Here is a 143,295-nt window from a genome sequence, read left to right on the forward strand (position 1 = left end):
TGTGCTTTAATTAATTGCAGGGGTGTCAAACTCAATTGTTAAGGGATGGCTATGACATAATGTCATTTGGTCAGGACGGTCCATGCCTCGCCAGCCCAGATCGGGAGCGGGTGTGGGCCTGCCTTGGTTGGCTTGCAGGCTGGATAAGAGCTCTCAAAGGGCTGGATCCGGCCCGCGGGCCGTATGTTTGACACCTCTGGTCCATTGGAAGAAGTCATTTGGAGTCCTTCATCTTGCCCACTGTCCCTTTCTTTCCATCACACATGTTCCAAAATGTAACACTTTGCAGGCCATTCCTTGTCATGTCATCTGAATCTCTCTCCCTCCCGGTCAGGATTCTAAAACCAGGCTTAATCTTGGTGTAGAACAAACCATAGAACGAAGCATAGTTAAACTGTGAAACTCCCTGCCCCAGGATATGGTGATGGCTGCCAACTTGGAAGGCTTTCAGAGGGGAGTGGACATGTTCACTGAGGGGAGGGCTATTCGTGGCTACTAGACAAAATGAATACTAGTCTTGATGCATACCTGTTCTCTCCAGGATCAGATGAGCATGTCTATTATCTTAGGTGCTGTGGAACGCAGGCAGGATAATACTGCTGCAATCATCTTGTTTGTGGGGCTCCCTACAGGCACCTGGTTGGCTGCTGTGTGAACAGACTGCTGGACGTGATGGACCTTGGTCTGATCCAGCAGGGCCTTTCTTACGTTCTTATTAACTGTGCCTGGTGATTTGAACAACCATGATTAGTTATGAAAACTGTTAAATTTTTGAACCACATGCAGAGGAGCTGGGTGAGCCCAAGGATCAGTCTGTAATGATAAACCATGTCTTTCCATTCTGTGAATAGTGTGGATGCCAGGGGGTTGCTGCTCAATACGACCTGATGCCAGTTCCTGACAGAGCCAGATTGATGCGGAGAGCCACATTGGTTGATTGTGTAGTCTGTTGCTTAAGGTTGTAGACCAAGGGTGTCTAACATAAGGCCTGTGGACCTGATCCGGCCCCTTGAGAGCGCTTATCGGGCCCGCAAGCCAGCCGAGGCAGCCACCCCCCCCCTCTCAATCTGGGCTGGTGAGGCATGGCACGGCCCAACCAAGTGACATTTATGTCAAATCAGGCCCTCGTAACAATTGAGTTTGACATACCTACAAATTGAGTTTGTAGACAATTCCCAATGATCTTGATGCTTTGCTACTAATTTCCTATTGAAAAACTTTTCCAGATCCAATGGCTGCGGTGTATAAGTGATGTGGAATAGATTAAGTGATTTGGGGAGGGGTGGTAGCTCAGTGGTAGAGCATATGCTTGGCATGCAGAAGGTCCCAGTTTCAATCCCCGGCACCTCCAGTTCAAGGGACTGGGCAAGTAGGTGATGGGAAAGACCTCTGCCTGAGACCCTGGAGCTCCGCTGCTGCTCTGAGTAGACAATACTGACTTTGATGGACCAAGGGGGGTCTGATTCAGTATAAGGCGGCTTCAGGTGTTCATTACACGCCTTAACCTGGATGTCCCAGACCAGCCCAATCTCATCAGATCTCAGAAGTTAAGCAGGGTCGGCCCTGGCAAGTACTTGGATGGGAGACCTCCAGAGAAGTCCAGAGTTGCTGTGCGGAGGCAGGCAATGGCAAACCACCTCTGTTTGGTCTCTTGCCTTTAAAACCCTACTGGTTTGCCATAGGTCGGCTGCGACTTGACAACACTTTCCAGCACCAATAGATTACCCATCTTTATTCAGAAGAATGTCCCGCTGAATTTAATGCGGCTTATTCCCATATTACTGTGCGTAGCTTTGTATGTATGACATTTTCGTTATATAGAGTCGGAACATGGCCCGGCATTGTCTCTGTGACTGCAGTAGATCTCTCGGATCTTTTCTAACAGTTAGGGCAGTTCATCAGTGGAACAGGCTTCATCGGGAGGTGGTAAGCTCTCCTTCCCTGGAGGTTTTTAAGCAGAGGCTAGATGGCCATCTGTCAGCAATGCTGATTCTATGACCTTAGGCAGTTCATGAGAGGGAGGGCACCTTGGCCATCTTCTGGGCATGGAGTAGGGGGTCACTGGGGGTGTCGGGGGGGAGGTATTTGTGAATTTCCTGCATTGTGCAGAGGGTTGGACTAGATGACCCTGGTGGTCCCTTCCAACTCTATGAGTCTATTCTATGATTCTATGTTCCCGGCCCCGAGAGACTTTTACCTGGAACTGTGGGCATCTTAACCCTTCCTGCCTTATAACATTCCCTTCCCAGTCAAACTTGTACTCAATGAACATCAGTTTCTTTTTCAACCGCTTGCCAAACATTTCTGTGTATATAACCATTTGAGTGGCACCATCTGGACTTAACTGTTTTCTGGAAGAGAAGGCTGAGCTGCGGGCGTTGTATATAATTCTAAAGAGAGAGATGCTTTTTAAAAGACTTAAACATTTACTGCGACCTCGTGGCCTCTAGACGTGAGTTTTGAAGTAGAAGATTGAGCTGTGCTTTATAGTTGGGAAGGCTGATGAGAGGCGGGCGCAGTATGGCTGAGATGCTACTGTGCTTGCTCTCAGCGAGAGAAACGTCCGACAGACCAAAACTGTTCTTGCTTCCTCAGTTCTACAGAGTTCAGTGGGACTTACGCCTTGGCATGTTCATTTCTTTATTTTCTTCCTTTATACCCTGCCTTTCTTCCCGAAGAGGCTTACTTCATTCTCCTCTCCTCCATTTCATCCATCAAAATGCAGTGGAATATTATATTGCTGGAAAAGTACATACTCGCCGGCCAGATTATGTTGTTTTAAAATGTCATTTATTTCTTCTTATTCAATCAATCGATCAAATTTTATTTCGATACAATATCAGCTATGAATAAAAAATCAAAGTTGATGGTTCTATACAATATCAGCTATGAATAAAAATCAAAGTTGATGGTTCTGGGAGGTATGATTTGAAGAAGAGGAGGAAAGATCTTCTATGGGAAGATGGTTTACAAATCCCACTAGACTGGAAGCAAAATTAGCTACTCTTATTAATGCAATAGATTTTAGTTCAGAGGAGGAGAAAATGAAATACCTCATGTGGGAAGGAGTCCCCCATAGTTTGTTAAAGGTAGCTAAATTCTGTTTCATAGTGATCAAAATTCACTCGGAAAAGATGGGTACAGTCAATAATTTAAAATCATACGTTTTAAAAGTTTGGCCATATTTTTGGGTGAGAGTATTCTATCTGGGTTTTATCAACTGTTTATTTCGTATTTATAATATATATTTGTACTCTTTTACTGACAATTGCTGTAATAATAATAATAAACAAACAAATGTCACTTAATAACATGTGAGGATCTCAGAATTGCCGAACTCTTTTTCATCCTATACCTTCTACTCCTAGCATTTTCCAGCTAACAGATGAAAGAACTCTTTTATCCAGAGTTTGGTCTAACCTTCTAGTCTTAAAGAAACCATGTGCAGAAGCAGGCGGGACTAATTTTTAGTGGAACTTCTATATAAAAAGGCTTGTTGGGTAGCGTTTTCAATCATCCTGGTATCTCCCTCTTTGAACACTCAGTTTGTGTTTCTCCTTTTTGGATGTTTCAACGGCGTTTAAAAAGAATGATTGTAAAAGGGTAGCCATGTTAGACTTGAAACAACTACTGCTGAAAGTTACAGGAGAAAGTGCCAAAGCAGGATTACAACTGAACATCAAAAAGACAAAAGTAATGACTACAGGAGAATTACTCAACTTTAAGGTTGACAATGAGGAAATTGAAATGTTTCAAGACTTTCTGTTCCTTGGCTCCACCATCAACCAAAAGGGAGACTGCAGCCAAGAAATCAGAAGGAGATTGAGACTGGGAAGGGCAGCCATGAAGGAGCTAGAAAAGATTCTGAAGTGTAAGGATGTGTCACTGGCCACCAAGGTCAAGTTAATTCATGCCATTGTATTCCCTATTGCAATGTATGGGTGTGAAAGCTGGACAATGAAGAAAGCTGATAGGAAGAAAGTGAAATGTGATGTTGGAGGAGAGTGTTACGGATACCCTGGACTGCCAGAAAAACAAATCAGTGGGTTATAGATCAAATCAAGCCTGAACTGACCCTAGAAGCTCAGATGACTAAACTGAGGCTGTCGTATTTTGGTCACGTCATGAGATGATAAGAGTCACTGGAAAAGACAATCATGCTAGGAAAAGTTGAAGGCAGAAGGAAAAGAGGAAGACCCAACAAGAGATGAATTGACTCTATAAAGGTTGGTCTATTGACCGCAATAAATGAATTGACTCTATAAAGGAAGCCACGGCCCTCAGTTTGCAAGAACTGAGCAAGGCTGTTAAGAATAGGACATTTTGGAGGACATTGATTCAGAGGGTCGCCATGAGTCAGAAGCGACTTGTCAGCACTTAACGCACACACACAGCCATGTTAGTCTGTCATAGCAAAATAAAACTGAAGTCCAATAGTTCCTTGAAGAGTAATGGTATTTATTTTGTTCACTGGACTGTTGTTTAAGAAATGAAGGCATGCTTCATGCTTTGCCTTCATAATTATGAATTCCTTGTTGTATCTACTGAGCCTATTTTTTTTTATTGTGCTCCCGTTGAGGTTGTGATCCTAATCGCTTTGATTGCGGGACTCCGCTTTCGTTTGAGTGCAGTTTGCCCATCTCTTGTCTTCTAGCATGTTCTTCTTGCCGCTTTCTAGGCCGCCTGTGGGTTCCTCTTTGTCTCTTGGGATTTTCTTTTTACCTTTCAAGACTCCCTGACTGAACGAGTCTCGTGACCGGTCACTCAGCTGCTTCGCGGGTCAAAGTCCTTTTCGTGTTTTGTTGCTCTCTTGCGGTGTCCTTCTTCCTGAAACTGTATTTCAAGATCTCCAGCTTGTTCCTGCCATGTGAAAAGTGAGATAAATGACGACAGGTCAATGTAATTGCTTGTTGACCTCCAAGAAATTTTTCAAAGTAGCAGTAGTGAATCCCCCTACACACAGTGGGCTGTCTGAGGTGACCAAATGAAATAAGCATATTATTGATCATGAAGATCAATAATAGTCCACAGCTGGTCAAAACATGGTAGAAGTGATAATGAAATCATAGGCTTGTTGGCAGAGAGCCATCCTGCCCTGTTAAGCAGAGAAAAGTGGTCAAACCGTATTTATTCTGTTTACTGCTTCAATATCTAATGATTGTGTAATCCTTTTCAGATCAGATAAATGAAACTCAAGTGCCCTGCCATCCTATCCTCTTGTGCTGTCCATTCTTTATTCAACAGTGTTTACAACTAATTTACAACCTTCAAGTCCAAAAAAATTCAGACAAGAGTATCAAATTTTAATTGATGGATAAAACCCCAGAAGTCACTGAGCAGGTCGCTGAATTTCTTGCAATTGTTATAAAGACAAAAAGAGAGAGAGAGAGAATGATAGTATAGGACAAGAATGGTGACCATAGAGATGTATCCGTGTATTTGTTATTAAAGGGTCCAGATGGCTTTATTAGTTTTGAAATATGAGAAGGAGAACTTTTTAATGTCAGTTACATACTGATTTTAACTGATTGTCAGTTTATGATGGAACACGGTTTTTCCTTTATGGTGCCTGTACAAACGCATCTGGCAATGTAGTTATTATGCCAATAAAGGTTCACGTGTGTAACACAAGTGCCCCTTTTCTCACCAAAGTCTCCTCTCTTTTCTCCTCTTTGCAACCACATATTCATACTACCTGGGTTTTTTTCTGCTGCTCTTTCTTAAATATATTAAGCTAGAACTGATTGCGTTGTGACCCCTTTAAGAAAACAACATTCGTCTGCAGTGCTAGCTCAGACTTCCCAAACCATTCTTGATACTTTGGCATGATCCCATTACTGTTTTATCTTTCTGGTTTTATTGAGATGGGAGCTTGAGATGGGAGAGTAGTTTCAGCAATGGACTCGGCTGTCTAGGGAGGTGGTGAGCTCCCCCTCGCTGGCCGTGTTCAAGCAGCGGCTGGGCAAACACTTGTCAGGGATGCTCTAGGCCAGAGGTTCCCAAACTTTTTGCGTCATGGAGCACTTTTCAGGAGAGAAATTTGTCACGGAGCACTAATTTTCACCTAGCACCTATATACTAAACTGAATGACAGTAGTATTTTTCTTTCCAGTCTCTTCACGGAACACTAGGAGATGTTTCGCGGAGCACCAAGTGCTCCTTGGAGCACAGTTTGGGAACCTCTGCTCTAGGCTGATCCTGCACTGAGCTGGGGGTTGGACTAAATGTCCTGTTTGGCCCCTTCCAACTCTAGGATTCTAGGATTCTGTTTGTGCACAAGGGCATGCAATACGAATTGGCCCGTCACTTATGCTGACCTCTTGAATGAGTTCACTAGTAGGAGGAAAAAGTTGCTGTGAAATTTATTTCCTAGCTTTCTTCCCTCTTATTGGCATCTGGTGAAATGAAGGTTTTACAGGGCGAAATCTGATTTCGGTGAATGAACTGTTTTTGAGAGATTGTAGATAGAACAAGAGCTATTGATTTATATGTTTTTCATTTTCAAAAATAATAACTGCATTTGTAAAGGTCTGGAGTTTATTCCAGAAAGCAAACAGGCCCTAAACGTACTAGTCCATCAGTCTATTTGAAGGTTTGCTGCTAGAGCTGCAAGTTAGAGATGACAAGGGGCTATGATTAAGTTCCTGCTTAAATGCTTTCATGGGTGATATGCTGTGGAAAGGAAGTGGTGAGTGCTATCTATGTGACCAGGATGTGCAAACCTTTTCCTTTTTGTTGGCAAATGTATAATTTTTGAAGGTAATAATCCATGACCATTTTGCATTTCAGGTGATACGGTCACCATTGGCGAACTGTCATTCAAACTCAAAGCGCCAAAGAATCCAGAACTTGTCCCAGGGAACTACAGTAAGAAACCACGTTCTTCTAAAATCTTGCTTAAAATACGGGTCCGGTTGAACAAATCTGTAAAGGTGAATGTACTTCTTAGTGGGGTGTGGGATTAAGCCATTGAGATCCACGTTCAAAGCCCTACTCTATCATGATGTTTACTAGAAACGCCAGAACTAGTCATTGTAACTCAGCCTTACTAACCTTACCAGGTTGTTGTGAGGATAAAATTGGGGGTGAGGTAGATGGGAGAGAGGGGGAGAGAGAGAGAATGCTGTTTATACCGCTCTGAGTTCCTTAAAGGATGGGCAGGATAGAAACGTCATAGATCCATAATGCTGTCTAAGTTCTGTGAGAATGTTGCTGCACTCTTCTTGGGACATATGGCTCTTGGATCTCATTTAGAGAGGGGCTGTAATTAGAGGGGTGTGGCCTGCCGCGTGGTCTCCAGCAAGAGAGCCTGGTGGTGTAGTGTTTAAGAGTGGTGGTTTGGAGCAGTGGAGTCGAATCTGGAGAACCGGGTTTGATTCCTCACTCCTCCACATGAGCGGTGGAGGCTAATCTGGTGAAGTGGATTTGTTTCCCCACTCCTACACACAAAGCCAGCTGGGTGACCTTGGGCTAGTCACAGCTCTCCCAGCTCCACCCACTTCCCAGGGTGTCTGTTGTGGGGAGGGTTGTAAGCCGGTTTGATTCTTCCTTAAGTGGTAGAGAAAGTCGGCATATAAAAACCAACTCTTCTTCTTCTTCTCCTTTTTCTTCTTCTCCTCCTCCTCCCATAAATGTCTTGCATGTTCCAGGGCTGCATTTTAAGTCAATGGTCAGATCCCCCCGACTGGTGGGATCTTATGCATTTGGGGGGGGCATATTCGCCATCTTTACAACGTGTAGAATATGGGGAAATTCCCAGTTCAACATAATCGTGAATCACAGTAGCCTTGTTCATCTGTTAAAGTGAATGCACATACGTACTTCATATATGAACACATGAAGCTGCCTTATACTGAACCAGACTTTTGGTCCATCAAAGTCAGTGTGCCTACTCAGACTGGCAGCGGCTCTCTAGGATCCCAGGTGGAGCTCCTTCACATCACCTACCTGCCTAACCCCTTTTACGGAAGATGCCGGGGATTGAACCTGGGACCTTCTGCATGCCAAGCAGAGGCTCTACCACTGAGTCACAGCCCCTCCCCAGCCTCTCCCTTTTTTAACTGGAGATACCCGGGATTGAACTTAGGACCTGCATGCCAAGCAGATGCTCAAGCCACAGCCCCTCCCAGATGTATGTACATCTGCTTGTAAGAGAGAACCAACATGTGGAAATGAAAATAAGTCTGGGGCAAGGAAATGTTTCCGGTGGCATTCAGTAGTACTTAATGAATGACTTTGACAGCTGTACCCAGAGTACCAGTAATAGAACTTTACGTTCAAAAATATTTGCTAAGTCATGGCTACAAGTCATTCTGTGATCTCTTTGTTCCAAATAAAGAAAATAGCAGCGTTTTATAGAAACTGAATACAGCATGAAAATCTTCCAAGCTAAAAGTGCTGGGTGCAGCTAGAATATGACCAGAAGGAGGACTTTAGTGCATTGGCGTGCCTGTTGATCCAGATGGGCAATATCCACTCCCCGAGGCTCCGGAGAATTCTTCTATGTTGGATAATGTTTGTGATCTGTCCTGTGTGACAGATTGTTTTGCGTTCCTGAATTTTGTTTCTATTTTAGGCATCTCTGAAGTCTGCTCCAACTTCTTTCCTTCAAGCCCTAACTATAAATAGAGGTTGCTGCACTTATTAATGTGAAAAGTACCAGCAGCGCTTGGTTACGTAGTAAGAAAACTTCCCCTGGGCATTTAAGTCACAGCCTGTGTCCTCCAATAAGATCGGACACTGCGCTAGGGCTTGGATTTGCTCAAGCTGGTTAATGCCATAAGCTGGGGGGGGGAAGTTAGAAGGACAGGAAGAAGAAGAGGAAGAGTTGGTTTTTATACCCCAATTTTCTCTGCCTTTAAGGAGTCTCAAAGCAGCTTACAATCGCCTTCCCCTCCCCACAACAGACACATTGTGAGGTAGGTGGGGCTGAGAGAGTTCAGAGAGAACTGTGACTAGGCCAAGGTCACCCAGCAGGCTTCATGTGGAGGAGTGGGGAATCAAACCCAGTTCTCCAGATTAGAGTCTGCCACTCATGTGGAGGAGCGGGGAATCGAATCCGGTTCTCCAGATTAGAGTGCCGCTCATGTGGAGGAGCGGGGAATCGAACCCGGTTCTCCAGATTAGAGTCCATCGCTCGTGTGGAGGAGTGGGGAATTGAACCAGGTTCACCTGATTAGAATCCGCCGTTCATGTGGAGGAGCAGGGAATCAAACCTGGTTCTCCAGGTTAGAGTCCACCGCTCCAAACCACTACACCATGCTGGTGTGGAGATCGGCCACCACTGGAACTGTAGCCACTCACCGCACAGCCATTGGTCCTTCTCATCCTGCATCCTGGGTTCCAGACATTTTCCTATAATACTCTTCCATTGTGCTAGGCCAGGTCGTCTCGGGTTACTGCCGGCTACTGGTCTTGAGAGCAGGCTGTTATCTCAGGAATGCAGGGATCCGGGGGAGTCCCACCAGGAGCTGGAAACCAAAATAAAGTCATCGTGCAGAAGCGAAGTCAAAAGTCCGGTCCAAGGGTCAGAAGTCCGTTTATCAAAGTCTAGGAGCGTCAGCAACAAAAGTCAGAGATCCTTTTGCAACAATTGCTTTCACAACGGCTGTCTGTTCCAAGCCTGGGTTTAAGTTGTTTCTCTTTGCCTTAGTTCTCATCCTCAAACAACTCACAGTCTTGGAGCCGTCTCCTTAGTGCCTGTAGGCGCGCACGTCTCCTTTTACTTTGCAACTCCATTCTCCCCTTTTGCCTGTGCTGTTGAGTGGCTTCAGGTGAGCTGGGTGGGTCCTGCTTCTGTGGAGTTATAGCTGCATCTGGTTGTGTCGAAGGAGGTGATTCTGTGTTTACTTCCAATTCCTCAGCAGGGCTGGTGTTTACTCCTACCTGTTGTCCTTCACCCTGCCCTGCATTCTCAGCTGCCTGAGGTGCAATGCCCGTTATTTCTCCCTGCTCAGGCTCTTCCTCTGATGATGCTTCGCCTGTTGAAGTCTGGGCCATGACATCCATACAGCGACCTTGTCATTTGTGGCTCTGTGGGATGGCCTGCAGCCATCCCATAATTATAGAATCATAGAGTTGGAAGGGACCACCAGGGTCATCTAGTCCAACCCCCTGCACAATGCAGGAAATTCTGAACTACCTCCCCCACCACACCCCCAGTGACCCCTACTCCATGCCCAGAAGATGGCCAAGGTGCCCTCCCTCTCTCATGATCGGCCTAAGGTCATAGGACCAGCATTGCTGACAGATGGCCAGCTAGCCTGTACCAGTACCGGAAAGCTCCAAAATGATGGCCATGGTGCGCATTGTATGTGCGGGAATCCCATCTGAGCTGCGCAGATTCCAGCCTCTGCTTGTTCATGCTGCGTTTCACAACAGTGCTGGGAACTCGTACAACATCCAGCTGGGAGCAGAAAGACCAGTTGAACAGAAGGCAGGTCGGCCGGAGGCGTGGAGAGAGGACTTGAGTCATCTGCATCTTGGCTGTTGCCAGGAAGGAAAAGGACCTGAGAGGAAATTGCCATCATTATTTGAAATACAAAATTTTATTGCTTTAAATTGTAAGCCACTGAAAAGCAAGGTATACATATCATTTTTTATTTAACGATCCAATGATCCAGCAGCCTTGTATGTACCAGTCTTCCAAATACCATCCTCTGTTTCCTTCCTCGGATAGAAGCCACTGCTGCCGTCAGAAATTTAGCCGCAGCCGAGGTAGTACCAGGATCAGTACCAGTGAGTACGAAAGGCCTGGAAACAAGGGAACCCATGGAAAACAATCACTGGCTGTATCCACAGATCTCTCAGAGGGGCAATCAATCTGGAGAACCGGGTTCGATTCCCCGCTCCTCCACATGAGCGGTGGACTCTAATCTGGTGAACCAGGTTGCTTTCCCAACTCCTACGCATGAGGCCAGCTGGGTGACCTTGGGCTAGTCACCCAGCTGGCCTCATGGGGCCGTGGCTCAGTGGTAGAGCCTCTGCTTGGCGTGCAGAAGGTCCCAGGTTCAATCCCCGGCATCTCCAGTTAAAGGGACTAGGCAAGGAGGTGATGGGAAAGACCTCTGCCTGAAACCCTGGAGAGGGGCCATGGCTCGGTGGTAGAGCATCTGCTTGGCGTGCAGAAGGTCCCAGGTTCCATCCCCGGTATCTCCAGTTAAAGGGACCAGGCAAGCAGGTGATGGGAAAGACCCTTTTCTGCCTGAGACCCCGGAGAGCCACTGCTGGTCTGAGCAGACAATACTGACTTTGATGGACCGAGGGCCTGGTTCTGTATAAGGCAGCTTCATGTGTTCATGTGTTCACAGTTCTCTCACAAGGTATCTGTTGTGGGGAGAGGAAGCGAAGGCAATTGTAAGCCTCTTTGAGGCTCCTTAAAGGTAGAGAAAATCGCCATTTAAAAACCAACTCTTCTTCTTTTTCTTTATCCATAGGCTGTGAGCCTTCATTTTATCAAAAGGCTTTAAACTGCAAAGGGTGTAGAAATGCCCATATGGGAAGGGCAGTATTGTGGCAAAGTACACCATTGATACAATTTACAATAGCCTGCACTGTTGTATTTTGAACTAAATGTACTGTTTTCAAGGGGGGAGGGGGGAAATGTCCCAGTTCTTTCCAAGTAACATATTCTTCCACCGTCATAAATTGTGTCTGATTTTTTGCCTTATGCAGAAATTCATTTTTCAAGCCTCAAAGCATGTGTCAGTTTAAAAGCAATTTTTGCATTGATTAAAAGTGTTTCATTATTGGTGTTTTTTAAAAATAAGTTTTATTTTCACAAGAATAAAGGAATGAACGTAAAGGGGGAATAGGGGATTACAGTGATGTTTCAAACATCTTATATGTACTATTCAATTATACACACACACACACACTGGGTGTGAATACACCTGTTCCAATTTAATCTCTAACATTCTAAAATACATTTATTCCGTTTCTCTATTTCTGTTTAGCTAAACAAGAATACCTTTAAAATGTATTTTGAACATTATCCATTTAAAACTCATTATTGGTATTTTTATGCTGATTTAAACGGTGTAAGATGCTGTAAATTGTCTGCACTTATTTTAGAACGGTTAACTAAGGGAGGAACAAGGTGGGGGGGGAACACTTTACTTCCACCAGCCATAAGCTGGTCGGGTCTATCCCTTAGTGAGCTGTTTTGGTTAAACATCTGTCTTTAAACCTTTTCAGCTGAGATCCTTGAGTCCCTGCTTCCTTTTTCATTTAGTTTCAGACTCTCTGGCCCAGACTGTTATCCAGCACCTACGATGGATTATGCAAAAAGACCTTTTGGGCCAAGACGTCTTCCTTATAGGACCCCCCGGGCCTTTGCGGCGGTCTATAGCTATGCAATATTTGGTAAGGTTTTTTAGGAGATGCTGAATTTTCATTGGGGAATTCAATCTGATGCTAGCAGTTTGTGCAGTTCTGTACAGCCGGGTTCACCAATCTGTGGGAAAGGTTTCACCCATATTTTCTTGGTGCTGTTTTAGCCAGAATCTGAAAAATGCGGGCAAAATGTGCAGAAATGCGCAGGGAGTGCGAGGCGACCTCTGGTAGTCAGGAAAGGCATGCATAATCAAAACAAAGCCCCGAAGCAGTTAGCGGGTGACCACGGGGGAAACAGCCCTGCATAAATGGCCTTGGAATTTTATTGGCTAATTGACTCCCCCCACCATTTTATGTGCAACCCTTATCATTGGGCAAACACATGCTCACAGTCCATTCTAGCTGCATATGAAGAAGTGAGCTGTGACTCACGAAAGCTCATACCCCTAACAGAAATGTTGTTAGTCTTTAAGGGACTACTGGACTCTTGCTCTTTTCTACTGCTCACAGTTGGACATTGTCCCCAAGGAAAACAAGCGTACGGTCAGTAGAACTGACCGAAGCTGCATGCCCACTCCCTGAAGCTCAGGTGTTGGTCCTTAGATGGGTTTCCGTTCAGTAATCTTGTGCTGCGTCCTGCAGGAGCTGACGAAGCGAGAGGTGGAGTACATCGCCCTCTCCAGGGACACAACAGAAACAGATCTCAAACAGCGGAGAGAGATCCGAGCTGGCACAGCCTACTACATCGATCAGGTGAGCAGTTGTGAAGGTCCATACCTTTCATGAGTAAACGGATGAGAATTGGTTGCCAAAGAAACTCAGGGTGTGGCTGAAAGAAGGTATTTAGAAGCTGGGCGACGAGTTTGGAAGCAAAACTTGGGGTTGGATTCTGCGTTCAATCAGCTACTTCTGCACCTAATGCCAATGTGTTTGGGTTCCTAGTGCGCAGTCCGTGCAGCTACAGAAGGTAGGATCCTGGTTCTGGAAGGCCTGGAGAAGGCAGAGCGAAACGTCTTGCCGGTGTTGAACAATTTGCTGGAGAACAGGGAAATGCAGCTCGAAGATGGCCGTTTCCTTGTGTCAGCAGAACGTTATGACAAACTGCTGAAGGTACTAGGACTAAATTGACGGGTCATGTTTCTCTCACCAACAGATGATTTGTTACTGGAATGGATGGAAACTAGGCTCTGAAGAAGCTTTGGGTTCTGCCCAAGGCTATGTTTTTGTGTGTGGCTCTTGCAGTCAAAAGCTCTGCTCACGACCTGAGTTCAATCCCGACGGAAGTTGGTTTCAGGTAGCCGGCTCAAGGTTGACTCAGCCTTCCATCCTTCTGAGGTCGGTGAAATGAGCACCCAGCTTGCTGGGGGTAAAGTGTAGACGACTGGGGAAGGCAATGGCAAACCACCCCGTAAACATAGTCTGTCTAGTAAACATCGAAATGTGACGTCACCCCGTGGGTCAGAAATGACCTGATGCTTGCAGGGGTAACTACCTTTACCTTTTACTTTGGTCTTTGCAGTTTGGCTACTTCTTTGCTGCAAGGCACTGACCTTCATCTCTCTGCAAGTCCAAAACGGTTTTGCCCCGAATGCCAGGATTTTTATCCGTCCATCCAACATGTGTGTCGTTGCGCGTTTATGTATGATAGGCTCCAGCAGAAGGTGTGTTATGCCCTTTCCAAAGCACCTGATAGCCTCTTCGGTCCTTCGGTCTGTCGTGATCAGGTGTATCTTCTCCCTGCGGCGGTTATATAACTGCTGTAGTCAATTTCCCCAGTCCTCATAACTCTAAATAATGTAACTGCTTTTAGCACTACTGGAAGAAAAGCCGTTTCCTGTCCATGGAACCTTGTCAGCCATGTAGGCCTTGCTCATCAACCAGTTCACCTACTTTGCAACCATTATTCAGCCTATTGTCGAAGGCTTTCACGGTCAGAGTTCATCGGTTCTTGTAGGTTATCCGGGCTGTGTGACCACGGTCTTGGTATTTTCTTTCCTGACGTTTCGCCAGCAGCTGTGGCAGGCATCTTCAGAGGAGTAACACTGAAGGACAGTGTCATTCAGCCTGTTTGGCAGGAACGTGGCCAGAGGCTCCTGAAAGTGACTGAGCTCCCTCTCGCTGGTTCAGAATTTGCACAGAAGTGGATACAATTAAAAAAAAAATGTGGAGTCTGTGGAGTAGAGACACACTCTTGGTTAAAAAGGGTGTTTTTAAAAAACATTTTGCTGTTGTGTTCCTGAGGTTCATATTGAGAAAACACAGCAAATAAGAACTGAGTTCAGTTTGTCAACATAGCTCTTAAAATACTGAAATAATTCCATGAAACCTGATCTTTTTCTGAAGATGCTGCTGGATTCTTGTTTTGTTTAGGAACATAAGAAGGCAGAGTTGGATGCATGGAAAATTGTCAGGGTCAGCGAAGACTTCAGAGTGATCGCCCTGGGCCTTCCTGTACCCCGATATTTGGGTAACCCATTAGACCCGCCTCTTCGGTCTAGATTTCAAGCCAGAGATGTTTACTATCTTCCCTTTAAGGTAAGCCATGTTACAAATCTGTGATCTCGTGCACAATCCTTTTACGTCTGGCATTTACACATTATATTTAATCTTAAAACATTGGCTCATAATTAGTTCTTGCATTCCGTACTGAAGACGGCATACTAAAAATTAATTCTGGACTTTGATACAAAAGTCCTTTGATACAATACGCTAACAGTGCACTGTGGTGCTCACCGGGTGCCACGTTGGAGTCACTGGTCTGCACCATTAATATGGAACGCCATGTCTCTTGTACACTATATCTTGATATGTGCTATTGTGCTTTGTTTTAGGATCATCTTGCGCTGTTATATCGTATTGGATCTAATGTTGCAACAGAGAGGTAAATACATTCAAACTATGCATGAGCGTTCTTGGTTTTAATTTGCTGTCGGCTTACCTGCAGTGCCGCCGTGAATGCCACACAGCGTACCTGATAAACCGATGGAGGGTGGCGTGATCAGGATAGGAGAGATGGAGGCTCAAATAGCTTGCTTGGGCAATTAAGTGAATTTTGCTGCTACTTTACTATGCAAAATGGTGGTAGTATAAAACTGTGGAAGAGTAGCTATGCTGAATCAGACCACTGGTCCCCTTAGTCCAGCATCATGTTTCACAAACTGGCCAACCAGATCACACCCTCGAAGGTCTAAAAGATGAGGGGAGGGAAAGAAGCAGAAGAATCCCCCCAGGATTCTGGATCAGGATTAAATCGTAGTTTAACAGCCTGGTTTTATGAAAAGAAATAGAGTAATTTGTGAACAGGTCCGGTTTTGGTTGGTACAGCAATCTGTGGCTAGTTCTAGACCAGGAAGTTGTCATCCTTGGCATGTCGGTGAGGTGGAGGATTTCCTGAAACTGAGGATTGCTGGACTTTTTCTGGTTACAAATCTGAACACAGCCATAGCGTTGTGAATTTAAGGGTAAAAATTGTGGTTGTTTGTTTTTGTTTTTTTAGAATTTCCCAGCTTTTGTCCTTTGCCACAACCCTTTGCACTCAAGAATCTTCTGCGCTGGGGCTTCCTGATTTTCCTTTAGATAGCTTATCTTCTGCCGTAAAGATTCTGGTAGGTCCATGCAAATACCCAGAAATATTGCCTGTATACCTTTAGCTGTTTGTATAGTAAAGTAGGATCCTTAGACTTGGGTGAATATTGGCAGGGTTTGTGGTATAGGGCATGCTTCCAAAGCGATTGAGTGAGTTCCGTGGAAAGTTTGGGGACAGGAGACCATCTCTGCCGTCTCAGGAAGTAGAGTCCATGGATTGAAGCCAGCGGGAGCCTTCTGAAGTCAGATACATTTTTCTGCCTTTTAGATGATGTGGAAGGGCCTAGTAATACCACTGCAAACAGTGTTTGTTTTTACATGTGTATGTGTAAATATATATATATGAATAAGAGGTTTTTATATGCCAACTTCCTCTACCACTTAAGGAAGAATCAAACCGGCTTACAATCACCTTCCCTCCCCCTCCCCACAACAGACACCCTGTGAGGCAGGTGAGGCTGAGAGAGCTCTAAGAGAGCTGTGACTAGCCCAAGGTCGCCCAGCTGGCTTCATCAGGAGGAGTGGGGAAACCAATCCAGTTCACAGAGATTAGCCTCCGCTGCTCATGTGGAGGATTGGGGGAATCAAACCCGGTTCTCCAGATCAGAGGCCACCACTCCTAACCACTGTTCTTAACCACAACACCACTCTTAGGATATGTATATCCTAAGCAGGTCTAATTCAGACACAAGTCCCATTTTAGTCAGTGGGGCTTACTCTTGGAAAAGTGCTTTAGGATTTCAGCCTTAGTTTATCTAGGAATGATTTTTGGGAGCCAGGTGTAGTGCAGGGGGATGTTTTTGCAGGTTTTCCTTAAAAATCTCGAGAGTTGATTTTTAGGTCTTGATCTCCTTTCCTCCATGTTACCTGTGATTAGGAACTTCAGAGGGCAGGACCAGCCGAGTTACTGTTGAAGTGGTCAGCGGTGACCCACCTTGTTCTAGGACCATTGGTATTTGTGATTTTCAGCTTTAATATATTAGTGATTGCATGCTCACATTGCCTGTTTTCTCCTCTTCCCCAAGGACACCTTCCCTATGATGTCTGTCCAGCGCTTAATCCACTGGCTTTATCCGTATGAGGTTCTGCTAGGCAAGGAAGGGAAGACGGCCGTGGAAGACGCTTTAAAAGTAAGAACAAGGAAATGTCTATGGTGTGCGTAGGCAGCTACTAGTGGGCCATTGGCTGGGGCTTGTGACTCTCTCACACTAGGAAGGGGTTAAGGTAAGTTAAGGAATCAGGAGTGGGAAGAACATCAGAAAAGCTCTGCTGGATCAGACCAAGGCCCATCAAGTCCAGCAGTCTGTTCACACAGTGGCCAACCAGGTGCCTCTAGGAAGCCCATCTGTAATAAGAACATAAGAAAGGCAGATAGTGGGAGAGAGGGCACCTTGACCATCTTCTGGGCATGGAGTAGGGGTCACTGGGGCTGTGTGTGGGAGGTCATTGTGAATTTCCTGCCTTGTGCAGGGGATTGGACTAGATGACCCTGGCGGTCCCTTCCAACTCTATGATTCTATGAAACATACTATCAAAAGCAGTTTTGGATGCGGATCACCGCCTTGAGACCCCCGTTTCCATTCTGCTGCTGTTTCACCTTTTTGCCAGTTGTGTTTTCTAGTCGCAGTGGTTTTTCTAATATTGAGAGAGAGAGAGGACTGCAGAAAATCACATCTAAAAGCAGACACTATTTTTCCTTGGGCAGTGGCTCTTGCCACATGATGACTTTTTGTGACATTTTTAACCCACGTTTCCCCCCTGACGTGCTCAGAGCAGCTGAAGGGCTGTTTCTTTGGCATTCGTTGTGCTCTGTAGACTCGTTAAATGTGCTTGAATGGAATGAAATGCAGAAGATGAACACGAAGAGGGGGACATGAGCAGCTCGATCCTGTGCTTGCTTACTAGGACATAAGTTCTATTCAGTTCCTTGGGGACTATTCCCAAGTAAGAGTCTAAGGCTGCAAACTTAGTTAGTTTTCCCAGATGTTAATTTTTATATTGGAGTCTATAAGCAATAAGATACACGGCACAACAGAGTGTGAAGCATGGCTTTGCTCGGATGTCATAATGAGCTCTGACTCAGCGGTGATTGGGCACGAACGCCCTCTCACGCACTCACCTCCCTTCTTCCCCTCCCTCCTTGCATGGAGCTGGATTAAGGGTTCCTGCTTCAGAGCAAACTCCAGTTCATTATAGTGACAGATTTTCAACAGGCTTTTCATGTTGTCTGCCTCCCCTTTATAAAAAGAAGAAGAGTTGGATTTTATACTCCAATTTTCTCTACCTTTAGAAGTCTCAAAGTGGCTTACAATCCCCTTCCCTTCCTCTCCCCACAACAGACACCTTGTGGGGTAGTCGGGGCTGCGAGAGTTTGGAGAGAGCTGTGACTGGCCCAAGGCCGCCCAGCAGACTTCATGTGGAGGAGTGGGGAAACCAAACCCGGTTCACCAGATTAGAGTCCGTCGCTCATGTGGAGGAGTGGGGAATTAAACCTGGTTCTCTAGATTAAAGTCCACCACTCTTAACCACCACACCACGCTGGGAAATTGTTATCTTACCTTACTTAGTGTTATTCTTTTGGTATTATTGCCCCTGCCCTGACCTGGATGGCCCAGGCTAGCCTGATCTCGTCAGATCTCAGAAGCTAAGCAGGGTCAGCCCTGGTTAGTATTCGGATGGGAGACCACCAAGGAAGGCCAGGATTGCTGTGCAGAGGAAGGCATTGGCAAACCACCTCTGTTAGTCTCTTGCCATGAAAACCCCAAAAGGGGTCACCATAAGTCGGCTGCGACTTGACGGCACTTTACACACACACATTTTATTATCCCTATAAATTTTGCCACAGACAGAGTAACAGAATCATTTGCATCAGATAATAGCCACATCACCGTGCCCTCATACCGCCAGATGCTTCATTGGACATTTCCATATTTTTAAGTAAAGAAGTAATTAAACTGGCCCTCAGCTCATTAAATATAGGACAATCAATGATCATATGTTTGATAGTTTCAACTTCGTTATAATTAATAAAGTATTGTTTTAAAATGTTTTAAAATTGTTTTTGTGTCACATTTATGATGTTAGCCACCCTGAGCCCAGTTTGCCAGGGGAAAGCAGGGTAGAAATAAAATGTATTATTACATTGTTATTATTATCCTTCCACTGCTGTTTCCTCCCCACTTCCCACAAATGTTGCCGATCAACCACAGACTGCGAACATTTTTGCGAGCAACGTCCCAACAAAACCGAGAGTAGTTAGGGTGCTTTTGTGCATAGCTTCGTTGCAGGAATATACAATCAAAGCTTCTTCTGGCAGGGCTTTGTTTAAGGGAAGAGCATGCCGGCATTCCTGGTCCTTCAGAAGGCAGGGGCAGGGGGCAGGGGCAGAGGCGAAGTTGCCGACTGGCGGTTGGGGCAGTTCAAGCATGCTCTCTGTAGCCTTAGGTAATCCGGCAGCGGCACCTGGGAATAAGCTGGGGGTAAGCCAGGAATTCTGTGTTCTTAAATCACATCAAACTGCTGATAACTGTGGTTAATAAGACCAACCAGATTTTGGGGGATATAAGCTTTTGAGAGTCAACGCTACCTTCATCGGGTATTGTACTTGGTCTTAAGGTTTTACTAGACTTGAATTTTGCTCTTAGTTTCAGGGGGTAGCCGTGTTGGTCTGTGGCAAAACAGCTAGAGATTTGGGTGCAGTCGCACCTTAGAGACCAACAAGATTTTCGGGGTGTGAATTTTTGAGAAAGCCGAAACAACTGTTGGTCTCTAATATGCTACTGGACTCGAATCTACCTAGAGTTAATAAACCCACTTCCGATCCTGGTTTGAGGTATCCTAGCTGTCTGTAGTTAATGCTTAAAAATGCACAAAATATCCATTCTTTCTTTCTTAGAGATTTGAGCTGCGGGATTCCACAAAACCTTCACTTCCTATAAGAGTTACAAGTGTCAGAAAGAGAGAGAATGACCAGAACTTCCAGGCTGACGTGACCGTCCACATAGCTGGGAAAGAAGTGACCTTTCAGGTAATTAATAATAATAAAAAAAGATTTACAATGGGGAGAAGCCTTTCTTTTCAGCGTTCTCCAGAATTTGGCACAGGAACTAAGAGATGCATTAGATTCTCGTGTCCTGGAGCGGAGGTGCCCTTGCTCCAGATTAACAACTACCCAGAGAGGCTTAAATGGAACAAAGCGGGGCTTTTAGATATTCTGCATCCAAACCATTTAGGGCTTTAAAGATCCAAAGTGGTAAAATTACACAAATTTGCTACTATGTCGAGACTAACAAACTTGGTTCGAAGAAAACTGATTGATGAATTCAAATAGAAGTGGCAACCATTTTTGATAGATATAGGTGATTTAACAATGTTTACAAGAAAGGTCATTGGTATTCTAATAATAAAATGGGATAGTAAATGCAACTAAGCCTCGAAGAATTTATGATAGTCAGAGCTTATTATAGTTTTTTTTAATAAGTGATATAACTCTATAACAGAAACATTGGTACAGCTATTATTTAGGGTTTATGCTTATAATAACTTATCAGTCAAGACTAACACAAGCAGATTTGCTAATAATTTTCAATAGTTCTTGGAGTGATATTTAAATTGGGAATTAACATCGGAGAAGTTATAAGGGGGTTAAGATAGATGGATGAGCTAGCTTGGGCGCAGGCAAAGTACGATTTGTAAAATTCCCCCTACTTGTCTCTTTCCCTTTCTTTTTTCTGTACCCTTCTAAAAAATGAATAAAATTATATATTTTAAAAAATAAAGATCTGAAGTGGCACCTGGAATTTGCACTAGAAACGGAGCTGGGTGTTAGCGAGAGAGGTTCAGGCGGGGCCAAGGATGCAAGCTTGTGTTGTTTTTCAGAGATAAGTCTTTTATCGTTCGAGCAAGGAGGACTTAGCATTGTCGGCTTAGCGAGACACAACACAATCAACCGAGCGCTTAACGTTTGCAATCTTCGGCAGGTTCCGGCTGGGACGGAGCCAGCCAATCTGCGTTCGGGGCCAGAGGATTTTATCAGGACTCCCAGCCAGGAACAGCTGTTGGCAGAAGTGATGATGTCTCACATGGTGAAAGACGTCTGCTTGATTGGAGGAAAAGTGAGTCCCGTAATAAAACTGTCCTTCATTAAGTTAATTGCAGAAAAACATTCCAGCAATTTCTCTTGGTCACAGGGTGGCTTTGGCCAAAATGCTCACAAGTTTCTCAGTTTAAGCGCTGTTTGTCAGGCTGCTAGGGGACAAGGCATCAAATGATCTAGGGTTGCCAGCCTCCAGATGATGCCTGGAGAGCTCCTGGAATTACAATTCATCTCCAGATGACAGAGCTCATTTTCCCTGGAGCAAATGACAGCTTCAGCCAATGGATTCTGTGGCATCCCATCCCTGCTGAACTCCCTCCCCAAACACTGCCCCCCAGGCTCCACCCCCCAAACTCCAGGAGTTTCCCAGCCTGGAACTGGAAGCCCTATCTAATCTAAACCTGTAGGTCAAGAAGTCATCCTTGGTCTGGATTTCACCTCTGAAGTAAAGGGGGTGCACCAAGGCAAAACGAAGGCAAGGGGACAAATGGTGCGAAAGGAACCAATTCTTTAATAAGTTTTATAAACCCAACGCATTTCGTCTATAGCTTCATCAGGGGGAATCTTTCAGACTCATAACGTAGGGAACGCTGTGAAGTAGAATCTGAAAGATTCCCCCTGACGAAGCTGTACGCAAAATGCATTGGGGTTATAAAACTTATTAAAGAATTGGTTCCTTTTGCACCATTTGCACCATTTGTTTCCTTGCCTGGATTTCACCTCTGCCAAGAATTCAGTAGGAAGTCTCTGCCACCCCCACTTCCCGCCCGGCCGCCAGCTGGGCATTCTGGGGCCATTAATACTGGCCTACTTGACTGTTGAAAGGATTTCCGCAAGACAGTGTATGTGAATCGCTTCGAATAATTTGATACGCTGTATTAATTATTACTACTCATTTTTCCCCCTCAGGGCTGTGGTAAAACAGTTGTTGCTAAGGAGTTTTCGGCTGCCTTAGGATACAGCGTAGAATCTTTCATGCTCTATCAGGTAAGCATGTGTGTGAAGTGCCATCGAGTCGCTTCCGACTCATGGCGACCCTATGAATGAAAGTCCTCCAAATTTGAGTATTATAGAAATGCACAAATCCACAGCTGAATCCAAAATGCAGCCTTTTCCTGCTCTGGACTTTGTGTCTCGTTTAAAGCAAAAGACGAAAACGCTGCGTGCAAAATAACTGAGCTGTAACACTGACACTCACGTTCCTCACACTTCTACTGTTATTGTTACTCGCAGGATATGACAGCCCGAGACCTGCTGCAGCAAAGGTACACCCTCCCGAATGGGGACACCTCTTGGAGACCTTCCCCGCTTATAACAGCCGCCCTTGAAGGGAAGCTTGTCGTTCTTGACGGCGTTCACCGAGTCAACCCAGGCACTCTGGCCGTGCTCCAGAGGTTAGTATGACAAAGGCAGCAACTGGTGGGCCTGAAGAATCTTAACAAAATATGCAAATGTTGAGGCACGTGCCCTCTGTAGTGAGGGGTTCACACTAGCTGGTGCCTCTCTTTGCTGGTGCCAGCGTGGTGTAGTGGTTAAGAGCGGTGGTTTGGAGTGGTGGAGGCTAATCTGGAGAACCGGGTTTGATTCCCCACTCCTCCACATGAAGCCAGCTGGGTGACCTTGGGCTAGTCACAGTTCTCTCTGGACTCTCTCAGCCTCACCTACCTCACAGGGTGTCTGTTGTAGGGAGGGGGAGGGAAGGAGATTGTAAGCCGGTCTGATTCTCCTTAAAAGGTAGAGAAAATAGGCATATAAAAACCAATTACTGCTCCTCCTCTTTCTTGAAAGCAGCAGGGCAAATAATATCTGGCATGGGCATCAGCCCCCCACCCTCAGCCCCCATCAAAGTCCTGTGCCCATATGAGTGAAAGGGGGTTCAGAGCTCGGGGGGGGGGGGGGAGAATACCTGTCCACTGCATGCAGTGGCAACAGTCCTTCGCTCACCGGCCCAAATTAAAGGTGGTGATTTCCAGAATTCTTGTTTTGTGCCTGGAGTGGCATAAGCTTGTTCCACATTTGTTCTTAATTTGTTTTGCATCCTTCTAAATTGTTTCTTTAGGGATTAAAAAAGATTTACCACTGTATAAAGATACAGGTAATCAGCAGGTAATTTCCCCCCATTATTTTGCAGATTAATTCACGATAGAGAGATCACTCTTTATGATGGTACCATCCTGCTCAGGCAAGACAGATATGAAAAGTTAAAAGAACAGCTGCAACTCTCTGATGAAAACCTACGGCAAAGGTAACCTGTTGGTTAATAATACCACTGGCTCAGAATTCTCCATGGCCATCATGTAGGCCATTATTTGTTTAAATCCTGGAAGTGTAGAGATTTCATTTGGTATATTGCTAGACTTGAGTCCAGTAGCACCTTAGAGAGGAACAAGATTTTTGGGGGTATGAGCTTTAGCTTTGACTCTTGAATGCTCAGACCCTCCAAAATCTTGCGTCTTGAAGGTGCTACTGGACTCCAATCTAGCTGTTCTACTGCAGACCAACACAACCTGCCCCTCTGAAACTATTTGGTATATGTTTTTTTCCTAGAAAAAATACTTCTAGTTGGAAAAAACTGTCATTGTTCAAAGGAGAGGAATTATGAGCTGGGTGCACATCTGTCAGGAAAACGAAGAATTGCAGCTGCTTTGGGCCTCTGTTGGCCCTTTGAGGCAACTGGTTGGCCACTGTGTGTGGGACAGAATGCTGGACTAGATGGACCCTCACCGGTCTGATCCAGCAGGGCTCTTGTGTTCTTATGAAGGCCTCGGACTCTGTGTCCTGTGGCAGGATCTCCAGACAAACTGGCTGGCCACTGTGTGAGGCAGGATGCTGGACTAGATGGACCACTAGTCTGATCCTGCAGGGCTCTTCTGATGTTCTTATGTGTTGGGGTGGAGGGAGATCGACTGCTCAGAATTTTCTGCTCATCATTCCTTCCCCTTCCCCAGCTTTCGTTTCACCCATGGAGGAAGAGATGGGGGTCTCCAAATCTTTGACCACAGCTTTGTGGTTAAAGTGATTTTGAGAGAGCAAAGAGCAGGAGGGGTCTTGGTGCCCACTGATTCTGTGCCGAAGTGAATCCTACCATCCCCAATTTTCGCTTGTGTGGTCTGACTTGACCCTTACAGTTTTTCTCCTGGCATGCTTGGCTTTTCTCTCAAGTCCATCTTTCAGCTGTGCTGATGCTCTTCTGGCCAATTATCTGTAGCCTCTCCTCCCCCCATTTCTTTCTTCTGAATAGCTCCTTAAAACAAGCCTTTCTTCTTTCTTGTTTTCTTTCTGTCACTGTTTGTAAGACAGGGTACGCAGTTGCCATTGAGATGCACTTTTCTTCCCTTCTCCTTTCACTGGTGATTAGGGTAACGTGCCCTTCTCTTAGATTTCTGTCAGGGCTGGCAGAAGAATCAGGCTCCTGTTTTTCTGTAGGAGAAGCGGCAACATCACAGACAAAAGTGGCTGCAGAGAGAACTATTTTCAAGATACGATTGGCAGTCTGTGATTTTGCTGCTGCCTGGCAATTTTGTTCTATATCACTTGGTTATTTCAGATGCTTTTTTTGTTTTCCTTTTATCAGCCAGAGATCACCTTCTGTACTTTCAGCTCCCAGTAGCTGAGTCCGCCATCTTCAGAGCTTTGATCAGGATGATTGTTTCCAAGGGGCAGACCCCTGGGCACGATGTGTCATACAGCCTGCCCGATAAGGGCTGTGTTGCTCTAGTTTCTCGTTCAAGATGTTTCCCGCTCTGTGCTGGCTTCGCCAACTGCGGAGCGGAGCGATCTGGCTATCCTTTTGTGGATTATGCTATGGGTGGAAATGCAAAACACAGCAAACTTTCAAACTGTTTTCTTCTGCTCTTCAGGCCTGTACAAAACAAGACATCTAAAGCCAATTCTTTTCCTCCTAGGTCCATTCTTCCCATCCACCCTTCCTTTAGAATAATTGCCTTAGCAGAGCCTCCAGTTGTCGGAAGCACCACACAACAGTGGCTGATCCCAGAGCTCTTAACACTTTTCCTTTTCCATTACACGAAGCCTCTGAGCAAGAGTGAAGAAATGAAAGTGATTAATGAGAAGGTCAGTGTGTACAAAACTCCGGCCGTCTGCTCGGCCCCTTTCTTGGTTCTTCCGCTTTTCCTGGGCCTTCATTTGTTTGGGCCTGGAGACCAAGCCCTACGAGGAAAGGCTGAGGGACTTGGGAATGTTTAGTCTGGAGAAGAGGTTGAGGACAGGAACATGATTGCTCTCCTGAAGTATTTGAAGGGCTGTCACTTAGAGGAGGGCAGGGAGCTGTTCCTGTTGGAAGCGGAGGATGGGACGTGCAATAATGGATTTAAACTGCGGGCGGAGAGGTACCGGCTGGATATTAGGAAAAAGTTTTTTACAGTAAGAACCAGCATGGTGTAGTGGTTAAGAGCAGTGGTTTGGAGCAGTGGAGTCTGATCTGGAGAACCGGGTTTGATCCCCCACTCTTCCATGTGAGTGGCGGAGGCTAATCTGGTGAACTGGATTAATTTCCCCACTCCTACACATGAAGCTAGCTTGGTGACCCTGGACTAGTCACAGTTCTGTCAGCTCCACCTATCTCACAAGGTGCCTGTTGTGGGGAGTTTAAGAAAAGGTGATTGTGAGCCGGTTTGAGTCTCAAGTGGTAGAGAAAGACATCATATAAAAACCAACTCTTCTTCTTCTTCAACAGTAGAATTGGCTTCCCAGGAAGGTGGTGAGCTCCTCCTCACTGGCAGCCTTTAAGCAGAGGCTGGACAAGCACTTGTCAGGGATGCTGTAGGCTGATCCTGCATTGAGCAGGGGGCTGGACTAGATGGCCTCTATGGCCCCTTCCAACTCCATGATTCTATGGTGGAAGCTGTGCTGGAAGGGTCTGAGGCCCAGTCGGGCTTCTCTCTCCTGGTTGTTCTTTGTATAGGATTGTATAATTGATGAGGACACACAGAGAGACCGTGTGCCTGTATGCTTGCTTGTTGTATGCATTATTTATAATTTGGTGTGTTTCCTCCCCCCCCCCCCCCACATCAGGTCCCAAATGTGCCTGGCGCTGCGGTGGAGCAGCTGTTGAAGTTAACACACAAACTTCGCGAGACCCAGGATCCCCGAGTGAGAACTGCTTTCCACTTTTGAACCATATGCCCACCTTTGCTCGTTCTTCGCCATGTCTTTTCTGTGACCAGAATGCCTCAGAGGGGTTTCCTTCGAGTCATGCTCAGAGGTCGCTTAAAGCCTGTCCTCAGCTGGAAATCCCTGTGGAAATGGTTGTCTGTTCATACATATGTTGGTGTCTCGGGTTTTTTGAACATTCAGAGTTAGCTGAATGCTGGCCTTGATTCTGAGCGGGTGGGACTCGTCACATGATACGGCCCCTTGATTTTTGTAGCGAAACGATCATTAGAGCCGCCGTGGCGGAACGGAGAGGATAAACTGCTAGATTTAAGAGGATCAAAGAGAAAATATTTCACTTGATTATCTTTATTAAGGACACTTTATTTTAAGAAGAAATGATTGCCCGGTATGCGCCTTGAGTGATGTTAATTTTGGAAAAACAAAGACCTTTTAATTCTTGCGTGTTGCATTTAATGCCTTAACCCGATCTGTCCATCTTGATAAATGTATGTGGAGCTTTGTGTACGTACAATTTTCTGCCCAGATTGTTTAGTGATCCTTAATACTTGTAATGAGTGGGGGGCGGGGGAATAGGCCCTCTCGGTAGGGATGCCTTTTTAAAAAATTGCAAACTGGCCGGAGGCCTGCGCCGTCTAAGTGAGTCACAGTACAGACCGAGGGGAAATTCCTACAGATGAGCAGCGACAGGACATCTGCAGAAAGGGATATAAATAGCCTGTTTGTGCTGTGAGTTGAAATGTGTGTTCCGTTAGGTATAAAGTCAGAGGCAGCTCTGGGCAGGGGAATGGGGACAGAACACAGCAGCATTTCCCCACATAGGCCGGGTGCCGGATGCCCTATGGATACTCACATAAAACAATAACAGTACAGCGTGACCTCAGTTGCTAACCTGTTTTTTATATCCATGGATTAATCTTGCAGCTAATCACGATCTGTGTCTCGTGCTTGAATGCTTTTGCCAGACCCCCTTCACTTTGGTTTAACGCCTGATTGCCAGGGTTCGAAAATGGCTAATACACGGTTCCCCAACACCTTTCCTGGGGCCCGCAGATGTTTTAAGAAAGTGGGCGTGGCTGGGTGGGGCTTTTGCCCATCAAGGCTTCTGATAGGCCACTGGAAATCTGATTGGCTGTGCAGATTTTTAAAAACGCTGCTTTGGTAGCAGCTGTGCACACGCAGGCCGGCCGCAGAGAGATTTTGAAGGTCAAAAGCATAGATGAAGGAATCCTAAATGAAATTATTCCTGTTTTGCACAGGCGCAGTCGTTAGCTTCATCCTTGTCTACACGGCAGCTGCTGAGAATTTGTCGGAGACTGTCTTGCTACCCAGACGAGAGCCTCTCTCACGCTATCAATAAAGCTTGTCTTTCTAGGTACGTGCTTATAGCGTTGTCACTTTTAAAGTTTGACAAGGCAGGTAACAGGTTTCCTCCCTTCGTTTTTCAGTGTGTGCACCAAAATGGCTGAATTCAGATAGGCAAGGTAGTTTCCATTCATAGAATCATAGAGTTGGAAGGGACCACAAGGGTCATCCAGTCCAACCCCCTGCACAATGCAGGAAATTCACAACTACCCCCCATACCCCCAGTGACCCCTACTCCATGCCCAGAAGATGGACAAGGTGCCCTCCCTCTCATCACCTGCCTAAGGTCATAGAATCAGCATTGCTGACAGATGGCCATCTAGCCTCTGCTTAAAACCCTCCAGGGAAGGAGAGCTCACCACCTCCCGAGGAAGCCTGTTCCACTGAGGAACCACCCTAACTGTTAGAGCTTGACCGGTGTCTTTAAAGGGCAGGAATGCAGCACGTGGGGAGGGCGGCTAGTATCTGGGATTCTCCCAGGACCACTGAATTTATTTAGTTATTTGGAAAATAGTGCTTCCCATCTCTACACAAAAACTGCTCGAGGTAGTTTAGAACCCAAAACATGATAGAAGTAAAAAGCACGCGAGTCTCATTTTTTAAAATATTAACAGCCGTGTAAAACTCAGTCATTAAAAACAGTATAAAACATTTAGCAGCCTGAAGAAAGTTACGTAAAACACATCTCGGGCTAAAAGTAGACTGGAAAGCAATTTTAAAAGCTCAACCCCCTAATTAAGCACTGAATTGAATAGCACATGGCTACGCACAGTTAGTCCACTATAATGGGTTTATGCTAGAGTAACTCTGTATAGGGTTACCTTGTGATTTGCCTGGGATTGTCACCTGATGGAGGGTATCACCATCTTCTTTTGCTACCCCCAGCTTGTATGGTTGTATGAGTAGTTGGGAGAAATGCCCAGACCCCCCCCCCCAGGCTTTCCTCTGTAGCATTTAGTCCTGAGTAAATACATTTGTGACCTCTTATAAAGAGAAGAAAAGTTGGTTTTTATATTCCGACTTTCTCTACCTTTTAAGGAGAATCAAACCGGTTTGCAATCTCCTTCCCTTCCTCTCCCCACAACACACACCTTGTGAGGTAGGTGGGGCTGAGAGAGCTCAGAGAACTGTGAGTAGGCCAAGGTCACCCCGCTGGCTTCATGTGGAGGAGTGGGGAATCAAACCCGGTTCTCCAGATTAAAGTCCACCACTCCTAACCACTACAACACACTTTGCTGTATGAGACTTACTTTTGAGTAAGCGTGCACAGGATTGGCTTGTAGGTTACTTGTGTTTTAGATTCTGGACTTGTTGGATGGGATTATTCATTGTAGAAGTCCTAATACTGATCATATTAAGATGTTAAAAATACTGAAGCCTATACAGTTTGTGACTGTAAAACACAGCAGAAAACCTTTCTGAAAATAACGTTTCCATCCCCCCCCCCATTAGGTTTTTACCCAACCTCGCAGCATCTGCTCTACGCAAAAATTTGCTGGACTGTGGAATTCACGCAAGCCCTGCCGATACTGAAAATACAGATGAAAAGGCTTTGAATTGTAAGCTGATACCATTTCCCCCTTTCTCTTGTAAAAGTGGACACAATAAATGGACCTGGTCCAGTTCTCTGCTAGCATTCCGGTGGTGAAAGTCCTACGTGCTGAGGATTTACTGCTGTTACAGGCTTGAGGGAAAATGATACTTAATGGTTTAAGGGCAGTTGGGTTTACCGGAATGGGGGCACAGAAGAATGGGCAGCTAGTATGTAGGGGCCAAGCCCAGTTAGGTTCGCACCCTCTGAGGTAGGTGGGGCTTGGAGAGCTGTGACTAGCCCAAGGTCATCCAGCTGGCTTTGTGTGTAGGAGCGAGGAAACAAATCCAGTTCACCAGATTAGCGTCCACCGCTCATGTGGCGGAGTGGGGAATCAAACCCGGTTCTCCAGATCAGGCTCCAGTTCTCCAAACCACTGCTCTTAACACACTACACCACACTGGCATCATTTCTTAATGAAAAAAGATATCCCTTGCATCTTTAACTATGGTATGCCTAACTGTGCAGAATGAATAATGCTTAATTTATATGTAACATTCAGGTGAAATCAACTCTGGAATCCTGAGGATTGGTGCTGCTAGCATCCCAGTTCACAACCCCAATGAAAGAATGAAAGTACCCGACGTTCTCTTCTACGAAAACACGCAAGTAAGTGGTGGTATTCTTCCTGAACAGTGGCAATCTAGTTGTTTCACAATAAATGACAAAGAGTAAAGCAGTTTCTTAAGGTGAAAAGTGAAACATTCTTTTATCTGCTAGTTTGTTAAATAATTTCAGAGACCTGGGCTAGAGCAACTGCTCTGTGAGGAGTGGTTAAAGCGCTTAGGGCTGTTTAGCTTGGAAAGAAGGCTGTTAAGGGGAGACATGATAGAGGTCTATAAAATTATGCATGGTATGGAGAGATTATGTATTAGATTTGTCTGCATTATGAGCTTATTATTTAGATTTGTCTATATTATGAGATTATGTATTAGATTTGACTGTAACAGCTAAAAATATAAACCCATCTATTCACATTTCTTAATATTTACAATGTAGCCTGATATCCCTCTGAAACCTTTCCTGTTTTAATATTAATATGGAAGTCTTAGGAATGCTAGATGTTCATGATGTATCACCTGTAAACAACATGGTTTTAGATTCACATGAACCAAAAATAAACTCTCCATACAGATTCTCTTGTATTGTCATACCTCAGAGCTAAGAGATAGCCCTGACGGATCCCATTGCATCCGGTAAAAAGGTCTGAGGATACTCCTGTGATGAGAATTTGGGATGTAATCTTTATTATTAAGACCATACTTCACTTCTCTTTAGGGACAGACTTAATCTAAAATGTGCATTAAAAGACCATTCAACCCTGTCAAATGCTTTTTTTGCATCAAGAAACAGCAGCATATTTCATTCTTAGAGTTGTTAACCAAATAGATTACATTCACAAGTCTTCTAATATTTGATGCCATTGTACGAAATTTAATGAATCCTGCTTGGTCTGGTTTTACATATAGATGTCACAGTAGTTCAGATTCTAAAATCCAAATTGAGAGCCAGTGTGGTGTACTGGTAAGAGTGTTGGGCTAGGATCTGGGAGACCCAGATTTGAATCCCTGTTCTGCCAAGGATGTTTGCTGGGTGATCTTAGGCCAGTCACACACTCTCAGTCTAACCTACCTCACAGGGTTGTTGCTGTGACAATAAAATGGAAGAGAGGCGTTATGTAAGCCACCTTAGGTCCTCTTTGTGGAGAAAGGTGGGGAATAAATAAATAAATAAATAAATAAAACCGTGACTCAGAAGAGATGTTGATCAATATGATTTAATGCTAGAATGATCCTCTCTTTTAAAATAATTTTGGCTTCTCACCAGTATTTAGCCAAATATTTTGATTCTGGTGGGTCTTTCACTGTACGTACCACAGGTTCCAGTAATACAGCCACTAAGATCTTATGAAATTCCTCTGAGAAGTCCTGTAGGCCAAAGGTTTTATTATTGTTTAAATTCTTTATAACTGTTTTTGCTTTACTTCTAGTAATATTTGCTTCTAACAGCTCAAGGTCCTATCGAGAAAATGTTGACATTTTTAATTTGGCTAGAAAATCTTTTCTTGGTATTTTATTTGCCAGATCTGACACACAAATCTGTACAATAATTTTTATATAAAAACCAATGCTGCTTCTTATAATAATTTTTAAAATGTCTATGGATTTCTTGTGGGGGTTTTGTCCATCAGTCCATCTTCTTTGACTGGAGGGACTAATATCTATCTGCTGATATTTTTTCAACTATAGTAGTTTTCTTCCAAACTAAGTTGCCTGAAGCAAATTTCTCTACTTATTCAATGAAGGTCCTAAAATTGGCTTTGTTTATGATGTGGATCGTATGTACAGTTCAGAAATGTATTCTGTTTATCCCATTGAGTGTTTGTATATCTGTTTCCTCCTTAAACATATAATAAAGAATAAAATGGCTTGTTCTTACAACGATTGGTACTTCCTGTTGTTTACTACTATGAGATGGAGTGTAAACTTCCTCTGCTTTAACAATGTCAAATATTTTTCATATCCTTTTTTAGAGATTTCTTGGGAAACATTGAATTCAACTTACTCTTACTTTAATAAATTTGCATATTTCCCTCTTTTAAAAAGTGAGTTTAATTAAATGATAGTATGCTCATTCCCCATCTTGAGTAATAAAATTGGTAACTCCCACATTTCCCAATACTGTAATTCTTTATTAATTCGTCTTTCCATTATCCTCTTTTTTGTTCGGAGTTTTTTGTTATGCTCAGATCAGACGTGTCTGATGTACATTTTATAATTTCTAATGATTGCTGGACTTCGTTGATATTATGAACCATTATTTATTCATTATCTAAAGCGATAGGTAGTTCATTTAAAAGAGACACCCCAGAGATAAGTGACCTTTCTTTGTGAAGAAATGATATGAGAAATGTCTGGGTAAAGATGAGTTATAATTTCTGCCTTTGTCCACAGAGAGGGAGTTTCAAAGTTTTGGTGCCACAACCAAAAAAGCCCTTTCTCGGGTCACCACCCATCTAGCCTCAGCTGGTGGGAGCGTCCGAAGTAGGGCCTCTGAAGATGACTGAAGTGAGCAAGTAGATTCATATGGGAGAAGGCAGTCTCCTAAAAGAAGCAGCAGCATTGGTTTTTGTATGCTGACTTTCTCTACCAGTTAAGGGAGACTCAAACTAGCTTACAATCACCTTCCCATCCCCACAATAGACACCCTGTGAGGTAGGTGGGGCTGAGAGAGCTCTTAATAGATCTGTAACTTGCCCAAGGTCACCCAGCTGGCTTCGTGTGTAGGAGTGGGGAAACAAATCCAGTTCACCAGATTAGCCTCCGCTGCTCATGTGGAGGAGAGTGGAATCAAACCTGGTTCTCCAGATCAGAGTCCACCACTCCAAACCACTGCTCCTAACCACCACCATGCTGACTCTCATACAGCCCTAGTCATACAGGGGTTTAAAGCAAATAGGTAGCCAGTGTAGGATGGCTATTCCAAAGATCTTATCAGTGTAACATATTAAACTTATGTTAAAATATTGCTGCGTCCTTACAAATGGATGTCAATGTGCTTGACTGAACTGAGTTATGTTAAGAACAGTAGCCATTGTATTTCGCCTTTCCTTTGCATAAATGAATCCCACAAAGCCATTTTTGTTCCTCTTTAGCATATGATGGTGATGGAAGATATGCTAAAAGACTTCTTGCTTGGAGAGCACCTCCTGTTAGTGGGCAACCAGGTGAGAGCGGTCAACCGTTTCGTTGCAGGTTTTTGTTTTGATGTAGTTTGTAGAAAGCTGAATGTCTGATGCAACTTGGATGAGTGGACATAGGTCATTGGTTATTCTGTGGTTTTATAAGCGGGGGGGGGGGGAAATGTTGAGCGTGTCTTCTGTGGGAGCCAGTTCTGCCCTCCATTGGTTTCACATAATTTTGCCCAACGCAGATTGATAGACATCGAATTCCAAGAACTCAACAGCAAAGTCAGGAACGGGGCTTGTGTGAGTTTGAGGATGGCAAAATGTTGACATTCAATGGCAACCTATTTTTCTCATTTAACGGCCCCAAAACAAAGGAGGGCATATATGTTAGCAAGACTAAATGTGCTACCCTCATCAATATTACAGGGGAGATTTCAATCAATACCACTCTTTGCAAGGTTATGGCTCTGTGGAATTAATCACATGGAATCAGTCACATGTGTTCTTTTGGGCTGCCCCCTTTATCAGAGAATCCGCCTTAAGTTCATCAACCCGTTGTTCGCTGGTAGGGCATGGGCACCCAGTTGAGTGCAAGGTAGCCTTTCTTATGTCTACTCAGGATGTGGCCGCAATTGACCATGTAGGCAAGTTTTTGCAATATGCAATGTGGATCCGCGAAAGACACTATAAACGGGAACAGGCGAGCTCTGTTGAGTAAAATTGTATGATTATGTTCTCTGCAGGTATTGTGTATGCCATTGAAGGTTGGATTGATTGATTGACATAATTTTGCTTTGCCTGGGTTTTGTTTGAGGCAGGTCTTTTTTGTCTAGAGTTTCTTTCACACTTATTTCCCAATGGATTGAGACTGGGATCCAGTACATATTGGCAAATGTTGTTCAACGCAGCCATCTACCAAACAGAAATGCAGGTTTTTGTTTATGTCGCACTGCTGCCCTCTGCCTATTTCACCGACCTCAGAAACCTGGATAAGCAAGTTAAAGATGAAGGCACTGGTCTTTTTGGCTCAGCTGAGCAGTGCCCAGTTAGCACTCGATTAACAGCTTTCAAACCTCATAGCTGTTGTGCTCTTTGATTCTAGAGCTCTGACTGTATTGGAGTCCCCAACCTTTTTGAGCTTGTGCATGCCTTTGGAATTTGCAGTTGCAAAATGGCTGCTGCTGCAGCTTTCCTTCAGTCTCGCAGTGAAGATCCTTGTGCTGTGATGGCAGCTGCTGCTACAGCAATGTTTTTAAAAAAACCTGTACAGCCAATCAGAAGCCTTCTGGACAAAAGCTCCACATGCCCTCCCCACCTAAAAACCCTTGGCGGTAGGGTTGCCAGCTCCAGGTTGTGAACAAATTTGTCTGTTAATTTAAAGTTGCAGATCAGTGTGGCCCTTTGTCTTTGCAGGGTGTGGGGAAAAACAAGATTGTTGACAGATTCCTTCACCTGTTGAATAGACCAAGAGAATATTTACAGCTGCATAGGTAAGAGATGCTTTGATAATTTTTAAATGACTTAATTCTTTGGCGTTTGTTTATTTGTTTGTTTTCTTCGTGTGTGTGTGTGTGTGTGTTCAGACCTTCCCCCTGGTGGGGACCCATAGCAGCCTTTAGTGTTCTTGGTCCGTTAAGGTCAGTACTTGAACCTCCCCTCTGCCACAGCCCCTCTTCCAGGGGGCATCATTTGCCCCTCGAAAGGCTGCACATGCACTTTGTACTTGCAGCTGCAGTGTGACCACGAGTAGTAGTAGTAGTTCTTCCTCCTCTTCTTCCTCCTCCTTTTCCTCCTCTCCCTCTTCTTCCTCCTCCTCCTCTTCCTCCTCCTCTTCTTCTTCTTCCTCTTCCTTCTACTCTTCTTTTACTTCCTCCTCCTCCATCTCCCCCCCCCAGGCGGGCCTTTTTGGAGGAATAACCAATAAATTAAAAAATACATTCGTCAAATGCAGTGCTAAAGAAAACTGTCTTCAACCGCCTCCTGAAGATCAACGGTGAGGGGGGGCCAGACGCACCCCCCTGGGGAGGTTGTTCCATATCAATTCACCACCATAATCAAGGAGAAAGGGGACAATCTACAATCTGTCCACTCAGTTTTTAACATATTATGTCAATTCCTTTTTCTGCAGTGGTAAAAGTTTACAAGTTTGACACAACATAGTTGGGGGGTGGGGAATCCCATAAAAGGAAATGATTGCTTGTGCATTTCCAAAGTGCACCTTAGTCAAAATGGATGAGATTTGGTTTTAAAAGAGCATGTTCAGTCAAGCAGAAAAACCTACTTTAGAGACTGAAAGAAGGTGGATGCAACGTTATTTGTTAAAAATGCACAGAGCCCCTGAGGGTAAAAGGACTGAGAGATTGCAGAATTAGTTCAGCTTTCTGGGGTTGCTGATGAGGAAGAACGGTGGAAGTGTGCCCTCCTTAGAGCTGTCTGCTATGGATTTAAAGCGATTCTGGCTGCGTGTAGACATTAGCACAAACCTCTCTGGGTTGGAGACAGGTGCCAACAATCCTGGTGGTGTGCTTGCGCTTTCCCCTTGTGTATGGAGTGTGATGAAATCTTCCCAGCCTTGAAATCCTGGTTAGGAATCCCGCTGTGTGAGAAGGAAACAAACTTCAGTTTCCCCAAGACATCCAGATGTCACGGCAAATTGGAGTTTGATTGAAAACATCCCAAACCAGAAAATTTTCAGTTGTACTTCGTGGGCAGGGATGGGGCGGGGAAAAGGGAGCATGGAAGCTCATCACAAGCAAGAGAAGCAGCTATAAATTAAAGTAATTAATATTCCCTTCCCCCACACTTTTCTATGATGATGATTTCTATCTCACATTTCTTTAAAGCTCAGAGTCAACCACATGATTATTTGTGGGTGGGGTGTGTATATGATGTATCCTAGTTTGAAATGTTGAACCTTCCCCTCCGGTTAAAACTGGCTCTGGACAAGATTTCGTTAAACCCTTTTTCTCCCCCGCTTGCTTAGGGATACCACCGTCCAAAGCCTTACACTGCAGCCTTCTGTTAAAGACGGTCTTGTGGTCTATGAGGATTCTCCACTCGTAAGTTGCCTGCGATTAAGGCTTACATTTGAATAAAAGAGACTTTCTGTATAGTAAGTTGAAGGACCCAGATATTGACACATATTTTGTATTGTGGCTGGCAGCGTGATACTTCAGTGATAAAAAATCCTAAAGAACATAAGAACATAAGAAAGGCCCTGCTGGATCAGACCAAGGCCCATCAAGTCCAGCAGTCTGTTTACACAGTGGCCAACCAGGTACCTCTAGGAAGCCACTAACAAGAAGAGTGCATCAGTACCATCCTTAAGTTGTTTTCAGATCAAGAGTTGTAGCCATCACTAGTACAGAGGAGATAAGGTGGCAAATGTAGGACACAGCTGATTCATTTGTCTTTCACCTCTCATGAATTCAAAGTTCATTTCTAATTTGAGGAAGCTGAACATTATCTTGAAACATTGATATTTCTCATTTCCCAACACAAGGCATAACCCCTGGATGTAGATGCCTGAATCAATCAATCAATCGACCTTTGGTTCTTGTAGGTTATCCGGGCTGTGTGACCGTGGTCTTGGTATTTTCTTTCCTGACTTTTCACCAGCAGCTGTGGCAGGCATATTCAGAGGAGTAACGCTGAAGGACAGTGTCCTTCAGTGTTACTCCTCTGAAGATGTCTGCCACAGCTGCTGGCGAAACGGCAGGAAAGAAAATACCAAGACCACGGTCACACAGCCCGGATAACCTACAAGAACCAATGAACTCTGACTGTGAAAGCCTTCGACAATCGACCTTTATTGGCATATACTCAGAAACATGACGTAAGCAGTACACAAAATTCACTGTCCATACATTTTATATTTAAATATGGTTTAGACTTTAGTCCTTATATTGACAACTTACATCCAAAATTCCGCCACCTTTAAAGTGACTTCAGGAATAGTATCATTCAACAAAAACCGGCATACAGAGAATTTTTGGCTAGATTTCATTTTATCAATCAAGGGTAGAATGGTTTTTTACGAGGACCGTTGTGCAGGTGACAATTTATGATTATATGCTGTAGTAGATGCCTGAATCCTAACCTTGAATAAACTTGGCCCAGAGAATATGTTTGTAGCCCTTCTCATTCCACCCCAACTAAAGAAGCTGTTGTCCCTCATGTCAGAGTATCTCTTACAATATCTTCTGCTGCTTAGCCTTGCACATCCTATAGTGGTACAAGTGTTTGGTGTCTAATAGATAAGACAGGCGCATGAAGGTGATTTCCTAAGGGTTAGCGGTATCAATTTGTGAAATCCTTTCTTCCTTTCCTGCTGGTAGAACAGCCCCTTTTTGCCCCCATGTATGGACCCCACTGGTACGTCCCTCAGAAAAGTATTTGACATTCTGTGAATATGTTCACCTGAGACCCTAAAATGTGAGCATTCTTAGATATCACTACTTCTGAACCTGAGGTGGTGGTATTGTCATGTCAGTCGGCCATCAAGCACAGTTGTTTTTTTGTTTGCACATCTGCTGTTTTAGTTTGGGTACACGAATAGCCAGAATGTAAATTTTAATTACTGTTAGGCTTATAGGGGGTTGATGGGGAAAGTTTCCTATATCTGTGTGATACATAAACACTTTTTCCAGGTGAAAGCTGTCAAGTTCGGTCACATTTTAGTTATTGACGAGGCAGACAAGGCACCCACAAATGTCACCTGCATTTTGAAGACTTTAGTGGAAAGCGGAGAAATGATTCTGTCGGATGGAAGGCGCCTCATTGCCAGTAAGTAGCTTCCCAAGAATACCGTCTCCCGGCAGTTGTATTTATTGCAAATAGTTTATCAGATTCATAGACTGAAATAAGTATTGGGCTTCTTTGTAAGTTTTCTAATTCGTTATATGTCTATAATACAGTTTACCAAGGAACACGCAGCTTACCCGTGAAGTTGTAAAGAGCTACCTAGAAGTGAAACACAGAATTAGATTCTCGTAAACACTCTCTGTTATTTGCCACACCTGAGGGCAACTCCTTGTGTATTCTGTTACTATTGTGGAGTTGCCTCCAGTCCTGCTGTGATGGGAGGGGATCTACCTTTTGCACATTCTGTGGCTTCATAGGGGCGCCAGCTCCTCTGGAGCACCGGTCTGTAGTCAACTGCTTGTAATAGGCATCCTACATCCTTCTGGCGTACCGGTTCTTTTGTTCCTTCAAGCAGTGCCTTGCAAAATGGAAAATATTAATTGCAAATCTGTGTACTTTGCAGATCCTGCTAACGTAAATGGGAGAAAGAATGTGATAGTTATTCATCCAGATTTCAGAATGATTGTTTTAGCCAACAGACCTGGATTTCCTTTCTTGGGTAACGACTTTTTTGGAACACTAGGTAAGCAGAACACTTACTGAAAAGTTGTAACTTTTGTGGGGTTCAGAATTGAGAATATGCCGCCTTTGTTTCAGTAACTGTCTTGGCAGAAAAGACATAAATCTTGATTATGTTGTTGTTCTCTGTCCAGCATCTCAACTCAGAGGCTCCCTCGGTCATAGCTGTCACTTGAAAATTTCGTATTTCTTGTGTTTCAATCAGTCCGGAGATCTTCTGGGGAAAACAATTGAAAACAAATAGTGTAGGGATTAAGACAAAGGATTAATAATCCGAAATGGTTTTGCTGATCAAGTGGCAAAACAGTTGTTTTCAGATATATAAGCAGGAGACAATTATTTCAGGCATTTCTGTAAGATGAGTTTGGAGTGAAAAGGTAATATACGAAAGACGTATGAAGTTACTATACTGAACTGGTCACTTCAGCTCACTACTGTCTGGGCTAACTGGCCCTAGCTGTCTCAGGCCTCAAGAAGGGGTCTTTTCTGTCTCTGTATCCTAACAAGTGGAGATACCAGAGTTAACCTGGGACCTACTGTATACGAAGCATTTCTTTACCACAGTGTTCACCTGGTGGGTTTCTCTTTCGACTTGGCAACATGCCTCATGGTGGTACTGAACAATTCACTCCCATACATGCCAGAACCTTTGTGTTTTTTTAAATGAAGGTACAGTGGGGTGGGACGGCAGGCACCTATAGAAGATTTCACAGCCATGAATCCTTTGCTTATTCTAAGGGGAAGAAAGGGCAAAGGTTATGCTTTCATATTTCCACTGGAAAAATAGGGATGTGTACTTTCAACACAGGAATGGGAATAGATGATCCCAGGATTCCCACATAGCCTGGAGTTGAGAAATGTGTGCTTTTTTAAAAGTCTGCTATTTAAACAAGCAACCATGAGGTAGCTGTGTTAGTTGGGTGCAGCAGAATCATAGAGACCAAACCCTATAAGGAAAGGCTGAGGGAGTTGGGAATATTTAGTCTGGAGAAGAGGAGGTTGAGGGGGGACAGGATTGCTCTCTTGAAGTATTTGAAGGATTGTCACTTAGAGGAAGGCAGGGAGCTGTTCCGGTTGGCAGCAGAGAATAGGGTTTAAATTGCTGGAGGAAAGCTGCCAGCTGGATATTAGGAAAAAACTTTTTGCGGTAAGAGTTGTACAACAGTGGAATTGGCTACCTAGGGAAGTGGTGAGCTCCCCCTCTTTAATAAGAGGCTGGACAAACACTTGTCAGGGATGCTCTACTCTGATCCTGTGTTGAGCAGAGGGTTGGACTAGATGGCCTGTATAGCCCCTTCCAACTCTGTGATTCTATGATTCTAGCATCCTTATGGCTCCTAGCAAATAAGGCTGATGTGCTCTTTAAGTTACTACTGACTTTCACGTAACTATCTGAATTCCTTTTTTTCTTTTCTTTCAGGAGATATCTTTAGCTGCCATGCAGTTGATAACCCTCAACCGGACTCAGAGCTGGCGATGTTGCGACAGTACGGACCTGAGGTTCCGGAGCCAGTCCTGCAGAAGCTGGTGGCTGCTTTCGGGGAACTTCGAAGCTTGGCTGACCAAGGAATAATAAATTATCCTTACTCAACTAGAGAAGTAGTGAACATAGTAAAGCACCTACAGGTACAGTACATCGATTCCAGAGATTTATTCATATGCCGTTTTGTAACATAATTCATCCCAAAGCGTTTCCCGTGAGAAAAGGTCAAACATAAGAGCTGTTCATGCTGGTATTGACTCTGCTCCTGTATCTGACCGCTCCACTCAGCAAGATGTGAAGCCTTCCTCCAGCCTGGGCAGCTTTCCTGTGACTTAGGCAGCTCTTCCTCCAACAGAAGAACCACTGAAATTGGAAGATGTCTCCTTAGGATGGAGGAAAGGCTTCTGGGACTAGAGGAATGTCCTCCAACCAAATAAAGACCGGCATCCCCTGTTAATGCAAGAAGAAGAAGAGTTGGTTTTTATATGCCGACTTTCTCTACCACCTAAGGCAGAATCAAACCAGCTTACAATCACCTCCCCTTCCGCTCCCCACAACAGACACCCAGGGAGGTAGGTGGGGCTGAGAGAACTGTGACTAGCCCAAGGTCACCCAGCAGGCATCATGTGTAGGAGTGGGCAAACCAACCCGGTTCACCAGATTAGCGTCTGCCACTTGTGTGGAGGAGTGGGGAATCAAACCAGGTTCTCCAGATCATAGTCCACCGCTCCAAACCACCGCTCTTAACCACTACACCAAGCTGGCTCTCAAGATGAAGGATGCTGCCTCCCTTTCTCCCTTTAATGTCTTTGTCACTGTCAGTGGAGGGAAGGACTTCTCAGCTGCAGCTGGATTCTGTCGGAGCAGACAAGGGCCTGGCTGCTGCTTCCAGATGACTTCTGAAAACCTCTTAAAAATGGAGGCTGAATTTGACAAAGGACAAAAGACACATTTCTCTTGTTTTCTGCATATCCTGTGTTTGTCTTCTTTCCTATATGCAATTTTTCCCTGTGCAGAGACAATACTTGAGAATGAAAGCATCCCAATGAGAGGGTCTCTGGCTCAGTGGTAGAGCCTCTAGTTTGCATGCAGAAGTTCCCAGGTTCAATCTCTGGCATCTCCAGTTAAAAGGAGGCTTTAAGAGGGGAGTGGACACATTCATGAAGGAAAGGGCTATCCATGGCTACTAGTAAAAATGGATACTAGTTATGATGCACACCTATTCTCTCCAGTATCAGAGGAGCATGCCTATTATATTGGGTGCTTTGGAACACAGGCAGGATAATGCTGCTGCAGTCATCTTGTTTATGGGCTTCCTAGAGGCACCTGATTGGCCACTGTGTGAACAGATTGCTAGACTTGATGGGCCTTGGTTTGATCCCGCATGGCTTTTCTTGTTAGGTGGTGGGTGATGTGAAAGACATAGAAACATAGAGTTGGAAGGGACCTCCAGTGTCATCTAGTCCAACCCCTTGCAAACACAGGAAATTCACAACTACCTCCCCACCCCGCATGCCCAGTGACCCCTGTTCCATGCCCAGAAGATGCCAAAAAAAACAACCTTCAGGATCCCTGGCCAATCTGGCCTGGAGGAAAATTGCTTCCAGACCCTAAAGTGGTAATCTGCATTTCCCTGGGCATGTAAGAAAGGGCCATGAGACCTCTGCCTGAGACGCCAAAGAGCTGCTGCCAGTCTGAGTAGACAATACTGACCTTGATGGACCCCAGTGGTCTGATCCAGTATAAGGCAGCTTCATATGTGACCATGTGATAGAGTAATAATTTCGAAAAGGCATTACATCTTCAGGTACTTGAAGGGCTGTCATATAGAGGAGGGTGCCGAGTTTTCTGTTGCCCCAGAAGGTCGGACCAGAACCAATGGGTTGAAATTAAATCAAAAGAGTTTCTGTGTAGACATTAGGAAGCATTTTCTAACAGTCAGAGCGGTTCCTCAGTGGAACAGGCTTCCTCGGGAGGTGGTGGTCTCCTTCCCTGGAGGTTTCTAAGCAGAGGCTAGATGGCCATCTGTCAGCAATGCTGATTCTATGACCTTAGGCAGATGATGAGAGGGAGGGCATCTTGGCCATCTTCTGGGCATGGAGTAGGGGTCGCTGGGTGTGTGTGTGGGGGAAGTAGTTGTGAATTTCCTGCAATGTGCAGGGGGTTGGACTAGATGACCCTGGTGGTCCCTTCCAATTCTATTATTCTATATGGGCATATGTGAGCAATTTCATGTGAGCAATTTCATACAAGCACCTGAGTCCAAAAAAAATCTTGAAACAGGAAAAGTTCTGAGGTGTATATGTACTTCTCTTTCACTTCATTATCTGGAAGAGCTTGAATGGTATGTCCCCATCACAGCATTGCAGGGAATGGAGAAACCAGGCCCACCGGAAGCTCATCTGGTTCATCAGAGCATTTGTGGAACTTTTGTTCTTGATCAGTACGAAACGTGGCACAATAATTTCTGTCTGTGGCAGCTTATTTTTTCCCTTTTTTCTCTGCAGAAATTCCCAGCGGAAGGACTTGCGAATGTTGTCCGAAACGTCTTTGATTTTGACTCCTACAATAACGAGATGCGTGAGATTTTAATTAGGATCTTGCACAAACATGGGATACCAATTGGAGCAAAGCCTACCAGTATACACCTGGCCAAGGAGTAAGGATAGCACGAGCAGCTTATTTCTGCTAATTAAGATCAACCTGGGATGCTTGAAGCAAACTTTGCTGCCAAATACTGATATTTTTTGTGTTATCAATTTTTGCAGCCTCATTAATGTACACTTACTGCACAAGTCATTATTTATAGATTATGAATATTTTAATGATTAAATTTAATAAAAGGAAATATTTGTTTTTTCTCAGTTTCTGTTAATTAAATTATCTGTCTTAAATTTCTCACTGCGGTTAGCAGCTAACCAAATTTGTTTTGTCTGTAACATGGGAATGAACTGTCGCTTAATCCTGCACAAACCTGCCAGAAAACTACTTGTGTAGAAATTTTGTAATCCATAGTAACAGCAAGAATTTGTGACAGGAGTTAACATTTCCAGATGTTCAACATCTGCATCTTCAAAATTCTGACATATCCTGGCTAATTTCTTGAAAGGAGCGACATCATGCCTCTTTGAGCCAGCGTGGTGTAGTGGTTTGGAGCTATAGACTGACCTGGAGAACCGGGTTTGATTCCCCACTCCTCCACATGAGCGGCAGACGCTAATCTGGTGAACTTGGTTGGTTTCCCCACTCCTACACACGAAGCCAGCTGGGTGACCTTGGGCTAGTCACAGCTCTCTTAGAGCTCTCTCAGCCCCACCTACCTCACAGGGTGTCTGTTGTGGGGAGGGGAAGGGAAGGTGAATGTAAGCCGGCTTGATTCTTTCTTAAGTGGTAGAGAAAGTCGGCATATAAAAACCAACTCTTCTTCTTAGTGGTGTTCTTTTTCAAGTTCAAGCTAAGATACTTTGTTGGCTCACGTTAAGGCCCAACCATTAAACCAATTCCAGAAACGATGCATTAGAGAAACAACAAATATTTCCCTTCCTATTGCAAAAACACAAATCAGTGTTGTTGGGCAAACTGCTTTTTATAGAGTTGCATTAATTTGACATCTGCTAAGGGGGAAGAGCAGAGATGCTTCCTCTGGCCGAATGTCTCAGTCAATTGGCAGAGTGTAACTCACTCCTTTGCTTGTTCCTGGAAATTTCCAGGGACATTTTCCAAGGGGCAGCCCCATGGCTGTGCCTCAGTTTTTCAGCTTGATGTCTTCAGGCTTAGTTTATACGTCAGTTACTTATTTTGTGTCACCCAATCCTGTTTGTTTGCTTGTTTGTGTAGCTTACCACAGAAATTATAAGAACATTTTACAAAGAATAAAGCCATTGCCTAAAATACAAGCATGAATGCACGGCACTGCCCATTATTTAGATCACACTGAATAGTGGGCAGTCCTAAAAGCATCTTTTTTAAAAAATAAGTTTTTATTTAAAATTTCCAGTAACATACAAACAAACATCTACCATTCACATCCATTCACAAACGTACAAAGTAAACCGTCTTTCAGGGAGTTCATATTGTATTAATCGCTCAGATCTTACTGGTCATTTGTTTGATCAAAATTCTACTTAAATCTTCATCAATATTCCCACTGCTTTCCAGGCTGTCTATCAAACTGATACTCATGCTTAATACCTTCCAAGCTATCTAACAAAACAATAATAATACTTAATACTTAGTACAATTCTTCTTATTGTACTATACCTCTCTTTTATACCTTCTTTACTGCTCTAATTTGACTATCACATGAATACAATATTTCTACAACCTTAATATTATTATTACTTTTACATTTGTTATCATGCCTCCCCCCCTTTATTCACTAGACTCTGCTCCTAAAAGCATCTTTAATCATAAACTTTACAGGCTTTTAAAAAGCACCCCATGCTTGGGCTGCGATAGGACTCCTATGACAGGGCTCTGTTAAAATGTTTAAAGTTTAAATGTTTAAAATCTTCTAAATTTCATAGACAAGGCCCTAACATGCATCTTGCAGGAATGTAACACTGCAGATTGGCAAAATTTTAAGCAAGACTTGATTGGCCGATCTTCATGGGCCCCCAAGTGTGGTCCATATGGGGAAAGGCTGCAGAGGCTAACCTGGGCCGTCCAGGTCAGTGTCCTATTGCTCGAGAAAACCCTTTTTTATAGTTCAGTCAAGCTTGGATTTAAAGATTAGGTTAGATCATTTATTCTCTGGAAAAAATATGAGAAACCACTTGGTTGTTGAATGTGGGCACGGAATTACATTTATTTTATTGAGCAAATGAACAAGCAATAGATTTTTTTTTATACTTGGCATATCTACTTTTTGCCCTAAGTGTTGTGTTTATATCACAGGAGGACCTCTTCTTCAATGGGGGCTTTTCTGTCACATCCACTCAGAGAGTTTGTTGGTGTTGAGAAATGCCACACTTTATGCACTTTGTGCCATCATAAGAACATAAGAACAGCCCTGCTGGATCAGACCAAGGTCCATCAAGTCTAGCAGTCTGTTCACACAGTGGCCAACCAGGGGCCTCTGGGAAGCCCACAAACAAGACAACTGCAGCACCATCCTGCCTGTGTTTCACAGCACCTAGTATAATAGGCATGCTCCTCTGATCCTTGAGAGAATATGTAAGCTTCATGACTAGTATCCATTTTTACTAGTAGCCACGGATAGCCCTCTTCTCCATGAACATGTCCACTCCCCTCTTAAAGCCTTCCAAGTTGGCAGCCATCACCACATCCTGGGGCAGGGAGTTACACAATTTAACTATGAGTTGTGTGAAGAAATACTTCCTTTTATCTGTTTTGAATCTCTCACCAGATTCAGCAGATGACCCCGCTTTCTGGTATTATGAGAGAGGGAGAAAAGCTTCTCCCTGTCCACTTGCTCCATACCATGCATAATTTTATAGACCTCTATCATGTCTCCCCTTAACCGCCTTCTCTCCAATCTAAACAGCCCTAAGAGTTTTCACCACTCCTCATAGGGCAGTTGCTCTAGTCCCCTGATCATTTTGGTTGCTCTTTTCTGCACCTTCACAAGCTCTTATCAAAAGATAAGTTTACTTAAATGTGCAGTTATTTTGACAAGCTCCTGTGTATGCCCATGGCAAAGTCTAGTCAAAGGGGGCCTCAATTTATATTTATTTTCAATCTTTTATGTACCATGTTTCAACAAAATTGACAAGGTGGTGGTTCACAGAACACTTGAAATGTGCAAACAAATGTAAAAAAACAGTTTTGAGGGACATATTTTCTTAAAAAACAAAAGCAGCAGAAATTTGCCTCAAAAAACTAAATTTACTTGCTTGCAAAAGGAAGTGCAACATGGATCAGGTGAACCTGCCTATGTAATGCCAGCTTGGTGTGGTGGTTAAGAGCGGTGGTTTGGAGTGGTGGACTCTATGCTAGAGATCCAGGTTTGATTCCCCAGTCCTCCACATGAGTGGCAGACATGAATCTGGCAGACACTAATCTAGCTTGGTTTCCCCACCCCTCCACATGATGCCACCTGGGTGACCTTGGGCTAGTCACAGTTCTCTCCAAACTTTCTCAGCCTCACCTACGTCACAAGGTGTCTGTTGGTGGGATAGGAAGGGAAGGTGATTGTAAGCGGGTTTGAGACTCCTTAAAGGTAGAGAAAATCGGGGTATAAAAACCAACTCTTCTTCAAATTGCAACTGATTTATGGCTACCCCTCATAAAGTTTTCAAGGTAACGGATGAGCAGGGATGGTGTGCCATTGCCTTCCTCTTCATAGCAACCTTTGTCTTCCTTGATGGTCTGCCATCCAAATACTAACTAACCATAGCCAACCCTGCTTAGCTTCCAAGCTCTGACTAGTTCTGGCTAGTCCTAGTTATTCAGGCCGTCAAATGCCCATGTAGGCCATTCCAAAATTCTGGGCCTACCACAGGAAAGGTATGATAGAAGCTCAGTCCTTTGGCAGTCAAGGACACACTGATTGCTTGCCCAAACCCACTTGCCCGCTCAATATGAGTCAGCCAGTAGCGAAAGTATGTCAGAGTTTGGCCCCTTTCACATTAGGATCTGCTTTCTTACATCTACAGTTGCACTGAAGACATTCATAGAATACCACTAAGCGATACACAGCTCTGTTCTCCAAGCAGTATGTTTGCTCACATTTGCTGAAATACTATAAAAAAACTATTTTTATCTCCTCATCCCAAATAAAAATGCCTGAAAGGGGACATTTGCCCCCAAAGTCAATAGACTATTACTGTTGTATCCTAAAGTCTTAATGGAGGATGGCCAAGGTGAAGCATTCGAATTTCAGTGTTAGTAAATAAATTGAAATGGAATTTGCAGTTTCTACCAGTCTACCTTGTCTACCAGTCCAGCTGTAGCTGTGTGCCCAATATTCTATGAGAACACTGAACTTTTTAATCGGCATTAGCCAAGTCCTCAAGGAAGAACCCTACATCAATGCAAGTGATCAACCCACAATTCCAAATGACTGAATAGGACAAGAGTAGTCTAGGTGTGCGCTTTGTACCTAGTCTTCTGTTCTTCTCAAATTCCCTTTATTCTCTGAGCCACAAGATCTGTAGCAAGCCCTCCTTTACACTGTCCATTTCACAGACTAAAGGGAGCATTCCTAAGCAAGCCTACTCAGAAGTAAGTCTCATGTTATTCAGAGGGGCTTACTCCCAGGAAAGTGTTATTTGGGTTGCAGCCACAGCAGTGTAGTGATTAGGCTAAGAGGACCAGGCTCAAATACCTGGTTGCTGTGAAACTAGTTGGGTGATTTTGGGTCAGCCATTCTTGTCTAGTATACTAGCACACAGTTAAATTGTGGAACTCCCTGCCCCAGGATGTGGTGATGGCTGCCAACTTGGAAGGCTTTAAGAGGGGAGTGGACATGGGAGAGGGCTATCTGTGGCTACTAGTCAAAATGGATACCAGTCACGATGCATACCTATTCTCTCCAGGATCAGAGGAGCATGCCGAATATATTAGGTGCTTTGGAACAGAGGCAGGATAATGCTGCTGCAGTTGTCTTGTTTGGGGGCTTCCTAGAGGCACCTGGTTGGCCACTGTGTGGTCAGACTGCTGGACTTGATGGACCTTGGTCTGATCCAGCAGGGCCTTTCTTAGGTTCTTATTATATTCTTACTTCATGGTGTTATTGTGGGGATGAAGGGCAGGTTAAAAAATATATTTCATGAAGGGAAGAAAGAGCCTTTGTATTTGCTAGGGATGCATTTCCTAGTTCCCCGCACTTCAAGTCTGTGACACTTTCTCATTTGAAGGGATTTTGAGCTTTTCTGAAATGGAATTCCTTCTTGTATTGTATCACTGTGATTTTAAGACTGCTTGGGCTGTAGCAGTTTTAAGATTGTGACAAAAGGAAACAATGAGCCTTTTCAACTCAGACAATTATATTGATAAATGACCTTCTATATCAAAGTAGTAAGTTATTAATAATAATGTTTTCTGGACAGGTTCCCACTGCCGGATCCAAAATTTACGGGCTACTGGAAAGTCAACCAGCTAGGCAGTGCACAACAGAAACTTCTGTGCCCAACTGAAACACGTCGCGTAGATATAAAGGTCTGTGAAGTTTTTAAACAATGTAATTTGGGCTGCAAATCTGTACTCGGCATGCAGAAGGTCCCTAGTTCAATCCCCAGCATCTCCAGTTAAGGATCAGGCAATAGGTAAGGGGAAAGGCCTCCGCCGGAGACCCTGGAGAGCAACTGCCAGTCTGAGTAGACAACACTGACCTTGATGGACCAAAGGTCTGATTCAGGATGAGGCAGCTTTCATATATAAGGGAAGTATAAAGGGAATGCTGGAGGCTTAAACTGCTTTGTGACAATCTATTTCTTTACAAATGGATGTTGTGCACAGACATTACAGGCTAGGCCCAGAAATGACACAAATACCCCTGGAATCAAAAACCCAAATCCCATTCCCCATGAAGCTTCCAGCTTTCCTAACATCGAAATCTAAAGAAAGAGCGCCTTCGCTTAACACGCTGGCACAACTCAACAATATTTGACTTCCCTCATAGACATTCCCCCCTCCACAAAATGCGTGGAAGTGAAGATTGTATATTCGAGGTGCTGGTGTTGACCTTTAAAGCCCTGTATGGTCTGGGATCAACATACTGTAAGGACCACCTGCTCCCATATGAATCTAGCCCTACACTCTGGTCATCTTTAAAGGCCCTGCCTTGGTTGCCCCCGACATCTGAAGCTAGACAGGTGGCGACCTGAAGAAAGGGCCTTCTCGGTTGTGGCACCAAACCTGTGGGGCTCCCTCCCCAGGGAGATTTGCCTTTTTCCATCTATCGGTGTCTTTCGCCAGACTTCACCTGGCATATCCCCAGTAATCGTTATTGGCCCTCCTTCGAGTGTTGTTTGTTTGTGTGTGTTTTAATTGAATTATTTGATAATTTTAACTGTATTTTTAATGGCTTAAATGTGTTAAATGTTTTTTTTTTAAATGTTCACTGCCTTGTGGACCCTGATTGGGTGGAAATGACAGCATTAAAATGTTTTAAATAAATTAGTTAATATCGGTCTGCCCTTAGAGGTGCTGTAAAGGATGCTGAGGAACTTGACCGTCAGGATATTTATTTCCACTTTCTTTTAGGGTCCTCTGTACTTAAATGTGCAGGCCTTTCCCATGGAGAAGCACGAAGCCAGGTCCCTGAGTTTCACAGAGGAGCATGCCTTTTGGTCTCTGCCTTTGAACGAAGTCAATTTAGTGTGCGATGTTGCGGTGGCACAAGGTAAAATGGAATTATGCTTTTGCTGGTGGTAAACTGCATCGATGCTAGTGTATGTACAAGAGATGGGCAATAATAAATTATTTTGCTCGTTACTTAGAAGCAATCTCCTTGAAGAAAACGGGCGTACTTTTGTCTCAAATGTTGAGCCCATTCAGCTGTTGCAGCATAATTACCCTTCAGGTTTGGCAGCTCCAGAGAGTGAGGCTGGGTTTACGTCAGTGTGTTGCAATGTTTGCTACCGGCAGCGCAGCCAAATATTCCCCATTAAATTACTGTAGCAAAAGACATGTGCAGGCAAGAGAAGCTACCCTTTCCTTCTTCCCTGCCTTAAATCTCTCACGACATCCCTTCAGGCAGGTTTCTCCCAGCCTATTTCCAATGCCAAAGTTAGCTCAGCGGGGTGGGGGAGGGAAAATGTCCCTGAAGTGAAACAAATTGGGGCAAAATTCAGTTCCCCTCAACTGACCCTAGGGTTGCCAACCTCCAGGTACTGGCTGGAGATCTCCTGCTATAACAACTGATCTCCAGCCGATAGAGATCAGTTCCCCTGGAGAAAATGGCCGCTTTGGCAGTTGGACTCTATGGCATTCTACCTAGGGTTGCCAACCTCCATGTATTCTGGAGAAATATGCACAAGTACCAAGAAGCAAAGCTGAGAAAATGAATAGTACTAGGCTCTATAATGCAAACGTTTGCCTTATAGAGCCTAGTACTATTCATTTTCTCAACCTCCATGTATTAGCTGGAGATCTCCTGCTATTACAACTGATCTCCAGCTGATAGAGATCAGTTCACCTGGAGAAAATGGCCACTTTGGCAATTAGATTCTATGGCACTGAAGTCCCTCCCCTCCCCAAATCCTGCCCTTCTCAGGCTCCGCCCCAAAAACCTCCCGCTGGTGGCGAAGAGGGGCATGGCAACCCTAACTGACCCCCACCTTTGGTCTTAATAAGAAGAACCCCCTCCCCCATTTCAGACAGGAATGGGGCAGACTTGTAAATAAGCATGGCTGCCCCCAAACACCTCGATTCAGCACCCTCACAAGCTACGGAGATTTCACCAGGCCCTGCCCACACCCTCTCCACAGACCACAGGAGTGAAGCCTCTGCTTTCTTGTCCTGAACAAAAGGCTGAGGGCCAAACAGCACATTATGGTGGCCACGGGTTTGACCCATGGCTGCCAACGCCATGTTACCAAACAATATGACCCTTTAAAAATGCCACCAGGGTGGTGGCAGCGGCAACCGTTTCAGCACTTGAAAAGGCAAGGGAGGGGACAAGATTCTCCTTCTTCTTCTCCTTCTTCTAGCATGGTGTAGAAGCCAGCATGGTGTAGTGATAAAGTAATAACATATAATGAATGTAAGCTGTGAGCTACAAGATGTTATTTAGCACAGATATGTTATGAGGCATAAGAAACTGATGAAGTCACATGACGAAACGGAAGATTTCTTCTAGAAGACCATCTTTTCGCCTATGCTGGGTCTTCACAAGACGTGTTTATTATAAGAAGATTTGATATCATTTATGTTATTACTTTATTCACAGCTCTTTGTGATTGTTGAATCTAGACTTTGTTCTTATTTGAGAACACTTACCTGAGAATTTGAGATGTTCCATGTGCACATATAATTGGTGTCATTACACATCATTAGTTTACCATATGTTGTGGTCAGTCTATGTTATTTGTTTTCCTGCCATTACAGTTTAACATAGAGGTGCTCCTTTGTACTTAACCCTACAGATTGAGCATATTTAAGTATGTTCTTGATGCAAAGTCAAGTTAACCGTGTTAGTCCCCAAACAACCTTGAGCTTGCATCTAATCTGCTTATTGTCCCCCTCCTTTTTTTAAAAAAGAGAATGAAACAGAAAACTCCCTTTATGTGGCTACTTGCAATCCAGTATCCTTATACTTTATGAGGACATCCAGTACAAATGGCTACTATGTGGACTTGTATGACATCTTCCCAAGGACAATTGGAGGCATCTGGCAACCTCTGGTGACGGTGGCTCCGCTGGGGAATCCGCTCCAAGGACAAGTTATTTTGCACGAAGAGCAGGTAGAGAATACGCTTCCTATTTCTGGGCTGTCGATTCTCACCAGGAAATGAAGTCCCTCCGGTGCTTCCCTTCTCCCTCAGCGGGCGGGCTTCCTGCTCCTTCTGGTGCCTGTGCGCTGGAGAAAACACAACATGAGATGAGACCGCCTCCCATGTTTTGCATTACTAAACATTAGTGAGGGGAAAGAGAAGGAGATGGGAGACTCCTGCTTTCGGTGGAGGGGATGCATCACCTACCATGCTTTGCACCAGACAGAATCTTAACAACCTATATGGTGCAGTGGTTAAGAGCGGTGGTTTGGATCGGTGGAGTCTGATCTGGAGAACCGGGTTTGATTCCCCACTCCTCCATGTGAGCGGCGGAGGCTAATCTGGTGAACCGTGTTGGTTTCCTCACTCCTCCACATGAGGCCAGCTGGGTGACCTTGGACTAGCCACAGCTCTCTTAGAGCTCTCTCAGTCCCACCTACCTCACAAGGTTCCTTATCTATTTGAGAGATGCAACATAGCACAGCAACCCTGTGAGGTAGGCAATGCTGAGAGAGCATGACTGGCCATGAAAAGGAAAAAAATAGATGTGGGAAGTTTTATTGTAGGCGAGGAGGATGGTAAGCAGCGAGGAACTGGGCAGCGTTTAAGTATTTTGGTTCTCTTTCTCCTTTGGAGAGACACGGCTGTCGGCTTCCCTTTTCCTGAATTGCAGTTAAATACTTGTTTGATCTAAGATTTTCTAAAGGCAGGAAAAGCTTTGCTAAGTCAGAAACTGTGGCAAGGAAAAGGAAGCTTCGCGGTAGCTAAAAATAAAAGCAACCCCCCCCCCCAATAATGGCTGTTACATCTGTTGAGTGTTTGGCATCCGAGGCACTGGGGACGGGAGGTCGCCCAGAGGTCTCTCTTCTCCCAGTAAGAAATAAACATCGCAGGAGCTGCAGACTAGCGCAGCCCACTTGAAGAGCTGCCAACCACTGCAACTGGAAGTATTCACCCGTGACGCAAAATTCTATTTTTATGCACCAGCTAATACACCACTGGTCACTTGGTACATATGGGAACCATTAACGTCCGGGGCTGCGGAGGAAACTGCCATGGTATTTGGCCGGTCGACTCTGTAAACTTCACACTAACTGCAAGGACAGGACTGCTTTTGTGCCTTGGGGAGAACTTGGAAAATCTTAACGCTTTCTTCGGTTCAGTTATACTAATGTGTATACAGATTCTCTGAGAAGTGGGGGGGGGAAAGGAGGCATTTCTTTCTCTTGAAATGCAGAGATTTATTGTTTTTCTTCCTGAAGTACTTTTGTGTAAATAGGGTCTCCGGCATGGTGATAACTTGAAAATGATTTGTAAACTTTGCAGAAAATTCCATTCCAATGCTGGATAACAGTTTACCATGTTTGAGCCTAAAAACAGTCCTTTTAAAACAAGATTTCTGTTTGTCAAAATATAGGGCAAGTCTGGGTTTCCTTGCATTATATTCTTGGGACCCTTTTGAATCAACTCTGTTCATCCTTTTATTAAGTCCCAATATGCTAGAATTAAAGCACCAATTGGATTATTTTTAACCCAGTAATTTACCAACATGATCTGCAGCTAGTACCGGTATGTGATTGTTTCTTTGCTGCCATCTAAAGAACATCCCTTTGAAGTTTGTTTCAGAGGGTATCCATGTTGGTCTGGAGTAGAAGAGCTGGATTCAAGCCCAGTAGCATCCTAGAGACCAACAGGGTATTCAGGGTATAAACTTTCAAGAGTCGAAGCTCCCTTCTCCATATAGGAAAGTTTGTAGGTAGTTTCCTCTGCTTACAAGCAGTGGGCTGGAATGAGGGGAATGATTTGACACAAGAGGGTAAGCGTATACTTCTTTTCCACATTGTTTGACTAGGTTGATACTTGCACACAGCTTATGTGGGAGACATATACAGCCCAGCATAAAAACCTAAAACAATCTTATCAGATCAGTTCTTGTAGGTTATCTGGGCTGTGTGACCGTGGTCTTGGTATTTTCCCTTCCAAATCTTACCAGATGTTGGTGTAATTGGTAATATATACAACCTATTGCATGCCCGGTCTGTTTTATATTGCCTGTATATGTAAATATATTTGTAATATGTGTGCATTATTTATATGGGTTTCAAATAGACCACTGAGGAAGGTCATATAGGCCGAAACACATTTGGCATGTGGTGACAGTATCAACCTTAGGAAATGCTATTGTGTGGTTTTAACATTTTTAAAATAATGTTAATCATGACATAGCACTTCTAATAAATTATATATTTCTATTATTTATATATATTTTCATCCCACCCAACCTTGGGTACCCAACTTCTTTTCCACGTCAGGAGTTGGAGCATCTGAGAAATCTGACCAAAGACATTATTTCTCATGAAAGGCATAGGAACCCAACTAGTCTTTTCCAGAGAAACGAAATGGACCTTAAGCTCTACAAAGTATTCTGTTGCTTCCTTTCAGGGGGTCTGTGTTGCCACCCAACTTGGTATGTGCCATGAGGGTTGTAATTGTGCAGGGGGTTGGTAATTGTGCAGGGGGTTGGACTAGATGACCCTGGTGGTCCCTTCCAACGCTATGATTCTAAGTTCTTCTAATTCTTTCTGCTTGCAGACGAATGCCATTCTGTTGCTGGACACCAAGGCTCGTACCATACGCCAACTTCTGCTGTCACCAGAAATGCACGAGACTCCAAAAAGGACATCCTGGTGGGGCAGCAAGGAGGAGATGGTGAGATATACCACAGTTATGTAGAAAGACAGAGCCTGCAGGCACTCCCATCTGGTGGTTTCCAGTCTGGTGTTCATGAATGGCAGCCCACTGTTTATTGCTGTTCCCATACGCAGGAACATATAGAATCATAGATTTGGAAGGGACCACCAGAGTCATCTAGTCCAACCCACTGCTTAGCTTCCGAGATCTGACGAGATCAGGCTAGCCTGGGCCATCCGGGTCAGGGCCTTATATTTCTAGCAAGGAGCAAAACTATTAACTCTTTATAGTATTTTTGAGATTGTTAACTTCGCAATTTGTTTTCTTTAGAGGAGTCATAAAATGTGCAAAGAGTTTTCACACAAAAACTGGCTCGTGTTCTACAAAGAAGAAGGGTGAGCAGTGACTGTCCTTTCCTAAATCCTCTCCTCAGGGTAGAAAAAAGGCCCTTCTGTTTGTACCGTCTTCCATCCAACTCCTGGTTTCTTACCGCTCTGTTTTCCAGGAGCCTCCTGGTTGTTCTCGATGCCCTGGAGGGTCGTTCTCACACCATCTCACTGCCAATCAACCTCAAGTCTGTCTTTTTGGTGGCTGAAGACCGGTGGCTCCTGGTGGAAAGCAAGACAAATCAGTAGGATAAACATACCTCTGTGGTTGACGTATAAACAAATGTTTTTGGGTTTGATGAGACATTCTGACACATAACTGTTATCTGGGGACAAGTTCTCTCAGTCCTTTTACACGTATCTCTCCTGACATGATTGTTCCCACACCGATGTAAAGACTTCCACACAACGTAGTTCAACATCCTGGCATGTTTACAAACCACCTAAGGGGTGTTTGGCTTCTTGGGAGGCACCTTGCTTGTTCATTTGGACAAAGATGGGAACCACCACAGAGAGAAGGGTGTTTCCATTTACAGAAGAGGAGGCCCATTCCCCCCTCCCACTTTGACTGTGTGTGGTTCCTGGTCATACACTGACACCCCTTTAGAATTGGGGGGCGCTTATGGGCTGCAGCAGGAGAAAGCAGAAAAATCTTGCTTTGCAGAGTCTGCAGGTGGATGGATTTATGCCTAAGAAAAGCAGGGTGCATAGACAGTACAAAACCCTTTGATGTTGTATTTATTAACCTAAAACTATAATCACAGCCTCATGTCTTTGACACAGTTGATCTGCACAATACACTCAGCATGCAGGTTAGCAAACTTTTCTATTGTTTAGCAGAAACGTCCCTGTGTGAGGTAGGGCCATCGTCCTGTGAGCTCCTGCGCTCATGATGCCTACTGGTGGTGTTTCTTGGTGGGGGAGAAAATTTGTGAGGTAACAGCGCAGGTTTTCATGGAACTTTCCCCTAGTGATATAGCTGGTGGGTGGGAACCTCGTGGATCGGCTCTCCTCAGCCTAGATTAGAATGGCAAATACACTCGTTGTTGAAAATTACAAGGGAGAGTCCACCACTTTATCACTTTTAATCACACTCCTTTGTGTACAAAAGAAAAGGTAACCTGTGTCAGTGAGCAATTAATCCTGTGTTAAGTGATCTTCAGTACGCATCCTGAATATTTGCAAATATTTACCTCGAAAATACCTAAGATCTGTGAGTGTTATGGCAAACAAGCATCTCCATTCTTCCAGGCCCAACATAGGGAAATATTTGCCCATTAATCTTGGAAAAACCCTCCCCCCCCCCCATTTCTGCAAAAGGTTTTGGAAAGAATTCAATGAAAGATAAGCACTTCTGGAGCCAGATTGAGTTCAGCGGGAGACTTGCTTTCCTTTATTCTCATTTAAACCAACAGGATTTTAAAGTCCTTTATTAGTGTTGGATTATGTCATTGATTTCTAGTCGAAAACAACTAAATAAAATAATAATTTTGTCCCTTTGCCTGTCACAGGGAAGTTGTGACATTTATGTAACAAGTAAAACATGCTGAGATAAAACAAGGCTAATGGTTTCTGTTGCCGTGCCTACGGAGACTGAGGCTGTTTGGAGCATGTTCTGAGAACCTGTATTGTAGAACTAGGGCTCATTCTGACATTACTAAGAAGGTGGGGTTACTTGTGGTTTTCCTGTGGCTTCGCTTCACACCCACATCGTTTCTAGGAACAAATGACAGCCACAGAGTGCGGAACAACCTCGTCATCTATTGGTTCTACCTGATCCCTTGTGTATAGATGTTACTTGGTATGGTTCCAATGAGGCTGATGGGCAGTAAATTTAGGACAGACAAAAGGAAATACTTCTTTACACAGCAAGTGATTAAAATGTGGCATTCGCTGCCAGAGGATGTGCTTATGGCCACAGGCATAGATGGCTGTAAAAGGGGATTAGACTGATAAATGGAGGACAGATCCATCAGTGGCCATTAGCCATGGTGACTAAAGAGAACCTCCACATTTCAAAGGTAGTCAGCCTCTGAATCTCAGTACTCGAAGGCAACATCAGAGAAGGCCTTGGCCTCTGTGTTGGACCTGCAGAGGAGCTGGTTGCCCATTGTGTGAGACGGGATGCTGGACTAGATGGACCCTCACTGGTCTGATCCAGCAGGGCTCTTCTGATGTTCTTATGGTTTGGAGTGGAGCTGCACACGTTTGTATTCATTAATTTTCTTTTTTGCCATCAAGTCACAGCTGACTTACGGCAACCCCATTGTGTTTTCATGTTGGGAGGTGGTTTGCCATTAAATGCCTGTTGATACTTATGGAGGGGGGCAGTTGTAGTATTCAGCAGTTTAACACCATCAGTGAATAATTTCCTCACGATTTGCAGAAAATATCTTTTGACGAAGCCTGTGCACATGGAATCCGAAGAGAGCCAAGTTTGCCAGTTATTTGCCATCAGCGAGGAGCCGGTGGAAGCTGGATTTGGACTAACCACAGGTACTGAGTTTAAATTGTCTTGCTCTTTATCAGTCCTGGTTTCCACACGCTCAGATGTTATTTGCACAGTTGCTATTAGTACAACTGTGAGAAGAGCATACTTGAGAAAGGCTTCTGACAGTGTTCATAGAATCATAGAGTTGGAAGGGACCACCAGGGTCATCTAGTCCAACCCCCTCAACAACTACCTCCCCCCCACACACACACAGTGACCCCTACTCCATGCCCAGAAGATGGCCAAGATGCCCTTCCTCTCATGATCTGCCTAAGGTCACAGAATCAGCATTGCTGACACATGGCCATCTAGCCTCTGCTTAAAAACCTCAAGGGAAGGAGCACTTACCACTTCCCGAGGAAGCCTGTTCCACTGGGGAACTGCTCTGTTAGAAAATTCTTGCTAATGTCTAGACGGAAACTCTTGTGATTTAATTTCAACTCGTTGGTTCCATTGTGGGCTGAAGGATACAGTTTTGGGCCTGGATTTGGGGGGCCCTGGTCAGTTGCGATTCCAGCTTGGAGAAATTATAGTATCACAGGCTGACTGATAAAGCCAAATTATTTTTTCCAGTTCTTTGCAATTACCCGAAGGGCATGGGACTAGTAAGATCTTGGTATCATCTCCTCCTCGTGAGCTGTGAAGAAGTGAGCTGTGACTCACGAAAGCTCATACCCTACCAGAAAATTTGTTAGTCTTTAAGGTGCTACTGGGCTCTTGCTCTTTTCTACTGGATTAAATAAATTCACTTTTTAATTATTTAATTTTGTTTTTACAAACAAACATACATACCTTCTCAATCATCCATATACAATGTGAACAGTCTTTCAGAGAGTTAATTTTGAATTAGTACTCGTATCAAACTGAACATTTATTTAATCATTAGCCTACTTAAACCCAGTATCCATATTTCCTCTTCTTTTTAAGCTGACTATAGAAGCTACACTTAATATTTAATACTTGATACAGTTCTTGTTTTTGCAGTCTGTTCTTCACTTTTATTCTTCATCTGCTGCTCTAAACTTGACTATTGCATAAATACAATATTTCGGCTTCTTTGATATTGATGTTCTTATATTTATTACCATATCTCCACCCTTCTAGATTAGTATTACGAAGTTCTAATTTCTATTTCATGTATTAAAAATAGAGTGCCGGTTTCTTCTGCTTTTGTTTGTTCACTTCGTGTTTGCCCAGCTTCAGAGCCAACCGAGCCCCAGGCCATTTCTAGTGACCAGCTGTCTTCAGAGAACTTGAGTGCCGCCGTCGGGCAGAAGATCAGCTCCCCCAACAGAATGTTCTCTGATGCGCAAAATTACGCCACTCTTGTGGTTGGCTTTCCAGATCTCATGGTAGGTGCTGGTTTTATACTGAAGTATCTGCATCCACCATGCTTGTTTCATTTGGCATTCCCTCAGTAAATCCCTCCTTCCTAACCTATGTTTTGTATTGTATGCTGATTCTATGAACTTAGGCAGTTCATGAGAGGGAGGGCATCTTGGCCATCTTCTGGGCACTGGGGGTGTGGGGGAGGGAGGTAGTTATGAATTTCCTGCATTGTGCAGGGGCTTGGACTAGTTGACCCTGGTGGTCCCTTCCAACACTATGATTCTATGATTTTAACTCCTTTTAAAACCCTTTTTATAATTATCTTAATGATGTATGTCTGGGAGAGGGGCTGATTTTAATGGTTTCATAGTGTGTTTTTATCATGTATGTTTTAAAATGTTAGCTGCCTTAATGGTCCTTGTAAGGGCAGAAAGGTGGGATACAAATGTTGTAAATAAATAAAATAAATAGTTCTTGTAGGTTATCTGGGCTGTGTGACCGTGGTCTTGGTATTTTCTTTCCTGACATTTCGCCAGCAGCTGTGGCAGGCATCTTCAGAGGAGTAACACTGAAGGACGGTGTCTCTCAGTGTCAAGTGTGTAGGAAGAGTAATATATAGTCAGAAAGGGGTTGGGTTTGAGCTGAGTCATTGTCCTGCAAAAAGTATCAAAGGTGATGGGCTAATCATTGTCCTGTAAGTATCAAGATAATGTGCTCATGAGGGTGTGGTATGTTAATATGGAACCACTGTATTCTGAAATGATCTGTTAACATGTGGAGTCCAAAGCTAATCTGCACGGCTATTGTGGACTGTAGTCTTTGTTAGTCTGGAGGTTTTCAGGACAGGAAGCCATGCCTCATTCATTCTTAAACTCTCTTCTGTTAAAGTTGTGCTGATGTTTATGAATTTCAATGGTTTCTCTGTGCAATCTGACAAAATAGTTGGTAGAATTGTCCAGTATTTCAGTGTCTTGGAATAAGACCCTGTGTCCTGTTTGAGTCAGTCCATGGTTCCATATTAACATACCACACCCTCATTAGCACATTATCATGATACTTACAGGACAATGATTAGCCCATTACCTTTGATACTTTTTGCAGGACAATGACTCAGCTCAAACCCAACCCCTTTCTGACTATATATTACTCTTCCTACACACTTGACTCTGAGAGACACCGTCCTTCAGGGGTATTCTTCACGGTGGATTTTGCTTCTGTTTCGAATCGGAGCAAACAATAAACCGATTTAAATAGCTTTTTCGTGGCAGCGCAGATTCTCCCCCCCATCCCGAGGCATTTTCAATTTTTCACGGGAGAAACAGCGCACTTCTCTGCGCTGCTTACGTCTGCTGCCGCTCATGACTCACCACTCCAAATCCGCCTAATCCCGCCCACTCTTCCCATGATCCTGTGTGTGTGTTGGGGGGGGGCATCCTGAAAATGGCAGATCCAAGCCAAACCCCCCATCACCCTTCTGAAGAGGGGCAGCCAGTCTGCTCTGGGTCTCCCTCCTGCCGGTGCGATGCTGTTAGAGTGGCAACTCCCCCAGCCAATCACCGTTCTTGGGGGAGGAGAAAGGAGACGTCCCGGGGAGCGAAGCAAACATTTCTTCATGGGCATCCGAGCAACAAAACGCTCTTCTACTGGAAAGTACGGCTCAGAAGTGGTTTGGATTGCCTCTCTTTTAAACCGGCTTATTTTGCTCAGTGGGGGAAAACACGAATCTGCAGTGAATAACCAAAATTTGCCTCCGACCCAAATCAGCATCGAAACAGCAGCAAATCTCCGTGAAGAATACCCCTCAGTGTTACTCCTCTGAAGATGCCGGCCACAGCTGCTGGCGAAACGTCAGGAAAGAAAATACCAAGACCACGGTCACACAGCCCGGATAACCTACAAGAACCAATGAACTCTGACCGTGAAAGCCTTCGACAAAATAAATAGTATTGCTTATTAACCAAAGGAAAGAGGGTTTAAGCTGAAAAAAACAGAGTGTATACTGGCTTGTACCATGTAATTAGGCTGTTTCTGTTGATTTGTATATATGCCAACGTTCTCTACCTTTTAAGGAGAATCAAACCAGCTTGCAATTCCCTTCCAGCCCCACAACAGGCACCTTGTGAGGTAGGGAAGGCTGAGAGAGTTCTGAGAGAACTGTGCCTAGCCCAAGGTCACCCAGCTGGCTTCATGTGTAGGAGAGGGGAAAACAACCTGGTTCTCCAGATTATAGTCCACTGTTCCTAACCACTACACCATGTTGGTTCTCAGATAAATATCAGTCTAAAAGGACAATTAAGTTGCAGGCTGTGTTTATCCTAAAAATACTTAAAAAATCATAATGCAGGAATTTCCAAAGCTTCCACAGGATAAGTATGATGAGGAAGAGGCACAAGAGATCGATGTTTGCAGGGGGAGTTTGGGGTCTCTGGCTCATGATTCTCCTCTCTGGGATGCAGCCCTGCCGCTGATCCTTTTTGTAGGGCCTCAGACTTGGAGGGGAGGAGATTTGTGGGCATTTTAATGTACTCTTCATGTGCTCGGCTGTGTCCTGATTCTCTCCTCATTTCCCACAGTCCCCCAATGAGGTCTACAGCTGGAAGAGAGGCTCCACGCTGGGCACGAGGGAGCCTTCGCCTTCTGATCCGCTTTACTATGGAAGGCCCAGTAAGGGCAGAGCAGCAAAACGAACCAACTGTGTGACTCTGACAGCTGCCAGTCAGGCAGTCCGAGTTGTGGCTCCCGGAGACGTCCCTCTGAAAGAACTTTATGCCAAAGGTAGCCCAACAACCTCAGGCTTGTCTGGCATCAGATCTAGGGGAGATGGTTGAGGTGTTCGGCTTAGGCCACAATCTTATGGGTACTAGCTGGAACAAAGTGGCATTGCTCCTGAGTAAACTGGCATCCAATCAGCCCTGTAAGATTCCTAGCTGAGAGTGGAACAGATCAAAAGGTTGCCGAAAAGCAGTACAGCTCCTCACCAGACAAAAAAATATTCAAATGCAGAATCCTTTCTTCTTCATTTGTGTTCTTGGGGTGTTTCCCACCCCCCTTTTCCTTCCTTTTTATTTTATTGTTGCTCTGGTGCTTTAATTGATTATTTATAGTATCTCGTAAATTGATGCTATTTTAATGGAGGGATGTTTTAATTATTAATCAGTCTAGCTTTTTATGATTTATAGCTTTTTTCTATGCTTAAAGATCCTTTGGTAGAAAGCTGAGGTAAAATATTTTTGGCTATATAAAATATATTGTGTTGTGTGAATGTTGTAACTCTGTGAGTGCGCTGAATGCTCCGCTGAATGCACCTATGTATATAGGTGTGTGTGTGTGAAGGAGAATCTCTGCTGTGTTCTGTGTAGAGCAGGGTGTCAAACTCATTTGTTATGATGGCTGGATATGAGATAAATGTCACTTGGTTAGGCCCGGACATGTGTACCATACAATTTAATGCCAGGTACCAGATATACAAACTTTATAGAAGACACAGGCAAAGCCAATTCATGATATTATCTTTTACTTTATTTTTTGCTTAAAATACAAACATGCTTAAAACAATAACACTCTTACAGTATTTTCTTTCATTTAAGAGTCTTTGATCATTGACACCTTGGGAATAGGGGGGTGGCTGCCACAGCTGGTGAGCCTACAGCGGGCTTGCCAACCCAGATCAGGAGAAGGGGGTGGCTGCCTCAGCTGGCTCGTGAGCCCGGATAAGAGCTCTCAAGGGGCTGATGCAGCCCCACAGGCTGCATGTTTGACACCCTTGGTGTAGAGTTTATGACACCCTTCCAAGGTACCTGTATGACTGTCCACTGTGCAAAGTGGAGCCATTTGTCTCTAGCAGTTAATAGCTTTGGTGTCATGAGGACTGCTGCACTGGATCCCAACCAGATCATGGGGAAAAACCAAGGGAGGCCAAGCGCTTGTCCGTTCTCCAATCTGCGAAGGAAAATCAATTTGTGCTCGCCCTGCCTTTCAGCTTTCAGCCTCTCCACAGACCTCTGTTGCAAAACACTCTTCAAATGTGCTTTCAGCCGAGAATTCATTACGAGATGACAAATTGAGATGACAGCGAGGAGGCCTGATTAGCTTTTATTCATATTCTTTGTTGATGGTTGTGACATCCACGGCATCAAGATTTCTCCTTGCTTCTTCGTTTAATGGGCTCTCACATCTCAGGCTGTCGTTTGCATTGCTTTTCAATCCCCCCCACCCCGCCCCGATACTACGCTTGAAGAAGGTTACTGTGAGACACAGATATATGATTTCTTCAAGAAATTCCCTGTTAACCGTGAAATATTATCCAATGTTTCTTTCTGCAGACGTCACTCCCCCTCAGACTGCTGGATATTTGGAGATAGCAGACCTTACAATCAAGAAACTTAAATATATACCTATTCCCAGGTGAGTGAATTTCGTCTTTTAGTTTGTGGAAGCCACTGGACTACATTATGTAGCATAACATGACTATTCATTTCAGATCTGTAACATGCAAAGTCTTCATTCTGTATTTTGCAACATTTCAGCTTCCCTCTTTGGTCTTCTTTAGGTGTTATTTACCAAGGAGGATATATAATCTTTTTTTCAGACTCTTAGTGTGGGCAGAAGGTAATATCCAATACATGCTGTGCTGGGTTTATTTGACTACAGAATCTCCATGAGGTTATATTCAAAAGCCCCTGATTCTTTCCGTGGATAGGCAGGGGTTGGAGACAGGCAGATGTATACAGTATAACCTAGATCTGGTGTTAGTTTACCCCTGCAGCCAGCCGAAGGCTCTGCAAAAACCTGAGAAGAAGAGTTGGTTTTTATGTGCCGACTTTCTCTACCACTTAAGGGAGACTCAAACTGGCTTACAATCACCTTCCCGTCCCCACAACAGACACCCTGTGAGGCCGGTGGGGCTGAGAATGTGTGACTAGCCCAAGGTCACCCACCAGGCTTCATGTGTAGGAGTGGGGAATCAAACCCGGTTCTCTAGATTAGAGTCCACCCCTCCAAACCACTGATCTCAGCCACTACACTACGCTGGCTCATCCAGGTAAACTAATCTTATCTAGGTGAACTAATAGCGTGGATTGAGAAAGGGTAAGCAGTAAAACGACACCTAAACTCACTCATGTTTTCCACTATATTTTAAAACTTGAGGGACTGTCATTAGAAGATATTAGAAGTATGTCTTGGTTGAACTTTGTTGAAAACCTAGCACCATTTCAACTTCTCCAGGTAAGCTCCTCCCTTCTTTTGGTTTTCAGATCAGCGTCCCTGACTCCATACACTTCGTGGCTGTCCGCGATATCTGACACAGACGTCCTCTTGGCAAAGGTTGGCGACTTTGGCGTCGTTACCGTAGACATGGGGGGCACCGTCAGGCTCTGGGAGACCAGCTTCGAAAGCCTTCAAAGATCCCTCCAGGAATGGAGAAATATGATTGGACGAGAGGATGGGAGACCTGTGCAGGTAAGCTGGAGGGTGAGAGATTCAAAACATATAAAAGGAAGTACTTCTTCCAACAACGGGTAGTTCAGTTGTGGAACTCCCTGCCCCAGGATGTGATGATGGCTACCAACTTGGAAGGCTTAAAGAGGGGAGTGGACATGTTCATGGAGGAGAGGGCTACCCATGGCTACTGGTCAAAATGTATACTAGTCATAATGCATACCTATTCTCTCCAGCATCAGAAGAGCATGCCTATTATGTTAGGTACTGTGGAACACAGGCAGGATAATACTGCTGCAGTCGTCTTCTTTGTGGCCTTTCTAGCAGCACCTGGTTGGCCACTGTGTGAACAGACTGCTTGATAGGCCTTGGTCTGATCCAGCATGGCCTTTCTTATGTTCTTTTGAGGTTGTATCAAGGACTCCCAGGTTTGACTTGGCAATTCATGGCTCAAGGGTGAGATGCAGCCTATAAATTCTGACCATCATATTGTTCATATCCCGCCTTTTCTTCCTCAGTGGGGTGATCCCGTTACTTTCCACGAGCAACCCTGTAAGATAAAATAGTCCAAGTCCAACACTATCACAGTTGCTGTCAGGGTTACGTTGGACTATATGTGTCAGAGCCTGCTTCAAAAGGAGAATGGAGCATTGGCCCCTGCAGTTGACTTTGGATTGGTCAGGCCTAGGAGAAACACAAGGAACTTCACCTCCCAGCCTTGCCTGCTCAACAGAGCAGAGCCAGTGTGGCGTAGTGGTTAAGAGCAGTGGACTCTAATCTGGAGAACTGGGTTTGATTACCCACTCCTCCACATGCAGCCTGCTGGGTGACCTGACCTTGGGCTAGTCACAGTTCTCTCTGAACTCTCTCAGCCCCACCTACCTCACAAGGTGTCTGTTGTGGGTAGGGGAAGGGAAGGCAATCATAAGCTGCTTTGAGACTCCTTAAAGGTAGAGAAAAGCAGGGTACAAAAACCAACTCTTCTTCTTTTTGTCTGTTGCTCTTTGGAGCCTGCAGATGACTCTGGCTCAAAACTTGGCTCCAGAACCCAGGAAACGTGGCTGGAAGACACGCTCCTGGCCTGGATTCCGGTACAGCTTCCAAGGACCACAGTACAGCCTGGCCTAAAAAAGCAAAAGAGCGCTAAGCATTCAAAGAAAAAAAATATCCTCTGGATGTGAACATTAATGGTAGCGAAGTGAGCTACTAGTGAATCCACAGGTGGAGCCCCAATACTTGCAGCAAATCCGTCATAAAAAAATAACACACTGGCAGCAAAAAAACTTGTAATTATTGCCGCTCCTTTTCCATCTTTGTCTTCTGCAGAATACTTTGTAGAAAGTGCATAGATAATTGCTCCTTGTTTATCTTCAGCCTCTCTGCCTATAACAAACGGGGGTGGTCATAGTACCAGGATGCGGAAAGCCAAGCAGCGTTCTCTGGGTTGTCTTTTCTGGCCTGCCTTTTCTGCCTTTCTTTAAATGTTTCATGTTTACAGGATCTTCTGCAACCACTGACATGCTTTTGCTAGTGGAGTTCATCGAAAGCTTTTCATAGGTCATGAGAAAAAAGTCTTCCAGTAGCCCATTTATGGTGTTTATTACTGTCCTCCTGCCATCTGTTTCCGTGGTCAACCGAGAAGCGCCAGCGCCATCTATTGGCCAAATGTTAATCTGTGCTACCCAAACCTGGCTTCATTTTCGGTGCTGGAAAGTGCCCTCAAGTCGAAGCTGACCTCTGGTGACCCCCTCATGGGGTTTTCAAGTTCAGAGAGGAAGAGAGGTGGTTTGCGGTTCCCTTCCTCTGCGTAGCAACCCTGGACTTCCTTGGTGGTCTCCCATCCAAGTACTAGCCAGGGCTGACCCTGCTTAGCATTCATGAACACACATGAAGCTGCCTTCTACTGAACCAGACCCTTGGCCCATCAAAGTCGGTATTGTCTACTCAGACTGGCAGCAGCTCTCTAAGGTCTCAGGCTGAGGTTTTTCCCATCACCTACTTGCCTAGTCCCTTAAAGTGGAGATGCTGCCGGGGATTGAGCCTGAGACCTTCTGCATGCCAAGCAGATGCTCTACCACTGAGCCACAGCTCCTGAGATCTGATTGGGCTAGCTTGGGCCATCCAGGTCAGAATAGCAGATACAAATCCCTCAAAGGAGACACAAACGGGATTAAATTAACAATTTGCGGATTTAAATTAGCCATTTGGATTTTCCCCTCAGTAGGCTGTTTAGATCCCCATGTTGTGATGCCTGTCGGGATGGAGCTCCATGTAGGAGAAAGATTTTATTCTTTCAGGAAGCTCGTCTTCTCTGCCGGCACACCTTGCAAGTCAAATAAAGCAAGACGAGGCCTGATCAGAGTATCCTGTTGGATTCCTCCCAGAGAAACAGATGGGAAAGGATCAGATTGGAAATGAAATAATCATCTGTTGTTACAGAAACACACAGCTGAGAACATTGAGTCTGAAATCAATCTTTTTGCAATATGAGATGCCAAGCCTCTTTGCCAGTAGTCTGGGATGTAAATGCCCAAGCTGCATTTCTGGAGAAAAACAACCAAGACTCAGAGCGAGGCCTGGTATAATGCAGGAAGTGCAAAGCCTAGGGAAAAAAACATCAGCAAATGGATAATTGAAATGTCTGGATCCTTACTTTGAAAAGGAGGGGGGGAACAACCTGCTAGAACGGAATCAAACACAAAAAGAGCTTCTAAGAAGGGAACTGACTTGCTTATGGCTCACTGCAGCAAAACTCCTGATGGGAAACCTGTCGAAAAGCAAGAGAATCCCCCTGCAATTCTAAAACATGAGAGACGTTAATAGTTTATAAGATATTTTCCCAGTTGAAAAAGGTGGCAGACCCTTTCATGTGCAAACAATTGTTTTAGAAAAAAATGGTTCTTGTTCTACATGAGACTCTGCCAATTAAACAATTTCCTTTTAATTTCCACAGTATAATAATACTGTGAGAGTATTTTCTTGCTGAAAAATGAAAATGAGACAAGCTGCAGCGTTGTAGCAACTAGCGTTGTAGAACTTTTTTTCTGCATATGTTTCCTATGTTAAGTAGTATTTTTTCATTGTAACTCTGGACACTTCCGAAAAACTGTCCAAAACTTATTCCATGATATGTATCACATCAAGGATTTGTTTATTTTGAATTAGAGAAACATACCAAATACTTGGATGCGTGTTTCCAGAGGGCCAGTCACACACTCTCCATCTAACCTACTTCACAGGGTTGTTGTGAGAATAAAAAGGAGGACAGGAAAAAACCGTAAGCTGCTATTTCCCACTGGGGAGAAAAGTGGGCTATAAATGAAGCAGACAAACAAATTTACCCTTTGCTGACATTTCCCCACTTCAAATCGATTGTAAAAAAAGGTTCCTCTCCCCCCCACCCCCCCGATACCTTTTTGAACCCTACCCCCGGGTTCAGAACACATTTGTTTTGTTCGTTGAAATATAACCTACAAAGATTGCTTTGGGCATTTTTTTTGACTTTTTTTGTAAAAATTGATCTTTTGTACATATTGCTGTTTGGAAACTAGGTTGATTTTTCTATTGTAAATCCTTGTGTAGGTTTGCCAGCTCCAGGTTGGGAAATACCTGGAGATTTTAGGGGCGGAGCCTGAGGAAGGCGGGGCTTGGGGAGGGGAGGGACTTCAATGCCATAGAGTCCAATTGCCATCACGGCCATTTTCTCCAGGGGAACTGATCTCTATCGGCTGGAGATCAGTTGTAATAGCGGGAGATCTCCAGCTAGTACCTGGAGGTTGGATACCCTATCCTTGTGGTAAGTGCAGCATTTTATTACTTAGTGCTTCGTTTTTGCCAGAGATCCTGCCTTATCAAAAGGAAGGCATTAAAGCAGAATCTCAACCTCGCTGTTCATGAAATGGTAGAAAAGCTGCTTTGATTTCTCCAAGAGCCACAGGAGGGTAACAGAGAGCCACTAATTTTATTGCATGCTGAACAATGGCTGCTAAAAAAAACAAAAAAACACACACATTATGGTGCTGAATGAACAGAGATAAAGTTGCACATTTTTATGAGCTTCTAGTAATTCCTTTTAAACACAGATGTGATAACAGAAAAGTCAAAGGGGGGTAGGAAGATTAAGGCCACTCAGGTTTCATTGCGCTGGCGAAAACAGTTTACTAGTGAGCCCCCATAAGTAAAAGAAGTAATAATAATAGTAATAGTAATAACAACTGTTAACATTACTACTGCTGCTAATAATAATGACAACAGTAATAACAACTATAAAACATTAGTGCAGATAAAAGATTAAGTTTGCAGCAGTGCTGAACCACCATTTTAAAAATCCTTCTTAAACAGTGCAGGAAAATCAAGAGTTTCCGTCTAGACTTTAGGAAGAACTTCCTGAGAGCGGTTCCTCAGTCGAACAGGCTTCCTCGGGAGGTAGTGAGCTCTCCTTCCCTGGAGGTTTTTAAGCAGAGGCTAGATGGCAATCTGTCAGCAGTGCTGATTGTATGACCTTGGGCAGTTCATGGGAGGGAGGGCATCTTGGCCATCTTCTGGGCATGGAGTAGGGGTCACTGGGTGTGTGTGGGGGAGGTAGTTGTGAATTTCTTTGCATTGTGCAGGGGGTTGGACTAGATGATCCTGGTGGTCCCTTCCAACTCTTCTATGATTCTGTGCCCATCTGTTACCAAGGCTGATTCTGTGAACTTAGGCAGATCATGAGAGGGAGGGCAGGAAGGGTTGCATCAATATTTTGGCTCTCGTGGCCCTTTCTTACATGCCCAGGGAAATGCCGACCACCACTTTAGGGTCAGGAAGAAATATTCCTCCAGGACAGATTGGCCAATCATCCTGGAGGGGTTTTTGTTGCCGTCTTCTGGGCATGGAGTAGGGGTCACTGGGGGTGTGTGTGGGGGGGGAGGTAGTTGTGAATTTACTGCATTGTGCAGGGGGTTGGATTAGATGGCCCTGGTGGTCCCTTCCAATTCTATGGTTCTATGAAAGAAGAGAATGGGCCAGTCGCATAAGAGCCCCACTTGTCCCCACTCTGGCTTGGCAGTCCAGGATTCCATGGCTGATGGTATTGAAAGCCACTGAGAGGTCCAGAGAGCCCGTTGAGATAAACTCTCCCCATTGATCAGCTTGCTACCAGAGGTAGCATCAGTAGTCTTCTCGCTAACTCTGAATCGGTGCATGATAGACTTTGACTTGTGTATACCTTTTTGATTCCCAAGATAAAGCACTAACTTTTTTTCCCTTCTCTGGAACGTTACATAATAATGTTGCTCTCATCCATCCTTTAGGATCCACCCATAACTGTTCCATGGTGAAATCTTATAGATAGGACATGATGAAATGACCTCTTCTCTTCAATTGCTACATTTTTTTTGCCTCCCCAGATAACTATCCAGCGAGACAGTGGCTTGGATGTTAGTTCTCCAAAGCATGGGAAGGTCGATCCTGACAACGTTCCTCATGTTGGTGGAAACACCTGGGCTGGTGGGACAGGTAAAGGTTCACGGTGTACATGGTGGCTGCCAACTGGGAAGGCTTTAAGAGGGGAGTAGACATGTTCATGGAGGAGAGGGCTATCCATGGCTACTAGTCAAAATGCATACTAGTCATGATGCACATCTATTCTCTCCAGGATCAGAGGAGCATGCCCATTATCTTAGGTGTTGTGGAACACAGGCAGGATGGTGCTCTGCAGTTGTCTTGTTTGTGGGCTTCCTAGAGGTACCTGATTGGCCACTATGCGAACAGACTGCTGGACTTGATGGGCCTTTAATTCAGACATCTACTGAATTAGATGTCTCCTTTATGGTGCCACCAAGTCACGGCTGACTTATGACGACCCTGTAGAGTTTTTAAGGCAAGAGACGTTCAGAGGTGGTTTGTCATTCCAAGTGCTAAACCAGGGCTAACTTGCTTACGTTCTGAGCCATGACGACATCGAGCTAGTCTGGGCCAGATGTCTCCTTATCGATTACATGTACAGATCTGGTGATTACATCTTGTCCAAAAGACCGTTAAGACAACTCAAAGAGATGTGGCTTCAAGAGTGCTTGTCACAAGGAAGACCTGTGCAGTCTAGTTAAAGGTCTCGAAATGTTAAAATCAGAGTCAAAATAGGGTACAACTGGGGTACAACTGACCTCCTCCCATCAAAAACTGGATCATTAGTTCACCCTCTTCTCTAAATAAAAATCTTAACCGCAGTGCGCCACAAATAAGGAGTCTTTAAGCAGAAGCTGGATAAATACTTGTCTGGCATGCTCTAGGCTGATCCTGCATTAAGCAGGTGGTTGGACTAGATGGCCTGTATGGCATCTTCCGACTCTATGATTCTAAGGAGCATTGCATTTCAGAAATGTTGTTACTAGAGCAAACTCCTCTTGAAGATTGGCCTAGGGTGAGATGTCTGTCTGTCTTTGCCTCAGAAGTAGAGGCAAGAAAAGTGGAAAAGTCTTGGGAGCATCCAGCAATGATCACACAAATTGGGTTGGCTTTGGGGTATCTTTGAGGTCTGCAGCGCTCTTTGTGTGGAGGGCCTGTTATTCTCCGATTCCCGATAATCCCTTCACACCTGCACAGACCCTATTCTGAAATTCAAAGAAAAACAGTTTTTTTTCCTGATTCTCTTCCAGGCGGGAGAGACACTGCTGGCCTGGGGGGCAAAGGGGGGCCGTACCGGCTGGATGCCGGCCACAAGGTGCACCAGGTGTCTCAGGCCGAGAAAGACGCTGTGCCCGAAGAGGTGAAGAGAGCTGCCAGAGAGATGGGAGAAAAGGCTTTTAAGCAGAGGTTAGTAGTCACCTATTCTCTGCTTCCCTTCCTGGAATCGAAACATATTTGGGAATGGAATGCCATGCCTATTTTCTGTCCTTTAAGATACTAGTGATAGTGATAAAGCCGAAGACCATCACAATTCACCATAAAAAACATACTAAATTCTAGGAGTTTGAATTCCCATGAGAATGACCACTCTAATCAGTTGTTCAAGCTACCAAGGCTGTTTTCGTCTGCTCCACGTAATTTGGGAGGGGCCATGGCTCAGTGGTAGAGCATCTGCTCGGCATGCAGAAGGTCCCAGGTTCAATCCCTGGCATCTCCAGTTAAAGGGACTAGGCAAATAGGTGACGTGAAAGACCCCTGCCTGAGACCCTGGAGAGCCGCTGCTGGTCTGAGTAGACAATACTGACTTTGATGGACCAAGGGTCTGATTCAGTAGAAGGCAGCTCCATGTGTCTGTCTGGTATTATCAGCGTCATGGAATTAAGACAATTTAAATGCAGTGTATTTAAACTGTTTTAATATGTTATATTTTGGTTTATGTCAATGTATTTTAATCTGATGTAAACCGCCTTGCCCCTGGCTTGCCAGGGGAAGGCAGGATATAAAAAAAAGCTGCTTTTTATTATTATTGTTGTTGTTACCAAGCATGCTGATGGGATCTTTTAAACCTAGGTAAACGCCTCTTCTTTTGTCTCTGTCAGGCTAAAGGAGATCAAAATGAGCGAATATGATGCAGCTACCTATGAGAGGTTCTCTGGGGCAGTTCGACGGCAAGTTCACCTGCTTCGAGTCATCCTGGACAGTCTACAGGTAACACTCTCCTCGGCTTTTGGAAACAGGTGGACTTTTCCACTTTCCCTTCACATTCACCAGCTGACTTCCTCCTGTACTCATGAAAAAATGAAGAGGACCATGAAAAATACCTTGTGAACTATATAGCCAATGCACTATATCAGTAGAAAAGAGCAAGAGTCCAGTAGCAAAGACTAACAACATTTCTGGTAGAGTCGTTCTTCTTCAGAGCTGTGGCTCACGAAAGCTCATACCCTGCCAGAAATTTTGTTAGTTTTTAAGGTGCTACTGGTCTCTTGCTCTTTTTCTACTGCTGTATATAGCACTGTATATCATACAAAAATGCATACCTATATTTTGTATGCCAAAATATAGATGGAATCCAAAAGTAGATCCACAAAATTACCAGCAAAGACTGTGAGCTTCTCCTCAGAAGAGGTATGCTTGGCTTTGACTTCAGCTAGGATTTGGATTTCAGTCTGTCTTCAAAAGACAAATCTCTGCTGTGACCTCACTACAGCAGTTGAACAATGACTTCATGCTAAAACTTCAGCAGGGCCCAGGTCTATCCCAGTTTCATTGAGAGGGAGTAAATCCCAGATTAGTGCATGGAACTGGAGGAGAAATTTAAGTTCAGACAGTATGGACTGAGATCCTTTTCTCAAAATCCCAGGTGCTGAAACTGTGGAGAGGCTAAATAGGTTGCACATTCTGAACCGTGGCAGTCTTGTCCAAACATTGATAGAATTGCATAGAAATGGGAGCTTTAACATAAGAACGAAAGAGAAACCCTGCTGGATCAGACCAAGGCCCATCAAGTCCAGCAGTCTGTTCACACAGTGGCCAACCAGGTGCTTCTAGGAAGGCCACGAAGAAGACGACTGCAGCAGTATTATCCTGCCTGTGTTCCACAGCACCTCATATAATAGGCTTGCTCCTCTGATACTAGAGAGAACAGGTATGCATCAGGACCAGTATCCATAAGAAAGGCCCTGCTGGATCAGACCCAGGCCCATCAAGTCCAGCAGTCCGTTCACACAGTGGCTAACCAGGTGCCACCAGGAAGCCCACAAAGAAGATGACTGAAGCAGCATTGTCCTGTCTGTGTTCCACAGCACCTCATATAAGAGGCATGCTCCTCTGGTACTGGAGAGAATAGGTATGCATCAGCTGCTATTAAGTAGTAGAAGAAGAAGAGTTGGTTTTTATATACCAACTTTCTCTGCCACTTAAGGGAGAATCAAACTGGCTTACAAGCACCTTCCCTTCCCCTCCCCACAACAGACACCTTGTGAGTTAGGTGGGGCTGAGAGAGAGTGACTTGCCTGAGGTCACCCAGCTGGCTTCATGTGGAGGAGTGGAGAAACCAACCCAGTTCACCAGATTAGCCTCCGCCGTTCACGTGGAGAAGTGGGGAATCAAACCCAGACCTCCAGATCAGAGTCCACTGTTCCAAACCACCACTCTTAACCACTATGCCACACAAAAATGTTATTGTTGTTGTTGTTGTTGTTATTGAGAGAATCTTCCATTTTAAATATTCCAAATGTTCTATTTATGATGAAATACGATTGATGATGAAATATGATAAAATGGTGTATAACAGGTGCTTTAGTATTGCTAACTTTTGACATAGTGCATTTTAAGTGTTCCTGCTTAAAGTTCCAGTTTCTTGCATGAAGGGAAGACTTGAAGCATCATAACATAGTCAGGGCTGATAAGAGGCTGAACACTATTCAAGGGCCTAGATCCTGGGTGTGGGGATGGGGGTGGGTGTTTCCCCTTCCTTGGCCAGGGGTTAGCAACGTGCCCCTTCAACAGCCTTGAAGTCCCTGGAGAGTCCTAATGTGCCTGTTTGCTTGAGCACCTTTTATCAGTAGCAGAAGTACATAATTTCCCCCCCATAGTACTAACAAGAGTGTCTTCAGTTCAAGGGAAAAGTGCAGCATGCTCCATTTCCGGAGATTGTGTCCTCTTCCTGCCAAATGTATCGTGGAACTGTCTAACCAGCAACCCAGATGTTCTGCCCTGCCTATAATGTACCGAAAAGGGAACAAGTAGTCTGAACATGAGAATTAAACAACCTATTCATTTGATGTATCAGGAAAACTTAATGATATTGTTTAGTCTGTGCCCGGGTCAATGGTGGAAGAAGGAATCAAAGGAATGTTCCTCTGTACAAAACACCTTCTTCACATAGAAAGCACACATGTCAGGGTGGAGGGGGGGTCTAGTCTTTCTCCCCCTGTGAGAAAAGGGTACCTGTCAAGGTGTTCTGTGGTGCTGTCAGGCTCAGTCCAAAGACTCATGCATGCAGCATAGGTGTCCACGCAGTGATGCATTTAACCAACTCATGGCATTAATGGGAAGCCCTCGATAACAAGCTAAGATCCCATTTAGTGTGATTAAAAGAAATTCTCTCCGTTTCTCTTTGCCCAAAGGGGCCATCATGTTTACTCTTAGATTTGAGTCCAGTAGCTCCTTAGAGACTAATGAGATTTTCTGGGTGTGAGCTTTTGAGAATCAAAGCTCTGGTATCTGACAAAGGGAGCTCGGACTCTCAAAAGCTCATACCCAGAAAATCTCATCAGTCTCTACGGTGCTGCTGGACTCGAATCTAAGAGTAAACATGATGGCCCCTTAGGGTGTTTTTTCCATCCTCCAAAATGAAACAAAACTTGTACCCTGCCGATGAAATGAACTGCAGCCAGCTCACTCCTCCCACCAACCCTGATCTATTTGCATTCATGACTTCCTTATTCATTCAAAAGAAAGAATATTGTAGATGAAAAAAATAGAAGGTTCTTCTGAAGAAGGTTGTTGCATTATCATTAGACATTTTAGAAACAAGGAGAGCCAAGAATTTCAAACCTTCTCCTTACAGACATAGTAAGACCTCTTCTGCTTTGTGTTGAATGCTGATATATATCCCATGGGATGAGGAAACACTGACCTGGTAACAACTGTCCTGCTAACTGGAAGTCAGTAGATTTGAGAGCTCTCTCGTTTTATTCCAGGAAACAGGAAAGCACTTGGTCTCCATGTTCTGTCCAAGGCTGAATGCAAAGGCATGACAGATGTTTAGAGCATATCCTGTAGATCATGTCCTTGATGCCCCATAGCGAAAAATTTATTTCCTTGTCTTTGTTTGAAATTATGCCTGAAATAATGCTGCTTCTCAAAGGGAACCCAGAAAGCCATCTTTATACTTTTAATAAAAAGCAATCATTTTATAGTTTATATTTAAAATTTCATAATTACAAAGATCCGAATGCTTGAAAAGAATTATTTGTATCATTTGTTATATTCCCTCTGTGCTCAGGAGACATTCCCTTTGTTTTTTAAGTACTCAAGGCCAAGCTTGTTCCATGCTTTGCATAAGGAGTTCCACCAATACTTTAAGAACTCTATTCCTTACAGGGCACATTTCTTAGTGAGTGGGGGTTTCTTTTCCTTTGCAGGCCAAAGGAAAGGAAAGGCAATGGCTGAGACATCAGGCAATAGGAGAACTAGATGATACCAAGATCATTGATAGTCTGACTGGTGAAAAAGCCATCTACAAGCGTCGGGGAGATCTTGACCCACAAGTAAGTCGAATGAACAGTATCTTCACACCAGTTCTTTTCCTGCTTTTCACTGTTTCTTTGGCATTTTTTCACCCTAGAAAATTTGGTTTAATCTCAGTCCACAAACAGCTCACTTTAATTCCATATTATTCATGATACTTGGATTATAGGGAGACCGTTGGAAGCCACATCAACCTCATGACTAGGGTTGTCAACCTCCAGGTGGCTCCAGGAGATCTCCTGCTATTGCAATTGATCTGCAGGTGACCAATATCTGTTCCCTTGGAGAAAATGGCTGCTTTGGAGGGTGGACTATGACACTTACAATGGGAGTTCAGATTCTTAATTAATGCAGTCCTCAAACAACCCCTGAAGGGAGAGCCATCCTCGACCAGGTATTTGTAAAATAAGCCCCACTGGTTTTATTTTATTTATTTATTTATTTTATTTAATTCGTCCTCCCCCAACCAAGGTCAGACTCAGGGTGGCTAACAACCATATAAATAAATCGTTAAAATCAGTCATAGAAACAATGTGTCATGATACATTCATACTTAAGATCCAGATTAATTAGAACTATTTAAAATCGATTAAAAGATGGCTTCTAAATTCCTCTTACGGGGGAGCAAACACCCACAAGAGACACAGCAAACAGCAGCTGGGGCTACAAGACGAGAAGGCTCCAGCAGGAAAGGCTGTTTGATGTGAAACCCTCGTTTTACGTTTTCTGGACTCAAGACTATGCAGGAATGATACTTAAGGGTCACAACAGCAAACCCATCTTCAGTGGCACCCGTGAAGGGTTTTGTAAACTGCAGCTCATTCTACTTGAGAGACAAGCTTAATGAATTTCCGTCCTCTCGAGTGAAATATATCATCAATATCGAGGGCAAAGGATTAGAAAGTCTGTCTGTTTCTGCAAAGCGTGTCTGTGCGTTGAGAAAATTGCAAAAATACTAAAAAGATTATTCAGTGGAAAAGAAAAAAACATTGGAAGCCAGTAAAATAGAACAAATGTTTTAAATACTTTTATCTGTTTGCCAAACTCTCCATGAGTAGTAACTTAGTATTCATACTCGGGATCATTTTATGTGTCATTAAATACCTTTCCTAATCCAGGAGACGTGCCAGAAAGTGTCAAAACAGATGCTTTGTTTTTAAAGGGCCCACTCGTCAGTCAGAGCGTGAGGGTACCTGGAATCCTGCTTCAACCCCTTTAAAAGACTTTGGTCTTAGCAGAGAATCTTTACAATGCAGTGCTGCCTTTTCCAAATAATATATGTTAAAGAATTTTCCTTATTGCTTTTGGAATGAATTCCAGATTTGAGATCCATTTTATTAAAATAAGAAGAAACTGATCTGTAGAAGCGTAGCTCCTATTAGCCATGTGGGGAATATTTCTTGGATATCAGGTCCAGTGTGAGGAATGGAAACCCAGATGTCTGTTCCCTCAAGAACTTGTGAAGCATGTACTGGAGTGTGATATTTTAATAGGAACAATATCAGAATATCCTGATTATGACTAGCTACAGGTCATATGCTAGTGAGCTCATTTTTGAGTTTCGTAGAACTTCTTCTCAGCTTTGCCAAAAAAAGAGGGTTGTGTGTGGGGTTGTGGGGGGAGAATGCATGGACGCATGAAGCTGCCTTCTACTGAATCAGACCCTTGGTCCATCAAAGTCAGCATAGCCTACTCAGACCAGCAGCGGCTTTCCAGGGTCTCGGGTAGAAAGGTCTGTCCCATCACCTGCTACCTGGTCAACTAGAGTGGCTGGGGATTGAACCTGGGACCTTCTGCATGCCAAGTGGATGCTCTGCCACTGAGCCAGGGCCCCCTCCCCAAAAGAAAAAGGTGTTCCAGGTCAAGGTCCATTCAAATGCCCCATCCACACCATGTAACTATCATCAGAGGATGGTTTGATGTATTTTTGTCTGCTTGGTCTAAAAACAGTTTTTAAGTCGACCTTGCACAATCTGCATTTTCCCTCTAGTGTTTTTTTTAATTTGTTTAATTTTATACGTTTCTATAATTCAGAGTGGCTAACAACATGAGTTAAAACAGCAAACACAAGTCACAAAAATAAAATAGTGTTATCTAACCATCACTCCTACCCCAACCTTACAATATACAAGACTGACCAGTTAAGAGACACCACAAAAGTATCCAGATGATAAAACCTGGAGTCTGGATCAGAGAGCCTGAAGAAGAAGAAGAAGAGTTGGTTTTTATATGCCGACTTTCTCTACCTTTTAAGGAGTCTCAAAGTGGCTTACAATCTCCTTCCCTTCCCCTCCCCACAACAAACACTTTGTGAGGCAGGTGGGGCTGAGAGAGCTCTAAGAGAACTGTGACTGGCCCAAGGTCACCCAGCAAGCTTCATGTGGAGGAGTGGGGAATCAAACCTGGTTCTCCCGATTAGAGTCCGCCACTCTAAACCACTACACCACGCTGACTCCGTGCCCACTCTTGCTAAAGTGCCTCTTTCTAAAGTGCTTCTTTTTCACTCGTGATCCTGACTTTCCCATCTCTTCCTTGAAGCTCGGTAGCCCCCTGCAGAAGCCCAAACGCCTCCGCCTGGTGGTGGATGTCTCGGGCAGCATGTACCGCTTCAACGGAGTGGATGGGCGGTTGGAGCGTTCCATGGAAGCGGCCTGCATGGTGATGGAAGCCTTCGAGAACTACGAGCACAAGTTTAAGGTGATTTTTTTAAACGAGTGGCCCGGGATTTCATGGCTATGAGGTCATATGTGTATGGGGAGAAAGGAGAAGGAGGCTATGGTGGTGGGTGGGAAGTGCCGTCAAGTCACAGCCAACTTATGGTGACTTCGTAAGGTTTTCAAGGCAAGAGACTAACAGAGGTGGTTTGCCATTGCCTGCCTCTGCGTAGCAGCCCTGGACTTCCTCAGTGGTCTCCTATCCAAGGACTAACCAGGGCCGACCCTGCTTCGCTTCTGAGATCTGACAAGGTGGTTTTATCCATTGCCTGCCTCTGCGTAGCGACCCAGGGCTTCCTCGGTGGTCTCCCATTCAAGTACAAACCAGGGCTGACCCTGCTTTGCTTCCGAGAGCTGATGAAATCGGGCTAGCCTGGGCCATCCAGGTCAGGGCTGAAGGATGTTTTGGCTAAGTATAAATAACAACATAATATTTTCATGCATATTAAGAAATTGATTCTTCAGCGTCCTGAAAATAATTTTCCACCAGCAGTTGGAATCGCTGTACATGAGTAGGTCGTATCATACCTTGTGTAGGTCTTTATTTGTCCAAGACATTTGTGGTCCACAGCTTTTAACCCATACATGCTCACAAGGTGCCTTCCATCATTAAAAACATAAAATACTATCAAATGTATAAAAAAACTGAAAAAGCCAGAAAATCAGCTAAAATCCGAATGCTAGCCAGATGACATAAAACTTTCTGTTTCTCTCTGTCTCTCATATGATGGCTGATTAACGATGTTGCATAAATATTTTCATTGCAGTATGACATCACTGGTCATTCTGGAGATGGTTTCAACATTGCTTTGGTCAACAGTGACAAAGTCCCGAAGAATAATAAGGAAAGATTAGAGGTTTTGAAGGTAAAATGATCCTGGTCGGATACCTTTATGCCTGATAATACTTTTTGGTGGGGGCTTATATCCAGCGCAGGGAGTCAAACTAGAAAAGAAGCATAGGTGTGTGTGTGAAAATGCAATCTGATTTATTAAAAAATAATTTTGGCACTTTAGAACCTGAGCCAGTATACAGTGTGGGCCTCCTGAAATACGTTGATTTCTCTCCCACCACAGGTATTGGATGTGCATATCAAAGCCAGGGAGGTGATTCGTACTTACCGTGGTTAAAGCCAGGGTAAATCTCGTAGTCTTGACAGAGCCACAATGCCCTGCAGCTCTTCCTATATTGTTGTTAATGGGTCACACCACAGTTTATTTTTAAAACTGAGGTTACAAAAGTAGTTCAACACTCATGCTCTGATAAAAGCAAATTGTCCACAGTATTCCGTTTTCACACTCTGGCTCAGAGAATACATTCTCTGAATGATCGTTAGCTGTGCCGGCCCTGTCCGTCTCGTCCAATTCTCCTGTCTCGCTCAGTGGTCAAATGGGTTCCTCTCCTCCTCCTGATCCCCTCCAGGGGTGCTACAGCTGAGAAGTCCCTGTCTCTCGTGATGTAACAGTGGCTGTTCTGATCACTTAATAAGGAGAAACTGGTGATCCCATTCTGTTTTCTTTTACACAGTGCTTGACATTGTATTACAGGAAGTGAGGAATTTTAACAAAGAGCAACACCCAATGCTGCGGTCATCAGTGTTCTTAATTCTAAGCAACCCCCTCCCCGGAAATCAGTGGTGCAAACCTCTGAGTTAATGTGGTTAGTATCAGGTTGAACATGTGTATGGTGCGCATCATTCTCCCAAAGCCAGCAAAATCAGAGCTGCAAGATTTAGCTTATCCAATGAAGGGGATCATACAGTTATCAGGCAGTATATTTCAAATATATTAGCATGTTCATGGAAGGCTGGAATAGAAGTGTTATATTTTTTAGCACAATCCCGCAAAGTTAAGTACTTTAATTTTACATTGACTGCAAAGGCAAGATTTGAGAACAGCCTTAACACTATCCCATTGAAACCAGTGATGCTTAACAGTAGATTTTTATGCATGGCTGTTTCACTCGCCGTCACCCTTCCAGTGACTTTGGGTCTTTGTGTTGATTATGCAATGCCGTTTCCAACAGTCAGAGATCGTCTCGCTCTCCCCCTGCGTTTCCCCACCCTTTCAAGTTCAAGACAAAACAGGTCCCTGAAAACCTGGGCAAAACACGGGGAAATGCAGCGGGGGAGCGAGGCGACCTCTGACAGTCGGAAACGGCACGCATGATCCAAACAAAGACTCGAAGTCATCGGGGGGGGGCGTGATGGCGAGGGAAACAGCCATGCATAAAAGGCCACTGTTTGTATAGATCATTGTTTAGGGCTAAATACCAGGGTATTTTTCAAATAATGCTCAAAATGATGTTATTATGTAGGCAGGTTTCATTTCTATCAGACTAATCTCCTTTACCTTCAGGAAGTCAGAAATTACTGTGAAAAGCCTCATATTCCTGAAAGCGTGCTGAGTCTAAAATAGTAAACGTGTGTCTCTTCTGTGAAACGTCATTTTTTTTATGCTTGGGCATCCAGGGATTCTCCACAGAGCTGCTGCTTCCTCAGCAGCCACAGGGGAATGCAAGGAGCCGAGGAGCTCCATAAAACGCATCTGTCTTTCCTTGTGGCAGAGTTACTGTAGCTTCCCAGAGGTTGACAAGATCCCTCAGTCATTGATTACGGCCACAGACCAGCAAATTAAAGCATACATGAACAGAGCGGCTGCAAGAACATATGTACAGTCTTACAAAGGTTCGCTTTTTCTGTTCATTACACACTCAGAAATTGGAAATTAGCAATACAGTTCCATTTCTGAGACAAACTAGGTTGTGTTGCCCTTAGGAGAATTTCTAAAGGGATTAATTTATTGGGATGTGGTTAAAATGTTAAATTCACTGTCAGAGGACGTAGTGATGGCAACAGGCATAGATGGCTCTAAAAGGGGGCTAGACAGATTGATGGAGGACAGGGTCTATCAGCAACTACTAGCCATGGTTACTAAAGGGAACTTTTACATTCAGAAGCAGTAAACCTCTGAATCCAAGTGCAAGGAGGTAACATGTGGGGAAGGCCTCAGCCTCTAGGCCCTGTTGCTGGCCCTCCAGAGGAACTGGTTGGCCACTGTGTGAGACAGGATGCTGGACTAGATGGACTCTCACTAGTCTGATCCAACCGGGCTCTTCTTACATTCTTGTGAAGGCCTTGGCCTCTGTGCCTTGTTGTTGGCTCTCCAGAGGAACTGGTTGGCCACTATGTGAGACAGGATGCTGGATGAGATGAACCAGTGGTCTGATTCAGCAGGGCTCTTCTTACGTTGTTATGAAGGCCTTGGCCTCTATGCCTTGCTGTTGGGCCTCCAGAGGAACTGGTTGGCCACTGTGTGAGACAGGATGCTGGACTAGATGGACCTTCACTGGTCTGATCCAGCAGGGCTCTTCTGGTGTTCTTATGAAGGCCTCGGCCTCTATGCCCTGTTTTTGGTCCTCCAGAGGGATTGGCTGGCCACTGTGTGAGACAGGATGCTGGACTAGATAGACCATTGGTCTGATCCAGCAGGGCTCTTCTGATGTTCCTATGACTTTTCAGTCCAGTTATGGAAAATATTTGCTGTCTTGTACATATCAGTGTATTCTTATTTATGGGATGAACTTGTTAACTGTTGGGGGAAGTGGTGGGGTGAGCATGTGGGGTACAAATGCTTGAAAGTGCAACAAGTGAGCACCAGTGTCAGTTCAGTGACTCTTGCATTTGCTAGTTTTCTTGTGTTGTCTCCCCTCCCCCCCAGATCATGCATGCCCATGCCCAGTTCTGTATGAGTGGAGACCATACCCTAGAAGGCACGGAGCATGCCATCCGGGAGGTAGCCAAGGAAGAGGCCGATGAATACTTTGTCATAGTCTTAAGTGATGCCAACCTGGAGCGGTACGGCATCCCGCCTGCCAGGTTTGCCGAGGCCTTGACCATCAATCCTCAAGTGAACGCTTTCACTATATTCATTGGGTCCTTGGGGGACCAGGCCGGCAGGTGAGTAACTAAGTCTGTGATGCAGGGGAAAGGATATGTGTGTATCTGCGCATGCACACTCATGCTTATCACATAAGATTTCCCATCTCTCTGTGTTCTGCGTGATGTGAGGGTCTTGTAATATGCTGTGCAGAAATCTGCCCACCAAAACAAGCATCTCTGGCAAGGCAGAACCACCCACAGTAGATCCCTTTACCTGAGTTCTCTACAAGTTGATTTTGGGGAGCATCAACAGAGGCATAACATCCAAATCACAAGATGTCATAGTCCCGCTGTACACCGCATTGGTCAGGCCACACCTGGAGTACTGTGTGCAGTTCTGGAGGCCTCGCTTCAAGAAGGATGTGGACAGAATAGAGCAGGTGCAGAGGACAGCGATGAGGATGATCAGGGGCCTGGAGACCAAGCCCTGTGAGGAAAGGCAGAGGGAGTTGGGAATATCTAGTATGGAGAAGAGGAGGTTGAGGGGGGACAGGATTGCTCTCTTGAAGTATTTGAAGGGCTGTCACTTAGAGGAGGGCAGGGAGCTGTTCCTGTCGGCAGCAGAGATTAGGACTCCCAATAATGGTTTTAAATTATGGGCGGAGAGGTACAGGCTGAATATTAGGATTTTTTTTTAACAGTAAGAGTAGTTCAACAGTGAAATCAGCTACCTAGGGTGGTGGTGAGCTCCCCCTCACTGGCAGTCTTTAAGCAGAGGCTGGACAAATGCTTGTCAGGGATGCTCTAGGCTGATCCTGCATTGAGCAGGGGGTTGAACTAGATGGCCTCTGTAGCCCCTTCCAACTCTATGATTCTATAAGCATCTGCTTATCAGGAAGCTCCATGTGACCTGAGCCCTTTGCCCTCTGCGTGGTTATCCCTCCCTTCCTGCAAAGAACTCAGGGCAGTCGTTTTGGTTCTTCCTTCCCCGCGGATCTCCTGTGCAGAGGACGGGAGCAGGTGGATTCACACTGCCTCTGCCTGCGCCAAAGCCCACTGCAATGTGGAAGACCCTCCTCTAAGTTCTTGGGCACTCACAAGGGCCTTGGTGGTAGTGGAAAGTGCTGTCAAGTTACAGCCAACCTATGACGACCTTTTAGGGTTTTCAAGGCAAGGCATGTTCCAAGGTGGTTTGCCATTGCCTGACTCTGCATAGCAACCCTGGGCTTCCTTGGTGGTCTCTCATCCAAATACTAACCATGGCTGACCCTGCTAGCTTCCAAGAGTTGATGAGATCAGGCTAGCCTGGGCCATGCAGGTCAGTTTGTTTTAGGCGGTGTGATTTGCAGTGGTCAAATTCTCCCTTTTCTCTTCCTTCTCTTTAGATTGCAGAGGACTCTACCAGCAGGCCGGGCTTTTATCGCCATGGATACCAAGGAAATACCACAGATTCTGCAGCAGATTTTCACTTCCACCATGCTGTCCAGCAGCTAGAAAGAACCGGACAATTCAGTGTGGAAAGCAGCTCAGAATAAATCTGGAAGATGATCTAATGATAGGACAATTAATGTAATTATGTTTAATATAGAAATAAATATTGTACTTAAATGAACTTATCCCCAGCCATCTGCAACTCTTCAGCACCGAGTCTGGTCTTTAAAAATATCTACAGTCAAAACTTCTAAACTTAAAGCTTTCTATTCAGGGTTTGTTATATGTCATGCTCAGCACAGAAGATCTGCCCATTGAAGAGAGGATAATAAAGAGTATTTGTTACTATTTTCAGAGAGGGTGAATCAGAATTATTTTGTGGCCGGGATATTCCTCATGTTTCCAAATGCACAGGGCTTGATTTGAAGTAACGAACATAACCCAAAGGCACAGAGAGGGGGAAATGGCCATCTTATTTATCTGTTCTTTAGTGTCATTTGGTGGTTTCAGATGTAATTTATATAGCTTGTGCAACAGTAGACTTTTGGTCGGTACCCTGTACTTTATTTTCATCCACGTTGAGACAGTGGTCCATGTAAAGTGGGGCAGACTCCATCCAAGTGATTTCTGTCCCACACTGCGCCCCTCAGACGAAAAGGTTTGGACACCCCTGCCTTAGATCCTAAGGAGGGGTGTTTGGGCGTGCTATAAACCTTGGGAAACAAAGTTCTATTGGCGAAGAGCAAGATCGTCAAGCCAAACCTCGAGAGGGCCTGGCAGGGGGGGATTGTGGCTCCAAAATAAAAGGAACGGTCTGTCTTTCCCGGGTGATTCATTCACCATTTCTTCAGGAATGCCAGGATCCCACAACAATGTTTTGGTTGTGATGCTCTTGGCAACTTCTGGGCTACAGTAGGCTGAAAATGCTGCACATTTTACAAAGTCCCTGGCAGAGAAAAAGTATGTTTATATTCAAAGGCATCTGGAAAAGCCCGCCGTGAGCCTTCCCACTTAAAAAACAACAACATGAAATCCCTCTTTCCTAAACTGAAACTTTATTTGAGCTTCCCTGGAAGGGATCCGAGCCCCTTATCCAAAGCTGTATGGTGCAGCCTCCGTGGGATTGTATCGACACCAGATTCTTCCCTCTATGGAAAAAAAAAACTCCTTGCCCCTAGAATAGCAAGTTAAGCCTTCGCCATGACTGGCTACCTTTCTACAGGCAGGCACATAGACATCCCTCTCCCCAAATACTAGACCTCGAGGGCATCCAATGAAGCTGATGGGCAGTAGATTCAGGACAGACAAAAGGAAATACTTCTTTATACAGTGAGTGATTGAAATGTGGAATTTGATGGCAGAGGATGTAGTGACAGATTCATGTAGGAGAAATCTATCAGTGGCTACTAGGCATGGTTACTGAAGGGAAGCTCTGTATCCAGAGGCAGACAATCTCTGAATCCCCGTGCCAGGAGGCAACATCAGGGGAAGGCCTCGGCCTCTCTGTCCTCTTGTTGGCCCTCCAGGAAAAGTGGTTGGCCACTGTGTGGGACAGGATGTTGGACTAGATGGACCCTCACTGGTCTGATCAAGCAGGGCTCTTCTTATGTTCTGTCTCCCCAAATACTAGACCTTGAGGGCATAATACATAATACAGCACATAATACATAATTCATCGAGAACTGCTGGAAGTATCATTGGCATAAATGAAAAAGTGCAACCTGTTCTTTAATATAGGATATCAGGTGTAATACATCCAGAGAATAGACCTGAACACATGAAGCTGCCTTCTACTGAACCAGACCCCCGGGTCCATCAAAGTCAGTCTTGTCTACTCAGACCAGCAGCGCCTCTCCAGGGTCTCAGGCTGAGGTCTTTCCCATCACCTACTCGACTGGTCCCTTTAACTGGAGATGCCGGGGATGGAACCTGGGACCTTCTGCAGGCCAAGCAGATGCTCTACAAACTGAGCCACAGCCCCTCCCCTGATTTCTGATGTTACCAGCACTACAGCAAGAAGAGGATCAAGAAGAAAGAGAGGTCCAAATCTAGAATGGATAAGGACGAATGGCATGTCCAACAGATCATAGAATTCATTGAATCCCATTAAAATCCACTTGATGCAGGCATAGAAGGAAGATTCACAACACTGTCAGATCGATTGTAGCAAAGTCTGCTCAGGTTTGTTGCATATCCAGCAAATTGTTGAGGATTAGTACTTGCTTTGCATGCCACGACTGAAAACAAACAAAATCCTTTCTGTTGGACAAATGTGAAAACTAGCAAAAGCATGGTAGCCGTACATAGAAGGATTTTTTGGCTTCAGATGTGTACCATCCCAACAAATCCTTTTTATGGACTCATCAACTTAGCACCACAGACATGATTAGATTTTTCAACTCTGAATTGTTGGTGTGTCCTCCGGCTGCAAACTGTGCAGAGCTCCTTTAAAAAAAAACCTGTCAAATCACAGCTGTTGAAAACATCAGGGAAATGTTGTGATGTTATTGCTAGCAACTTGTCCGACACAATCCACAGCAAAACTACTCAGGCAGCTGATGTTATGGCTGCAGTTCACAGAGGTGGGTTGAATTATTGTAGTCAAGTCTATTTTATAGTCATTCGGTAAATCTGTTCAGTCTGTGTGGGAATTCTTAGATCAAAATAGGTTTTGACCAATATGATTACTTTTAGGCCATTTATGCATGGCTGTTTCCCCACGGTCACCCCCACCGACTGTTTCAGAGCTTCCTTTTGATTATGCATGCCTTTCCCGACTGTCAGAGGTTGCCCCACATTCCCCGCGCATTTTGCCCACCTTTTCCAGATTCTAGCTAAAAAAGCATCTCGAAAACATGAGCAAGATGAGTGAAAACGCACAGGGAGAGCGAGCTGACCTCTGACGGTTGGGGAAGGCATGCATAATCAAAGCACAGCCATGAAGAAGTCGGCGGGGTGACCACGAGGGAAACAGTCCTAGGTTGATTTTCCCATTGTAAATCCTTGTGTAGGGTTGCCAGCTCCAGGTTGGGAAATACCTGGAGATTTTTGGGGTGGAGCCTGAGCAGGGCGGGGTTTGGGGGGTGGGGAGGGACCTCAATGTCCAGTTGCCAATGCAGCCATTTTATCCAGGGTAACTGATCTCTATCAGTTAGAGATGAGTTTTAATAGCAGGTGGTCTCCAGCTAGTACCTGGAGGTTGGCAACCCTATCGGGAACAAAGCAGAAAGTGCAAAAGCATGGCAGGACGTGTCCCACCACCTTTTCCTTATGGGAGCTTGGATGTCACAGCAGCAGGCTGTGGGAGGGGCTGTGGCTCAGTGGCAGAGCACCTGCTTGGCATGCAGAAGGTCCCAGGTTCAATCCCCGGCATCTCCAGTTAAAGGGACTGGGCAGGTAGGTGATGTGAAAGACCTCAGCCTGAGACCCAGGAGAGCCTTTGCCAGTCTGAGTAGACAAGACTGACTTTGATGGACCAAGTGTCTGATTCAGTATAAGGCAGCTTCATGTGTTGGGGAGGGAGCGTGACTCAGTGGCAGAGCATCTGCTGGGCAGGTCGCTGGTTCAATCTTTGGCATCTCCAGTTAAAGGGACCAGGCAAGTAGGTGATGTGAAAGACCCCTGCCTGAGACCCTGGAGAGCCACGGCCAGTCTGAGTAGACAATACTGACTTTGATGGACCAAGGGTCTGGTTCAGTAGAAGGCAGCTTCATGTGTTCAGGCTGGCGGATTAGGGAAAAGACATTTCTACTTCTACTCCTGGGAAAACATGCACACAACACCTCTCTTTTTTACGACGCACTCTAAATTTGGACGCATTCATCATTCCTCGTTCTTTGCCCACAACACTGGCTAATCACCGTTTTGTGGCTTCTCCCGGTTTAGTAACATTGGCAAGCCCTGAAATGCCGCTTTGCACGGCCATCTGCCACATCCCGGCTCATGCATAAACAATAAGAAGCTGTTTCCCCAGTTCAGATGCTGGAAAGAATAAATAAGGGTCTCTTTGTAGCCGGAGAACAACGCTGTATACAGATCTTTATTTCTGTCCTTAGCAGAACGCAGTGGGAAAAGAAATGTCTTCCAATTTAATGCCCCACAAATGTTCTTTTTAAAATGTTCCCCTGTGCTTCCCCAGTGAGAATGCATGTACTACAAATGTATATTTGGCTGGGCCAGGCTGGCGTTGGGGGAGACAGTTTCAATCTTTATCTGCCTTTATTCCTGTGTAGGTGGGAAAGCACAGAAATTCAAGTGATACGATCCCAGGAGGACTATATGATTCTTCTGAATGTACCACTAAGTGCTGTACTTCTAAGGACAGGTTCAGAAAGAAGAAGAGTTGGTTTTTATGTCCCAATTTTCTCTGCCTTTTAAAGGAGACTCAAACTAGCTTACAATTGTCTTCTCTTCCTCTCCCCACAACAGACACCTTGCGAGGTAGAAAAGTTTCTCTCTGGCCGCTTTATACCAGGAATCATTCTGTAGATCCCTATTATGCCATTCTTCAACTGCCTTCCCCACCCCACCGCAACAAAACCCCAGATGTTCCAACCCTATGATCAATTGCCAGCTTGCAATTTGGATGTTATGCCTCCATGAAAAATGAGACTTTTAGACTGGAAGCCATAACCTGCTTACTGTGTTGTTAGCCATTTAGTGAGGTGGATCCAGAAAAAAATACAAGTGGAATACTACCTCTAAAGAAAAAATCAAATGCCTTAAACCCTGCTCCCTAAACGCGGTGAGTTGGCAAGAACTTTGCATTCTTTGGAAGATAAAGTCTCAGCCTTTCAAATAAAGTTAGTAAGCAAAGACACTGGACTTGCCATCCTGCTTTGCAAACTTTTGCCAAAAAAGGTGCAGCATCTCAGGCTTGCAAACGGCCAGATCCCTCTAGCCTTTCCATTTGTCCCAGCCCTACTTAAATGCACATAAAGGTAAAGGTAAAGGTCCCCTGTGCAAGCACCGGGTCCTCGTGGCGCAGAGTGTTAAGCTGCAGTACTGCAGTCAAAAGCTCTGCTCACGACCTGAGTTCGATCCCGACGGAAGTTGGTTTCAGGTAGCCGGCTCAAGGTTGACTCAGCCTTCCATCCTTCCGAGGTCGGTCAAATGAGTACCCAGCTTGCTGGGGGTAAAGGGAAGATGACTGGGGAAGGCACTGGCAAACCACCCCGCAAACAAAGTCTGCCTTGGAAACGTCGGGATGTGACGTCACCCCAGGATGCTATTGTGTAGCTAACCCTCATGTCAGTAAGAGCAGCAGAAGTGAAAGGCCAGATGCTGCACTATGCAGATTGCTGCGAAAGTACAGGAAAAACAGCATGAGCAGAGGAGAGAAAGGTTCTGGCGGCAATCAAGGACCAAATGGGACATGTGCCCCAGATTCCTATCGAACTCTGGGTCTGCCCTAATAGGAGGAGGAGGAAGAAAAAGAGTTGGTTTTTATACCCTGATTTTCTCTACCTTTAAGAAGTCTCAAACTAACTTGCAATCGCCTTCTCTTCCTCTCCCCACAACAGACACCTTTGAGAGGTAGGTGGAGCTGAGAAAGTTTGGAGAGAGCTGTGACTAGCCCAAGGTCACCCAGGAGGCTTCATGTGGAGGAGTGGAGAATCAAACCCAGTTCTCCAGATTAGAGGCCACCACTCTTAACCACTGTACCACGCTGGCTCTCGGGGGGGGGGGGAATGAGTCTACTTTGAACAGTAAAGGGCGGGATGTTCTCATCTCCCAGCTGTGGACACTTCTTGTCTCAGAATTCAGCTGATGAGAAAATCACTGGAGGGGAGGGTGGGCAGAGGACTGTCAAGAGGTGACAACTGCAGCCCTCCCTGCCTGTGTATCCTTTTTACTTTAAAACATACACACACAACCTCCTTTCTGTGCCACTCCATGTTCAAACCCAGATATGTCGCTATCCACGTTTGCCTGCCTTCCTTACACAAAGGAAGACATTGTCTTCTGTTGCCCAGATCTAGGTAAGGAGACCTGCATGTCTGCACGCCCGTACCACTTTCAGGTCTGGAAGCTACATGCACCAACCAGATGCACATCCAAACGTGCATTCAAGTAAGAATGCAGGTCTTTCTCAACGGCGTCCCTTTGCACAGGATGTCCCTTTTGATGTGCATCCGAACATACATGTCCCTCCCTTGCCTGGCACGACCCAAGCAGGATCTTGGGGGCAAGGGCTCCTTTGACAGGCAGACAAAGAAAGAAGCTTGCCCATTAAGGTTTAAGGAGAGAATCATGAGTGACCAAAGAGCGGCAGAATTCCTTCCTCCTGAACGAGAGCCACCAGCAAAGAGTCTCCCTCTCTTTCATTTTTTGGGTGGAAAGAAAAACAGCATTAATTAAAGCAGGGGACTGAAAAGAGGAGGGGGGAAAGAGCCCCTTTCAAGGGAAGCTGGATGAATGTGAGACCCAACTTCACAAATCCCTTGCAAAAAAAAAAAAAAAAAGCTTCCCTTTGTGCTGCTGGTTTTCGGATTGATGGGCTAAAGAAATAGAGAAGGATGAAAGCAGGGACAAAAAATCGCCAGCAGAAATGCAGTCTCCTCATTAATTCCGATGGGTAGCTGTGTTAGTCTGTCTGTAGCAGTAGAAAAGAGCCAGAGTCCAGTAGCACCTTAAAGACTAACAAAATTTCTGGGTCTCGTTCTTACACGCCCAGGGTAATGCTGATCACCACTTTGGGGCCAGGAAGCAATTTTCCTCCAGGCCAGATTGGCCAGGGATCCTGGAGGATTTGTTTTGCCATCTTCTGGACATGGGGGAGGGGTCACTGGGGGTGTGTGTGGGGGAGGTAGTTGTGAATTTCCTGCATTGTGCAGGGGGTTGGACTAGATGACCCTGGTGGTCCCTTCCAACTCCTAGTGGTAAAAGAGCAGCAGGCAGCCTGAAGGAACCCGATGCAGACCTGGGCTGAGCCAGCACCAGAATGGAGACTACATAAGTGAACTCCTGTGAGCATCTTAGAGAAAAGGGCAGCATGCAATTGTAAAATAACACACAGTCCCCACTTTAAGCGTTTTTTTTAGAATTCCTGTTCAGAGTTTAACTATATACAAAAATATATTGTAAAAAACAAAACGAGTATGTATTAAAGTTAGCAGTATAAAATTACAAATATTTTCATTAAAGTATGTATAAATTAATCTTGAACTATATTTTACGAAAAGGTATCCCAACACAGTCGTTATTCATATCTGCAGAAAAAGACACAGCAATTGTGAGTGTTTACAAGGGCAGGAGAGGATGGCCAGCAACAACCTCAGGAGATCGCTCTCTCTCTGACGCTGCTACATCAAAAATCAATCCACGTGGATTTCATCAGCTCAGTCTCCACCACACATTTCTGCCCAAACAGCTTTTTCACATACCTGTAAGTATAAGAAGAAGAAGAAAAGTTGGTTTTCTATACCCTGCTTTTTCTCAACCTTTAAGGAGTCTCAGAGCGGCTTACAATCACCTTCCCTTCCTCTCCCCACAACAGACACCTTGTGAGGTAGGTGGGGCTGAGAGAGATCAGAGAGAGCTGTGACTGGCCCAACGTAACCCAGCTGGCTTCATGTGGAGGGGGGGGGGAATCGAACCCGGTTCACCAGATTAGAGTCCACCGCTCCTGACCATGCGATCAATAACAGATAGCCAATCGAAATATTATTTTCTCATCTATCCCCAGGCTTTCCTTAAACTCTGATCTTTAACCAGAATGGTGAAGAAGAATACCAAAATGCTTAAGGAGTCAAACCCTGCCAGGTAACCTCAGCCCAAGACGTCAATCATTTGCACATAGTCACCGTGACTCTCACACCCACAAGGAGTCATCACTCAGCCCTTCGGGCTCAAATCTATATGTTTGCATGGGTACAAAAGAGGCATATGTGCGCTCCTCGTATGTGCATGGCTAGTATCTGAGTGAGGTGGGGTTGGACCCCACCAATCTGTTTTAATGACGGTGGTGCTTTCCTTTAGTGCAGGGGTCCCCAGCTTTCCTCTAGTGCATGGGTATCATAGTACCTGCCACACCTTTCTTGGCACCTGCCAAGTGTTTTTAGAAAGTGGTGGGGGCACGTGGGGCTCTTGCCCAGCAGGGCTTCTCATTGGCCATTGAAGATCTAATGAAAATAACACTGTCTCAACGGCAGCTGCCGTTTGCATTATTCTCTCTCGCCCCTCTTCCCCAATGTCTTTTCAATTACCCCTCTTCTCCCCTGCACTTGGGCTTCCTGTGTATGTGGCCCTGCCTCCCGCAGCAGCCATTTTTTGACTGTACCCACCACTCTGTGTCCTAATTCCAAAGGTGCCCAAAGGCTCAAGGAGACTTCTCCTTGGTATGTGGATTTCTTCGACTGGCAGAAGAGGCTCCTGCCTCAGGGGAAAACTCACATGAACACATGAAGCTGCTTTATACTGAATTAGACCCTTGGTCCATCAAAGTCAGTATTGCCTACTCAGACCGGCAGCGGCTCTCCAGGGTCTCAGGCAGGGGTCTTTCACATCACCTACTTGCCTTGTCCCTTTAACTGGAGATGCCGGGGATTGAACCTGGGACCTTCTGCCTGCCAAGCAGATGCTCTACCACTGAGCCATGGCCCCTCTCCAAGGCTCTCCGGGGTCTCAGACTGAGATCTTTCCCATCACCTACTTGCCTGGTCCCTTTAACTGGAGATGCCGGGGATTGAACCTGGGACCTTCTGCCTGCCAAGCAGGTGCTCTGCCACTGAGCCACAACCTCTCCCAACTCCTTGTGCCTGGGGAAAGTGTGGCCTTTAGCAGAACAGGATCCAACTCGCAACGATAACACAGTAACACTTTCCCAGCCACCTGCATTACGTTAGGCTGCCCGTTATTTTTACTTACTTGCCAAGGTCCTGTCCAGGTCAGCAATAAGCTCTTCCAGTTCTTTTGTGTCTCCAAGCTTTGCTGGAAAAACCCAAAATACACACCATATTGATTGCAAGGTATGTGCCACATAAGACAAATAAAAACTCAGTTGCCCGTTCTTCTTTGTAAAGAATTTGTCAGCCAGCAGAAGACTGGCTGTACACACACCCTGGAGAGACTTGGCATGGGGAATTTTCCAGATATGCAAACACAGACATTTCCTTGCGTAGAACAACTGTGCAACTCAGAATTAAGAAGCCAAGCCTCCTAAAACAAATAAGTTATAACATTACCTTTGTGAGTTACTATTTCAGAAGTGGCTGTGGTTGGAGCTGGCAGGGTTGGGGAATTCAGCTTCTCATTGCTAAGGCTGAAACTGTTCCTGTAGAGTGAGTCTGCACCTGTGAAAGACACGCAAAGCATGTAGACCCAGCAAACCTCCGCTAGCGGTGAAAAAATAAATAAATGGATATACATGCATACCATTCTGGCTAGGCAACAACATTTGATCAAGTGGTAGGACTAAATGTATGGTTAAAGTTGATTAACACAGAGACATACCGGTAAATCAATAAGCCTTCTAAAAACCTAGTGCTGGAATGGAGGTTTAATACAAGAGTGACAGAAACGACAATTCCCCAGGAGCACAGTATTGTTTTATCCTTCTTGTTTGTGGGCTTCCTAGAGGCGCCTGGTTGGCCACTTTGTGAACAGACTGATGGACTTGATGGGCCTGGGTCTGATCCAGCAGGGCCTTTTCTTGTGTTCTTATGGAGGTTGGGGCTATCCATGGCTGCTAGTCCAAATGGATACCTATTCTCTCTAGGATCAGAGGAGCATGCCTATTATATTACGATCAGTGAAACACAGGCAGGATGGTGCTGCTGCGGTTGTCTTGTTTGTGGGCTTCCTAGAAGCACCTGGTTGGCCACTGTGTGAACAGACTGCTTGACTTGATGGGCCTGGGTCTGATCCAGCAGGGCTTTTCTTATGTTCTTATGTTCCAATACTAAAACAAAACAAAAAAATGACCAAGGGGAAAGATAGACCACCAGCAACAAAAATAACAGACACACAGGAAGTTCCTGTTTGCACTTAGATGAGTTCCTGGACTATCTTGTTATCACTCCGTCTAATAGGAGAACCTGTCTGGTGTTCAATGGAAGATTTGGAAATCTACCCTACCCCGGAAGACTTTGCTCATGCAATATGAAGAAAATCAATACGCTTTCTCACATGATGCTGGAGAGTCCCCATTTCAAACTCCAACGTGACCAATGGATCACTCCTATTTTAATGAAATTACCTGCCACCCTAACAGATGATAAAACAGTCCCCTTTTTGCTGGTGGATAGAGATCCAAGTATAACATTGGCAGTGGCCAAGTATCTCTCCACCATATTTTCCTTAAAGAAATAGAAAAAAAAACCCTCCCCATTAAGGTGGTGTGAAAGACCCCTGCCTGAGACCCTGGAGAGCCACTGCTGGTCTGAGTAGACAATACTGACTTTGATGGACCGAGCATCTGATTCAGTAGAAGGCAGCTTCATGTGTGTTCATGTGTGCAAGACCTGTGGGTCATAGGAGCTTGGAAGGAAAGGAAAGGAAAACTAATAACGTTGGGCTGTAAACAGACAAGGGATCGTGTATACTCAAGGGATTCCTTAGGTATGCATAAGTTGGTAGAATCACTCATTAAGAAACACCACCCTCCCGTGGCCTGGTGAAGACTGACCGTGCTCCAGGAGGCACTGAAGCCTGAAAGAAGCTTAGGGTCAGCTAGAGGGGAAGGTGGGGGGAGAAATCAACCTGCTCTGAGAGATTATAGCAAGGGGTCCCCAAAAGTGGTGCCCACCAACATATTTCCTGGTGACTGCTGAGGGTTTTGAGAAAGTGGGTGGGGCCAGGTAGGGCTTTTATCTTGCAGGGCTTCCAGTTGGCCGCTGGAGATCCGACCGGTAGGGCAGATTAAAATAACATTGGTTTAGTGGCAACTGCCACCACAGAGTTGATTATATTCTCTGTCACTCCTCTTTCACAGTGTGTTTTTTTAAAAAGGGACTTCAGTGACATAGAGTAGGGTTGCCAATCTCCAGGTAGTACTAGGAGATCTTCTGCTATTACTACTGATCTCCAGCCGATAGAGACTGGTTCACCATGAGAAAATGGCCGCTTTGGCAATTGGACTCTATGGCATTGAAGTCCCTCCCCTCCCCAAACCCCGCCCTCCTCAGGCTCTGCCCCAAAAACCTCCCTCCAGTGGCGAAGAGGGACCTGGCAACCCTACCATAGAGTCCAATTGCCAAAGCGGCCATTTTCTCCAGGTGGACTGATCTCTATCAGCTGGAGATCAGTTGCAATAGCAGGACATCTCCAGCTACTACCTGGAGGTTGGCAAGCCTACCACTGGGTCAGAATTCCAAAGGTGCCCACGGGCTCAAAGAGTCTGGGGACCCCCGGCGTATGGGATACTGGCGGAGAGGAGGTGTTTTGAATGAGGAGGGGCTGCCAGATTGTTTGCCTTCCTCACAGGCCCACAGCTTGTAAATATCTGAATAGCAAAGCTAGAAATCGGGTCCCTTCGGCATGAATGGACTGCCGTTGAAGCGCTAATGTTGTCTGGGACAAGATATCAGCCAACCGCTGTAAATCATGCGGCATTTGGGGCAAGAGCAGCAGCCCCCTGACAATGGCTGAGTCACTTCACAGGGCTGCCTTCTGGTGATTTAATGTTATTTGGCTTTTGTGCCTCAGCCCTGCAGCGGCTCTTTCCATCTGTCTCTTCCTCTACCAGCAGATTTCTGCCTCTCGGCAGTGGTGTGCGCCCAAAATGTCACAGAGGATCCCGTCTACCGCATGCTTGCCTGCTCCTTCTAAGGAACAGAAAGGGGTACGGTCAGGTACGCTGGTTTGCGTGACGATCTTTCATGCAATCTGGAACTGGGCGGGGAGCCCCAGAGCCAGCTGTGTGCCTCGATACAATTGGTCATCTTCATGTAGAAAGATGTAGACAAGCTGGAACGTGTCCAGAGGAGGGCAACAAAGATGGTGAGGGGTCTGGAGACCAAGTCCTATGAGGAAAGGTTGAAAGAGCTGGGTATGTTTAGCCTGAAGAGGAGAAGTCTGAGGGGGGATATGATAACCATCTTCAAGTACTGGAAGGGCTGTCACAGAGGGGATGGTGCGGAGTTGTTTTCTGTTGCCCCAGAAGGTTGGACCAGAACCAACGAGTTGAAATTAAATCCAAAGAGTTTCCATCTAGACATTAGGAAGAACTTCCTAACAGTGAGAGCGGTTCCTCAGTGGAACAGGCTTCCTCGGGAGATGGTAAGCTCTCCTTCCCTGGAGGTTTTTAAGTAGGGGCTAGATAGATGGCCATCTGTCAGCGATGCTGATTCTATGAACTTGGGCAATTCATGGGAGGGGGGGCATCTTGGCCATCCTCTGGGCACTGGAGATGTGTGTGTGTGTGGGGGGGGGGAGGTAGTTATGAATTTCCTGCATTGTGCAAGGGGTTGGACTAGATGATCCCTTCCAACTCTATGATTCTAAAATTTCTGGCTGGGTATGAGCTTTTGTGAGTCACAGCTCACTGTGGATAAGATCTTGCTATGGAGAAAAGGTTTTTAGCCAGTGATAGAGATGACGGAACAGGCGAAGAGACCAGAACTTCTCTGTAGGTGCTAAACATCAGCACTACTCCTTCTCATACTCATCATTAGGGGAGGGGCCGTGGCTCAGTGGTAGAGCATCTGCTTGGCATGCAGAGAGACCCAGGTTCAATCCCCAGCATCTCCAGTTCAAGGGACTAGGCAAGTAGGTGACGTGAAAGACCTCTGCCTGAGACCCTGGAGAGCCGCTGCTGGTGGTCTGAGTAGACAAAACTGACTTCACTGGACCAAGGGTCTAAATCAGTATAAGGCAGCTTCGTGTGTTCGTGTGTGTTCATCTTCTTAAGCTCCCTTTGACAAAGAAATAATCCCGGCAGTGTTTTCCTTGGTATTTTAGTTGTTGAGGGTTGTACATGACCTCAAAGTGGCCATGCAAGTCCTACTGCCCTGCTTATTAAATCCCATCTTTAGTGTAGCTCAGCTGTGCTCAGGAGAAATTTCTGCCCTGGTGCCATTTAGCACAGAGCCGGAGTTAATGGGCTGGGAGGCTTCCAACAGATTCGGACCAATTGCCAACATTCAACAACTGTAGCGCTGCCAGCTCCATTATACTTTTATTGACTGTTTCACATTCTCGGCGGTTGTTTGTAATAGCAGCCTTGCTCGAATGATACTATTTATTAGGTGAAAATATTCATATTACAAAGTTTCTCGCTCTTACAGTTGCACATGTGTTTGACATCTGTTCAAAGCACACACAGAAAAGGCCGAGAAACAAAAATGAGCACACGGCCAAGCGGAGGTGGGGAGACATGAAATGGGGCAGGTTGGGTCAAGCTTTAACCAGGAGTTTTTAATGTGAGGTACTTAGAAAGGCCTTTTCCTCCTTCTAGAAAACTTACCAACTCTTATTACTTCAGTTATACCCCACCATTCCTCCCAACAGCGACCCCAAGTTGATTACGTCATTCTCATCTCCTCCTCTTTATCCTCACAATAACCCTGTGAGGTAGGTTAGACTGAGACTGTGTGACTACGGTTGCCAGCTTCAGGTTGGGAAATACCTGGAGATTTTTGGGGCGGAGCCTGACGAGGGGAGGGTTGGGGGAGGGACTTCAATGCCAGAATCCAATTGCCAAAGTGGCCATTTTCTCCAGGGGAACTGATCTCTGTTGGCTGGAGATCAGTTGTAATAGCAGGAGATCTTCAGCTAGTACCTGGAGGTTGGCAACCCTTTGTGTGATTGGCTGAGGGTCGCCCAGCAAGAAGCAATTTTCTGGGTAAGGAAGCAGTTTTCCAGGTCAGATAGCAATTTTCTGGGCCAGGAAGCAATTTTCCTCCAGGCCAGATTGGCCAGGGATCCTGGAGGGTGGTTTGCTTGTTTTTTGGCCATCTTCTGGGCATGGAGTAAGCAGGTCACTGGGGTTGTGGGGGGGGGGTTGTGAATTTCCTGCATTGTGCAGTGGGTTGGACTAGATAACCCTGCAGGTCCCTTCCAATTCTATGAGTCTATTATTCTAATTGTCGGTGGAGGTCTCCCAAATCCTGCTCCAACACACTGCACTGGCTCTCGCCTGTGATTTGCATTTCTCTCTTTTCAGACCTCAATCTCGGGAGCCGTACTTTGATAACGTGATCAAGTAACTTGCAGTCTGAGCGCCTGGTCTTCCTTGTATTTCTGACTCACAAGTTCATTTCTGGGAGTCATGTACACGTTTGACTGGAACGGTTCCAATGGGACCCCGGCATGTTCTGATGTGTTCTGATGTGACAGGGACTGATCTGGGGAACAACGACTTGTGCCAAACTGTACTACTATTTGTCAAAAAGTCTCTAAGAAAATTCTTGTCCAAACCTGCTCTTTGAATCGGAACTGAGCTCCTGAATGGATTCTGTTGAGGCTGAAGCAAAACTTACTTATAATTAGGGGTTCGGAGCAAAGCAGGACTGATGCTTACCTTGGCAAGCAAAGTAATGCATGGTTAGCTCTTGCCATTTCTATTCTAGGCTTCCCAGTCAAACCTCAAAAATGCTCCTTAAACATAAGGCCTCCTCTTAAGCAGCGGCAAATTGCTATGCAAGCGATCAGAAACCCTCAGACTTTCCCTTTCACAATCATTACCTATTTTTTCCCAAAGACGAGGGTTATTCTTAAACAGGCTGTTTGCCTCAGCATTACAACGGTAAGTTTGCTTGCATCCCTGGCATAAGTGTGGTACGGTGTAATGCAGGTAGGGCTGCCCGGTCCCTCTTCGCCACCGGTGGGAGGTTTTGGGGGCAGAGCCTGAGGAGGGTGGGGTTTGGGGAAGGGAGAGGCTTCTGTTTAGTCCGCATGGGAAGGAGTTCAACAACACAGCTTTATTTTATTTCAGCACAGAGCTAACTGACACACTGAACGTGCCCTGCTTATATGCCCCCCTGGCCGCCTGCGGCCACTCTTCCCCAATCCGTGACAGGGGGGGAATACTCTCTCGGTGACCGATGGGACATGCTGGCTTAGGGCCAATAGGATCCGTTTGCTTAGCCAATAGGGTGAGCAGGGTTTAGGATCCTTTGTGCGGAACTCAAGCTCCTAAACCTCCCCTTGCTTACTACCCTACTAAATACATACACAACAGCTTCAATGCCATAGAGTCCAATGGCCAAAGCGGCCATTTTCTCCAGGTGAACTGATTTCTATCGGCTGGAGATCAGTTGTAATAGCAAGAGATCTCCAGCTACTACCTGGAGCTTGGCAACCCTAAATGCAGGGGAGTTGAACTCATTTGTTATGAGAGCCGAATATGACATAAATGTCACTTGGTTGGGCCAGGCCATACCTCGCCAGCCCAGATAGGGACGGGCGGGGGGGCTGGCTTCCTTGGCTGGCTCGCAGGTAGGGTTGCCAACTGTTGGAAAATGTGCCCTTCTAGACGGTGTCACTTGCCTGCACATTTAGAGAGGGGGACTGACCAGAGAGTCAGCTAGATAGACAGGACACGGGAAGGTTATCTCTAGTTGCACCTCACCCTCATTTCCTGTCCCCTTTGATGTTTAGAGATATATTGTCAGGGAAACTTCCCCTCTCTCTCTCTTCCCCTTTGCCCTTCATCCAAGGAAGACCTAGAGCCGGGCGCTCCGTGTGTCCAGGCCTTCCCACTCCAAGTTGGAGTGGAAGGCAGATACCTTTTTATACCTAGAGAATTAGCAAGGTACATTAGGATAGGGGACCCTTGTTTGTCCTTTTCATCCAAAGTGTATTTCTAAATAAATGTACTTTAGTTTGATTAGAGCAAACGACTGATGCTCCTTTTATTTTCACACATGCACGCATGGGTAACCTCCTGCTGTTAGCTAAGCTTAATGCACTCTGCTAAATACTGGAAATATCACCACGATAGATATTACCAACACCAACCACCAGGTACCAGCTAGAGATCTCCTGCTATTACAACTGATCTCCAGCCGATAGAGATCAGTTCACCTGGAGACAATGGCCCCTTTTGCAATTGGACTCTATGGCACTGAAGCCCCTCCCCTGCCCAAACCCTGTCCTCCTCAGGCTCCACTCCAAAAACCTCCCGCTGGAGGCGAAGAGGGACCTGGCAACCCTACTCGCGGGTTGGATAAGAGCTCTCAATGGGTAAGATCCGGCCCACAAGCCTTATGTTTGACACCCCTTATTTACAACATTTTCCTAACCAGCCATGGAGAAAGGCGAAACATGGGGTGCCACGCTAAGGGGGGGGGGGGCGTATGTGCTCTTTTTATCTATGTTTGTAGAAGTGTCTACACCTCAATCTAAACAGTGTGAATGCAGCATCTGTCTGAATTTTGACAGAATGTCTTTGATCAGAGCAAAGGAACAAATACTGGGACTATCATAGCATCTCTAATAATAAGGAGCCCAGGATTATGTTACAAACAGGCTATAATTACAGATAAAAAGCAAAGTCTCTGTTTCAAACACAGCTTTCTAAGATGCGCTAATGCCAACGGCCTCAGGACTAGACCTCCACCCGGCCCAGTTTTAATGACACAAGATATAACACGATACATAATGCTAGCATGAAAAACAGACAGCAAAACCCAAAATGAGGCCCTTGTTTTAGTTTCTGGCGGGTGGAGGAGTCTGTGTCTCAGACAGGTAAAAATAGCACGGCGACGCCTTCCCCTCACAAGAAGGAGTTGCAGAAACAAGCAGCCTGCTCAAAGCCGCCTGGTCCAAATTGCCCCTCAGGTTTTGCCCAGTTGGTTTGAAAGCGCCGTACGTCAACATGAGTTCAAATCTCAGCCCTGCCATCCACAGCTTTGGCCAAATTGCTACCAGAGAGTGAATCCAAAGAATTTTAAGAAGAAGAGGAAGGGATGGTTTTTATATGCTGACTTTCTCTACCTTTTAAAGAGAATCAAACCGGCTTACAACCACCTTCCCTTCCCCTCCCCACAACAGACACCCTGTGAGGTAGGTGGGGCTGAGAGAGCTCTAAGAGAGCTGTGACTAGCCCAAGGTCACCCAGCTGGGAAGGAGTGCTCACCACCTCCCGAGGAATCCTGTTCCACTGAGGAACCGCTCTCGCTGTTAGAAAATTCTTCCTAATGTCTAGACGGAAACCCTTTCGATTCAGTTTCAACCTGTTGGTTCTGGTCCGACCTTCCGGGGCAACAGAAAGCAACTCGGCCCCCTCCGCTATGTGCCAGCCCTTCAAGTCCTTGAAGATGGTTCTCATATCCCCTCTCAGTCTTTTTGGCATTGCCACACACAAGCATCAGAAATGCCCAAAGAGGAAAACGGTTTTGCCTCCAAAAGTTGCAAGCCAAGCAACATCCTGAATGGAGCACAGAAACAGCGGGGAAGCATCAGCGGAGCAACATGTCTTTCACTACACGCACACACTGACCGCTGGCTCAGGAGCTGAAACCACCCAGGCCCGGGCTCTCTTTGAGCCCGCAGCCAGCAGCTTCCGACTGCCAGGCTGAAAGTGGGAAGCAGGTGGCTCGCTCCGACCCAGCTCGCTATGGGGCAGGCTCCCGTTGCAGAAGAAAATGGCCACAGACATTCTTTTACTTGGTCAGGCAGAAGATAACTCGTCCCTCAACTTCCCTAAGCTCTCCTTCCCTGGAGGTTTCTAAGCAGAGCCTAGCTGGCCATCTGTCAGCAATGCTGGTTCTGTGACCTTAGGCAGATGATGAGAGGGAGGGCATCTTGGCCATCTTCTGGTCACTAGGGGTGTGGAGGGGGGAGGTAGTTGTGAATTTCCTGCATTGTGCAGGGGGTTGGACTTGATGGCCCTGGTGGTCCCTTCCAACTCTATGAGTCTATGATTCTAGGGGCCTCTGCAAAGGTGATCTGCCCACTTTAGCGTAAACCTACCTTTGTACCACAGGTTGCTCCACTCTGGCTTTTAAGGCAGATGATGAGAGGGAGGGCACCTTGGCCATCTTCTGGTCACTAGGGGTTTGGGGAGGGGGAGGCAGTTGTGCATTTCCTGCATCGTGCAGGGGGCTGGACTAGATGACCTTGGTGGTCCCTTCCAACTCGATGATTCCATGAGCAGTGGCAATGGCCCCGTACCCGGGAGAGGAGCCTTTCCAAGTCTGCCCCCAGGGCCGGGGCATTTCCCGGGCAGCAGACCACCCCTGACCCTCCCGCCCCTTGCTACCCTGCTGCCCTGTCTCCACCAGCAGATGTTTAGAAGGGGGGGGGTTAAGAAAAGGGCCGCCCGGGGGGCGCGTCTCTCACTCTGGGCGCTGCTGGTCCGCTTGGTGCGCCGCAGGGGCTGCTCGGAGTGGCCCCGCTGCTGGCGGGCGGGGGGCGCCGCGAAGTCCTCCAGCGCCGCCTCGAACTCGCCCAGCGCCGCCTCCAGCTCCCCGCCGGCCCCTGGGGAAACGGGCGACACGGCCAGGGGTCAGCTCGGCCCACCAAGGGGCCTGGGCGCCGACAGACAGACAGACAGACAGACAGACATCCCCAAGAGGGGGGAGACATTCCGGAGCAAAACCCCCCTGCCAGGTAGGCTGGAGAACCCGCGGCGACAGGCAGGCACCTCCATCCAGAGGGACGGGCACGCGGCTCCTTTCTGGCCGGCTGCGCCCCCCCGCGACCGCAGGCCCCGCAGGCTTTGCACCCCCCCCCCAAAAAAAGCTTTGCAGGAGCTGAGCTGGCCGGGGGCCGGAGGGGCCGGAGGGGCGCCCAAAAGGCCGAGCGGGAGCAGCGCCTGATGCGCACGGCGGGTCTGGCTGCGCCAGATGTGGCGGCATCCAAGGCCCCCCCACCACACACCCCCAAGCAGTGTGCCATGACCCCCCACGTGGGCAACGTACAATGACACCCCCCCACACACATGCCCTGGGCAATCTCACCCCCTGCAAACACAAGCCATGTGCCATGGCCCCCCACACGTGCGAGAACCCCCTGCATACACAAGCCATGTGCAATGACAGCCTCCCCCCCCCACACGTGCAACGTACAATGAGCCCCCCACCCACCCACACCCCCCCGAGCCAAAACACCCACTCTTCTTCGGAGGAGTCCCGAATCCCCCGCCCCTTCCCCCCGCCCCTTCGTCCTTTGGGGGGCCGAGGCCGCTCTCCCCCCCTCGCCGCCACGCAGGGCAAGGCACGGCTCCCGACGAGCCCGGGACGCGTGTCAGCCGGCGCCTCCCTCACCTGGGCGCTCAGCGGCGCCTCCTCCTGCCTTGGGGGGCTTCATGGCCCCGGCGCCGGAGAGCACAGAGCCGCGACCCCCGCCCGCCCAGGCTGGACGAGGAGGAGGAGGAGGAGGAGGAGGGAAGCCCGCCAGCCCGCCCGGGACCCTCCTCCTGCTGGCCCCCCTCGGGAACGACGGGGCCGGCGAGGAGCTCCGACGGACCCCCCGGAGTGAGCCTTCCCCCGGAGACCCAGCCCAGCCTCCGCCGATGCCTTGGCAAGAGGGTCAGAGAACAGAAACATGGACTCCTCGAGTTGGCAGGAAGGGACCACCAAGGTCATCTAGTCCAACCCCCTGCGCAAAGCAGGACATTCACGACCACCTCCCCCCCCGCACACCCCCAGCGACCCCTACTCCATGCCCAGAAGATGGCCAAGGTGCCCTCCCTCTCATGATCGGCCCAAGGTCATAGGACCAGCATTGCTGACAGATGGCCATCTAGCCTCTGCTTCAAAACCTCCAGGGCAGGAATGCTCACCACCTCCCGAGGAAGCCTGTTCCGCTGGGGCTGGAGGCCCCCGTTCACTTCACACGTCTCTTTCAGAAACGGAGGCAGGCATGGCACCACGAGTGTCGCTTATTGCAGCGAAGCAGGAATGCAAGGGGATAGCACCTTTATTTGGACACATCCTCCCTGTTTCTTGCTGTCCTTCTTGTTAATTTGAAGTTAACATGACAAGCGGGGACCCGCAAGGAACTTGCAAGGAGGGTGCATTCCTCCCACCCCCCTTGCTGACTTCCCTCTCCCGCCTACTGTCCCAATCTTCCTTCTCACACCTAGGGTTGCCAACCTCCAGGTACTAGCTGGTGATCTCCCACTATTACAACTGATCTCCAGCCGACAGAGATCAGTTCCCCTGGAGAGAATGGCCGCTTTGGCCATTGGACTCTATAGCATTGAAGTCCCTCCCCTCCCCAAACTCCACCCCCCTCAGGCTCCACCCCAAAAATATCCAGGTATTTTCCAACCCGGAGCTGGCAACCCTATTCACACCCTCCAGTTCACTGTCAATCTTCCGTCCTCCCAATTTATTGCCCTCCCCTTCTCTAACAAGCCCCCTTTCTCCCCCTCCCCTTATCTGACAAAACCTTTTGCCCCCTACCTCTTCTCCCTCAACCGAACCCGTTCCCCCTCATCACATAACAATCCTCCCTCCCCTTATCTGAAAACCAACCCATGCTCTATTTTACTCCCCACCCCTTCTCCGACGTGCCCCTCCTCCTGTAAACCTACCCCCTTTCTATTTCCCCTTTCTCCCTTTATCTGGCAAGCCCCTTTCTTTCCACCTCCCCTTCATTTGATAAACCTACCCCCACTTTATTTTGCCACCCACCCTATTTTGCCACCCTCCATCAATCTCCCCCTCTCCTTGTCAACATACCCCCTCTCTATTTCCACCTCTCCACTTATCTGACAGCTCCCCTTTCTTCCTGTGTGCTTATTTGATGAGCCTATATAAATGATTTACATTCCTGTAGTCAAGTTCTGATGTATTTCCTGACCTTATAAGCATTTAAAAAAATAGAGAAAATAGTCTCCCTAAGGAAGATTAAGGAGCCCCATGGAGCAGAGGTAAGCTGCAGTACTGCAGTCAACAGCTGTGCTCACGACCTGAGTTCGATCCCGACAGGAGTCGGTTTCAGGTAGCCGGCTCAAGGTTGACTCAGCCTTCCAGCCTTCTGAGATGAGTAAAAAGAGCACCCAGCTTGCTGGGGGTAAAAGGGAAGACTGGGGAAGGCACTGGCAAACCACCCCGTAAACATAGTCTGCCTAAGTAAATGTTGGGATGTGACGTCACCCCATGGATCAGGATTGACCTGGTGCTTGCACAGGGGACTACCTTTACCTTTAAGGAGAATTACCCTGACCTGGATGGTCCAGGCTAGCCTGATCTGGTCAGATCTCAGAAGCTGAGCAGGGGCAGCCCTGATCAATATTTGGCAGGGAGACCTCCAAGGAATACCAGGGTCATGACACAGAGGCAGGCAATGGCAAACCACCTCCCAAGCTCTCTTGCCTATGGGGTCGCCATAAGGCAGCTGTGAGCTGAAGGCACTTTTCCACCACTACCAAGGAAGAGTAGACTACTGCAGCACCATCTGGTGGCAAACTATGGAAAACAAAGGATTTGGGGAGGGTGCTCCAAACTCAAGTTATCGTCGGATGGCTTTATGAGCAAGGGACACTATAATGCCTTATGGACACAAATAGCTACAATTTGAACTGAGTTGATCTCAGCACTTTAAATCCGTAATTCCCAGAAACTTTTTAATTTTTCACACATGCCTTCTCTAAGCTGGTGCGCACATCCAATCCAAACCCACCCACCGCCTTCCCAAAACCTACTTCCCACCAATCATCCACCTCCCCACAGTCTACATGCCCTTCCAGAACCATGCCCTTTCAGATGAAGTGCGCTCCGTCAGTCTGGTCACCGAGGGGCCACAAGACTTTTTGCTGTTTTAACTACCAGATTAATTTCTCCATACATTTTAATAGGAAGACTCTGAAACATATTACGAGATGAAACACACACACATTCATGGAGGGAGGGAATCAAAATCAGAGCCAGTGTGTACAAAATAATTTATTACAGCATTACATCAGTTGGCATTATTTTACAGGGAGGTTTTCCGTTCAATAATAACCGATCCTAAATGGCTGACCACCTTAACCATAACCTTTTATTTCGATAAAATTTCCCTTCTTGAATTTTGCATAGGGCCTAGGAAATATTACTGATAAGTTTACATTGACCGTAAAATAAAAAACAAACTGGTTCTTTTATTAGTTTTTGATAAAATGGGTTTTCTGTGCAAGCCGAGTGAATTTATAGTAGTTTATATAAAGTTTCAGGGTCAGCCATTTGTCTCCTGAGGAGAGCTGAGTTAAAACTGTGACATGTTGTGCGTGTGACGCAAATCCAGGGGAAAAAACCGCCAGTCATGTTGCTCTCATTGAAGTTCCTTCTTCTTTTTAAAATACTTCTTAAATGGTGGTTATTTTATACCACTTGAAGCAACAACATTTCAGCAGAAATAGAATTAGCGTTCACTGTTCTTAAACTGAAATGCGAGTGTTTAGTGGAGCTCAATATTAAAGTGGATTCCTGATCTGGAAATAACCACTTTCTTGGCTGCTACACTGACCATTCAATCCTTAGCAGAGTTACATCTTTCTAAGTACACTGAAGTCAACGGAATTAGAAAAGCGTATAACTCTGGTTAGGACCGAGCCACTAACATCTGAATGTTGGGAAGCGATAAAGAAACAATATGAACCTTGATAGTGGGCATTCATTTAGAAAAATTAAATAAGCTGCTCAAATTAACAGTTTTCAAAGCAGTACCAATTTAAAAACTCCCCCCAATTTAAACAGCACTGTTTCCATAATACTCTTTGAATGGACAGAAGGTTTCCATTGCCTATAACTGGGACTTAAGTCCATAACTGGGACTTAAACGCTTTGGGGGGGGGGAATAGAAAGCTGCGGAAAATAGATGAGTGGAGAGAACGATTAGCGTTAGCCCCCCCCCCCCCGACAGTGCAGTCCTAGGCAACCCACTGACCCCTGTGGGCTTAGACCAGAGAAACTCTGCAGGGGACCACACTGCGAGCGCACCAACTTTGCTCATCTGACACGTGTAAACTTGTTTGTATATGCAATGACATTTATATGTGAATGGTCAATGTCTCAGGTCCATGATTCGCAATAAAAATATTCATAACTGTACAAGTATAAACATGACTAGTATTATTGGGGGGCGGGGAGAGATGTTTACTTCAATATTGGCAGCTCTTGTTGAGGGACAAGGAGACCAGGGCACAGTACAGTTTCGTTTGATCGCCTCCTCTCTGAGACCTGGATCACATTCCATCCCATTCTGTAGGAAAAAAGCCCCCCGATCTGTATGCAACCAGTTGAGAAGAGGGAGCTATTTTGTCACCCTCTTTTCAAATTTCGTTGGACAGCACGTCGTGATTAAGGGCTGTATGATTCACGGGCGCAAAGCAACCATCATCTTCGTTCGTGAGAGGCATAAAGGCGGAGGCTAAAGGAAACAGTTTGTGGCATGCTATCCGATACTCGTTACTCTGGACGTGGCATGTTCCAAAGCTGCCGTCTCGTAAGGACTCCAAAACCTTTGTTAAAGTCTGAAGATACACAAGAAAATAACTTTAGCCAGGATTTCTCTGTGGACACCCCCTCCCCCTGCCCACTGTTTTCTTTTCTTTGAATAGAAGGCCTGCACACATCTTCTTCCATTTCTACAGAAATCCAAATACGTTGCCTATGGAAAATCCAGGCACTGTTTACTAAAGATCCCCTAAAACATTACTTACAAATCCACCTCAAGTTTCAGGGGCATACTACCCATGACTGCATGCTGGGAGGAGCTGTGGCTCAGTGGTGGAGCATCTGTTTGGCATGCAGAAGGTCCCAGGTGCAATCCCCGGCGTCTCCAGTTAAAGGGACCAGGCAAGTAGGTGATGTGAAAGACCTTTATCTGCCTAAGACCCTGGAGAGCCACTGCCGGTCTGAGTAGACAGTACTGATTTTGATGGACCAAGGGTCTGATTCAGTAGAAGGGAGCTTCATGTGTTCACCACATACAATTAATTACCTTCACATTTTTGTCTCTCATAGTTTCATCTGCTCTCGTAGCGATGGCGATAGCTTTCTCTTGTCTTGAGCTATCCAGGAAATACATCATTTTGGCACCTGAAAGAGAAGGCAAAGGCATTTTTATATCAGAAGGATGACAATACAGGAAAAGCAAGACTGGTAACTTCAGTTTTCAAAACGTGCTAAAATGTGCATGAAAATTTTTATTTAAAAACCCAAAACAATGGCAAGGTGACAACGATAAAATAATATATTAGCATGTTGAATTGTGGAACTCCCTGCCCCAGCATGTGGTGATGGCTGCCAACTTGGAAGGCTTTAAGAGGGGAGTGGACATGCTCATGGAGGAGAGGGCAATTCTGCTGATTTCCCCTTCTTTTCTGCAGCCCCTTGCACCACCTTATGTTATTCAGGAAGGTCTCCCAGCCGTTCACAGAGGCTTCTGGGGTGTGTGTGCAGGGCCCTGCTGGGAGAAGGGAAGGCCTGGAAGAATTACTTCCACCCAGTCTACGTTAAAGGTGAGTCATGAGGAAAATTAAAAATGAGCCAACAGTTCAAACTCTCGAATACTACGAATTAAGGGAGTCTTCCCCTTAACAGCAACCTTCATGCCAATCTGATGAGCAAGTCCCTCTAGTCAGACAGAGACCGGTCAGAGTTCACCATCCGTTAGCCGGCACAACCAACCTGACAGCTGATGCTGAATGGAGGTAGGATTGCGTTTGAGGAACTCTTCATTAAAACTTTCCAAATCTTTACTAATGAAGATCTTCTGCATTTCTTGGGTGAGGACTTTGTTCACGACTTCTGATAAATTGCTGTGATCAGACACTGAAAAGACAAGAAGCGTATTTTTCTTGCTGTTCAACAGAACTCTGTTGTTCATCCTCACCCCTCCTTGCTCTGAGCACAAGTTAATTTTTTTGAAGTGTTACACATGAGTGCTGGCGTTTTTGCCTTCACTATTACTAAACTGCTACCGTTTAAAAAATGTTTCCCAAAAAGCGTTTGCACGCTTAGGCCACAATTCCAGACAGCGCAAGTAGTGACGAAGAACGTGCGCTGCTGGACATTTTTACTGGCTGAACACAGAGGCCAGTTTAAAACAGGTAAGTAAAACTCTCATGGAGTTTAAAACAGGTAAGTAAAACTCTCTCACCTGTATTGTGTCCTTGATTATCTACACTTCAATACTTAACCAAGGTATGGATACTCGGAATGAAATTAGTGGTTTCCAAACAGCCCTTGTGCAAATGGAAGAGCCACCAGAGAGGAAGCGCGTTCCCCGGCAGAGCAAACAAGCTCTCATGCTTCTCTGTACTTACCACACTTGGAAAATTTAATCAAACATTCATGTAGCCAGGGGTTATTGCCGTCGATGGCAAAAGCTCTTTTCACTGACTGCAACATTAATAAAAACTTTCCTGCATAAAAACACAAAAATACAACACCTAGAATCTATAATATTGTTCAAGTTTGTATATTTTGAGTGTATTGTGATGTACTAATAAAATTCTCCCTCCATTCCTGTTCTGTCATTGACAAGCTATCCCCATTATCATTTCGAAGAGGGGTCCCCAACCTTTTTGAAGATGTGGGCATTGAACAGATGAACACATGAAGCTGCCTTATACTGAATCAGACCCTTGGTCTGTCAAAGTTAGTATTGTCTACTCAGACTGGCAGCAGCTCTCCAGGGTCTCAGGCCCGGTCTTTCACATCACCTCCTTGCCTGATCCCTTTAACGGGAGATGCCGGGGATTGAACCTGGGACCTGGATTGAACCTGGATGCTCTGCCACTGAGCCACCATAATGAACACATGAAGCTGCCTTATACTGAATCAGACCCTTGGTCCATCAGAGTCAGTATTGTCTACTCAAGGTGGTCTTTCATATCACCTACTTGCCTAGTCCCTTTAACTGGAGATGACGGGGATTGAACCTGGGACTTTTTGCATGCTAAGCAGAGGCTCTACCACTGAGCCATAGCCCCTCCCCATTATAGCATTATAGCATAATCGTGTGCATGTTTTCTTATGCCCATGTCACATGAAAGTCCTAGTGATGGATGGAAATTAACATCTGGTCAGAAAGCACCACAACTAAGGAAAAATGGATTGGATTCAGCACATAATTTCCACTTGGGCTGAAGCCTTTTGTGCAAGCTGAAATGCAAGAAAAAAAACCATGATATCTGCTTGCTCAAAGTCAAATGTATTGTATCTCCACCTGTATTTCCACTTGCACAAGATCTTACACAACCCACGTCTGCGCACTATAATATACAGGGAAGAAAGCATTCAGCGTTGCGTAAACATCCTGGTGCAGTTCTGCTCGTGCAAGCTCATTAATGTTCCCACTTTCACATTCCTGCATCCAAGCCAATATGTTTATATAGCAAGCTAAGTTTATTTTTACTGCTACCATTCCAAATAAAACGTACCATTATATTAAACTCATCAGCATTTTCTGCTAGACTTCTGAAATACGTCAGTACTTGCAGATAAAATTATGCCCTCAGAATATTAATCTAAACTCAATAACTAGCAAAATATGCCCTCAGAATATTAATCTAAACTCAATAACTAGCAAAATATGCATACACAACTGTTACAAAAATAATTCACTCCATGTAATATTTTACAACAGCATAGACATTACCTTTCCTGAAATATATTTCAAATGCTAACAGATGCATGTCAATGTTATCTGCAGCGAGATTCTTAAGCGGTATAAGGAATTTAATCGCTTCCTCTAATGGATTATCAGCCTGTTTAAAAAAAAAATTCAAGTTACATATAATTAAGAGTTGTGCTACATTCTGGTTCCTAAACCCCAGGTCTGCTACAACTTTAAACCACAGCAGAGTTTGAAAGGAATTGATAGAAGAGTTTCCTTATTCCCTTGCTAGACAGACAGGTGATCCACCAAGACAGGTTGTATTGTGCCTACATTTCACGTGGCCTGGCATCTTAGTCCAACTTCCCTGCCGTCTTGATTTAACTACAGTGGACTTGCAATGCAATCCTAAAGAGAGTTACTCCAGTCTAAAAGCCCGTTAATTTCTGCCCATTCAATTGTGCAAAGGTTTTTCTTTCAGAGAACTCGGGTGGCATAAATGTGATAAGTAAGAGAGTATCTACAACATTTCCCTTTTAGGACATGGTTACCTGCCAACTATGAAATAATATCCCCCAAGTACAGCTGATTGCAATATAATTTTCTTCCTGTAATCAAGAAAACACCTGGAGAGAGAGAGTGTGTGTCTGTATATATATATATATATATATATTAAACTCCAGGTGGTGACCCCTGGTGGGGTTTTCAAGGCAAAAGACCTTCAGAGGTGGTTTGCCATTGTCTGCCTCCACATCACAACTCTGGTACAGAATCAAAACCAAAGAGGTTTCTGAATATTTTATGATAACCCAGTATAAATGTGCAAAAGTAGAGTAGAAATATACCCTTTCCAGTTTTTCAGGAACGAGTTCTTCCTTGGGCCCGCTTGTTTCCTCCTCTTCCTCGTCTCGTTTCTTTTTCTGGTTCTTTTGCTGCCTCTCTCTTTCTGCGTGCTTTCTCTCCTCTTCAAGCTTTGCTTTCTTCTGCGCGCGTCTTTGTTTACTAAGCATTTTCTTCAGTTCCTTGGCAGAAAGGTTTTCTATGGATAACGGACTTTATTTTAACATAAATAATACAAAGTCCTGGATGTTATAAAAAATACAGACACATCTTTAGGTTTTATATTTAACTAGCAATATAGTTGGAGTGCAGCTCTCATTAGGATGAAAGCACCAATTGTGTAATAAAATAAATAACCAAAGATTCCTAAAAACTTAGTAATCTTGAGCTAAGAAGACAGGTGCATTAATAACTAGTTAAAAATAAAAAGCACAATGCAGGCACTGATAATTTTCACAGCGGAGAGAAGATAGTGTTCATCGCTTCTCACTGAGTCCTATGGAGTCTGGTGTATGGGGTGAGGAATCCAAATTGAATGTGACAAAGTTTCACATATCTGCAGTGATGGTACTCTGCTGCCTATACAGCGCTAAAAACCTAAATTCTGGGCGAGACTAGTTTTGCCTATAGCTAAAGTACAACAGCATTCTTCCAAAGCCCTTATGGTTTCTGTAAAATGGACCCAACTAAGCACATTTTGTCCTCTATAACATTTAGTTATACTTTTTGACGACTAAACAAAAAAGTAAAATCTGACCTGGAAAAAATAAAACCTTTAACACCTTAAAGTAAATAACCTTGAGCAACACTTCTGAAACTGCATTTCACACACAAATTAGTTTCCCTTGCTGCATTCAAATACCTGAATTTACTTCCTGTTCTTTGCTTTCATTGGCCAGAGGACTGTCGTGAAGCTTCAAGTAGATTTCAATGGCTGCCCGAGCAGCTGTGAAGTAGAAGGCGTGTTTCCTAAGAATGTCCTCCAGCCTCAAGAGGTCAACGTAGGCACGCAGCGTCATCTTTCTCATGCAGTACGTGTGGAAGTCAAACTGATCATCAGTTATCTCAAAGAAGTGCTGCAACAACAGAAAGCAACCTATTTTCCTCAGAACACACCCCCTGGAAAACTAATTCTTCACAGGGGATTTAATGTTTGGTTTCCATGGACTAAGAAAATGCGTGTTTGTGGCCTCCTACTTTAGATCATTATGAAAAAATTCACATAACGCAGTGTTATATAGGTGAAACTGCAAGGGCTGGCGTGGGAATTTATGGGTGCTTTTTGGGCCATTTAGAAGGGAAAGGAGAAATGTCCACCAGGGAAAAAAGCCACCTATTTAACTTACCCTTTCTACTTCGTGGCACTTCTTCAAGGCCTCTCCGTATTTTCCCAACCTCTGAAAAGCTAAGGCACATTCAGTCTGGAACCACATGCACTGCATCTCGTTGAGGTTCTCCATCGCAGAGGTCCCTTCCTTGAATAGAAAGAAAAAAATAACAACATTCTTTGGATCAATGTAATGAACACTGCAAGATGTATTTAAAGATTTTTACAAGTGGCAGATCGGGGCTTTAAACTCAAAACAAGGACTCTTCCTTCCACCTTTCTGTTGTTTTTTTGGTTCAGAGCACTCCGCCTGGAAAGGAACCTAAAAACTTGTTCACTGTTTGTGACATTGTGGTCACATAGAGGCCATCTAGTCCAACCCCCTGCTCAATGCAGGAGACTAGAACATCCCTGCCAAGTGCTTGTCCAGCCTCTGCTTAAAGACTGCCAGTGAGAGGGAGCTCACCCACCTCCCAAAGAAGCTGAGTCCGCTGTCGAACAACTCTTACTGTAAAAAAACTTTTTCCTAATATCCAGCCGGTACCTTTCCGCTTGTAATTTAAGCCCATTACTGTGAGTCCTATCCTCTGCTGCCAACAGGAACAGCTCCCTGCCCTCCTCTCAGTGACAGCCTTCAAATACTTCAAGAGAGCAATCATGTCCCCCCTCAACCTCCTCTTCACCAGGTTAAACATTCCCAACTCCCTCAGCCTTTCCTCGCAGGGCTTGGTCTCCAGGCCCCTGATTATCCCTGTTGCTCTTTTCTGCACCCGCTCCATTCTGTCCACATCCTTTTCGAAGTGAGGCCTCCAGAATCAGGAGGCAGACAACCAAGCAAATATTCTCCTTGCCTGACTTCTCCAATTCTCTCTGACTCAGATTATGGATTTGAGGAGATCCTGCCAATTAAAGCCGTCCACATAACACTCAGCCTCTCTCCCAGAGCACGACTACCTTGAGATTGACAACTGTGAACATTTGCCTTCTGCCTGGCAAATTTTAAGTAGAATCGCTTTGTTTATGCCAATAAAGGTATTGAATTTGACAACTGTGAACACATACACACATTCAGCAGGAGACCAATAAGATACTCAAGAGCAGGAACAGTCATAAAAGAATGTAGCAGCAGCAGAATTATAATATGAATATATATGCATGTTTAAAAAAAACCTGCAAAAATATCTGAAAGCTGAAACTGTAAAGTAGGAATAAAATTACCTTGAAATATGCATTAAATAACTGGGTTTGAAATGGCAATCATTCTGCACTTAATTCTTCCCCTATTAGTATGAATTCACAACCAGTCATTGATGCAGTTATTCCAGTCTAAGCCCTCTGACTTCCCTGTATGTAATTGGGATTTCACTGGTAATGAACAAGTTATTGCCAGCACTTTTTAAAAATTAGAAAATAGAATACATTACAAAAAAAGTATGATGCTCCTAGGAACAAGCCACTACTATTATTTAGGCCATATCACACTGATACCCATTAAGATGAAACCGTCTTTAAAGGGCATACTTCTGTGATCATCAGATCTGCCAGCAATGCCCAAGCAGAATTTCTGTAACAAAATTCTGGGTCAGACAGATGCGGTTTTCAAAATGAACGCGTTACAAACCTCCGTTCAAACCCCCATTTCCTACCCTTGTGAACTTGGAGCACATCTCCTCGGCCTCTTTCACCATATTCGCTCTCAGCATGTACTTTGCGCACTTGGAGTTGATGAATCTGTCCGCCGTGTCCAAGGACTGTGCTTCGTCCATCCACCTGGCCGCCTCCATGAGATTGCCAACGTGCTGTTTGCAGGGAAAGGAAAAGCGTTCATTGAATTCATAAATGTGATTGACCGACGCATAATGCAAGCCGAGAACTGTAAAAAAATGTCAACATCTTTGACAGGAATATGTCCTTTTTTTTCAAAATATGAGGAACTAAAAAACTTGATCAAACACATGCTTCACTCCGTGAAACATGAGCTGGAAAATGCAGATTATATGAAGTGTAAGGAAGCTAAGCAGGGTTGGTTCTGGTTAGTAGTACTTGGATGGGAGACCGCCAAGGACATCCAGGGTTGCTACGTAGAGGCAGGCGATGGCAAACCACTTCTGAATATCTCTTCGCCTTGAAAACCCTATGGGGTTGCCATAAGTCAGCTGCGACTTGGCGGCACTTTCTACCACCAAGAACAGAACCAAGGTATCACAAAGGGAAATAGCCATAATGCTAAGGAAAGGTATGGCATCCACATGAACAATTGAAGCTGCCTAATACTGAATCAGACCCTCGGTCCATCAAAGTCAGTATTGTCTACTCAGACCAGCAGCGGCTCTCCAGGGTCTCAGGCAGAGGTCTTTCACATCACCTACTTGCCTAGTCCCTATAACTGGAGATGATGGGGACTGAACCTGGGACCTTCTGCATGCCAAGCAGAGGCTCAACAAACTGAGCCACAGCCCCTGAGAGGCAGATGATTTTATTTGAGAAACTAGTCCACACAAGACTAGTGTCTTCACCACACCACCACTCTGGCATTTGAGCGGTTCTTATTGTCTTTTTCTTTGGCCCTACATGGATTTGAATGTTGAGCTGAACAGCCCCCATGGACAATGCAATCGAGTCAGTTCCTATGAAAAACACTTACATTGCTTAAATATTCTAAGAGTGTCCTCTTTAAGACGCTGTATATTACCTTGTAAATTTTGGCTTTTAGATAAAACAGCTCTATTAATGTCGGCGTACTTGCAATGGCGGAATTAATGTAATCCAAGGCCACCGAAAACTGACCCAGTTTGTCAAAGTGCTGGGAGAGGAAATAGCGGACCCAAAGAAGAGTCGTCGGGGGTTCTCGCTCACTGTTTTCTGTAACAAAAGCGCACACACAGCATTTCAGAAGACACGCCCGCCCGTCTGGAAGGGCACTAAATAAAATACTTATGTTTTAGAAAACTACAAGCTACTTCAAGACTAGTCAAAATGTTAATTAAAAATTGCATTCCAGCGGCTATAACACAAGAACGTGGAAACCTACCGTACGGACTAAACAAGTCACACGTTTTCAGAGACACTTCATAACCAGTAACAAGTTCTTGGACTGTAGAAACCTATAAAAAAGAGTTAGCCACGTTTGTATTAAAAAGCTGATTTATTTTTAAAAATCACATTATATTATGTCCATACACAGTGTATCACTTATCATATACATTGATATGCCAGTGTTATTCATACCTGCTATATTCTCAGAAGAAATTACCAAGCATTCCAAAGGGACACTTTCCTCAAAAAGTAGAGAGGGGAGAGAGTTTGGTTTGGCGGAGGGGGAAAAAACCCAGAGGGCAGACGTGGCCATATAATGGGGAAAATCTCACCCAGAGACACAGGAGTTACGGTCTGCTAGTGCACAAGCCAGCCCCAGCTTCCCCACTATCTGCTAACAAAAATGTCCGCTTCTGAATTTTAAGAGTATGGAAACGAGCTCTTGCACAACTCTTCATTGCAATTTAACAGGGACTTTCATGCAAACTGCAAGGGTGTGTGTGTATAACTGAAGTATGACTCTCTTTGTACGCGCGCGCACTGGATCACCATCAAGTTGCTGAAGCTGAAGAACGTTATCTGGCCTCAAACACTGATTAGGCAGAGATGCCCCCTCGCTCCTGGGCACAGCTTCCTTTCCCCTGTCCATTTGCCCCTTGGAGCCTAGAAGGTAGAAAAGTCAGAGGGCTCCATGTTCAGAAGAAGAGTTGGTATTTATACCTAAAATACTCTCACAGTGCACAGGATTCTGAGTGTTAATTCTTTGGTTATTGCTGTGGAGTACTCCAAAATTTCTTCTGTGCAGGCCCAGTCCTTGAGACCGCACAGAAACTAAAGATACGGACTTCCAAAGAGCTAGAGTCATCCAGAGACCAACAATATTGTCAAGAGTTAAAGCTCCATTCGTATCGGAACCTAATGCTAAGACATCTGATATACTTTACATTGGAGCTAAAACAAGTAGAGAAAAGACTGATAAACATTCGTCACACATGTGGAATACACCCACCAAGTAGGACAGAAAAGTAACCGATTTGTAAATTATCCATAAGATACATGCAAAAATATACAGAGACTATATGAAAATTAAAGAACGAGTTTTACCTTTTCTGTATTGTAATATAAAGATTTCAAAGTGGTAAACAAGGGTGGGCAGCCTTTACTGAAGTTAACCCTCAGCCACTTATCCAATTGCTCTCTAAACTTTTCACCTAGAAACAAAAGTGTATTTGGTTATACTGCAATGACTTAACGTGTATTACTGACTGGGCTCATGTCTACATAAAAACTACTAAAAACCTGAAAAGGACTGAAAAGAAGAATCAGCGGTACAGTTTAGACTCTGGACTTAATACTTTTGGGGTTGTCCCCCCCATCACTAATGCAAGGTGAGAATTACAATTCTCAGAAAACACTAGGGGAAGGACATGGAAGAACAGTGGTGTGAACTGGGCAGAGTTTGCCAATCTCTAGCTGCAGCCTGCATTTGCTGGCCCGGGGGGGGGGGGCATGGCTGGGGACCCGCATTTTCATCCCAAAAATCAAACCCTGGTAGTACTACTGAGAACAGCCAACCTTGGAATTTTTTCTTGGTATTTGTAATTACAAAATAGCCACTATTAAGAGAAATAGCACCAAGAAACATTCGTGCAAATTTTCATAATTTTATGTATTCAGGTTGCAGAATTCCACTTTTTCTTGAAACAAAACTTAACTATAAGAAATTAATTTGTTTATTAGCACAGAGTATAAAGATCCTTGATGTCATCCAAGGACATTTACAGATAGAAGCCATGAAGATTTTCCCCACAAGTTCCCAACTTCAGAAATACAGTCATTAAAAGGGAATTTAATAAGGCTGCTGATATCTGAACCATTCTAAGTAGTGGTTGAAATTACTGCTTTTGCTAACTAGTAAGAATGGAATCTGTTGTGATTATGTGAAAAGTGTCTGAATAGATATGACAATGGGTAGCTGTGTTAGTCTGTCTGCAGCAGTAGAAAAGATCAAGAGTCCAGTAGCACCTTAAAGACTAACAACATCTCTGGCAGGGTAGCAGCTTTCGTGAGTCACAGCTCACTTCTGATACCTGAATAGATATGGTTTCAGAGGGTAGTTGTGTTGGTCTGCAGCTGGATTAAACGGCTGGATTAAAGTCCAGTAGCACCTTAGAGAACTACCAGATTTTCAGCATATGAGCTTTTGACATTCAACGCTCTGACAAAGGGAGCTCTGACTCTCGAAAGCTTCTATGCCCCAACAATCTTGTTGTACTCTAAAGTGCTACAGGACTCAAATCTAGCTGAATATATATGCTACATCATGCTTAAGAGTATGGGTGGTCAAGTATTCACAGATGACTGCAAGTTATCAGCCTGCGACAGAAAGATAACAGGTGTTTAACATGCAGACCTTCTGTGTCTCACTTTGACTTCCAGTACTGCTAAAGGCTTCGGGGCCTAACTGACCCAGCAATTCCAGATGAAATACTTAACTGCTACACAATCATAACTAGGAGGAGAAGAAGGAGAAGCAGCAGCAGCAGCAGCAGCAGCAGCTCCACCACTTAAGGAAGAATCAAACCGGCTTACAATCACCTTCCCTTCCCCTCCCCACAACAGACACCCTGTGTGGTAGATGGGGCTGAGAGTGTGGGACTAGCCCAAGGTCACCCATCTGGCTTCATGTGGAGGAGTGGGGAAACCAACCCGGTTCACCAGATTAGAGGCTGCCACTCCAAACCACCGCTCTTAACAACTACACCATGCTGGCAGGGGATGGAGAGGGCTGGTTTGGAATAAGCTGCTTACACGTTTTCTCCCTCACAGAAGCAACCTGGGGAAATGTCCCTTAGGCTGAAGTTCTAGTTGAACACTAATTGGGACACAGTAAGGGGCTCATACTGGAATAAAGAAGATCTCATCACCATCGATAGTGCTTAGAAACGGGCCGATAGGTCTTTTCCTTTGTGTAAAAAAAAAACACACTTCCAGAAAGCTGAATTATACATCTTTCCAAACAAGGTTAAGGTGGAGTTACAGAATTACGAAATATTACCTGTGACAAAGTTTAAAGGTAATCTTCTAGGTGAAACGGCTCTCGGGTGCCGCTTGCTTATCTCTTCATACACGTGTAGCCTGTCTTCTAAAGTACCTATTGGTGAATAACAAGTTTAAAACTGGAATCTCTGTGAACTAAGGATCTTTTATCATTTTTTAAAAATGGTGATTTTGGGCCAAAGTTAGGAAATTGGGCACTGAAGTTAGAATCATAGAGTTACAGTGCACTACGTTTTTATTATGTTTTAGAATGTTTTTAAATGTGTTTGATTGTTTTATTTATATTTTAAGCACATTTATGTATATTTAATTGTGTTAGTAGCTGCCCTGAGCCTGGACTGGCCGGGGGCAGGGTTGTTTTAACAGCATCATTGGCCCCCGGGCAAAGCAGTGCCCTGGGCCCCCTCCGTACACAACCACTCACAGGAATAAAAGTGTAAATAGTCAATAAGATAAAAGATATGTTTATTGGTGCTTCCATAATGAACAAGTCCTTTCTTACATTATACTTCAGTATTTATTCTTAATCCAAACCCAAATCAACATTAATATTGTTCATTATCTTTAGTAAAACACATGCTAAATATGCCTTTTCCAATAACAAATAATTATAGCATTTTCTACAGAGGGAAATTTCAATTCTAGATCCTCAACAAATGATCTTAGGTGATTCCAGTAGTAGGACAATTTTTGATGGTCTAAAAAAGGATGGATGTAGGCATTAACAATTATTAAAGCTAACTGCAGGGATTTCAGCAGAAAGGCCTGAGCAATAGATTCACAGGTCTGCAAAACTGTCACATAATTATAGTTTAGTATAGTGTTTATTTATTCATTGACAGCAAGTCACAACATACACAGATTAGTATGGGGGCCCTATGCTCGTGGGGGCCCCGGGAAACTGCCCAGCATGCCTATGTGTTAAGGTGGCCCTGGCCGGGGGAGCGCAGGGTATAAATAAAAGCTTATTACTATTATTATAAAGTTTACAAGAGGACCACTTACGTGGCTGCAGGGCTCTTTCCAGGCCTTCGTAGTAATGCCAGTTTTCTGCATTTCGCTCAAGAAGCTCTCTGTATACTTCAGAAGCTTCCTTTAGTCTTCCCAACTTCAAAAACATTTCTCCTAAAGCATAAAAAAAGCAAAGACTGGATTTAGTTAGAACCTGTTTTTGGAAGCTAGCCTATCAGATGCTGGGAGTCTAAATGGCCAATTCTTATATCATAGCAGAAATACTTCTGAGGTGGCAGCGACAAGATGCGACAACTGCCTGCCAGGCAGCCCAGGCCCCTCGCAAGACATCACCCCCTTAGCCACATATAGGGGGAGGGGGAGGAGTTGGTTTTTATACCCCGCTTTTCTCTACCTTTAAGGAGTCTCAAAGTGGCTTACAATCACCTTCCCTTCTCCCCACAACAGACAACTTGTGAGGTAGGTGGGGCTGAGAGAGTTCGGAGAAAATGTGACTGGCCCAAGGTCACCCAGCTGGCTTCCTGTGGAGGAGTGGGGAAACCAACCCAGTCCACCAGATTACAGTCCACCGCTTGAGTGGAGGAGCAGGGAATCGAACTTGGTTCTCCAGATTAGAGTCCGCAGCTCCTAACCACTACACCACGCTGGCTTGTGCTTGTATTAAAATGTACATAAATATCTTGTATTTACTACCAAGTGTAGTGTGATGGGCAAAGGCCAAACAGGAGTCTCCAGTAGGTTTAAGGGCATGCAACTCCTCTGCCTGGTCCATTTCGCACATGGAGAAGCACAGGTGTGAGAAAATCGTTTAAGCCCCTGAAAAGAAAATGGCTCACCTTTGATTTCTTCTGTCATGAGTTTATCACATATTTGCTTCTCGTAGGTTTCGATATGATCCAGAGACTCTTGAAACAAATCTGCTTCTCTCATCACTTGGTTCTGGTACAGTATTAATTCGCTATATTCATAGTCTATTTTATTAGGAGGAATCTGAAAAATAGAATAGTTAATACATCATTTTTTTCCTGGAAGGCCGTAACTTCACAAATTCACAAATTTTCAGTTAGTAAGACACAATTTGACAAACATCAGTTTCTTATAGCAAAATTCAGATCGCTTTGTATACAGTTCAGGTTTTTAAACTAAGAACTGCTGCCTTAACATGTTTCCCAAGTAATCTTACATAATCATCAGTAGGTGAAAGTATTAAGCTAGCATGTCATCAATTTCGTACAAGAGAACCACTTTTTACTACATTATTTCCCAGAATACAGACGTTATTTGAACGATAGACATTAGTGATTCCCTCCACCGCAGAAGTTACGCAAATACTTTATCTGTGTTAAAGATGGTGAGTTGCACAGAAATTGGATCTTACCTGTTGTGTTTTTCTAAACTCTTCCAGAAGTTTTAAGGCCATGTCATAATCTTTTAGCAAATGATATGCGATGGCATATCCAATCCATGAAGCCCTCTGAGTGGGCCGCAGCTGTAGTAGCTGATAACGGGTCTCCTTTAAAAAGAAAACAAATGGGCACCAAATAAGGGAAATCTGCTATTTTTAATACAAAATATTTAAATTTACTGGGGGTGGGGGTGGAAATCAAGCCTCAACAAAAAAGCAAGGAAAAAACAGAAACGTTAAGTGAGACTTCCTGGTAGGTAAACCAGGAATTCCACTCAGAATTCCGCTGCAAGCTTCATCATGTTTGCTCTGAAATAAATCTCATATATTGATCATTATCACTGCTACAGTTCTCAAAGAACACACACACAGTCTGCAGCAGGAGTAGAGACCAAATCCAATTCTGATTTCTCATCAAGACAGCTTTCCACATAATTCTTTGGGTGTGTGGGGATAATTTTAAAGAAGAATAAGAATTGCTTTTTATATCCTGCTTATTTCTACCTTTAAGGAGTCTCAATCCAGCTTACAATCGCCTTCCCCTCCCCACAACAGACACCTTGTGAGGTAGGTGGGGCTGAGAGTTGAGAGAGACCTGTGACTAGCCCAGGGTCACCCAGCAGGCTTCATGTGGAGGAGTGTGAAATCAAACCCAGTTCTCCAGATATAAGAGTTTGCCGCTCATGTGGAAGAGTTGGGAAACCAACCCGGTTCTCCAGATTAGAGTCCGCCACTCATATGGAGGAGTGGGGAAACAAACCTGGTTCTCCAGATTAGAGTCCGCCGCTCTTAACTATTACACCATGCTGGCTCTCCAACTGATTTGTTACAATTATTCTAAACAATTGTGGCTTTCTATTAACTCTCTTAAAGTATGAAATTTTCAAATTCTGCATTTGTAGGAAGGTTGCAAGATGAAGATTGATGTGTCCAATTCCCCTACCTTGATCAACAGAACTCAAAGTAACATCCGCTAGACCCCCCCCCGCTCCAAAAAACACAGACAGAGCACCTTATTAACTGCTGCTGTTAAGTTTAACGCAGAAACAGAAGCATCTTAATTTTTAAAACTGTATTAAATATAAATTGCTTACTCTGTATCCTTCAAGGTCCCGCATTTGGATCTGCAACAGCGAGAGGTCTCTTAGGATTTGTAGATTGTCCTTATCCAATTTGAGAGCATTTCGATAGCACTTAATTGCTTCATCGTATTTTTTATCCGAGCGCTGCAAGAGGCCGTACACATGCCAACCTGACATAGTTAAGGATATAAGCAGGAATCCCCCGTTTTCTGAAAAAACGTTTGTATGCAGTTCTGGAAAGATCTATCAATTAGGGTAATTCATTTATCACAGCTTATGAGCCATGAGCTGACACACATATAAAACTGTTTCATTCTAGTGTTAGTTATGGGTGTGGCCTGCAGATCATAAAGTAATATGGGGAGAATGAGCTGTATGATGTGAATCTTCAATAGGGTGCCAGTTCCAGGTTGGGAAATACCTGGAGATTTTGGGGATGGAGTCTGAGGAGGGCGGGGTTTGGAGAGGGGAGGGACTGCAATACCATAGAGTCCAATTGCCAAAGCGGCCATTTTCTCTAGGGGAACTGATCTCTGTCTCCTGGAGATCAGCTGTAATAGTGGGGGATCTCCAGCCACCACCTGGAGGTTGGCAACCCTAAACTTCAGCAGTGTTTAATGTGAACTGTCCTTCTAAAAGACTATTCAATAACAAAAAGGACACAGTGCTTCGGATCCTTTTCTTATTCTGTAGAAGAATAATTCTATTAATGGATTCCCCCCCCCCCTCCTAGTGGACTAAATACTGGAAACCGAGGTAACTGGATAGTCTGACGGCTTCCTTTGACTATGGAATAACAAACATTGTTCAATAACTGGATGAAATAATCCAGTTCTGAAACTCCCATGTTTAAACACCACAGCAGGTCTATTTCTGTACATTCATTCAAAGCCAGAACCTTCTGCTTCAAATTTCTGATCATAGGGAGAGGCTGTGGCTCAGTGGTAGAGCATCTGCTTGGCATGCAGAAGGTCCCGGGTTCAATCCCCAGCAACTCCAGTTAAAGGGACTAGGCAAGTAGGTGATGTGAAATATCTCTGCCTGAGACCCTGGAGAGCCACTGCTGGTCTGAGTACAATACTGACTTTGATGGACCAAGGGTCTGATTCAGTAGAAGGCAGCTTCATGTGTTCTCGCCATCTGAGCAAGGCACACATGAACATATGAAGCTGCCTGGTACTGAAACCAGGCCATCAGTCCATCAAGGTTAGTCTTATCTACTCAGACTGGTAGTGGCTCTCTAGGGTAGACGTCTTTCAGATCACTTATAATCTGATCCTGTTTAACTGGAGATGCCAGGGACTGAACCTGGGACCTTCTGCATGCCAAGCAGAGGCCCTACCACTGAGCCACGGCCCCTACCTTAAGGTAACAAAAAGGCAGAGAATGCTGGAAGGTGCCATTTTAAACCATTCATCATTCAGGGATGGAAATGAAAAGGAAATTGGATTAGATTAGGGTGACTTACTATCTATTCAGGAACCCGGTTTTATAGGCAGAGGTAGTAATGTCCCACATTTTAGAATTCACTAGACTTACACATTAGGGCTGTCAATTTGGTTCGTCGAAAAAAAGCCGAATTTCCCCCGATTCGGTGGTTTTTAGTTCGGGACGAACCGAACTCAAAAAAAGGCGGGAAACGGGGGAGCAGAATTCGCCGACTTCAGGGTGTTTGGCGAATAAATTCGGCAGATTCAGGGTTCGCCTCCCCCCACGCGCCTTCACGGGGCTTCCATGAAGGCGCACGGGGGGCGCTTTAAACAGATCTGTGCCTTCCAGCTGGAAGGTGCAGATCTGTTTAAAGAGCCCCCAGCGCGCCTTCATGGAAGCTCTGTGAAGGCCCGCGGGGGGGGGGCCCCGAATTTTCCCCTGAACTCCGGATCTCGCGTCGAATTTCGCAGATCCGAAGCGGGGGAGTTCGGACTTTGGCACGTCCCGAATTTAAAAGGGCCAAATTTTGCCGAAGCCGAACTTTACCCAAAAAATTTTTCAACAGCCCTATTACACATTACATTTTCAAATATTAGGCAATATCTAATCATCTTCAAAGTACTCTTTAACATGCCAATCTGCTACGTATGTTTGAGAATAATTTTGGAAAAGGCGTCTATTCAGAAGGGAAGTCAGTACACTGTTTCAAAGGATACAGACATGACTTTTAACATCATTTCGAAGACCTTTGCGAACAAATTCATACGCTTCTTCTTTCTTCCCTAAGCAATTCAACGTAAGTCCTTTCATAGCCAATGTCTCTGTAAGAGATTTTATCATTTGTGAATATGGAGAGTCCAAGCCATACACCAATAACAAGGTTTAACACAATGCAAGTATAATACACCTATCCAATCCTCTCTTGGGATGAATGGACTCCAGTGTACATATGAATCTCCATCTTCCCACCCATCTGTAAGAGCTTCCCAATTTACATCAAAAAAGGGGGGCAGATCGGCATGGAAAGGCAGCGTAACAGAGAGTAGGTAGGGCAAGGGAGAGCCCATGGAAAGAATTCAGACTGCAGATGGAGGATTTGACCTTACCGCCGTGCTCAGCAAATTTTGGATTGGAGAGGATCATCTTGCAGAACTTGAGTCCATTTTTGTATTGTTTTTGTTCGTAACATTTCTAGGGGTAAAAAACAATCAGGTCACGCCATGTAAAAAAAAGTAAGTCGATACAATTTAGCATTCAAATCTACCAGCTCCTTCAGTGGAATCATCAAATCTTAAATGGGAAAAGACCACGGTTTAGTTCGATTGCATCTGAACACGTGCAAAGAAAGGCTGACAGCTTTAAGTTAAAAGAAGTTTTGGGAAGATGAAACTCTGAAGCAGATAAGAGGGGTGAATTTCTCCAACTGTTTCTCCACTCATAATTACTCCCATCAACCTGCCCTCTGACCAACGAGCGTTTACCCTCACGGGAAGAAAGACTGCAAGGGAGAATTTGATGTGTAGGAGATATTCTGTCTGTTCACATTATGCCAAGATCGAAAAGAACCATATTGTTTCTCCTGTCTGATTAAAAGTATAAATATTACCACCATCTCATGATTCCCAATGGTATCAGAGTTCTTGCAACTATCTTTTATCACATTCACGGTTTAGCATAGGTTAAAGATGATGCATGTAATAACTTGACAGCAGAAAAGGGCAGTATCATTTGAAAACAAACACACAGTGGAAGGTTTAAAATATACTGCACGAACGTACAAGGGGACCTAGCAATTAGAGGTCTTCCAAACAAAACTGAATCAGCATCTGTTGTGGCTATTTTAAGTATACACCGCAGTATCTTGAGACTTCGAAGACTATAGAATCATAGAGTTGGAAGGGACCACCAGGGTCATCAAGTCCAACCCCCTGCACAATGCAGGAAATTCACAACTACCTCCCCCGCACACATAGTGACCAGAAGATGGCCAAGATGACCTCCCTCTCATCATCTGCCTAAGGTCACAGAATCAGCATTGCTGACAGATGGCCATCTAACCTCTTCTTAAAAACCTCCAGGGAAGGAGAGCTTACCACCTCCCGAGGAATCCTGTTCCACTGAGGAACCGCTCTAACTGTTAGAAAATTCTTCCTAATGTCTAGACAGAAACTCTTTTGATTTAATTTCAACCCGTTGGTTCTGGTCCGACCTTCTGGGGCAACAGAAAACAACTCGGCACCATCTTCAATATGACAGCCCTTCAAGTACTTGAACATGGTTATCATATCCCCTCTCAGTCTTCTCCTCTTCAGGCTAAATATACCCAGCTCCTTCAACCTTTCCTCATAGGACTTGGTCTCCAGACCCCTCACCATCTTTGTTGCCCTCCTCTGGACAAGTTCCAGTTTGTCTACATCTTTTTTAAATTGTGGTGCCCAAAACTGAACACAGTACTCTAGTTGAGGTCTAACCAGAGTTAGTTGAGGTCTAACCAGAGTGGAGTAAAGCGATACCATCACTTCGCGTGATCTGGACACTATACTTCTGTTGATGCAGCCCAAGACTGCATTTGCCTTTTTAGCTACCGCATCAAACTGCTATCAGTCCAACCTCTTGAATTTTCAGCCTTGCCTGTAAAAGTCAGAGCTGCATTTATGCATGAGCTATGTAAACTGCAGTTCCGGTTACTGCAGGGGTGTCAAACATATGGCCCGGGGGGCGGATCCAGCCCCTTGAGAGCTCTTATCCGGTCCGTGAGCCAGCTAAAGCAGCCCCCACCACCCCACTTCACTGAAAGAGTGTTGTTGTTTTAAGCATGTTTTAAACATGTTTGTATTTTAAGTAAAAATAATGTCATTAATTGGCTTTTCCTATGTCTTCTATAAAGTTTGTATCTCCGGTTTTACAGTCCACCTGGCCTGGCCCGACCAAGTGACAATTATGTCATCTCCAGCCCTCGTAACAAATGAATTCGACACCCCTGGTTTATGGCCCCGGACTGTGAGGTTCCTCTAAAATTTATTTTTTTTAAAAACCACAAATATTTACACCAAGCTTAATACCTTGTCTTTCTCTTTGTGGCTCAATCTGGCCTACAATTCATAACTAACACAATATAACTCAGAAAAAAAAAAACACCGTTAAAGCCTGAGAAAATTCCTGTAGCTCAAATCCTATCAAACTACTTAGCAAATACAACTGTTTGGCAATGCCTCCTAAAAAAACCTCCCTGGCCAGCACTCCCCATACCTCCTCCAGAAGCCCATTCCATGTAGGAGCTACTATTGAGAAGCAACAGGCTCTAGCAGATGCTAGAAGTGTAATTGGCACATGAAGACCCAAGGAAGGAGAGATGGTCCTTCCATAGGGTTGCCAACCTCCAGGTGGTGGCTGGAGATCTCCTGCTATAATAACTGATCTCCAGGCGACGGAGATCAGTTTGCCTGAAGAAAATGGCCACTTTGGAAGGTGGACTCTATGGCATTGAAGTCCCTTCCCTCTCCAAACCCCGCCCTCCTCAGGCTCCACCCTCAAAATCTCCAAGTATTTCCCAACCCGGAGCTGGCAACCCTATCCTTCCAGTATGTGGCTCCCAAAACATGAAGAGGCTTGAAAGGTTTCTAACCAGCACTTTGCACTGAACTTGGAAACAAACTGGCAGCCAGTGTAGTTCTCACATACTTCATGACAAAGTTAAGAGTAGTATTTACTGTACTGGTTCTGGTTACAAATATTGAAACCGATAATACCCATCGCATTAGTCTACCTGTTCCACCACTTGTGAATGCTAGATGGGACACATGCCAAAAGTAACTGCTCCTGTGAACTGGCTCTCTTCTAATAAAAGCAATCACTCGGCTGTTCTAAAATTAGGAACTTATTTTTAGCAAAGAGCAGTGGAGTGTTAGAGCAACTTGCTGAGTAGCATACCATAACTACACAGCAAAAGCAAGATACTCCAGGAGAGCGATTTGTGCGAGAGCCATAAAAAACCCAACAGTGTTAAGTGCCAAGGAAAGAATAAAGTTGTGAAATTCACAGAAGAGTTCACCACATTTTTTTTAAATTAAAGGTGGTGAAAAAGTCTTTGTTGCAGATACTGTTAGTAGAGTTCCACCCATGATAACAGGCATGCAGAGGAATTTGCGCATAATATCACTATTTGCAAACCTAACCTGAAGTCTTAGCAAACCTGGATGACAAAAATTCAAAAGAGCGATCTTCACCTCACAGACAGAGAATTATACTGTTCCATCAGGACAAGGATAGGACATACCTACATGCTGACAGCCAGAGCGTTTGGAGTAACAGTGAGGAATACCTACAGCAGGACTCCCTTCAGAAATCAGGCACTTTTTAGCTTTGCTACTCCTATAATCAAACACTGAACTGAAATGTGCACTATAAAAAGATGCCTAGTATTTCAAGACTGTGCACCATCTATGATATTATGCGCTCTACGGTAATTTGAATGTGCGCAGAATCACATTTCTCAGTATCAATAGAGAGTCTGTGTCGAGGTGTATTTTCATAGCCACATAGCTGGAGTTATACAACAATAATCCAAATTTCTGGCTGCAATCCCAGAAATAAGAATGTTCTGGACAAAGCTAATTGCTTTTGCTGGGAATGCCGCACTTTGATGCTTTCAAAAGATCTGCCACCGATGTTATATAAAGCTATTTAAAAGTGAAAATCCCAGAGCACTGATGACTTCTACACACTCAACCCTTGCTTCAGGGTTGGTATGGTATTTACAAGAATCTTATTCCCTTATCCCTGTGTTGAAGCAGGTCAGTGCCTTTCGGGTGACTATGCTCTTAGAATCGACCACTTCCTGAGAAGTGGTATGTTATCTTATTCAGTTACTCAACTACTTGACTCACTTTAAAAAGTAAGTCTTTTTACTGATGTGCTCCAATGTAATTATGTGTATATATATATGTGTGTATATGCAAGTATTACAAAGTCTTAAAATTCAGTAACAATGTATACAGTAAAGCAAGCAAGTTCTACATACTATTCAGTTTTAAAATCCAATACTTAAAATATAACAGTCTGATTTAGTTCAAAGTATCTAATTCACATTCTAGAATAATATATTTGTAAAGCCATGCATACCAATACCATCTTCTGAGCCTCCCTTAGAGGTCTGAAATTCTAGCCCTTTCCCTGCCTGTATTTATACTGTTTCAATCACCTTGAAAAGAGGCTGTCTTGAAAAATCTCCATGCATTGGAGTAACAGTTTTCTGCACTGTTTTAGGAATGTTACCACACATGCTCAGTTGCTCTACTACAGACTACCATATAAGGACTTCCACTTCCAGGAGGCTAAGAATACTATTTCTTAAACAGTCAGTTTTGAGTTTTGTTATACTTTATATAATCAATTTTATCATAATTCTCATCTCCAGAAAAATACGTTGAGATTGAACCTATTCATTAATTTCTAGCATCATGTCTTCATGTTTAAATCTTAAACAATATATTGTTTACATTACATCATTACATCATTAGTCAGCCTTGGAGTATAGAGGGTGGAGAGCATTTCTGCACTTAGATATGAGGCTAGGTTTTACAAAAGACAAATCACTTTTTCAACGAATGTTGTTAGATAACAATGAACATTTAATATCTAAGATTTACAAGATATTACTGATTTTGTATACTGAACAAGACCTTGTTAAACCAACAAAGACCTTGTTAAACCTAGTCCCTTTAACTGGAGATGCCGCGGATTGAACCTGGGACCTTCTGCATGCCAAGACTGAGCCATGGCCCCTCTCCATAGTTGAACACATGAAGCTGCCTTCTACCGAATCAGACCCTTGGTCCATCAAAGTCAGTATTGGTTCTCGTAGGTTATCAGGGCTGTGTAACCGTGGTCTTGGTATTTTGGTATAAATACCAAGACCACGGTTACACAGCCCGGATAACCTACGAGAACCAATGAACTCTGACCATGAAAGCCTTCGACAATAAAGTCAGTATTGTCTACTCAGACTGGCAGCGGCTCTCCAGGGTCTCAGGCAGAGGTCTTTCACATCACCTACCTGCCTTTAACTGGAGAAGCTGGGGACTGAACCTGGGACCTTCTGCATGCCAAGCAGATGCTCTACAAACTCAGCCATGGCCCCTCCCCTAATCAATAAACTATGGCAATAAAACCACTCTGGACTGCAGCACTGTTTTAATCACCCCACACAGCAACGTCAAGCCTCGTACATATTTGGCGACCTGTAATTTGATGCAGGTATTTATACTTACAAAGTGATGACTGCGCACAGGAGACAGAACTATAAAGCAGATGCCAGACAAAAAGCACATACTTGTTAACGGCTCATGGACCAAGGAGTATAAACAAGAAAATGGGTTGTGTACAAATAACCACGCTCGGTTATGTGAAGACAAAAGGCTTACAGTGTAATCTGGCAACTGGGTATCATTTACATACGGATGATAACATTTATTATATATAGCCAAACACCGTTTACCATCAGTCGCAAAGATCATAAAACATAAATAACATCATTAAACAACCAGATCTGAGAGTGTTTATCATGTTAATACGTTTCACCCCTCAGATACAACTTTTGCCTATCCTTTCTCGGCTGCCAAGGTCAACAAGAACCGAGAAAAGGAAGATCAGCTTCTCTGCTTCCAAGGGAGAGTTTAAGCCCCTCAAGAGAGCGGCAAGAAATTTTGTTCTAGGCTCTGTGTAAAGAGGGTAGGACAGATTATAATGAGACAGATCTTATGGAACTGCAGCTCCACAAATACATTAAGCGTGAGGCAAACATTTTCTGGGAGCAGTGACAGCCATTTGCCTACAGAAGACAAGGGAATTATTAAGCAACGAGACTGAAAATATTGATGGTGTTGCAGTAAGAAGAAGAGTTGGTTTTTACATGCCGACTTTCTCTACCACTTAAGGAAGAATCAAACTAGCTTACAATCAATCTCCTTCCCCTCCCCACAACAGACGCCCTGTGAAGTAGGTGGAGCTGAGAGAGCTGTGACTAGCCCAAGGTCACCCAGCTGGCTTTGTGTGTAGGAGTGGGGAACCCAACCTGGTTCACCAGATCAGAGTCCACCACTCCAAACCACTGCTCTTAACCACTACACCACACTGGCAGGACAGCTGCCCATTCTGAAATAGGGGCATCTTGCAGAGTTGCATTTTGTTTTACATATTTTACATAAGTTGTGCTAAGAAATATGCTTTGCTTCAGTTGCGAGGGCAACCTGGCTACAACATCTGTCACCCCATTGATTGCCAGGGTTGATCCGGCTGGCTAGACGGTTGTCCCCTACCTCACTCACCGCTGCACGTGCTCCCCTCCCAAAGCTGTGTGCTCAGCGGAAGAGGAAAACCATCCCAGATAGGAGCGTACAGTTCTTTGGTCAAGGGTGTATGATAGCGGCAGTCCCCTGCTAGAACCTCCAAACAGGCTCAAGGTTCAGTTCTGTTTTTAGTTTCCTACAACCCTAATCCTACTATATTGTTTATTAAATATCCCATCCTGTAGACCAGGGGTGTCAAACATAAGGCCCGGGGGCCGGATGCAAGCCAGCCACCCCCTCTCACTCTCAATCTGGGCTGGCGAGGCCCTCGTAACAATTTATAGTTCGACACCCCTGCTGTAGACTGTATTGAAGTGATGGTTATCATTTTACTCTGCTCTGGATAGACCTCACCTAGAGTACTGTGTTCAGTTTTGGGCACCACAATTTAAGATGTAGACAAGCTGGAACGTGTCCAGAGGATGGCAACGAAGATGGTGAGGGGTCTGGAGACCAAGTCCTACAAGGAAAGGTTGAAGGAGCTGGGTATGTTTAGCCTGAAGAGTTTCCGTCTAGACATTAGGAAGAATTTTCTAACAGTTAAAGCGGTTCCTCAGTGGAACAGGCTTCCACAGGAGGTGGTAAGTGCTCCTTCCCTGGAGGTTTATAAGCAGAGGCTAGATGGCCATCTGTCAGCAATGCTGATTCTATGACCTTAGGCAGATGATGAGAGGGAGGGCATCTTGGCCATCTTCTGGGCATGGAGTAGGGGTCACTGGGGGTGTGGGGGGGAAGGTAGTTTGGAATTTCCTGCATTGTGCAGGGGGTTGGACTAGATGACCCTGGTGGACCCTTCCAACTCTATGAGTCTATGATTCTATGACTCGCTCTGTGTAATCCGCCTTGAGTCCAAGCAAGAAAGCCAGACTATAAATGACGTTAATTAATTAATTAAATCCATGACTCCGGGCGGTGGGCAAAGGAGGCAACGAGTGATAACACAACAGCTTCACTCTTCCAGGCAAAGGTAGGCTCGGGAAGAACCAATCTTTGCCTGGCGTTTTGCAGGATCACTCTTAAGGTGGGACTGCTTAAAAGAAAATCTTCCAGCGGGACTCCTTTCCGTGCCCACTGAAGGATGAAAATCCCCGGAAGCTTAGCAAAAGTTTTGTGCCCGCTTTCAAAAGCCTCATGGCGATGACGTCATGGGTACCAACTTCACTTCCTAGCTGTCACGGAAATTGTGTTCTGTTCCTTTTTGTGGCCAGGAAGCGCCACAACAGAAGCGCAACATTTGTATTTGTGGAGAGGACGACAACTTGTTTACGTCTCTCTCTCGACTGCCTCACAAGCACGAAGGGGTGTCATTCCACGCCATGCCTTCCTTGAAGATGTGGGGCAGTCTGGCCTAAGGGGGCTCAGAGAAGCCACCAAGAGTCACCAACAGATAGTCCCCAGGTGCTCTCCCTGAGAGCCAGCGTGGTGTAGTGGTTAAGAGCAGTGGTTTGGAGTGGTAGACTCTGATCTGGAGAACTGGGTTCGATTCCCCACACCTTCACATGAGCGGAGGAGGATAATCTGGTGAACTGGATTTGTTTCCCCACTCCTACACATGAAGCCAGCTGGGGGACCTTGGGCTAGTCACAGCTCTCTCAGCCCCACCTACCTCACAGGGGGTCTGTTGTGGGGAGGGGAAGGGAAGATGATTGTAAGCTGGTTTGATTCTCCCTTAAGTGGTAGAGAAAAACCAACTCTTCTTCTATCTATATAAAATATAAAAAATATTTTTATAAAATATAAAAACCAACTCTTCTTCTATCTAAAGTATCCCTGCACTGCTAGGCCACTTGCAACCCCTCACCGCCACCTTTTCCACACAGATTATTCACCCTGGGTTTGATGCTGTTGAAAAGCGAGGGTTTCCCATTTCTCCACAGCATTGTGCTACATCACCTGGTGTTCACTGGATTTTACCTGGTATTTCCCAAACCTGCTTTGCTGTGGAGTTTCAAGAAAGATTGCAGCGGAGCCGGGACAGCCGCTATGTGTACAGGAAAGGTCGGATTTTCCTCGTCCCACCCACACAGCAGTCCTTTTCCTATAGTGGCCATTTCCCCCCCTCCCCCCCACACACACCAGGTTTCCCCCCAACCAACTAAATATGGTTATATCATTTTTTTTAAAAAGTTTCCAATCCTTTTTGTTGTATAGATATGACTCACTCTGATATCTCTTCAAGGAAAGGGGACGGAGAGTTTCTTGTTTTAACAAAATGAAAGCTGGAAATACAGAGAACCTGACAAATTGTTATGACATTATAATGACACTCTATAGCTGATTTTTTTTTAAAGCAACTCTGAAAAAGTCCTGGTAGCACAGGTGTGCTGTATTGACAACCACAGCAGAAACGGGGAAACCACAACAGCTTGGCTCTGTGAGCCAAACACCTGTTGTTGGTTGGCTGCAGTAAAGGAAAGGCAAGAGAACGCAGATCTCCTCCTCTTGCTCTTGAGAGCCAGCGTGGTGTAGTGGTTAAGAGTGGTGGAAAGTTGGAGAACCGGGTTTGATTCCCCATGAGTGGCAGAAGCTAATCTGGTGAACCGGGTTGGTTTCCCCACTCCTACACATGAAGCCAGCTGGGTGACCTTGGGCTAGTCACAGTTCTCTCTCGCAAGCAAACTGGGATTCCTGTTGCACATCACAAGCCACAGTTAGTACAAACCAGTTAACAATCAGGTACCAACCATGGTTTAGAATCCAGGTACAAACCACGGTTTAGAATCCACTCTAACCGAACACAGTTTTTCTGTGCAATCTGCAGTCACACATCAAACTAAACCAAAATTCAATCAATTCAAATCATTAATTATAAAGAGTAGCTTATCATAATACCTTCTAAGAAACCATTTTATTTCTAATCCTTACAGCAACTTTGTAAGCTAGGTCAATATTCCCCACCTCTAGTGAATTAATCGCAGAGATGAAATAGCTACACACCTTTCTAGTTTGTCATTTTACTACTTTTTTCATCACCACACAAGATATTCTGATTTTTATTACACATTGCTAGGTCTGCTTTTTAAAAATGGGGAGGGGGTACCAAAATCAAGCATAAAACTCTTATCAACACACCACAGTTCAGGGCTATTGTCCTAAAGGAGAAAACAAGCATAAAGGTGTCCCAAGTACTAGTTCAGGCTAGCTTGTTCTGTAACAAAATACCAATTTTGATGTAAAAGAAAGACTGGAAAACATTTCACGGCTTTGAATGGATAAAGATTTGTTATCGCTCCTGCCAGTGTTCCATCGCAAGTGCTATGAAGATTTATGTACCCCTATTTTGCTTTCAGCAGAATATAGTATTTAGCACCAGCCTGTCCACAACCAGCTTTCCCCCCCCTAGAGTTGGCAGCTAATGGATAATACAAATAAACCCTTATCAACTGATCGGTCAAAAAAAAAAAAGGGGGTGGAACATCATCATGTCTAGTCATACAGTAGTTCTCAGAGGGTCAGGACCCAAAAGTGAATCACAACTCTGGGTCCCTGCTTTACCTAGGAGAAAGAAGGGTTTATTTGCAAGTGACTTGCGAGGCCAAGAAGGTGGAGAAGGAACCGGGCACGTTGAGAGGAAGTGCAAAACAACCAATCTGAGCTTGCCCCTGTACCCTGTGCTCAATGACCATGAAATACAGGCTACTGTTCAGAAATGCTACATATCTATACATACTAAATATTAAAAATAAAATATAAACATTCAATGTTAACGAATTCTGGTGAAGTTACAGTAGACTCTGGCCATGTGAAGTTTCTTGATTCGTGGCACCACTTATTTGCAGTCATGAACACATACAGCTGCCTTCTACTGAAGCAGACCCTTGGTCCATCAAAGTCAGTATTGACTACTCAGACCGGCCGCGGCTCTCCAGGGTCTCAGGCAGGGTCTTTCAAATCACCCATTTGCCTAGTCCCTTTAACTGGAGATGCCGGGTTTTGAACCTGGGGCGTTCTGCATGCCAAGCAGAGGTTCTACCACTGAGCTACAGCCCTTCCCCAAAAGTGGAGATGCCAGGGACTGAACCTGAGACCTTCTGCATACCACACAGCTACCCTACCACTGAGCCATGGTCCCTTACAAACTTTGTCAGCCCAGGGAGGAGGAGGAGGAGAAGGAGGGCAGCCGGGGAAAGAAAGGGACGTCAGCCAGGGACTGACCCAATCAGTGGTCCGATCATGTGATGTGATCTCCAGCCTGTTTTGTCTTCCACTGTATGATCATCACCATCCCTGCATCATTAAATTTTGCAGGAAATGTGGTGGTTTTGCTCCTGGGAGGCAGCAGACCCCTGCTGCTCACAGATTTCGCCGTCCGCTGCGATCCCAGGAACGGGTCCCCCCACAAACAGCAAGCATCTGCTGAACTTTGCAAGTCAGTCCTGAGAAGCACAGTAGGTGTAGAAGAAGAAGAGTTGGTTTTTATATGCCGACTTTCTCTACCACTTAAGGGAGACTCAAACCGGCTTACAATCTCCTTCCCTTCCCCACAACAGACACCCTGTGAGGTAGGTGAGGCTGAGAGAGCTGTGCCTAGCCCAAGGTCACCCAGCTGGCTTCGTGTGGAGGAGCAGGGAAACAAATCCAGTTCACCAGATTAGCCTCCACCGCTCATGTGGAGGAATGAGGAATCAAACCCGGTTCTCCAGATCAGACTCCACCATTCCAAACCACTACACCAAGCTGGCTCTTATGTAGGAGCGGGTCTCACATCAAAATGTCTACGATGGGTAGCCATGTTGGTCTGTCTGTACCAGTAGAAAAGAACAAGAGTCCAGTAGCACCTTAAAGACTAACAAAGTTTCTGGCAGGGCGTGAGCTTTCATGTGTCACAGCTCACTTCTTCAGATACAGCTAGAATCTGAGTCCTTTTTTTGGGGGGGGGAGGTTTATTTGTATTATCCATTAGCTGCCAACTCTAGGGAAAAAAGTTTGAGAACCACGGTCTTTATTTGTCAGAAAAACAAACAGAGAATGATGCTCAGTGCAATTATTATTCAAGAATACTCCAGTATTGCACTTTGCCAAGCACTCTGTGAGTCTTTTCTCCCCACAGCCATGCTCCCCCTACCACTCCTTCCATTGTTGTCAAACGACATAATGATAAACAAAAAAGACAAGCCACATACATGAGGGCTTCGTTGGCCGAATTGGTATATCTGACCACAGTCAAATAATTAGCCCTCAGTTGTCTGACAATATTTAACCAGGAAATTGGTAGCTTCACATGTTAAGCCACAAACACAACTCCTGCGTTTACTTGGATGCCGCCTGCAGCAAATGCATCAAGTGCAGACAGAACACCTGCTTTTTCGACACCCTCAAAGGACCTTTACAGTTTGCGGTGAGAAATATGGGCGCACATGCAGCAGGGGTGGGGCTGTGGCTCAGTTTGTAGAGCATCTGCTTGGCATGCAGAAGGCCCAAGGTTCAATCCCCGGCAGCACCAGTTAAAGCGACCAGGCAAGTAGGTGATGTGAAAGACCTCTGCCTGAGATCATGGAGAGCCGCTGACTTTGATGGACCGAGGGCCTGATTCAGTATAAGGTTGCTACATGTGTTCACTTGAGTTTATGCCTGAAGTATGGAGCCACCGACTCAGGAGTCCTAGAATCATGGGAGATGGTAGAAGCTGCGCTTCATGCAACCTCGGAAGAGCTTACTGGAGACAGGAGAGAAATCAGAGAGCTCTCCAAGACAGCCTGGGGAAAGTTGAAAGAAAGTTTATCTGCTTGCGGTGGGAGGCCTAGCGAAAAACTCCTAGAACTTAGAAGAGCAAATCCTTCCCAGCCTTCTCTTCTCTCGCCAACCTGCCGCCGCCGGTCCTGAAAATCCTCTCAGAAAGCTGAGGAGCTGGTATGAATAAAATGTACCCCAGTCAAGGGGGGACGGGCCTGCAGTGAGAAGAAAACTGGCCAAATTTTTTACATTTAACCACAGGGGAGTGTTTGGATAAGCAGCTGTCTGGTGAGCAGAAATGAAGGCGGGGAAAGACCAGCTCCATCAAGTACTCCTCCAAACTTTTTGACGGGGTCCAAAGCCAGACGGGGTCCACTACATCAAAAGAAAGGTAGAGGTTTGTGGTAACCTTTGTGGTTGCACAAAAGCAGCCTATATGGGGAAGAGAGGTTGACTGATCAGGGGAACTGATCTCTGTCTCCTGGAGAGCAGTTGTAATTCCAGGAGGCTGTGGGAGGGGCCATGGCTCAGTTTGTAGACCCTCTGCTTGGTGTGCAGAAGTTCCCAGGTTCAATCCCCAGAATCTCCAGTTAAAGAGATTAGGCAAGTAAGGTGATGAGAAAAACCTCTGCCTGAGACCCTGGAGAGCCGCTGCCGGTCTGAGCAGACAAGACTGACTCTGATGGACCGAGGGCAGAAGGACGCAGCTTCATGTGAGACCTCCAGGTAGCACCTGGAGGTTGGCAACTCTGCCTGGGAGACTCAAAAGGGCCTGAACACAGGTGTCAGTGGCCCGTCTGCACCTCTGGACGGGGGCTTGGCTTTTCTCCCCTGCTCGTGCCAAAAACAAAACCCACAACAACCCAGCATTGCATGCACAGCTGGGGGGAGACCAGAGGCGCATCAGGGAGGGGACGGAAAGGCATAAGAACACAAGAAAGGCCCTGGTGGATCAGCCCCAGGAGGCCCCTCAAGTCCAGCAGTCTGTTCTCACGGAGGCCAACCAGGGGCCTCTAGGAAGCCAACTGCAGGGGAGGAGCAGCAGCAGCACCACCACCACCACCATCCTGGACGCCTTTACTTCGGAGTTGGCTTCCTGGCGACCCGACCCTGCGTTGGGGGCCAGAGGTGGCCACTCCTCAGCCCCCCCCCGTGCGCTCATCAGTCCCCCCAAGTGCGCTCCTCAGGCCTCCCCAGGTGCACTCAGCCCCCCCAGGTGCAGCCCCCAGGTACGCTCCTCAGCCCCCCAGGTGCACTTCTCAGCCCCCCCAGGTGCAGCCCCCCAGGTGCGCTCCTCAGCCCCCCCAGGTGCAGCCCCCCAGGTGCGCTCCTCAACCCCCCAGTTGCGCTCCTCAGCCCCCCAGGTGCAGCCCCCAGGTGCGCTCCTCAGCCCCCCCCAGGTACGCTCCTCAGCCCCCCAGGTGCACTTCTCAGCCCCCCCAGGTGCAGCCCCCCAGGTGCGCTCCTCAGCCCCCCCCAGGTGCAGCCCCCCAGGTGCGCTCCTCAACCCCCCAGGTGCGCTCCTCAGCCCCCCAGGTGCAGCCCCCAGGTGCGCTCCTCAGCCCCCCCCAGGTGCGCTCCTCAGCCCCCCAGGTGCAGCCCCAGGTGCGCTCCTCAACCCCCAGGTGCTCCCCTCAGCCCCCCAGGTGCAGCCCCCCCAGGTGCGCCCCTCAGCCCCCCAGGTGCAGCCCCCCAGGTGCGCTCCTCAACCCCCCAGGTGCTCCCCTCAGCCCCCCAGGTGCAACCCCCCCAGGCGCGCCCCTCAGCCCCCCAGGCGCGCCCCTCTGCCCCCCCAGGTGCGCCCCTCAGCCCCTTCGGCGCGGGCCGCTTGGGAAGGGGGGGAGAGGCGCCTTTCCTCGCAGCGCCGGCCGGAGGGCCGCCCGGGGAACGGGGGCGATGGCGAGCGGGGCCTCCCTCCGTCCTCGCGGCACGCCGCCCGGGGCAGGGGCAGCACCAAGGCCGGCCCGGGCAGGAGACGGGGACCCTCGCGCCCTCCCTCCCGACTCCTCCTCACCAGGACGCGCTTGAAGAGGTTGCTCTCCTTGGGCGGCAGCGGCATGGCGGGCGGGCGGCGGCGGGGAGAAGCGGCGCGCGCGCGGGGCGGCTACATGTCGCGGCCCGGCCTGCCTTGCCTGGGCCGCGCCCACCGCGCCGCTCGCCTCGCCTCGCCTCGCCTCAGCCCGGCCCCTTCCGCCGCCCCCGCCAGCCCAGGCCCAGGCCCAGCCCCAGCCCCAGCCCCAGCCCTAGCCCCAGCCCGGCGCCGCCACGCCCCGAGGGAGGGCCCGGCCCGGCCCGGCTCCCCTGGCCACCAGGCCCCGCCGGGAGGGCCTCCGGGGCGCTGAGGGGAAAGGCGGGCTGCGGGTGGCACGACCCCCTTCCCTCTGGGGGGGTAACAGGCCGCGCCTATTCGTGGCTGGGGGTGGCCCCCAGACCCCCCCGCACAAGGCCCCAGGGACCTGCCCGTGCACACAAGGACGTGTGGACGCCAGGGTCCGGCCTCTCCGGGGTCAGAGGCGCAGCAGGGCCTCTTGGGGGGCGGGGGGGGGCACACCACTGCTCCAGTCCCTTACTCCAGGCCTCTGTGCAAGACTGGTTTCTGGGGGTGGGTGGGTGGGTGGGGGGCGACCCCACAAAGAAGCCGGGGGTGCCAGAACCGGTGTTCGGACGGGGCACCCCGTGCATCTTCTTGCAGGGGACACTCTGTGGAGCCTGGGGAGGTGTACTGGAGGGGGGGGTCCCCAAGATTGTTTTTGGATGCAGCTAGAATGTGTTCATCTTGAAGGTGCTACTGGACTCTTGCTCTTTTCTATTACTGCAGACAGACTGACATCTACCCACCGTGAAGATTGTTTTTGTTAGCGCTGCTGCCCCGGGTGGGTGACGCTAAGGTTCGGGCCTTGGCGCTTCGTCCCGGGTCAAAAAGCCAGGCGCACAAACTAGTTAAATGAAAAGAATTATTGCGCACAATAAGACTCGGGCCGGCAAAAACAAAGGCTGCTAAGGACCATGAGGGATGAGCGCACGCCAGAGACCACCTTACGTGCGCTTTTACAGGATTTACAGACATCAAGTATGACACGCGATGCTCAGGTTTATGACATATAACGGTTGCCTAACGTAATGATAAAATATTAGTGCAATAATAATTGTAGCTAATTAATTGCATCTAAGGGAATCTTTTGAAATACAGACGCGTGTTTGAAATGCATAGACTCTCTTGGAAATGAACACTACATGATTGACATCACAGTTTTGATGATAAACATTTTGTGTATCTTCTGGGTGTGTTCTGAACTTATCCTTGTGATGTTCCCAAACAATGGACATCAGATGTCTCTGTTGGCGCTTCAAGTTTTCCGTCTATGCATAGTATACTGTTCTTTACACAAGCTCCCATTGGCATTTTCTCAGTGAGCCTCCCATGTCAGTGTTCCTTCCCCACAACATTTCTTCCCAGTGGGGCAGAGTGTAATCATGCAATGGGTTAATACAAAATCTAAAACAGAAAAAGATTAATTCAAAATCTAATATGACATGTCCCCTATCAGTTCCGGGGTGCCCGGTGTCTGTATGTGCATTTGTCCTGCGGGCACCCCACTTGGGAGCAGCTCGCACAAGAACCAGACTTTGGACCAGGACCCAGCATGCGCCATCTCGGAGGGCACAGTCCCCTGAATGTGGGGGTATATGATATGTGGTAGTTCTTTTGTGGTGCAGAGCCTTTAAATTGTCCTCAAAATCATTCAGGAACTAGGAAATGTGAATAAGGAACTGGAAATAGGGAATGAACTGAGAACTGGGAACCAACTTCTGCCTCCTCCAATTATATGAGTTGCTGTGGAACACAGACAGGACAATGCTGCTGCAGCCGTCTTGTTTGTGGGCTTCCTAGAGTCCGACATCATCAAACACTTATAAATTTTTGAGAGTGCAAAGAAGCCTGTAACTGGGGTGACACTTGGCCTTCCAAAACACATTACCAATAAAAGGAAGTATAGTTAGCGGGACTCCCTGCCCCAGGAGGTGGTGATGGCTGCCAATTTGGAAGGCTTTAAGAGGGGAGTGGGAATGTTCATGGAGGAGAGGGCTACCGGTGGCTACTAGTCAAAATGGATACTGGTCATGATGTTCCAGACCCTCCAAAGCATCAGCCTTCCGAGAACAATACCTCTATCTTGTCTGGATTCATCTCCAGCTTGTTCTTCCTCATCACTTCACCTGCCTGAAAGCCAAGACGGGAGACATCTGGAGGTTTAGCTGATGAAATACAGAGTTGGGTGTCGTCTGCATATTGATGGCATCCAACCTCAACAACTCCAGACAATCTCAGTAAACCTCAGTAAATTGGAGACCAGTCTGTAATTGGCCGCCTCATTGTCTGCCAATGAACATTTTTAAAGAAAAAGATCAATAGCTGCTTCTTTCAGAGGTCTAGAGAAAACCTCCCTCAGCCTGCAAGGCGTTAACAATTTTATCTAGAGATGCCAGCCTCCAGGTGAGACCTGGGGATTCCCCTGGAATTACAGCTCATCTCCAGACTACAGAGGTCAGTTTCCCTGGAGAAAATGGACGCTTTGGAGGATGGAGTCTACGGCACTGAACCCCCCTGAGGTCCCTGTCCTCCCCAGGCTCCATCCCCAAATCTCCAGGAGTTTCCCAACCTGGATCTGGCAACCCTACACCCCATCCCCCACCAGTTGCCGGGGGTGGGGGGGAACGACTTGGCAACTTTACTTTTAGCCAAGGATCTAATATTTTTCCTGGCATGATTTAAAAAGGCAGGAGGGGCCTGGGTCAATAGCACATGCTGCCTGAATCTCCATAACAAGCAGGTGCTTCTGACACTTGAGGTACAAGATGTGCTTTCATCTTGGCCTCCAAGTTGAAAAAAGATGAGAGAGATTTTATCGCCAGATAGCCTTGCAAAAACATCACTGCTAGGAGGCCAACTGACGTCATTAGCAAGTTTGGACTTGGTGTTATCAAGTCATAGACTGCTTTAAACAATCGTGTTGGACAAGATCCAGCTAGCACAGACAAAGATCGTGGCTTATGATTTGATCATGAATGGGGGGGGGGGTCCATTTAAGATCGTGAGGGTTCCTAATGCTTTTTTGGCCTCGTGGCAACACCGTTCATTTATTTTTATGGTGTTGCCCATGGGTGAGGATATGAGATGTGATGCTAGTTTTGTGCCGTTTCAGTGTAAAATATTGTGTGAATTCATGAGGATCCAGTTAAAAACTACTGGGTCTGACTCTTAGCCAGTCCCTTTTCGTTCTCCTTCAAGGTGCTTCCAACTGTTGGGAAGAAAAGGGTGTAAACAGAGACGGCAGTAGGTGCAGAGGCTCAGGAAGAAGAGCGCCCTGACTCAGCTACTCCCTGTCTTGGCTGTAGTGGAAGTACGGCTGCACATGAAATGCTGTAAATAATGTGTTCAGCGTTCCCCAAAAGACTTATGTCACTGCCTGCATTGGATCATTTAGTAGCCCATAGGGTTGCCAGCGCCAGGTTGGGAAATACCTGGAGATTTTGGGGGTGGAGCCTGAGGAGGGCAGGTTTTGGGAGGGACTTCAATGCCATAGAGACCAATTGCCAAAGCGGCCATTTTCTCCAGATGAACTGATCTCTGTTGCCTGGAGATCAGCTGTAATAGTGGGAGATCTCCAGCCACCACCTGGAGGTTGGCAACTCTAGTAACCCAGTATTCTTCCTCATTCATTGCATGTGGGCCAAGGAAGGGATATTGGCATATCACATGAACACGTGGAGCTGCCTTATACTGAATCAGACCCTTGGTCCATCAAAGTCTGTATTGTCTACTCTGACCTGCAGTGAATCTCTCAGGCAGGGGTCTTTCACATCACCTGCTTGCCTAATCCCTTTAACTGGAGATGTCGGGGATTCAACCTGGGACCTTCTGCATGCCAAGCAGATGCTCTACCACTGAGCCGCAGCCCCTCCCCACATCTGCATACTGAACAGACATGCACGTATCACCGATAGGTGGCCCTGTTAGTCTGTCACTAGCAGTAGTAGAAAAGAGCAAGAGTCCAGTAGCACCTTAAAGACTAACAAAAATATTTTCTGGCAGGGTATACTACTACTGCAGGGTATACTATACTACTACTGCAGACAGACTAACACGGCTACCCACTGTGAACTAGCAGTAGAAAAGAGCAGGAGTCCAGTAGCACCTTAGACTAACAAAATTTCTGGCAGGGTATGAGCTACCTGAAGAAGTGAGCTGTGGCTCACGAAAGCTCACACCCTACCAAAAAATATTTTTGTTAGTCTTTAAGGTGCTACTGGACTCCGGCTCTTTTCTGTATCAGGACAAAGGCACATGGTGAGCCACTGAGGGTGAGAACCAACAGGCCTCTCCCTTTCCTCTGTGTCAAGAGGAGCCATTCGCTGGCACGGGAGAAACCCAAGCTCTCTCCCTGGGCCTACCCTGGCACCCTTCCTTCATGGGAAAGTAATTCACAGTGGGTAGCCGTGTTAGTCTGTCTGCAGTAGTAGAAAAGGGCAGGAGTCCAGTAGCACCTTAAAGACTAACAAAAATATTTTCTGGTAGGGTAGGAGCTTTTGTGAGCCACAGGCTCCTTCATAGGAAAATAATTCACAGTGGGTAGCCATGTTAGTCTGTCTGTGTGTGTGTGTTAAGTGCCGTCAAGTCGCTCCTGACTCATGCGACCCTATGAATCAGTGTCCTCCAAAATGTCCTGTCTTTGACAGCCTTGCTCAGATCTTGCAAATTGAAGGCTGTGGCTTCATTTATTGAGTCAATCCATCTCTTGTTGGGTCTTCCTCTTTTCCTGCTGCCCTCAACTTTTCCTAGCATGACTGTCTTTTCCAGTGACTCTTGTCGTCTCATGACGTGACGAAAATACGATAGCCTCAGTTTAGTCATTTTAGCTTCAAGGGTCAGTTCAGGCTTGATCTATAACCCACTGATCAGTAACACTCTCCTCCAACACCACATTTCAAAGGAATCTATTTTCTTCCTATCAGCTTTCTTCACTGTCCAGCTTTCACACCCATACATAGTAATAGGGAATACGATGGCATGAGTTACTCTAGTCTTGGTGGCTAGAGTCACATCCTTACACTTCAAAATCTTTTCTAGCTCCTTCATGGCTGCCCTTCCCAGTCTCAATCTCCTTCTAATTTCTTGGCTGCAGTCTCCCTTTTGGTTGATGGTGGAACCAAGGAATAGAAAGTCTTGAACAATTTCAATTTCCTCATTGTCAACCTTAGTCTGTCTGCAGTAGTAGAAAAGAGCAAGAGTCCAGTAGCATCTTAAAGACTAACAAAAATATTTTCTCGTAGGGTATGAGCTTTCGTGAGTCAGCTCATACCCTGCCAGAAAATATTTTTTGTTAGTCTTCAAGGTGCTACTGGACTCTTGCCCTTTTCATGGGAAAGGCGGCTGATCCTGCCCGCAGCATGCATCAGCTGGGCTGAGCGTGCATCCTTTACCTCCCGCAGCACCGCGGCGAGGTAAAGGTTAAACACAGCGTGCGCCTGTGGCATGCTGGGAGTTGCAGGGGGGGGTAGCGAGGCTGCTGGGAACTGTAGTCCTCCCGTGCTTCCCAAGAGGAAGCTTCCGTGTTGCAAGGCTTTGCGTCCTCCCCGGTGGTTGCCACGTGGGTCGATGGAAATCCGGGATTTGTGCGCTGTTTGCATCAGGAACCGGCCGACTAATAAGTACGACGTGACTTAATCCCCCCCCCTCTAGGTTTTTGTTTAGGGACAGGTGTGCAAAGGTGTGTCCTTGGAGCGCTGTGCAGATGCCCCTCTGCCTGCAAGAAGCAGGGCGCGCATCTGCAAATGAGGGTTGCCAGCTCCGGGCTGGGAAACCCCTGGGGATCTGGGGTGGGCGGGTGTCGTGCTGCAGGGTCTTCCCCTCCAAAGCGGCCCTTTCCTCCAGGGGGATGGGTCTCTGTCGCCTGGAGGTGTTGGTGGGGCCAGGGAGCTCGAGGGGTCTTGCCGGGAGGCTCTTTGGTGGGCAGGGTTGCCAGCTGGTCTGGAGGAAAATGTCCTGGCCCTTGATTAATTTATTTAAGTTTATTATTTTTTAAAAAAAAATTAAGCAGAGTTAAATTGCGGAACTCCCTGCCCCAG

At 45.5% G+C, this 143,295-nt stretch overlaps 3 protein-coding genes across 3 annotated transcripts; 1 reads left to right on the plus strand and 2 right to left on the minus strand.

Moving 5' to 3' along the window:
* The first annotated feature begins 6,791 nt into the window (after positions 1-6,791).
* On the plus strand, positions 6,792-82,675 carry VWA8 (von Willebrand factor A domain containing 8). The gene is made up of 44 exons (XM_056862099.1): positions 6,792-6,867; positions 12,233-12,363; positions 12,976-13,086; positions 13,276-13,443; positions 14,704-14,868; positions 15,165-15,214; positions 15,830-15,938; positions 16,944-17,048; positions 19,814-19,945; positions 20,898-21,032; positions 21,923-22,000; positions 22,247-22,407; positions 23,145-23,258; positions 24,919-25,087; positions 26,048-26,125; positions 27,406-27,521; positions 28,964-29,070; positions 29,605-29,711; positions 32,758-32,829; positions 34,204-34,280; positions 35,774-35,849; positions 37,440-37,575; positions 38,057-38,176; positions 39,593-39,798; positions 42,163-42,314; positions 47,668-47,776; positions 48,824-48,962; positions 50,822-51,024; positions 53,647-53,763; positions 54,076-54,140; positions 54,251-54,376; positions 56,518-56,627; positions 57,820-57,974; positions 60,525-60,726; positions 62,274-62,355; positions 63,207-63,411; positions 68,778-68,886; positions 70,026-70,182; positions 70,875-70,983; positions 74,427-74,552; positions 77,071-77,229; positions 78,014-78,112; positions 80,966-81,204; positions 82,512-82,675. Exons 2-44 carry the CDS (start codon positions 12,280-12,282, stop codon positions 82,618-82,620), a joined length of 5,448 nt encoding a protein of 1,815 aa, XP_056718077.1. The 5' UTR covers positions 6,792-6,867; positions 12,233-12,279; the 3' UTR covers positions 82,621-82,675.
* Positions 82,676-89,891: 7,216 nt separating this feature from the next.
* Positions 89,892-101,751, minus strand: RGCC (regulator of cell cycle). The gene is made up of 5 exons (XM_056862120.1): positions 101,709-101,751; positions 100,783-100,920; positions 91,743-91,850; positions 91,426-91,488; positions 89,892-89,942 (listed from the first exon to the last, which is right to left on the minus strand). Exons 1-5 carry the CDS (start codon positions 101,749-101,751, stop codon positions 89,935-89,937), a joined length of 360 nt encoding a protein of 119 aa, XP_056718098.1. The 3' UTR covers positions 89,892-89,934.
* A 3,948-nt stretch (positions 101,752-105,699) lies between these two features.
* NAA16 (N-alpha-acetyltransferase 16, NatA auxiliary subunit) lies at positions 105,700-137,228 on the minus strand. The gene is made up of 20 exons (XM_056862100.1): positions 137,183-137,228; positions 123,256-123,340; positions 122,866-122,970; positions 120,731-120,888; positions 119,610-119,744; positions 119,068-119,221; positions 118,265-118,384; positions 117,258-117,353; positions 115,304-115,410; positions 114,195-114,267; positions 113,856-114,025; positions 112,810-112,962; positions 111,183-111,311; positions 110,699-110,912; positions 109,842-110,035; positions 109,034-109,147; positions 107,702-107,795; positions 107,064-107,207; positions 106,375-106,472; positions 105,700-105,904 (listed from the first exon to the last, which is right to left on the minus strand). Exons 1-20 carry the CDS (start codon positions 137,225-137,227, stop codon positions 105,704-105,706), a joined length of 2,589 nt encoding a protein of 862 aa, XP_056718078.1. The 5' UTR covers position 137,228; the 3' UTR covers positions 105,700-105,703.
* Between the last annotated feature and the right edge of the window lie 6,067 nt (positions 137,229-143,295).

This window comes from Euleptes europaea, chromosome 16, assembly GCF_029931775.1.
Source record: "Euleptes europaea isolate rEulEur1 chromosome 16, rEulEur1.hap1, whole genome shotgun sequence".
Taxonomy (NCBI): Eukaryota; Metazoa; Chordata; class Lepidosauria; order Squamata; family Sphaerodactylidae; genus Euleptes; species Euleptes europaea.

Bases quoted from the DNA above. Each gene is read 5' to 3' on its own strand.
- VWA8 (XM_056862099.1), top strand. From the start codon at position 12,280: ATGCAAAAAGACCTTTTGGGCCAAGACGTCTTCCTTATAGGACCCCCC. The intron at 13,444-14,703 runs GTACTAGGACTA...TGTTTTGTTTAG, and splicing joins GTTATGACAAACTGCTGAAG to GAACATAAGAAGGCAGAGTT. The intron at 23,259-24,918 runs GTAACCTGTTGG...TTTTCCTCCTAG, and splicing joins GATGAAAACCTACGGCAAAG to GTCCATTCTTCCCATCCACC.
- RGCC (XM_056862120.1), bottom strand. From the start codon at position 101,751: ATGAAGCCCCCCAAGGCAGGAGGAGGCGCCGCTGAGCGCCCAG. The intron at 100,921-101,708 runs GTGAGGGAGGCG...CCGTTTCCCCAG, and splicing joins AGGCGCCGCTGAGCGCCCAG to GGGCCGGCGGGGAGCTGGAG. The intron at 91,489-91,742 runs GTAATGTTATAA...GGGTTTTTCCAG, and splicing joins TGAAATAGTAACTCACAAAG to CAAAGCTTGGAGACACAAAA.
- NAA16 (XM_056862100.1), bottom strand. From the start codon at position 137,227: ATGCCGCTGCCGCCCAAGGAGAGCAACCTCTTCAAGCGCGTCCTG. The intron at 117,354-118,264 runs GTAAGTGGTCCT...ATTCACCAATAG, and splicing joins GGAAAGAGCCCTGCAGCCAC to GTACTTTAGAAGACAGGCTA. The intron at 107,796-109,033 runs GTCTATGCTGTT...TATGCAGGAAAG, and splicing joins TATATTTCAGGAAAGGTAAT to TTTTTATTAATGTTGCAGTC.